This window comes from Myotis myotis, unplaced genomic scaffold (assembly GCF_014108235.1).
Source record: "Myotis myotis isolate mMyoMyo1 unplaced genomic scaffold, mMyoMyo1.p scaffold_m19_p_9, whole genome shotgun sequence".
In the NCBI taxonomy this organism is placed as follows: domain Eukaryota; kingdom Metazoa; phylum Chordata; class Mammalia; order Chiroptera; family Vespertilionidae; genus Myotis; species Myotis myotis.
This window is the reverse complement of record NW_023416401.1, coordinates 11,847,840-11,992,018: the sequence shown is the minus strand read 5'-3', so window position 1 is coordinate 11,992,018 and position 144,179 is coordinate 11,847,840. Positions and strand designations below refer to the sequence as shown.

The window sequence follows — 144,179 nt, the reverse complement described above, 5'->3', positions numbered from 1 at the left end:
CTGAGACCCTTCAGTCTGCAGGCCCACGCTTTATCCACGGAGCCTCTCTCGTTTAGAAAATAAGTCTATTTATCCATTTGTTGCACAAATATACACTGAGTGTTGATGGGCCAGACATCGATTTGGGGTCATGGAATCCATCAGAGAACAAGTCAGGTGGAGTCCCTGCCTCACGGGACGTCCATTCTAGGAGGAGAAACACACAGCAGACAAATTACTGCATGTTATAATCAGGAAGTAGCTTCTGTTCTGAAGAACAATAAAGCGGGTTAAGCCCTAGCCAGCTTGGCTCAGTGGATAGAGCATTGGCCGGCGGACTTGGAGGGTCCTGGGTTCGATGATGGTCAAGGGCCCTGGCCCATTTCAATGGGAAAATATCCTCAGGTGAAGATTAACAAAAATAAAAATAAAATAAATAAAGCCGGTTAAAAGAATAAACGGTGATGTGGTGGGAGTGGGACTGTTCCATACAGGATAGCGAGCGCAGACTTAAGCGTTTGTACGAGCCCGGCTCCGTGGATAAAGCGTGGGCCTGCAGACTGAAGGATCTCAGGTTCAATTAGGTTGCAGGCTGATCCCCAGTAGGGGGCGTGTAGGAGACAGCCAATCAACGATTCCCTCTAACCCTCTCCTTTCCTCTGTGAAATCAATTAAAAAAACACACACAAAACAAACAAACAAACAAACAAACAACAAACAAACAAACAAAAACATATATTAAAAAAATAGCCGAAACCGGTTTGGCTTAGTGGATAGAGCCTCGGCCTGCGGACCGAAAGGTCCCAGGTTCGATTCCGGTCAAGGGCATGTACCTTGGTTGCGGGCACATCCCCAGTGGGAGATGTGCAGGCGGCAGCTGATCGATGTTTCTCTCTCATCGATGTTTCTCTCTCATCGATGTTTCTAACTCTCTCTCTCCCTTCCCAATAAAATATATTTTAAAAAATAAATAAAAATAAAAGTTTGCACGATACCTGAAGGAGAACAGAGCATGAGCCTTGGGTCTAATTCACACCTGTAAGTTTGGAGATAAGCAACGTCTCCAGTAAGGCACGTACTTAGGATACAAAAGGAGCTCCCGTTAAAAATAAGGGGGATCCTCCCCACAGGGTTACACCAAAGGTCAAGTCTATCTTTCAACTTTCGGGAAGTAGCCTCGTAAGAACGAGGCCTCGAAAAATTGAGTGAAAACTCACAATTGTTCCTCTCCACGGAAATCTTTAGTAAAAGGCGAAAGATTTATACGATCTGAAGAGAAACCAGAGTATACCTGCGGACCTCCGCCCGGATGCCTTAGACCACGCTCACCCTCAGCACGCTTATGGTTACCGCGTGCCCGCGGGTCCGCGCTCCGCCGGGCGCTCGTGGAGGCCCTGCCTTAGTAGCAGGCAGTGTGCCCAGCGGCGGTGGGAGGTTCCCGCGGGTCTGGAGCTCCCGCGTGGGAACTGACTTCGTGGTGCACGATGGGTATGCAAATCGCAGACCGCTCGGGGCCGGGCCGCGACACCAGCTGCTTCCGCGGGGCGGGGCGGCGCTGTGGCACCCGGGGTGGCCGCTCTTCCTCTCTCTCACTGCGGGTCCACCCGCAAACCCGCGCCCGGTTTGCCCGGAGAGAAAGGGCGTTTGCCGCGGGTGCCGGGTACCAGTTCCTTCCGGGCTGGGATGAAGGAAGTCCCCATGGTTGAGGCTCAGGGCTGTCCTTCCACACACGCAGGGACCCCACAGTTCTAGGGACAAAAGCGGAGACTGTCCCGCACAGACATTCAGGGGCAGCGGGCCACGGAAGCAGCACAGCGCCGCCCCCTCCCTCCCCAGGAGATGGCATCCACTGTACCTGAGGACAGTTCAGGCGAGGGGAGGTGGGGCGGCGCTTTAGCAGCGGGAATGGCCTGCCAAGTCTTGCTCTTTAGGATCGGAATGTGCCTGTCTGGGTGAGCCTGCTTCCCAAACTCGATCAAGTGCCCATCCTTTGCGGCAGGAATAGAGATCACCGCACCACCTTCATCCCAGGAAAGTATAGGAACTGCTCCTTGTGGGTTCCTTCCCTCCACCCAAGCAGACTCTGGCAAGTTACTTTCCTGACTAGTAAACTGACCCTGCTTTTGCAGCTTTCTCAGTCTTTAACGTGCACACTAAACCCTGGGATGTTTTGAAAATTCAGATTCTGACCCAGTAGTTGGGGCGTGGGGGAGGGAGGGCGTCTGTCATAAGCGCCCTTGTCATACTGATGCTAGCGCTGAACTTTGGGTGCAAAGATCTGGGAATGGAAAATTTTCTCCTATTCCACTTTAAATTTAATGTTTAATTAAAATAAGACTATATTAAATCCGAACCACCTCTGCCACTTTATTTTTTTCCAACTTGCATGTAAGATCCTCAAGAACAGTAGTTCTCAGCCTTCCTAATGCCGCGATCCTTTAATACAGCTCCTCATGTGGTGACCGCCAACCATAAAATTATTTTCGTTGCTACTTCATAACTGTAATGTTGCTACTGTTATGAATCGTCATGTAAATATCTGATATGCAGGATGTATTTTCATTGTTACAAATCGAACATAATTAAAGCATAGTGATTAATCACAAAAACAATATGTAATCATATATGTGTTTTCCGATGATCTTAGGCGACCCCTGTGAAAGGGTCATTCGACCCGCAAAGGGGTCGCGACCCACAGGTTGAAAACCGCTGCTCTAGAACAGTGATGGCGAACCTTTTGAGCTCGGCGTGTCAGCATTTTGAAAAACCCTAACTTAACTCTGGTGCCGTGTCACATATAGAAATTTTTTGATATTTGCAACCATAGTAAAACAAAGACGTATATTTTTGATATTTATTTTGTATATTTAAATGCCATTTAACAAAGAAAAATAAACCAAAAAAATGAGTTCGCGTGTCACCTCTGACACGCGTGTCATAGGTTCACCATCACTGCTCTAGAATGTGCTAAGGGCAAAGAAGCTCTGAGGAACAATTGCTTCGGTAGTTTTAATTTGACACACAAAACAACAAACAAACAGTAATTGGTAGGAGTGTGTAAGGATGATTTTGGAAAAGCCATAACTGATCCATGCATTCATTGTGTACTCAAATAATCCTGAAACAAAGTTACTTTCATTTATTCTCATGTGTCGTTATGTGTATTTTTCAAAAGTTGTGATTGCTTATGTGAGACTTTTATATTTAAAAATATGTACTATAAGCATTAGCTAATTAATTAAGTGGTTGACTAGGTTTTTAAATGAGCGTTGTTAAATGTCTTAGCTTTTATTAATTACATGGTCCCCTAAAAAACAACACCAGAGTAATTGAAAACTTAATTACATCAATGTTTTTCTTCGAAGAACTAAGGTTTATTAAACTTCAAATGTTCAAACAGTTAAGCATCTATTGAAATACCAATAGCTATAAACAATGTGCAGTTCCAAATACTCATTAAACAAACTCTAAATCCCCATAAAGCTAAGCTGAATTTTAAGTAACTCATGTTTTAAGTGCTCTGCTCTTGCGTAAGGAAGATTAACCACTTCAGTACTGCCCATGTGCGGCCTTGTGGGCCCCTTTGACAACGCGGTGGCTGCTCTTGAACCACACTCTTCCTGTATCTGGGCCAAGAAAGGCAGACCGATCAGACAACCTGGAACACTGCTAATGTCACATGGCTACTCTTGCAGACTTCTTCTCTTTTCTTTTTTAACCACTAACTGAAAACATGAGAATATGTACCTATGAACTTGTATATTTGATGTTTTGGGTTAAACACATCTCTCTTTTGCCCAGCTGGTGTGGCTCAATGGGTTGAGCATCGACCTATGAACCGGGAAGTCATAGTTCAATTCCCCAGTCAGGGCACATGCCTGGGTTTTGGGCTCGATCCCCAGTAGTGGGCTGTGTGCAGGAGGCAGCTAATCAATGATTCTCTCTCATCATTGGTGTTTCTATCTCTCTCTCCCTCTCCTTTCCTCTCTGAAATCAGTAAAAATGTACATATATATTTAAAAGCAAACATTCTCTCCTCCTTTTGTAAAAATGACATCAGGCTCTATTTTTAAATACAAAGAAAAGGCATATATCTCACTACCCAGATAAGTCTTGAAAACATTTTTAAAAAACTAAGGTAGCCTTCTGCTTTCAAATGTGATAGAGTGGCTGGTACCAGACTAGTGTTCCTGCTGTATGCAGCTAGAAAACTAAACTAAATATATGAATAATCTGTTTTCAGACATTGGACAATCTGACCATGGGAAAAGGCCTTCTGCCGGAAGCAGTTACTGGCTTCCGGCACAAGAGGGAGATCTTAGCAGAGCACAGCAGATGACACAAAGAGTAGAGTTCGGGAAGACTCAGGTGGTTAGAACTGGAAGGGAAGGGGAACAGAGAGAAGGGAGCCATGCAAACAAATTGCTTCATAATTCGGAGTTTGGGGCTGAATAGTAAGCTGTGCACATATACAGTGAAGATGAATGAAGCTTGGGGAAAGCTCAATTACTATAGGCTCAACAACTGCTGGGGCTCGTACAACATGGGAAGGCATTTGAATTCTGAACAAGCTGAGTGGAAAAATCTTGTGGGACAGCATTTAGAGATTTGGGGAAGGCTATGCATTAAGTGTAAGCTAAACGAGCCCTAGAATAAAGGTTACTTTAGATATAGCTTTCCTAATAAAACTCAAAAATAAGCCTTTATAGGATCAGACTTAGCTGCAAATAACTAAACTACCTGCCAAAACAAAACTCAACACATTTAAAAAGAAAATAATAAAAACCAGACCTTCACAAAGACTAGTATTCAATAAATAAATTACTAGCAATCATAAGAAACAGAAAGATGTGACAAAATCAGCACCAAAATCAGTCAATATCTTCAAGTTCATTTCATAGGACTATTTATATTTTTAAATTTATTTTGGTGTCGGTTTGGTATATTGTGTTATCTTGGAATTTGTCCATCTCATATAAAATGTCAAATTTATTGGCATAATTGTTCATGATACCCTGTTCTTTTTTTAAATATATTTTTATTGATTTCAGAGAGGAAGGGAGAGGGAAAGAGAGATAGACACATCAATGATGAGAGAGAATCATTGATTGGCTGCCTCCTGCACGCCCCCCACTGGGGATGGAGCCCACAACCTGGTCATATGCCCTGACCAGGAATCGAACCGGTGACCTCTTGGTTCCTGGGTCGATGCTCCACTGCTGAGCCACACCCGGCTGGGCTACCCTGTTATTTTTGTACAAATATATACAGGATCTGTAACCATCTTCCATTTTTGTTCTTGACAATGGTTATTTGTGCCTTCTCTCTCTTTTTTTTCTCATCAGTCTTGCCAGTGGTTTATCAATTTTGTTCATCTTTTCAAAGACCCAACTTTTGCTTTGTTGGTCTTGTCTATTGGAAATTTAATTTCTATTTCACTTTTACATTCTTAAAATTAATTTTTCCTTCCTTCTACTTTCCTTGAGTTTATTTTATTACTTTTTCTAATTTCTTAAGATGGTCGCTTTCCTCATGAATGTTTTAACCTTTTTTCTCTTCTAGCAACTTCAGCAAAGGATTTAAACATCCCTCCAATCATTTTAGAGGGAAATAATGTGCCTGCTTCCCACATATTAATATGCAGCATTTAAATTTTAAAAAATTTTCCTTCAATTCCAAATATTTTCTGATTTCTGTTAGGATTTTTCTCTTACCCACGAGTATTTAGAAGTGTATTACTTAAGTAAAGGAAATCTATTGATATCTTTTTGACACTGTTTTCTACCTTAATATCGTAGCCCGGCCACTGTGGCTCAGTGTGTGAGCATCTATTAACCAGGAGGTCACAGTCTGATTCCAGTTGGACGCCCTGGTCAGGGTTCATGCCTGTATTTCAGGCCCATTCCCCAGTAGGGGGTGTGCAGGAGGCAGCCAATCAATGATTCTCATCAGTGATGTTTCTATCTCTCTCTCCCTCTATCCTTCCTTTCTGAAATCAATAAAAATATATTAAAAAAATAATTGTATTGTATTCATACAATAACATTCTAAGTGACTTCAAACCTTTGACATTTGTTGAAACTTGTTTTATGGCTCAAAGAATGGTTAAGTTTATAAATTGTGTTGTCCAAATCTTTTATATCTTGTTCTATCAATAGCTGAGGAAGTCATATAAAATTCTCTCCGTGTGATTATATTATTTTTGCCAATTTCTCCTTTTGCTTCTGTCAGTTTTTGCTTTATTTATTGTGATGCCATGTTAGTAGGTACATAGAAATTTAGGACTGCTATCATCAATTAATTTGTGTGTTTGATGTGAGATGGTGTTAAGCTTCATTTTGGGGGATGGTAATCTAGCTGCTTCAGTATCGTTTTATTTTTATTTTGTTAATCCTCACCGAGGATATTTTTTCATGAATTTTTAGAAAGACTGGAGGGGGAGAGACAGAGAGAGGGAAACATCCATGTGAGAGAAACACATTGACTGGTTGCCTCCCACATGCACCCCAACGAGGGCTGGAGATCCAGCCTGCAACTGAGGTAAATAACCCTTCACCGAATCGAACATGGGACCATTCAGTCTGCAGGGCCATTACTCTTTTCACTATGCGCAACGGGCTAGGGCTCTAGCATATTTTTAAAAATTTGAATTACATAGTCAACGTGGTGAAAGAAATCAAATTACCGTTTATTTGTGGGTCTGTTTCTGAGTTCTCCATTCCGTTCCATGGATATATTTGACTGTCTACATGCCAACATCAAACAGCCTTAATGAATGTGGCTTTAGGTTAAGCCTTGAAAATTGGTAGTGTAAGTCCTCTGATTTAGCTCTTTTTCAATGTTATCTTGGTTATTATAATTTTTCACATAAAATTTATAATCAGATTTTCAGTTTATTGAAAAAGACCTGTTGAGCTATTAACCAGATTCCATGGAATCTATAGGTCAATTTGTAGCAGAATTAACATCCTAACAATAGTGATTTTCCCAATCATAAACATTATGTCTTCTTTAATTTCTCTTAGCTATGTTCTGTCATTTCCAACAGAGCGGTTGTACTCGCTTGCCAGGGCTGCCGTAACAAAATACCGACGGAGTGGTTTCAACAACAGACATTTATTTTCTCTCAGTTCTGGCAGCTAGAGGTCCAAACTCAAGGGGTCAGCAGGTTTGGTTTCTTGTAAGGCTTCTCTCCTTGGCTTGGAAATAGCCATCTTCTGTTATGTTGTACATCGTAAGGCCGTTCCTATATAGAGAGCAACCCTGGTGTCTCTGTGTGTCCAAAAGCCCCCTTCTTATAAGGACACCAGTCATATTGGATGAGGGCCTAACCTCACCAGGTCATTTTCACTTAATTGTCTCCTGAAAGTGCTATCTCCAAACACAGTCCCATTCTAAAGCATTCAGGGTTAGGGCTTCAATGTATAAGTTGCAGAGGGGACACGATTCCGACCACCAAAAAGTCTTAAACGACTTTTGTTAAATATGTTCCAAATATATGCTATTATTAATGGTAATGGTTAAAATAGTTCTTCAGAAGTCTGTGTCTGACAGTTCCAATATTTTGATGATTCATGGTCAGTATTACTGGTGTTTCTCATTATGTTGTTCTTGTGTTTGACTGTGCAGAGCAGTGTAGTTGATCATTCGTTTTTAGAAATAATTTTGGATGAAGGGTGACGCTATCTTCCTGTAGAGGGGATTTAGGTTTGTTTCTGCCTTGTGCCTGCAGGGGGCTGCATCTCAATCCAATTTCAGAAACTGATTTTTTTTTTTTTTCTGGACTATATAGAGAATGGGAAACTGAGCCGGGGCAACTTACTGCTAACTTCTCTTCTGTCCTTATTCGTAGGACTGAGCCCTTCACAGATTACCTATGGTCCCCTACAGGCTTCCCACTCTTGCTGGCTCCTGGACTCCAACATTTGTGCCTGTACCTCCTTGAAGTTTTATTTTTCTTTCTTTTTTTGTTAATCCTCACCCCAGGATATTTTTTCCCAATTGATTTTTAGAAAGAGTGGAAGGGAGGGAGGGTGGGTAAGAGAAGAGAGAGAGAGGAGTGAGAGAGATTGATTGGTGATTGCCTCCCCCATTTGCCCCACCCCTACTGGGCCTGGGATTGAACCTGTAACCCAGGTACATGCCTTTGATGGGAATCAAACCTGTGACCCTTGGGAGTGCGGGCTTATTCTCCAAACACTGAGCACACTGGCCAGGGTGAGGTTTTCAAATGCACACTACTCAGCATCCCAGCCCCTGAGAAGCAGGCAATGTCCTTGCGGAAAAGTGGCTTCAAATGGCACAATCATGCCTGTGCATTAATGAATACACACACACACACACACACACACAAGCACACCCCCACACAGTTATATCTGGAGGATATAAAGCCTATTATTGCAATTGCTATATCAAAGAGCTTGTATATGTGTATATTTAACATATGTGCATTCACACTTGAACCATCATACCTATCAATTTACCCTTCCAGAGCCTTCTCTATGCCTGCATATATACACATATGCACACACACGCTCCAGGCAGGGAGGCAGGGGCTGTGGCCCAGGGATTCACAGGCACAACACTTACAAACGCCAGGAGTCAGTTGCTTTAACATCATTTATTGAGTTGAGCAGTCTGTATATCCCTCCTCACAGTGGGTTTTAAAGATACAGCCAATCTTTGACTTGATCAGATCTAAGAATACCTGACAGTAATGACTGTGGTCATTATTCTTAGTCGTATACATTGCAGTTCACATAATGCATGGCTAGTTACAGACTCAGAAATCAAATTTCAGGAAATGATAGTAAATCAAATAAGTGCACCACATGCCCACCACCCAGATACACGAAAGCTGTCCTCTGTCGGTCCAGATCCTTCTCTGTGTGTGGTATATGCATGCACGGGCTCACACGCGCTCCCGACCGCGCTGGCAGGAAGGTGCACAGGTGCAACACTGGAAATCTATGGGAGTCACGTCCAAAAATTCCCACAAAGCCCCAGATGCTGGTCTCCTGTGGCAGGACCGCTCCCTCACTGTGCTCGCAGGCCTCCTTCCAAATCCCATCTCCAGGACAAGCCCGGGCTTCATCGTTGGTAGCACCTGATCTTGTAATCTTTAATGGACTTGGCCATCAGCGGTGCAATCTTCTTCACAGGCTTCTTGTGGCTGCTGACCACCTGCTTCCCAGGGATGGGGCGACAGCTGTGGCCGCTGGCAGGGTGAGAGGGAGCACGGGTGCCTGCTGTGGGGGCTGGGGCCGGCAGGGCTTTTTCCTGGACAGCTGCTCCTCCTCCTCTTTCAGACGGGTCGGAAAAAGCCATGTTTGCTGGTGGGTCCTGGGGTCTGTTGGCGCTGATGTGCAGGCCCAGTTCTGGGGCCTCCTGCTCCTGGGGCTGCAGCTGCGACGTGTGTTCTTCCCGCCTTTCTTTCTCCAAGGCGCAGTGCTTCTTCCCTAAGGGATCTGTCTCTGCAGCTGGTGCTCCATGGTGTTCCCCCAGGCGAGGCAGCTGCTCAGGTGTGCAACTCTCCACAGCGGGTTGGAGGAGAGAACACGGGACTCCTCTCTCTTGAGAGAGCAAGGTGACTTTGTTCTGAAGGGTCTGGACACACTGCTGGAGCATGGTGATCATTTTGCGGCGCCTGGCCCTGTTGGACCCAGAGAATGCCTGTGTCCCGGAGTTCAGCCTGATTCCCATCAGCCCAGCTCCTTCCTCTTCGCCAGGGGAAGGCGGTGCCCTTGGCCTGGGTTGGAAGGAGGACATGGATGCAAAGGCAGGCGGTGGGGGGTCACTGGGCTGGCCCTGGCAGGGCCCGAGGTCGGGCCGGGCGGGTGTCGCGGCAGGGGGCACCTGTGTGAGCCTGGCCCCCGCTGCTGCAGGTGGAAAGGGCTTCTCAGACTGGCCTGCCTCTGCCTGGGCGCGTGTCGTGTCCTCTTTCCTCAGACTCTTTCCTCCCAGCGCAGTGGCTGGAGGCTTGACACTCTTCCTCTCTTTCCTGGCGGGAGGCTGGTGGGGGGTGAGGGAGGCCTCCGAAGACATGATGGGCGGGTCTAATTCCCCCTCCACTTCAGGGGGGGGACCGGCTGGCTTCCTTTCCAAGTGAGGAGTTTTGACTTTCCCTTCTGGAGTCTTGCAGGTGTCCCCAACCTTCTCCCTCACCTTGGGCAGCAGGCCCCCGGGCCCCTCTCCTGCATCTAAGCCTTGCAGACGCTGTTGGTCTTTGTGCGATTGGCTTTGGCTAGAGTGTTTGCGCTTTCGCTTTTTCATGGGATTTTCTGAAGCCACCTCGGATGGGGCCCCAGACATCCCAGGGGCCCCTGCCAGCCATGGGAGGGTCGGGTGGTCCGAGGCCCCCTGTGATGGACGCGGGTCGTAGGTGACTCCTGCCTGGAAAGACATGGTGGGTGGCTGGAATTCCTCCTCTTCCTCAAGGCGGGGAACCGCTGGCTTCCTTCCCAAGTGAGGAGTTTTGACCTTCCCTTCTGGAGTCTTGAGGGTGTCCCCAACCTTCTCCCTCACCTTGGGCGGCAGGACACCTGCCCCGCTTCCTGCATCTGAGCCGTGTCGACGCTGCTTGTCTTTGTCCGATGGGCTTTTCCGTGAGTGTTTGTGCGTTCGCCTTTTCAGCGGGTGTTCTGAAGCCTCCTGCGATGGAGGCTGGTGGTGGGTGAAGGAGGCCTCAAAGGACGCGGCGGGCGGGTCTAATTCCTCCTCCATCTCAGGCCGGGGACCCCCTGGCTTCCTTCCCAGGGGAGGAGTTCCGACCTTCCCTGCTGGAGTCTGGGTGGTGTCCCCAACCTTCTCCCGCACCTTGCGCGGCGGGCCCCCGGGCCCCTCTCCTGCATCGCAGCCGTGCGGACGCCGCTCACATTTGTGAGACTGTGTTTCCCCCGAGGGTCTGCGCTTTCGCTTCTTCTCGGGGTTGTGCGAAGCCACCTCCGATGGAGGCTTAGGCCTCTGGGAGCTGCGGCCCCCTCTTTCCTTCCCCTTCTGGGCCCCACGAGAGGCCAGCCTTCCCGCGGTTCCTTCTGGGCAGAGAGGCCGTGGGCTTTGCTCCCTGGCGGAGGCCGGGCGAGGCCTCTGGGTGCTCCCGGCTGAGGGCTGCTCCTGGCCCTGGGCCCCCAGCGGGGGGTGCTCCCCTCTGCCCTGGGGTGCCCCCAGGGGCCTGTCCGGAGAGGCTGCCAGGCGGCCTTCTGCAGGCCTCCGAGCGGCCTCGGGGGCCAGGGCCGGGGCCCGCTGCTGGACTGCAGGCATCCAGGGAGCACCTGCCCCCCGGGGAGGGGACGGGCCTCTGCCGCCAGGAGGCTCTGGGTGGCCGGGCCTTCTCTCCTCCGACAAGTCACCAAAGCGCGGCCCTGGGAGCGGCCTCGGGAGCGGCGAGGGCGCTCTGTGCTTGCTCCGTGGGCGCTCGGAGCTGTGGGACCGGCCGCGGGATGCGCGGGGGTCTCCCTCCATCTTGTCCCCCAGGGGAAGAGACACCTGAGGGAGGGGGGGTCTATGGGGGGCTTTGGAAGGGCTCTCCTCCGAGGCCTGCTCCTCACAGTGCTTCCTCCCCCGAACCAGCTCCTGGCACCCAGTCCCGAGTGGGCGGGCGGGCGGGCGGGCGGGCGAGGCTTCGGATATGCTCGCGCTTGGACGTGCGACCTTCTCGCTGGTTCACCTCCAGCCGAATGGTCCAGAGCAGGCCCGGCAGCTGCTTTATGGAAGGTGTAGCGTCGAGGGCGGGGCCAGGCGTGCGAAGATTAGGGGCGGGGTTTGGCCCCTCCCGGGGGCGACCCAGGTGCCAAGGGAGCAGGGTCACCTTGTAGTTACATTAATCCATTTCTGGAGGAGGAAACTGAGGCGGAGGGAGGTGAGATTAATTTGCATACGCGGGTCAGGTAACAGGGAGACCGGAAGCTGGAGGTGAAGAAGTTGAGGTCCAGGGTGAGGGTACCCTTCTGAACAGGGTGAAGAATGAACCTGGGACCCTTCAGTGCCCAGGCCAACACTCTACGCACTGAACAAAACCGGCTAGGGCTCCATTGATTTTTAGAGAGAGTGGGAAAGAGCGGAAAAGACAGAGAGAAATACCTATTGGCCTCCTGCAGGAGTCCCGACCAGGGTCGTGGAGGAGCCTGCAACCAAGATATAGTACGGAACCTGGACCCTTTAGTCCTCAGGCTGACCCTCTATCCACCGAGTCACACTGGTAGAGCATAAATACGGTTCTTTAACTAATTAGTTCTCCAATCAGCATCCAATCCAGGATCATGCATTGTATCTTGTTTTTCTAGCCCTTAAGTTTCTTTGAATTAGCACAGCTCTCAGCCCCTATGGTCTCTATCTTTGTTTTATTTTTAGTGGCACTGACTTTTGCTAGAAATCATGAAAATTGTTCCGCAGAGCCTCTCCCTTTCTGGATTTGTCTGATTATTTCCTTGAGATATCATTTGCTGTTCATCCCTGGTTAACTGAAGGTTGGTTCAAAAGGCAGATGGGTTTAAGTTAATCCTCTTAGTGCACCTCTCAGGTGAAACTGAGGACATCAGGAGGCTGCTGTTGACTTACTGAGATGGCAGTCTGGTCTCTACAACTCACAGCTCTGTTGCAATTAGAAAGTATCATGTGAGAGCATGAGCTTTATGAAAAGAACATACATATCATAATTCCATAATCTAGTTCAGTGTTTAATAGCAATGGCATAGAATGGGAAGTCCCCTGTGTTTCAGTGGATTTTGTACTTTTCTGAAATTTCAAATTCTATAACCAGTTCATATTCAGGATCCACAGCAAACGCCCTTTTCATGAAACACTGTCGCTGAGCAGTTGACCAGTCCTGACTTTTTTTTTAAAAAAATATATTTTATTTATTTTTTACAGAGAGGAAGGGAGAGAAATAGAGAGTTAGAAACATCGATCAGCTGCCTCCTGCACACCCCCTACCGGGGATGTGCCTGCAACCAAGGTACATGCCCTTGGCCGGAATCGAACCTAGGACCAGTCGGCAGGCTGATGCTCTATCCACTGAGCCAAACCGGTTAGGGCTCAGTCCTGACTTTTTATTAAAGACAATAAATGCCTTCCTGGATCTGGAGACATTCCTGTTGCTAGGTTTAGTGCTTTTTCAAGTTATGCAGCATTTGAAACTTAGGAAGTTTTCTGATAGAAACAGGAGGTAATCAGGGAATGAACAAACAAAAAAAAACCAAAGTAGAACCTATGGGTATATATATTCAAGCATTTAAGTGAATATTAGATGCAGGGACTGTAAAATAGAACTATAATAAAAACACTTGAAAGAAGAAATGTGTCCTTTTTAACTGTTTGTTTTTGAGATGGAAAGCTTAATGCAAAATTTGGATCTTATTACAGAAATTGAAAAGAGCTCATGTAAATTAATCTCCATTGCACGCGTAAAAAAGAAATTAAAAGCAGTAATGTTGAATGTGGTGTGTATACAGTAACATTTCCTAAGTATCTTCTGGGTCTAAAACTAGGAATGATATTCAATGCTTCTTTTTCCTCAGGCTACAGTATCATAGGATTCAATTTTGAATCTGATAATGGAGGCATTTTTGTAGCACAATAGCCCACAAAGGAAATATAGGAAGAAGAAAACAGACAAATTACCGAAGAAGAAAACAGACAAATTACCGAAGCAGAGATAAATGAGATACCTCAGTAAATGTTCATGCCTGGGCCTTCTTTCTTCAGTAGACAGGCATTAATTGAGCATCTAATTGTGTCCATTTCAAGGGCACACCGTCTTTATAGTTTAAATTGACCATTTCTTGGTGGCCCATTTCTTACTTTGAATTCCAAAGATAATTTTCTATGCTAATTGGAATGGCATGAATAGAAAGATGTTATAGATCTGGCAAACTTAACACTTAACTAACAAATTAATAAGACCACATTCTACAATTCAAGTAACAGCACATCTTACATATTCAAATTTTTATTGATTTCAGAGAGGAAGGGAGAGGAAGAGATAGAAACATAATAGAATCAGGGACATAGAAAGGGAATGGACTGACTATTCTTGGGGGGGAAAGGCGTGTGGGAGATGTGGCAAGAGACTGGACAAAAATCGTGCACCTATGGATGAGGACAGTGGGTGGGGAGTGAGGGCGGAGGGTGGGGCGGGAACTGGGAGGAGGGGAGTTACGGGGGGGGGGGAAGAGGAACAAATGTAATAATCTGAACAATAAAGATTTAATAAAAAAAAAAAAGACTCATTGATTGGCTGCCTCCTGCACACCTGGCCACGCCCACAACTGGTGCTTGTGCCCCTACTGGAAATGGAATCATGACCTTCTGGTTCATAGGTCGATGCTCAACCACTGAGCCACATCTGCCGGGCTCAAGTATTACTTTTAATTCAAACTTTCTTTTCCTGAGTGACAAATATTTGGAAGTCAGTGGAGGGAAAACATGATGTTTTCAAACACCATGATTTATTTAAGCACTAATGGACATTTATGCTATTTCTAATTTTTAAAAATATATGCTGTGTTAGACATCTTTTTTTAAGTATATTTTATTGATTTTTTTACAGAGAGGGAGGGAGAGGGATAGAGAGTTAGAAACATTGATGAGAGAGTAACATCGATCAGCTGCCTCCTGCACGCCCCCCACTGGGGATGTGCCCACAACCAAGGTACATGCCCTTGACTGGAATTGAACCCGGGACCCTTGAGTCCACAGGCCGACGCTCTATCCACTGAGCCAAACTGGTTAGGGCAGTTAGGTACATTTCAAATTATGATAAAACCAAAAAGAAAAAGCATAAAGGGAACTGTCTGCCTAGGTGATTTTGTGTTTTCTTTCCTGTCTGGTAAGTCTATCCCATAGTCACACTGATGCATGTTAGAGCCGGTTCTCAAAACGAGTAAAGAAAGAAGCACCATGGCCACATCTCAAGATGTGACCAGGCGCCACCACCAGGGTGCTGAGCAGGCCCTCAAGGGCTCTGGGTGACAAGCGGCTCTCCCCATCATTTCCACTTTGAATATCAAAACTATTGCATGAAAATATTTCTATTGTTAGTCAGATCATTTACTTTATATATCAGGGCAAAAGCATTACTCACATTATTTACATTCATTTTAGCCTTCTTTTCTCTACCTCCATTTGCATTTGAAAACCTCCTTATGGAGATATCCTCCACATATCAAGCAAAGTGTACAATTCAATGGCTTTTAGTATATGTACAGTTATACAACCATCACCACATTAATTTAAGAACATTTTCATTTCTTCAAAACGAAACTCTACACTCCCTATTGCCCTCTCCAGCCTTCCTCTCCCCACCCCTTTTAGGAACACCTTTCCCAAGATCTTTTTCTGCTCCTAATGAGTTTTCTGGCTCTACATCTTTACAAAATTCAGAGCTATGAGCCAAAGCCAGTGCAGTGCATGCAGAACCAAGGAACACAAGCAAAACACTCTCTGGCTATTTTTCCCAGCCTCCTGGTCATAAGAGAACATTTGCATCTGTGCATGTTTATTTTTTTAAACATATTTTTATTGATTTCAGAGAGAGAATCATTCATCAGCTACCTCCTGCACACCCCCTCCTGGGGATTAAGGCCACAACCTAGGCATGTGCTCTTGACCGAAATTGAACCTGGGATCCTTCAGTCCACAGACTCATGCTCTATTCACTGAGTCAAACCAGCTAGGGTGCGTCTGTGCATGTTTAAATAAGGAGAGACTAAAGTACATGAACAAAGCAACTACAGCTGTTGAGCATCCACCAATCACTGACCCTGATACTGGCACAGCACCCCACAGTTTGCTCGGTTAGGAAGGCACCAGTCAGTGTCCAGTGCAGTCTCTTTGAGAATGTAAATGGTTTTCATGGCTCTTCAGTTCCAATTCTTTTGTTCTCAAAGACCTTTACATACAAAAGAGATGGATTAACTTCATTCACAACAGGACTGTAACGATTCAGAAATTAAAAGACATGATCTCCTATAAGAAGGTTGGGGCACGTTTGAGAGGCAACCAGTAGATGTGTCTCTCATATCAATCTCTCTCTCTCTCTCTCTCTCTCTCCCTCTCCCTCACCCTTTCTCTTTCTCTCTCCTCCTTATTCTCTCTCTGAAAAGCAATGGGAAAAAACATCCTCAGGTAAGGATTAACAACAACAAAAAAATTATAGCCGAAACCGGTTTGGCTCAGTGGATAGAGCGTCGGCCTGCGGACTGAGAGGTCCCGGGTTCGATTCCGGTCAAGGGCATGTACCTGGGTTGCGGGCACATCCCCGGTGGGGGATGTGCAGGGGGCAGCTGATCGATGTTTCTCTCTCATCGATGTTTCTAACTCTCTCTATCTCTCTCCCTTCCTCTCTGTGAAAAATCAATAAAAAAATAAAAACAAAAACAAAAACAAAAAAACTATAAAAAAAAATTATAGCCAATAATTGCTTTGAAATGGTCACTAAAATTGTGGAATATTTGGTTTGAGGAATTATAAGAGATACCGTATTCATTTGTCACTATGTGAGGTCAGTAAGAAACACTGGTGAAGTTTTAATGAAAGACGCTTGCATTCATTAACAAATGAGCTCAAACAATTCCAGTTCTGTGAATGAGTGTCTGAGCTGATGGGATCAATGAATGTCACTATTATTTTTCCCTGGTCAAACTTACTTACATTCTGTGTGTATTTTATACAATTCTTGTTTGAAAAATAATTTTTTAAAAATATATTTTATTGATTTTTTACAGAGAGGAAGGGAGAGAGATAGTTAGAAACATCAATGAGAGAGAAACATCGATCAGCTGCCTCCTGCACATCTCCTACTGGGGATATGCCCGCAACCCAGGTACATGCCCCTGACCGGAATCGAACCTGGGACCCTTCAGTCCGCAGGCCGACGCTCTATCCACTGAGCCAAACCGGTTTCGGCTGAAAAATAATTTCTTTATGGACAGATAATTTAGGGTCCTTTTTTTTCTTTTAAATCTTTATTGTTGAGAGTATTGCAGCTGTCCCCCTTTTTCCCCATCATTGCCCCCCTCCAGCCGGTTCCCACCCGGCCCCAGGGCTTCGCCACCCTACTGTCCGTGTCCATAGGTAAGCTCTTTGGTTAATCTCTTCCTGCCTTTCCTTTGTCTGTGCCATGCTTCCATGCTTCTGGTTCTATTTTATTCACCAGTTAATTTTGTTCGTTAGATTTCTTTTTCATTTATTTTGATTTTTAGGTTTAATTGTTGATAGATAGATATATATATTTGTTACCATTTTATTGTTCATATTTTTATCTCTTCTTCTTAAAGAATACCCTCAAAAAAAAAAAAAAAAAAAAAAAGGACACTCTTCATTTCATGTAATACTGGTTTGGTGGTGATGAACTCTTTAACATTTTGTTTGTGAAGTTCTTTATCTGACCCTCAATTTTAAATAAGAGCTTTGCGAGGTAGAGTAATCTTGGTCATAGGTCCTTACTATTCATCACTTTGAATATTTCTTGCCACTCCCTTCTGGCCTGAAAAGTTTCTGTTGAGAAATCAGCTGACAACAAAACAAAAACATGAAATCAGCGGACAGTCATATGGGCACTCCCTTGTAGGTGACTAACTGCTTTTCTCTTACTGCTTTTAAGATTCTCTTGTTGTCTTTAACCCTTGGTATTTTAATTATGATGTGTCTTGGTGTGGGCCTCTTGGAGTCTTTGAAATAAGGCCACTTAAAGGCTCAGCTCCCCTTATTTCATGTGTTAACCATCAATCCTACATTGAGACTTTTTTGTTTGTTTGTTTTGTTAATCCTCACCTGAGGATATTTTTCCATGGATGTTTTAGAGAGAGTGGAAGGAAGGGGAAGAGAAAGAGAGAAGGAAACATCGATGTGAGAGAGACACATTGATTGCTTACCTCCCCTTCATGTCCTGACTGGGTTGGGGATCAAGCATGCAACCAAGGTACATGTCCTTGACGGGAATCGAACCTGGGACCCTTCAGTCCACATGCCAATGCTCTATCTACAGAGCCAAACTGGCTAGGGCTACATTGAGATTTCTGACTTCCTTAGTAAGTGACCCAACTTTAAAGAAACAATTTACCCATTGTAAACAGGGTTAGGAATAAAGGAAAACATTGCAAACAGTTTTGTTGATTCTTGTCTTACAACTTTAGAGTAGGATTATTCAGAGTAGAATTATTTAACAAACATAGTTTTTTTGTAGTTACTTTTGTACATATTATTACCGATTTTTGCTGCCTAACTAATCAGTGGTTCCTTCCATTCAATGCTGCCTAATTTTTTTTAAACAAAGAAAACTTTATTTCTCTTTACTTTAGACTGGTAACCACAGTTGTTTGATTTTGGCAAATGTGGCATGCAATTTTTTTATTTTTATTTTTGAAAATTTAAATAGCAGCTTCTCTCTGGTCTGGAGTGAATGTGCAGGGGTGGGAGTAGACTGGTGAGGAGGGGTGAGTAGACAGGTAAGGAAGTGGTGGAGGGAAGAGCATTGGCCCAGGAACTAGAAGACTTGGGTTCTGCTCCCAACTCTTTGCAGGCTTTTGAGCAAATCTCTTAACCTTTCTAGATTTCAGGTTCCTTCCAGACCCTTAAAATTCTGAACCAAAATCCCACACATAATTTCTGAATTTGTACTTTAAAAACATATCCCTTATTGTTCAATATGAGTTTGTATTTTCATTTTTCAAACTGAATTTGGACTGAATTTTGTGATGATTGTCATCTTTATTACTGAACTAATAATTTGGAATAACCTACATTTCATGAAGTGCTTCTCCTCCTAATACACTAGATGGCACTATAGGCGAGGCAAATCAAATTACAAAAAAAAAAAAAAAAAACAACTTTGACCACCAACGCTAATTTTGGTAAATTAGAAAGGCCTTCACCAAGAGTTCTTGTGTCAACATCTTCAGAAAGATGAATGAAAACTGCCAGTGTTGGACATCTTAATGTCATTTTTATAGTGATTTTCAAACTTTTTTATTGTGATCAACTAAGAAAGACATCTGAGATTGAAATCCAGAACACAGGCATGTGAGCAAACACAACAAAAGTTTCATGAAGCAATAGTAAGCTTCTTACCTGTTACTCATTCTGTGATAATTCTATTGCATTGTAAACTATGCTGTTTATAACCCATTAACTTGATATCATGACCTGTAGTTTGAAAACAAACAAACAATTATCTAGTAAGCCTATCATGAAATATCAGATTCTATTTAGCACTTGGCACCATGCCAGGTACTGTGGGCATTTGAAGATACTTCTGTTTTCTGGGAAAGGGAACAGTTGGTTACGTTGAGACATATTAGATAGCAACCCTGTATGGCATTGAAATTGTGCCCCCAGACTAAAAATCAGTGGAAGCAGATAATTTAAGTGAAGGTTTTATGGAATAGCTTGATCATATGTAAGCCTTTACTTTGATATTAACTTTTGTTAGGAAAATTACATACTGTGGAACGAAAGAAGTCACATGTAGTAGTCACATGAATGGAATGCATATTCTATTCATATAAAGTTCAAAAATGTGAAACCAAAAATGTTTTTTTAATAATATTCTTTTTTTAAAAATATATTTTATTGATTTTTTACAGAGAGGAAAGGAGAGAGATAGAGAGTTAAAAACATCAATGAGAGAGAAACATCGATCAGCTGCCTCCTGCACATCTCCCACTGGGGATGTGCCCGCAACCCAGGTACACGGCCTTGACCGGAATCAAACCTGGGACCTTTCAGTCCACAGGCCGACGCTCTATCCACTGAGCCAAACTGGTTTCGGCAATAATATTCTTATTTATTTTAGAGAGGAAGGGGAGAAGGATAGAGAGAAAGAAACATCAATGATGAGAGAGAATCATTGATTGGCTGCCTCCTGCATGCCCCACCTAGGATCGAACCCACAGCCCAGGCATGTGCCCTGATCAGGAATTGAAACATGACCTCCTGGTTCATAGGTCAACGCTCAACCACTGAGCCACACAGGTGGGGCAATATGTATTTTTTTTAAAGATACACACATATTTGGTAAAAACATAAAGGAAAAGAGAATAATTAACATAAAAGTCAGTATGGTTGTTACCTCTGGGCTGGGCAAGGGGAATATTATTGGAAGCATTTTATAAATACACTAGAGGCCCGATGCATGAAATTTATGCAAGAGTAGGCCTTCCTCCAGTCGGAGAAAGATAAATATCAGATGATCTCACTCATATGTGGGATATAATGATCAACATAATTTGATGAACAAAAATAGATCCGGAGGGCCGAAACCGGTTTGGCTCAGTGGATAGAGCGTCGACCTGTGGACTGAAAGGTCCCAGGTTCGATTCCGGTCAAGGGCATGTACCTGGGTTGCGGGCATATCCCCAGTGGGAGATGTGCAGGAGGCAGCTGATCGATGTTTCTCTCTCATCGATGTTTCTAACTCTCTATCTCTCTCCCTTCCTCTCTGTAAAAAATCAATAAAATATATTAAAAAAAAAAAAAAAAATAGATCCGGAGACAAATGGCAGGGTAGGTGGAGGGCAGTTAGAGAGCAACCAAAGGACTTGTATGCATGCATATTAGCATAACCAATGGACACAGACACTGGGGTGGTGGGGGCTCCCTGCGTGGAAATGGCTGTGGTGGGGGGCCGGTCGATCGAGGAAAAAGGAGACATATGTAAAACTTTAGACAATAAAAAAAAGAGTAGATTTTCCTTGCCCTGGCTGTCGGCACCGGCTTCCCTCTGGCACCCAGGACCCTGGTTTCCCTCTCAGCAGCCCTGGCTTCATCTGGAAGGTTGTCCGGAAGGACATCCAATCTCATTAGCATATTATGCTTTTATTATTACAGATTTCAGGGAAACTTGAGATACCAGATAACTAAATGCAGCACATTAACACTGTGGATAAGTGTAAAAGTCACATAGTCTGAATAAGGATATTATTATGCAGGAATTTCCCTTGTATGGCTTTGCTACTCTATTCTGTGCAGTGAGCCCTGAATGGTTATTGGAACTCATCTCCACATTGGTGCAGGGACTGGGTAGGACTCTGAGTAAATTTTAGTTGTAAGAGCAGGTAAGTACCTGGGATGTCAGAGCTGATTCCTGGCTCATGAGTTTATCTTTATTATCACTTTCCTTAACCTGATCCAAATAGGACTGTGTATATTTGTTTCTTCACAGTTATAAGCAATAAAATGCCAATTATCTTGGCAGTAAGAAGTTAAATAATAAAGTGAAATCCTAATTTAAATCATGGTACCTTTGGTTTACAATTAAGAAGTCAGCTCTAAGAAGAAAATAACAATGGCCCTACATGGTTTGGCTCAGTGGATAGAGTGTCGGCCTGCGGACAGAAGGGTCCCGGGTTCGATTCCCGTCAAGGGCACGTACCTCGGTTGCAGGCTCCTCCCTGGTCCTGGCCTTGGTCAGGGCTCATGCAGGAGGCAACCAATTGACATTTCTGTCTTTCCCTCTCTCTTCCACTCTCTCTAAAATTCAATGAAAAAAATATCCTTGGGTGAGGATTAAAAAAAAGAAAGTAGCAATGGAAAACAGTTTATATATCCCAAGAAATGCCAAACTGCCTTCCAGCCTTTAAGTCATGCTTCTTGGTTTTGACTGGTACCTTGAACTTCAAGGGTTTCTTGCTATAAAAGGAGTGTTATATCTCATTGTCATCTGATCTAAATTTTCCTTTTTGTTCACAGTGCAAGATGAGGACAGAAGCACGACGAAAAAATCTTCTTATTTTGATTTTGCATCATTTAACACAGGAAGGGTATGTTACATTGCAAATATTTACAGAGATGACTCCTCTCTTTTTCTGACCTCTGCCTTTTCAGATACACCCTTTAAATAACAAGTCATAGATTTTATTTTTAAAGATGTTTAATATTTACAGAAAAATTGAGCACAAAGTACAGAGAGGCCCTGGCTGGTGTGGCTCAGTTGGTTGCAGCATCATCCCTTGCACTGAAAGGTGTTGGGTTTGATTCCTGGTCAGGGTACATACCTAGGTTTCTGGTTTGATCCCAGGCTGGGGGAAGAAGCAACTGACTGAGGTCTTTCTCTCTCTCTTTCCCATCTCTCCTTTCCTCTCTCTGGAATCAATTAAAAATTACAGTTAATTTTTTTTTAAAGTACAGAGAGTTCCCATATGTGGGCAACCCCCCATGCTGCCCAGTCTCCCCTATTATTAACATCTTGCATTCATGTGGTACGTTTGATGAACCATACTGTATATGGTATATTATTAGTATCTAAAGTCCGTAGTTTACATCGGGGCTCACTCTGGTGTTGTACAGTTCCATGAGTTTTGAGAAATGCATAATGTCAGGTATCTACCACTGTCATATCATATGGAATAGCTTTGCTGCCCTAAAAATCCCTTGTGCTCTACCTGTCCCTGCCCCATCCTCAGCAACCTAGACACACACTTTTATTGCCGCATGTATCTAGGTATTTTTTGTATTATGTACTTGAAAACTTTATTAACAAAGCTATCCAGCTCATGTGATACACACCTTTTCCCATTCAGGTTTGAAGTTAGTGTAGGCCTTTTTTAATTTTTTATTTTCGTTATTGATTAAGGTATTACATATGTGTCCTTATCCCTCCTTTGCCCCCCGCACCCATGCTCATGCCCTCACCCCCCTGGTGTCTGTGTCCATGGGTTAGGCTTATATGCATGCACACAAGTACTTTGGTTGATCTCTCCCCCTTACCCCCACCTTCCTCTATCTTCCCTCTGAGGTTTGACAGTCTGATTGATGCTTCTCTGTCTCTGGATCTGTTTTTGTTCATCAGTTTATGTTGTTCATTACATTCCACAAATGAGTGAGATTATGTGATATTTATTTTTCTCCAACTGGCTTATTTCGCTTAACATAATGCTTTCCAGGTCCATCCATGCTGTTGCAAATGGTAGGAGTTCCTTCCTTTTTACAGCAGCATAGTATTCCATTGTGTAGATGTACCACAGTTTTTCTAATCCACTCATCTGCTGATGGGCACTTAGGCTGTTTCCAAATCTTAGCTATTGTAAATTGTGCTGCTATGAACATAGGGGTGCATATATCCTTTCTGATCGGTGTTTCTAGTTTCTTGGGATATATTCCTAGAAGTGGGATTACTGGGTCAAATGGGAGTTCCATTTTTAGTTTTTTGAGGCAACTTCATACTGTTCTCCACAGTGGCCGCACCAGTCTGCATTCTCACCAGCAGTGCACGAGTGTTCCTTTTTCTCCACATCCTCACCAGCACTTGTCATTTGTTGATTTGTTGATGATAGCCATTCGGACAGGTGTGAGATGGTACTGCATTGTCATTTTCATTTGCATCTGACTTTGAGCATGTTTTCATATGTCTCTTGGGTACTCTTTCACAAAGTATCTATTTAGGTCCGTTGCCCATGTTTTTATTGGATTGTTTATCTTCCTTTTGTTAAGTTATATGAGTTCCCTGTAAATATTAGAGATTAAACCCTTATTGGAGATAACAGTGGCAAATAAGTTCTCCCATGCAGTGGGCTTTCTTATTGTTTTGTTGATGGTTTCTTTTGCTGTGCAGAAGCTTTTTATTTTGATGTAGCCCCACTTGTTTATTTTCTCTATATATAGTTTCCATTGCCCTAGGAGCTGTATTGGTGAAGATACTGCTTCAGCATATGTCTGAGATTTTGCTGCCTGTGGATTCCTCTAAGATTTTTATGGTTTCCTGTCTTACGTTTAAGTCCTTTATCCAGTGAGTTTCCCAGCGTCCCACTGCTGGCCATGTACACAGAGATAATACTTTTAATCCTGTTTTTCTTCCTTCAAAATAAAGAAATTGCATTGACCAGAATGACCTATGCTCAGCTCTTTTCTGTGCAATGCCTATCTTATAACTGGCCAGGGGAGGGAATTTTGCCACCTACCTGTTAAGGCATAAAGAGTTTACTGTGTGTTAACAAAACATGCATTTCTCCTTTTTGCCATGAGATGGCTCCTTGCATCTTGAATCAATGAAAATTTTACTTATAGTAATATTCCCTGAGACCTGCTGGGAAAGGGACTTATGAATGGATTATCAAGATGAAAAGTGAACTATAATGTAGATACTTTAAAAAATTTTTTAAAATTGATTTCAGAGTGAGGAAGGGAGAAAGGGGGAGAGAGATAGAAACATCAATGATGAGAATCACTGATCAACTGCCTTCTACTGGGGACTGAGCCCACAACCCAGGCATGTGCCCTGACCAGAATTGAACCATAACTGCCTAGTTCATAGGTTGAAGCTCAACCACTGAGCTACACCCAATGGGCTAATATAGGTATTTTTAAGGGCATATCAATGTCAGAAAAATACTCTCGCCTTTAACAAAATACTAAGAATTCAGCAAAGAGAATAGATTATTGTGGATTGAAATAAACAATCAGAGAAAGCTTTGTAGAGAAGGGATATGAGCTGGCCTTTTTCTTTTCATTTTTATTTTTTAATTATAGCTGACATACAGTGAAAGATGTGTAGAATGCCAATAGACAGATGTGATGGACAAGGACATCCTAGGCAAGGGCAAAGAGGAAGAAGAGGCATGGCATAACTGAACAATTAGGGAAACAGAAAGACTAGAGTTCAAAAGTGTGAGGGAGAATTGGTGAGATCAGACAGTGGAGGTCATGGTACAGGTCCTTGTAGCACCACATGTGCATCCCCTCAGACTCAGAGCCTGTTACCAGCCTCTGTCTCTCCTGCTGTGTCTTGCTTATTAGTGCTCACTGCTTGTCCTGAAGTCCTGTCCTGTCACTGTTGGTTAAGAAGCTCTAGTGGCTCCTGCCAACCCTATCAAGTTCAGACCTCATTCAAACTCAAGTAGTGAAACAGGAACACACGGAAGCAGTTTTGTTTCTCTGATCAATTAGTTTAGGAAACACGGGACCTGCCATTATCTAGTATAATTTTTTTAAAGTAAAAACTCTATGATCCTGGAAAGAGTTTAGAATATAGTGTGATGTCAGTAAAGACTACAAGCCATTTATAGTTTCTGTTTCTATATTCCTTTTTTTTTCTTGCTTATAAGTGCAAATATATGTGTATTTAGTCATTTAAAAATGTTTGGAGCCCAAGCCGGTTTGGCTCAGTAGATAGAGTGTCGGCCTGCGGACTGAAGGGTCCCAGGTTCGATTCGGCCAAGGGCACATGCCCAGGCTGCAGGCTTGATCCCCAGTGTGGGGCGTGCAGGAGGCAGTCGATCAATGATTCTCTCTCATCATTGATGTTTCTATCTCTCTCTCCCTTTCCCTTCTTCTCTGACATCAATAAAAATATATTTAAAAAAATGAATAAAAATAAAAATGTTTGGAAAGATAGAGAAAATGTTAACAGTCATTATCTATGAGTGGTGGAATTTTCTTTTGACTTATCAGTATTTTCTAGTTTTTTCTTAAATTAGCATATATTACTTCATACTAAACAAAAGTCATTAATGAAAAATGGATTTAGCTCATCTCTCTGTAAAATGGGGATTAAGACAGAATGTAGAAGCCAGGTGAGTCATCAGTAAGTATAGAAGCTGACTGAGTACAGCCAGTTGACGTTTGCAAGTTCTTTAAAATTAGCAAGGTCATGGGAAATAATAATAACCTTTTTTAAAAAATATATTTTTATTGATTTCAGAGAGGAAGGGAAGGGGGAGAGAGAGATAGAAACACCAATGATGAGAAAGAATCATCGATCAGCTGCCTCCTGCACGCCCCACACTGGGGACCAAGCCCGCGACCCGGGCACGTGCCCTTGACTGGAATCGAACCCGGGACCCCTCAGTCCGCAGGCTGACACTCTATCCACTGAGCCAAATAGGCTAGGGCAATCATAACCGTCTTTAACAAAATTCAGTCTTCCAACTGGCCTGAATCTGGGCCAGGGAAGAGAGCATAACAATGATAAAAAAGTTTTCTCCTTCTACCTTCTGGATTCAAGTCAAACAGAAGGAATTACAGCCTGTAGTAGGAATTCTTAATCTTGGGTTTTTGATAAACCCCTAAAGTTGTATGCTAATCTGTGCACATTTGTCAGGAGAGAGTCCTTGCTTTTATAAACAAGTTAACTAAGACTATGGGCTGGAGAGTCTTTCCACTTTCAGAGGATTGTGGGACAAGGCACTTATTTTTATTGCTAAGACTACTTAAGTCAGATAGCTTTTCAACGAAACAGGTTAAAAATGACAGTGAAGAACCTATGGTGAAGATACTACTTACACCTAGAAGTAGGAATGTGTGACTGATGGAAAAATTACCAGAAATAATACATCCGGGGGGGGGGGGGGTAGAGGGTAATGTGGGGACAAGGACACATATGTAATATCTTAATCAATAATAAAAAATAAAGAAATAATACATCCAACTGGATGACATCTTCTTATACCAACTTTCCTCCGTGATGTTGCTCAATATATCGTGGGAATTTTCTTCAGAGCTCATGACATATTCTTTTAAATCGCCTCAATGATGGGCAAATCGTGCCTATTGGGGCTGAATTTGGGTTTTATCAATTGTCAAATGTTGCCTAAAATGAATAAAGAGGTAAATACCCACTTTTGGCTACAAATGAAAAGGTGAATCACAAGATATTTTCATAGTTGACTTATTTGACTGAACACTTCTAAAAACGTTTTAAACAACAATGGCTCTGGACTTTTAATGCCTGTTTGCTTTTGTTCTTTCTACTCAGGGTTAATTTTTGTTTGTTTGTTTTTTTCTTCTGTGCAATGGCCAGATATATCGATACAGCTAATGCTTTAGAGCAAGAAACTCAACTGGGGTTACGACGCTTTGAAGTTTGCGACAATGTTGACCTTGAAACTATTTTGATGGACTATGAGAGCTATTATTTTATAAAATTTCAGAAATACCCCAAAATTATCAAAAAGGCACCAGACACAGGTACATGGCTATTTTCTAGAAATAAAACTTTATCTCATCTCTAAGATTAGCATTTCCTCCTCCTTTTATTCCCAGATAGATGGTGCCCCTCATGCTGTGCTGAAGGACTAGACCAGACAGATCCCGTAGCTTCCCTTAAATTCAGTGCAATTTAAATATGATCTGTGGACATGGACATTCCTTTAGTTATGTTGGCATTTGTTTGAGGAACATGTTTGAGGACAATGAAGGCAAAACCTCAGAGTATCACAGGTCCTTTTTTTTTTTTTTTCCAATTCTAGTTTACATTCAATAATATTTGTATTGGTTTCAGGTATACAGCACTGTGGTTAGACAATCAAATACTTCACAGGTTCTTTTTAGAAGCCCAACATTACTTTCATTTCTGTAGAGAGGGAAAGAGCTGTTAGAAGAGGATAAATGACAGAAGATTCTTTTCTTGCTAGGAAGACCTATTATCTATCTTGAAAATAACATGAAAATGAGTATTGGTGAAGCTAATAGCTCATGTATAGATAATGAAATGCTTTAGAAAGCCATCAATCCAGATAATGATCAATATTTTGCAAAGACCCAGTATAGGTTAACAGTCAAGGAGGCTGGCTGGAGGAAAGATCTAAAGTGAGGGCCCTATGTTTTGTAGTAACATTGACTTAGAAGTCTGTAAGTGGGGGAAGTAATTATAAACCAAGGGAGATCATTGTCCTGTTTACAAGGCACTCGTTAAGCCACAGACTTTAACATTTCATGTGGGGACCAGGAAATCAAGAGGAATGTCAATTAAAAATAGCTAGGGCCGAATCTCAGAGCTGGAAGATATCTGAGAGAGAGGTGTTTTATCTAAACTCCCTTCCAGTGCAGGGTTCAGAGCCCTTGGCTGCTGGATCTGAGTCATGGCAGAGAAAGCAAGGACTCTTAACCACTGGGACAGTAGAACTATTATTGACATGATCTGATTTCTCAATTGCCAGCTCTGCTCTAGCTTGGAAATGCCTTCTCCTGGGATATGCACACTAACTCTTTATGTTCAGATAAACTGGCAGAGTACGACTGATAAACAGTACCTGCCAGACTCATGGAATTGTATTGGTGTCCCACAGACCAAGGCAAAATATTTTCAAGTTCATGAAAACCTAATGAAATGGTAACTAAGCCCATACTGGAGTTGTCACTAGGTCCATGGTCTCCAACAGGTTTAATATCCAAGGCCTTTGGGGTCTTTCTCTACCTGGAAATATTTGGGAAGCCTGGGCTTCTTTCTCTTCACTGGTAGTTTCACTTCTCTCTAGATAAGAGTAGCTTAGAGTCGTTAAATTCCAAAAGGCTGTTGCACAAATTTAAAAGCAATGTAAAAGGACAAACATACTTGAAAAATCACTTTCTCTTAAAAATGAAATTCTTTCCTTTTCCTCCCAATATCTGTTTTGCTGCAGCAGAAAGTAACTTACCACCAAGAAGTGGAGGGAAGGCCAGAAGGTAAAGTAAATGGTAATTCATCTTGATCAACTCAACTCCAGGAGTTTGTGGGACCCTTTCAGGAGATGCTCCAGTGTGGCTCCATGACTGTCTACCAGCAGCGCCAGGCTGTGGTCATGTGATTTAAGTGGCCCCAGCCATGTGTTCGCTCATGTTACAAATGTCCAGGACATGGGCCAATGTCTGTCAGTTCTACTGGTTTTACTGCGAATAGTTGCACCCACTTATGCTCTGTCTTTCTCGGCTCAGTGGTTTGAAAAGGATGGACCTCAGAGATGAAAAGACCTGGGTTCAGTTCTGGGCTCTGCTTCTGACAAGCTAGGAGCATGTTTCTGACACATAGTGAGTTCCCTGCACATACTGAGCACCCAAGAAATATTATTTTCCCTTTTAAAATCATACCTGAGTTTCTTTGTGCACGCCCATGTCCTGACCTGTCTGAAGATAATCAGGCCTTCCTTTTCTGGCACTCATCTTATATTCCTTTCTCTAGCTTCTCAAATCCAAATCTCATTTAGGACTTGTAGCATATGATGGAATTCCTCTGTCTCTTGACCATGCTGGGGAGACACAAGGTCCCACCACTTTTGCCTCAGTGTCCTCCGCATTCCCTTCTTCCCACTCCCAACTCACACCCACTGTCAGAGCCTGTTCAGAAATGGCCAGGAGTGCAAGGGCATAGGTGCCAAGGACGGCATAGCTTTGGGGCATAAAGGCCTGTAGATTTTTCTGCTATAATAAGGCCCAAACCTTAGGGGAAGGTTGAAATGGGGTTTTAGTAGGGGCCCCACAACCATTCAGTCAGTGAACAAAATTTCTTTAAATCTTAGAATGCAATGGAAGAAAACTTAGATTATAATCACAAGCAACCCATTAGGCCTTTAGGAGGTATGAGTTCCATGTGCCCCACTAAGTTCCTTGCCCTTGTGACTCCAGTCCCTGGTGTGCAGCCTAAGAAGGAAGGGTCAGACACCTCACAGGACTGTTTGGCATCATTTATAAAATGGCTGTGGAGCCCTGAAAGCTTTGTGATAATATGCTGCCTGAGGCTACCTTTGCTTTGCACTATTCTTTAGGAATGTTTTATTGTTTTGACCGAATGTTATTCTTTTTTTTTTTTTTAATATATTTTATTGATTTTTTACAGAGAGGAAGGGAGAGGGATAGAGAGTTAGAAACATCGATGAGAGAGAAACATCAATCAGCTGCCTCCTGCACACTCCCCACTGGGGATGTGCCCACAACCCAGGTACATGCCTTTGACCGGAATCGAACCCGGGACCCTTCAGTCTGCAGGCCGACGCTCCATCCACTGAGCCAAACCGGTTTCGGCCGAATGTTATTCTTTTATTTATAGTTGCCATAAAGCTAGTCAGACTTTGGTAATAAATAAGTACTTCTGAATAGACCCAGTGAGGAACATTTTAAGAGGATGGCTTTGGGGAACACATTTAGATTCTGATTATTTTTCAGCCATACGTTCATGCTTGACATTAGCTCAGCATTCCTTACCTGGCAGAACATTCTGTGAGCGAATGTCATTGGAGAGCTTTGCTTCCCTTCTGGTCTAGAGGTTGATGGCTTGGGGTTCTTTCAGCTCTCCTCTGAGTAGATGTTTGCACCCGCAAGCATGAAGGTTGGATAGCAAATGGCTGGGATCAGGATGGATAACTAGGAAAATAATGAATGGTATTTGTTTACAGTTTTATACTCAAAGATAGTTGTTGAAATGAGAGGTTGTATCATGAGACTGGCTACTAACAGATGAAAGTGCCTTTTCCTAATTCTTGCATCTCACACCAAAGAGCAAGCTCCCAGCTTAGAAAATTGCAGCTGACCCCAAGAAGGAAAACTACTTTAATGTGATGGATGACAGAATTAGGATGCCATAAGGTCTTGACAATTTAGGAGATGGGCCCAAAATAACAAGATGAAATTTAATGAAATATGATTTAAACTCTATCCAAAGATTCACAACAAATACCTCCCCTATTACAAAACCAGAGACTTAGGAATCTGAGTGAACTGCAGATGCAGTGTGAGTCAACAGTGTAGTGTGACTGCTAATGTGGTTTTGGGTTTCATCAATAGAAATAGTCTGGAAAGTAGGAGGTGGCTCTATTCTGGTCAGAAGACTGGATTAAAGGTGCCCAGGATGAGTAAGAATCTAGGAGCCAGATGACCTTAGGAATGCCTGGAGAAACTGGAGATGTTTAGTTTGAAGAACAGAAGACTTGGGGTGGGGGTGGTCCCTACAATAATGCAGTAGCTGTTGTCACTCTCTAGAGAGAGATTGGATCTTCTCTGTAAAATTCCACAGGTCATGCCTAGAACTAGTGACTGAAGTTAATTAACAGGGTGAATTTGGTTCCATATTAGAAAGAATTTTACAATCCTTAGAGCTGATTGGAAAGGAATTGTGTTGCTTTGCACATTAGTGCACTTGGTTTTGGTTATGTTAAAGCAAATCTGTGAATCATTTGCCTCCAGTGGGAAAATAGGCTTCCTATTTCCTTACAGCCCCACAGGGTGTTGAGGCAAATTTAACTCTCTCTATAGGTCTATATCTATCTATCTATCTATCTATCTATCTATCTATCTATCTATCTATCTATTATCTATCTATCATCTATCTATCATCTATCTATCTATCTATCTATCTATCTATCTATCTATCTATCTATCTATCTATCTATATCTCTCTATCTATCTTCATCATCATCTATCTATTCTTACTTCATTTAAATCAATGCTATTCACAAGGGTTTGCACTTATGAAATGTCTGGTATTCATTTCATAGATTTTCATTGCTGTGCCAGCAAAAGACCTGAGGGGCAGACATTCTTGTTCCTAATCTACAGATGAAAAACATATGCCCTGATAAACTGGCAGTTGTTCCTCTGATGACATTTACCCCATTGGGCCCAATACTGTCATTGCCACGTGTGGACACTGGTGGTATTGTTGGCATAGATGGTCTCACTGGCCAAATAGCTATATGGTTATAGTAGACATGACCAACTTTTTCTTTCTCACAAAGAAATGGAGTTGAAATGGCAGCTCTCTGAGACCACTTAGCACAGGGGGAGAAAAATTTTAGAAATGCATCTCACGTGAGAGGGCAAGAGAATGAGAGAACCAAACACCTGATGATGTGGGTATCTGTGTAGGGAACAAGTATATTTTACCTCTGTACTGATGTATAACATAGATAGAGTCAAGGCATATATACTCATAACTACCACTGCTGGCAGTCCAACCAGCAGGCTCCCTCCCCAGTCAATACCCCCATCGCCACCTCAGTTAGCCACTAATTCTGACTTCCAGCCCCATCAATTCGTTTTGCCTGAAGTATACAATTCTGGTGAAAATTTGTTTTATAAACATGAATGACCTGTGACAACAGATGTGGTAAGGTTGCTTTCCTTCCATTAGCCCCTTTGGCATCTATTGCGCACAGTACAATGGGAGGTATTTTAAGTAGACAAAGCACACCCAGCACACTGGTTTGAAACCATGGACAAATCCCTAGGCTTTCCAATGCTCATTTCTCTGGGTGGAGGATCCTTCCTCCTGTGCCTTTCCCTGCTCTTCCAGAGGGAAGGGGGAGTGGGAGCTGGGTGGAGGTGGAAAGAAACAAGGGAAGGATGTTTGTAAAGCATTTTAGGAAAAGAAAGCTATTTACAGAAGGGCTGAAGCCATGGGTCATGAAAGGGAAATGCAGAGAGTGAGTCAGGGGCCTCTAGGAGGAGGTGGCCCTCTAGCTCCGTCTTGCAAGAATCTAATGGGTAGATTGAGTGAGTCAGGCTTGGATGGACAGGATAGGGGTGCAGATGTTAGGGCCCTATGGTGGTATACCTGTCTATCTTTCAAGAACTCTGTGTGCTCCACATGTTGTTTAGTTACCTCAGACTAAGTGGTTAGAATAATTTCCTTCAAGTTCTTTGTTTCCTCCCCTAGGGTGATGAATGACAGTTGTCAAAATCTTCCCATGATCAGTCAGCTGAGGCCACGGTCCAAAACTACGGTGGGAAAGCCAGGGGAAGCCAAACACCTCTATAAGGAACATCCTAAACAGGTCAGGACAGCTTTGCTTGGTGTTGGTAAAAAAGCAGGTGACTGAGAAATAGCCCCAAGAAAACAGTCACTTTTTTCTTTTGAGGACCTACGTTCTTTTAAATTGCTGTATGATTTCACTAAATTGTAGATTTTCTTCCAAGTCGCTGGATTAAAACTACAAGCAAATTCCTAGTCTTCCTAATGTTTCTGACTTTGAGTGGGAGGGCTCCTCCCTCCCTATCCTTTCCCCTGGTCTGAGTGCTGGGTGACAGCCCTCGAGAAGTGAGCCCTGGGCATGGCAGGAGGGCCTGTTTGCTGCAGAGTCCCATCCTCCCATTTGAGGTAACTGTAGTTAGCAGGCCTTCCTGTCCTGAAGCACCTTCCTGGGTTCCTAGATATGGGCCAGAGGTTGTCTTGGGTGTGGCTGGCCTCAGAGTCTCCTGTTGGATTTCTCTGAAGTGACACGGTTGGTCCCCACCCCAGACCTCCACACTGGACTTTCTGGGGGAGATGGGGAGCAAGAGGAGAGAGTCCAGCAGGCAGGTGAGACCAGCAGCTCCTGATTTGGGAGATCCAGGCCTAGAGATTCCTGGTTTAGGACAAAACATACCAGATTTCTAAGGGAACAGAACCAATAGAGACTGTGAAACATAATTAATGCCAAAGATATCCCGGGGGGTAGAAAGAAATAATCACAAACGTCAGTTGGTCAAAAGGAATCTCTCACCCTCAAAGAGGTTGGGTGGTCTGGTCATTGTAGTCTGACTCAGGCAGAAGGGAAGTAGAAGGGCAGAAGATAAATCCCACAGGAGCTGGCTGGCTGCTGCCCTTCAAACTCAGCACCCCTGGCCACAAACACCTTTGGTCCCAGGAGAAAAGACAAGCCAGCAAGTGGGAATGGGTTGAGACATTGGAAAAGCTGCTTGCTTCCAAGGCCAGCTTCTTCTGGGTAGATTGTTAGTTCATTTTGGGGCTGCACAGAAGGGCCGAATTACACATGGGGTTCCCCATTTACAGAACTGACCTCCAGCATTTGCCATTTGATTTGGGGTAATGGAATAGGCCGTTATAACCAGCATCTCTATGTCCCTTTTGACTTCTACCTGTCTTCCTCTTTCTTCAGGAGGTTGTCAATAACACTGGCATGGAGAGAGCCAACTTTGGCTTAACTATATCAGGAATCAACAGAGGCCGTGGAGGAGAAAATGTCCGTCCACAAAGAGTAAGTGGAACTCATGAACCTGACACTGAAAGGGAAAATCCCCTTTTCTTTTAAAAAAATGATAATAAAAATGTTATTTCTGTCAAACAGAAAAGTTACTATGTAATGATCAAAGGTTGACTATGTAATGATCAAAGGTTGGCTGTGAGGTGAACTGGAAAGAGCACTAGGTAAGGATTAGAACCCTGGGGTTCTGGTCTGACTCTTCCTTCTAGATGAATGGACTTGAATGAACTGCCTCATCTCTAAGGAGCTCAGTTTCTTCATTTGCAAGTTGAGATATTTGGAAGAGATTGTTTCTAATGTTCCTTTCAGCTTAAAATTCTGTGATTAAAATAATAAACATTGGCATGACTGTTCTGCATTATTTAAGAAGTGACCTCACCCTAGCTGGTTTGGTTCAGTGGATAGCGCATTGGCCTGTGGAATGAAGGGTCCCAGGTTCGATTCTGGTCAAAGGTACATACCACCAATGCAGGCTGGATCCCTGGTCCTGGTTGGGACTCGTGTGGGTGTCAACCAATCAATGTGTCTCTCTGATATCCATGTTTCTTTCTCTCTGTATTTCCCCCTCCCTTCCATTCTCTCTAAAAATCAATGGAAAAAAATCCTCGGATGAGGATTAACAACCACAAAAAAAGGGCCTCACATTCATTCTTTTCTGCCTGTCAGTAGTTGTTGATTAGTGGTGTCACCTTTCTCCTTGGAGGTATGGCTTCACCTGGAATGTAATTTCCTGTGAACCATGGAACCTATGTTGACAGAGAATTGATCTTGTCCTTGATAAATATTCTACCTCTTTCACGACGAACCTCATGTCCTGATTTGTAAATAATAGTTTCTCAAAAGAAAAGACCCAAATTGGGTGAATGTAGGCAAAAGGCCGGTAAAACATGTCACTTGGAAATGAAAAGTAGCATCAACACCAACATATCTCTTGATTGTAACTTCTAGAGTTGTATTTCTTTAAGAGTCATCTTTCTTTTCTTTCTTTGATCAAGTTCTTACTTCTAGTCAACTCTTCTCAGCCATACTCAACTCTGGGTTGTGCATATTTAGAGAGGAAGCTGGGGGCATCTCCTTGGAAATCAAGGGAGCTGTCTCATTGGCCTGAACTGACTCTTTTCAGGGCCTCAAATATATGAGTGATTGCTGGAGAAACCATTTGAATCTGTGTCTCCCACGGAGAAACACGTCCCTGGTTACCTTCACTACTTTCATTGTATTTTCAGCCACTTTTGTGCCTAGCAGTTTTGTGGCATTAGTTTCTCTCCTGAATGCCTCAAGTTCACATGGATGGATGTTTCTGATCAGGTCATAAGGAAGGGACTATTTAACCCAGCACTTAACCTTTGGAAGAGTCTGGCTGTAAATTCTCTCACAGCAGAAATGTCCTCAGGGGTAAATGTACATGATTTTCTTCCTATCATTTCATATGTTTATAAGCTGAATGAGGGTGTATGGCCAGGAGGCTGATCTCCAAAGTGTGTCTCTCATTGCCATGGTAGGGCCCTCAGCTTCAGGATTCCCCAGCCCCCTTTGCAACTTTAATAGGCATGTTGCTCCTGAAGGTAATGTCTTTGGAATCAGCCTGTCTAGGTTCAAACCCCGGCTCAGACCTTCCCAGCTGTGTAACCTTGGACAAGTTGTTCAATCTCTCTAAACCTCATTTCTTTTTTTTCTTTTTTTTTTTAAATATATTTTATTGATCTTTTACAGAGAGGAAGGGAGAGAGATAGAGAGTTAGAAACATCGATGAGAGAGAAACATCGACCAGCCGCCTCCTGCACACCTCCCACTGGGGACGTGCCCGCAACCCAGGCACATGCCCCTGACCGGAATCAAACCCGGGACCTCTCAGTCCACAGGCCGACGCTCTATCCACTGAGCCAAACCGGTTTCGGCTAAACCTCATTTCTTTCAGCCGCAAAATGGAAATAATCATAGGGTCACTTTAAATGTCATAATAAATGGAGGGTCTTAGTACAGTGCCCAGCACACAATAAACACTCAATAAATGCCAACTATAATTATTGTTATTTGTTTTTGCACACATCCTTACTATTTCCTTCTTCCTAGAGGGGAGACAAGGTGGATTTGGAGGGAGTATGAGAGACAAGTATCTGGGTTTGAATCCTGGCCTGAAGCCACTTGTTAGCTGTGTGGCCCTGGGCAGATCATGGAATTTCCCTCTATGAAACTAGGCTATCACAACTGACTAACAGAAGTGTTGTAAGACTTAGAAAAAAATCAAAAGTACAGATTGGTAGTTACAAAATAGTCATGGGGATGTAAAGTACAGAATAGGAAAATAGTCAATAATCTAAATATATAAAAGGCTAATATGCAAAGTGTCCCCTTGGGAGTTCTATAGGGAGACCAGGAGTTTGACTTGGAGACCAGGAGTTCGATTGCTCGCTATGATGTGTGCTGACCACCAGGGGGCGGCGTGGAATGAAAGAAGGCCCTAGGCCTAGGGACCCTACCTGTGCATGAATTTTGTGCACTGGGCCTCTAGTATTGTAATAACTATGTATAATGCCATGTGGGTACTGGAAATATGGGGGAGAAGAGGGGAACACTTTGTAAAGTATATGATTGTCTAACCACTATATTATACACCTGAAATTAATACAAAATAATATTGAATATAAACTGTAATTGAAAAATATTTAAAAATTTTTAAAAATGAAATAATCTTTGTAAGGTAGCTTTGTGCCAGGTACTCTACTGAGAAAGTCCATAGTAAATAGGAACTATCATTACTTTTGGGCCAATGAGTCTTTCCTGTGTGTGTAATGTTCCAAAAGGAGGAGACAGTATAGGGAAATAGACATGTAAGGAAGCAGATGGTCTGTGTCAGGAACTGAAAAATGCTTGTGAATTTCCACTTAAACCAACTTCATTCTGAAGAATTTATTTACAACTTGGTTTTTTTTTTTCTAGAGTGCCCTCACTTCAGGAAATTACCTTGTTCATTATTAGTGCAGGTTATTTTAAAGCTTCACTTTCAGTTTGGCCTACACACCAAGGAACATTAATGTGTCTTGGTTTAATGATGCCGAGCTATTAAGGATAGTCTTTCCTCAAGTTTTAATGGTGTAAATAAACCATTACTCCCTTTCAGGGCCAAATCATTGACTTCCAAGGGCTGCTCACAGACGCTATCAAAGGAGCAACCAGCGAACTTGGCTCGAACAGCTTTGAGTGTGACCCAGACCCTGCAGTAAGTGGCTAAAATGTGTCATTCATCTTGTAAACTGCCAAAGTCCAGAAGAACTTTAGAGATATAATTTTGAGTCAAAGAAACCTTGAGATCGGGTAGAAGGTCATAGCCATCCACCACCATTTGTGTCACTGTGATCCATGCCCTCTTTTTCTTCCTAAATTATGAAGCAATGTTATAACATGAGGTGTTTTGCTCCCATCATCAGGAACGACTGCTGAAACCTCTGAGTGCATTTATTGGCATGAACAGTGAGATGCGAGAACTGGCAGCTGTGGTGAGCCGGGTAAGATCAGATATTCAATTCACAATTTACAGAGGTGGATTGGAGCTCCTGGAGCATTGTGGGCTGCTTCTTTTATTAATAACAATAAATATGATCATTTATTTATAAAGTGCCCCCACTTGCAAAGGCACTCATATTGTTTAGAGGCACAATAATGCATGATAAATAAATTATAGAATCATAAAATTACAATATAAAAAGCCCACCATCTCACTATAGAGGCCAAGAAAACCAAAAAGACTTAGAAAGTAAGGGACAGATGGGTGAAAGGTTTTAGGCTGAGCCAAGAGTTAAAGAAAGAAAGCCTCTTAGAGAAGGAAAGAGCATGTCTGCATCTTGTTTAAACAGTCAAAGCCTGGAAATAGAGATGTCAGGAGTCTGATGATTTCACAAGTGGAAATTTCCATGAAATACAAGATTAGTAGGAAAGAGCTTACTATCCAGATTACTGAGTTTTCAAGGCTGCCTGCCCCCGAGAATCTAAAGGCAGGGAAGTCTTTTGGTAAATGACAGAGGCTTTGGAATTGGATGAGCTGGATTTGATGTCTAAATCCTCCTTTTTCTAGCTGTGTGACTTTGGGCAAGTTCCTTGGGAACAGAAGAGATTCCTGAGTTATAGCAGACTTTCTCTAACTTCATGGAAGACTGAAATCTAGGCAGGCTCCGACAGATGTTTAAAATGGTGCAAAAAGCTGCACTGTGACTGAGTAATTCAGCGTCTGCAGCTCAGCTCTCTTTCAGTTCAGCAGTTGTTTGCTGCATGTCTACTATGTGTCAGGCATGTGCGGGGGCTGGAAATGCAAAGGTGACCCAATCACACAGTCTTTGCGTGCAAGCGTTTCTCATCCCAGCGGAAGGTGGACATCGAAAGCATAAAAAGGAGGAGTGTTTTGTGCCAAAGGGAGGGGAAGTGTTAGGGAAGAAGGTATCCAGGAAATAAGTATAAGACGGATGGTGGGGAACTTTCTGGGAAAAGGAACATACCTGTGAAATTGTATTGATTAAGCAGTGTTTCCAGTGAGCAATGTAAGATGCAAGGAGTGCTGGGAAATGGGGCTGGAGAGAGAGGCCAGGGTTCCTGAGTAAAGGGCCCAGTGAACAGGGCCCAGGGTGGAGGACCTGCCTGCAGCAGGTGGGGAGCCTTTCAAAGGTGTCCATTGAGACTGGGGTATTCAAATGTGCTTATAGATAGCTTGTTCTGTTGACAGTGTACTGAATGGATATCAAAGAAATGGAGATAGGGAGACCAACTCTGAAGTTATTACTAGTGAGAGAGGATGAGGGATTGAGCCAGGCTGTGGTAATTGGGATGCATAAGAGAGTAGAGAAAAATATTTTTTATGGTCACAAAAATCAATAGTCTCATTATTGTTTTTGCAAAAGGATAACATGACTAGTGATTATAGAGTTGTAGAGTGGAAGTGTCCTGAAAGGGTTCCATCTGGAATCCTTCCTACAGTACCACGGGAAGCAGTCATCAGCCTCTGAATGCTTTCATGATGCGGAGCTTACCACTTCATGAGGTAACCCTGTTGAGTTCTAACTAATAACACTTGATTGCTGTAAGGAAAAACTCTCTGTTGGGAAATTAAACACCTCCATGTGGAACTCAATGTCAACTTTAGAAGAGGGCGAGATCTGTGAGTGGCTGGTGGGCATGCAGGTCCAACCTGGTAGGTCCTCCCAAGATCTTGGGAGACAGTCCTTTCTCTGTGTCCCCATCCAGGAATGGATCATGCATACCATGCGTGACCAGAAACACTTGTATGAATAGTCTCTCTAATGAAAGTCCTTACCTGTGGGTGAAGGGAACTGGGAGGACAGAAGACAGGAGTGGGAGCATAACATCTCACCAGCATTTAAAAAATATGTTTTTATGTTTTTGAGCTTGTGCATGTATTACTTATTTAAAAATTAAATAACTATAAAAATAGTTTCCGGATTGCTGCATAATCCTCAGAATGACTTTGGAAAGGAGGCTTTTCTCTCTTTTCAATGTAACACTCTAGATACTCAGTTTTCCTGAAACAGCTCCTACTGAGAAAGGCCCTTGAGTGACAGTTCTGAGGCGTCTTGTGAAATTGGAATTTGGAAACGGTAAATGAGTTATCAGTAAAAGCTACCTTAATTGATTAACCTAGGTGGCTGCTACAGGGCTCTACTATAAAAGGGGAAAACTCACTTTTGCTTGGTTGTTGGCTTCCTTGAATTCTGTAGAAGCAATTGCTCTTGGTGGAAGTAGGGAGTGATCACTAGGGAAAAAGAGAAATTGGTTTCAGAGGAGCATTATCTCTTTCATGCAACAAATTAAGAAAGTGTTTGCGAGATCAAGGAGCAAGAGAGAGGCCAGGCACCAGCTAGGAACTATGTTTCACAGTAAAAGTGCATGTAATTTGAAGGCATGTTCTATAGCTTCTTTGATTACGGTCATAAATCAGCCTGGTTTGCTATTAACTGAAGACGGGTATAGTCCATTGTTAGGAGCTCGCCCCCCCCCCCCCCCCATATTATATAATCAATGTCTTCTTCAGGGAAAATCACTGAATATTCTTATGGCATCCCTTTGGTGAACCAAAATTACAGTGTGCATATATACATATATCTAACATAAACTTTTTTTATCACCAGCTCTTTATGTCCTATTGTAAGTCAAGTATTCTGTGGCTCCCATGTTTATTGCAGCTGTGGAGGAAAACATTAGTTTTAACAAAATGATCAAATGTGCATTGCAGGACATTTATCTCCATAATCCAAACATAAAGTGGGATGACATTATTGGACTCGATGCAGCCAAGCAGTTAGTCAAAGAAGCTGTGGTGTATCCTATAAAGGTAAGGATGAGAAGCCTCTTGGGGGGTATTTCTATTCACATCCATTGGACAAGCTGTATGTCATAACACCCATTAGGGAGAGAAGCCCAGGATGTTTTCTGTCCACAAGTTAGCCTTTTGCCTATACTTTGGCAATGCTGGACTACCAAGGCCCATGCCACTCTAGGCAGTTTGAAATGTTACACAAGGTTTCAAGGCAGGTATCTGCTCTAAGTGATAATATTAGATCTAAGACTGAAGCATATAATACTTGTCAGTTCCTGTAGATTGGTTCAAATTAGTCTGCCTCCCTAAAAATATACCATAGTAGAAATATCTCCTGTAGGAGAGGGCCACTTATTTTGTTTTCATAGATCTATATTCCCCAACACACACACACACACACACCCATCCTTTGAGGCGTTGCTTTTGACTGGTTGTAAAGACTAGGGAGCTCCCTCCAGGGCACTGGCCAGTGAGCCAGCCTGTTGTGCTCATTGCTTGCTGCTGACAAGTCATTGTATGGAGTGGCTCACTGAACAGGAAGAAAAAGAAAAAACAAGACTCTCTATGTTTGGTTATAAACATGGTGATGAGAAGGTCAGTGTATGACAGCTTTTGTATAATAGACACACTCTCCAAATGCAGTGCCTTTGAAACAATCATCATTTATCTGTTTGCAGTTTTGTGGGTATGCAGTTTGGAAGGGGCTCAGCTGGGCTGGCCCATCTCTTTTTCAGGTGATATTGGTTGGCCTCACTCACATGTCTGGGGCATCAGCCAGGATGGTTGGAGAAGATGGAGAGGCTGGGAAATCTGGGATAAACGGGACAGCTGAGGCCTTCCACGTGCCTCCAGCAGGCAAGCTGGTGTTCACATGGTGGCAGAGAGTCCCAGACAGAAGCAAGAAAGGGCAGGTCCCAATCCATGCGCATTTCCCATGTCTCTTCTTACATTCCTCATATCAGCTAGTCTTATATTTTCAAGTTTCTTCTTATATTTCCTAACGTCCCATTGGCCAAAATCACAAGGCAAAGTCCAGATTCAAGTGGTAGAGAAATATACTTTGCCTATTGGTGGAGGAGCTGCAAATAATTTTCTGTAATCTCCTGCAGTCATGTTTACAAATTTATTCAATAACTTATTTATTTTTACCACGGAGCCCATGCAGCCCCTGCTTTTTGGATGCTTCTATTCTAATGAGATAAAATCAATACATTTGGATTGTGTTCCCCGCCCCCCTTTTATTTCCCATGTTAAGACTGGTGGGTAAGCAATATGCTGGTGCTCAGAATTATGGAAAGTTTACTCACCATGTCCTCTGAGTGGCTCTAGAACAAGACTTTTGGACAGGCTAGAACATCTCATTGAAGCTCTCTGGATGTGCTATCTCCATGGTATCATAGGCTCTGTATGTGATGACATAGAGATTTTGACATTTCATCAACAAGAAACTAATAGCTAGTTACGATTTTACTATTATCTTTGCTTCTAGTTGTTTTCTACCAACCCTACTCACCCTCTAGATTGTTGAATATGAACTATGAGAGAGACTCGCTGAAGTCATGCATGTCCCATTTGAAGCCCGTGTCTCATAATGCCGTCTGCATTGGATGTTCCTAACTTCTACGTGACTTCTATGTCAGGCTTCACCAGTTGTTTTTTTTAAAAAGATATCCAGTTGTTGTTTTTTAAATATATTTTTATTGATTTCAGAGAGGAAGGGAGAGGGAGAGAGAGATTGAAACATCAATGATAAGAGAGAATCATCAATCGGCTGCCTCTTGCATGCCCCACACTGGGGATCAAGCCTGCAACCTGGGCATGTGCCCTGGCCAGGAATCCTGGTTCATAGGTTGGTACTCTACCACTGAGCTACACCAGCCGGGCTCACCACAGTTTTGTGCTTTATTCACATACACCTTTATTTGTTGGTTCTAGTGTTTCTCTTAAAGTTCATATCTGATAGGTCTTTATATAGAGCTCAGGGCCGGGGTGAGGTGGGGTGGGGAATGATGTTATGCATATAAGAAATAACTATTTTAATGGAGAAGCAGAGTACCTACATATGCCGTTCTTTTCCCTAAAAAAAGTTGCTCTTTAAAAAGCCTCATAACTTAAGCCATACGTTCATATCAAATGTGAAAGTCAAGTTGGGATATATAAGATAGATACAGAAGCAGCCAGCCTTACTAAACGAAAGACCTGACTCTCAGAGTTGGGCTGTGCTCACTCCAGCTTCACCAGCTTGCCTGTGCTAGGGTGTGACTGGCATACAGATACCAAACCTCACCACTGTTCCTTGTTCCCATAGTACCCACAGCTGTTTACAGGAATTCTCTCCCCCTGGAAAGGACTACTGCTCTATGGCCCTCCAGGTAACGAACATTTCTGGTTTGGTCTTGGTATTAAGTGTGCATGCAGAGGATGAACTGACTCATCTGTCCTTACATCAGGATGTCAAAATGGGGCAAACGAGAGCTGAGGAACCGCTCTCCTTTTTTATTTTGCTTGTGACACTGACTTCTGTCTGTAAGCAGAGAAAGGAAGCTCAAATGCCAATCAGACGTTCTCCACTGTGTCTCTAGGGACAGGAAAGACTTTACTGGCCAAAGCTGTGGCCACGGAATGTAAAACAACCTTCTTTAACATTTCTGCATCTACCATTGTCAGCAAATGGAGAGGAGATTCAGAAAAACTTGTTCGGGTAGGAATTCTTTTTTTGTTTTAATGTATAATTGACATACAATATCAGATTCAGGTGTACATTATAGTGATTCAATATGTATACATATTATGAAATGATTGCCACAATAAGTCTAGTTATCACTTATCACCATACAAGTTATTATGATATTATTGACTATATTTCCTATGCTGTCTAGCACATCCCCATGACTTATTTTACAACTAAAAGCCTGTACCTTTTAATCCCCTTCACCTATTTCACCTGCCCCAACCCCTTCCCTCTCTGGTAACCAGTAGTTTGTTTCATAGATACAGGAATTCTTGATTTTGTTAGAATAAGTTCCAGCAAAACACAGTGGTACAAAATGATGTTACAGTTTACTTGTTTTTAAGTGATTTATATGTTAGAATTTATCCGGGATCTTGATTACCCAAAACCCAGGAGATGGTCTATCATATGTACATATTAATTATGCCCCATCAGCAAAATATGATCTCCCTTCCTTTGGGAATTTGACCAACAGCCCTTTTGTGACTCATGCAACTTAGGAATGGAAACTGAAAAAATTGTCTCTGAAGTGGCCTATTTTTTTTCCTTCATTCAAGAAGCATTTATTATTAAGAATGTGCAGTTTATCCAGTTAACATTTATTGAGAGGCTACTACTATATTCTGGTTCCTAATACTAGGTACTCAAAGGAAGACTTAAGAAATGTAAAACTTAATTATTCATTCAGATGCTCTGAGCAACATTCCTCCATAGTGCTAATAGCTGTAGGTTTTATGTTTTTTCTTTCCTTAAGAGATTGCTTCTATCTTTACAATATCTCATTCATAGTCAATGGCATATTTTATATTATAAAATTTTACCTTTTGAGAATACCTGTTCATGATTTATGCCTCAATGTAAGGTGGGTCCCTCTCAGAAGTCCGGTTAAACTATTGCACTTTGTAGAATGACTGATAAGTAATTAATACTAAATGAATGTAAATATTATATATTTTCTGATAAGAAATTACTCTAAAATAGTATGCTTAAATTATGTTTTCTTGGATGGATTATTTTCATAATATTTTGGCTTAAGGAAGGCATAATAGAATATTTTTAAAGGATTGATTTACCAAAAGTAACCTATTATTTACTACTTTGATATTGTTTTCAAACTGGTCCAAATGCATATGTTTTCATAAATTATCTATCACCCATTCAAGATTATAATAGATGGAAATATATGTTGACATCTATTTCTTTGTTCTTCATCTTGAATCTAACTTACCATATCCAACGATGGGGTTGAAGTTGGTTTGTCCTTAATCTATGGTTCTGTGTGATTCTAGTTAGCTGGATTTTAATAAGTTGAAATCTGACTAATTAGAAGCCTCATCAACCAGAAGACTTTTTTTAAAAGTTCCATTTTTATGTGCTGAGGAACAACAAAACTTTTACAAAATGCCTATAGTATCAGTTTAGCTTTATCTCCTGTCCTGAAAAGTATTGTTTAGAACTATGAGCACCAGACATTGCAAGATGCTTGAAGGAAGAATACATTATATTCCCTGGACAGGACTTAGTTAGACAGAAGAGTAAATTCAGCTATTTTATGAATATTCTCAACAAAGATGAAAACTACATGGATTTTATTGTTTAGTGTTGAATAGGCAGAAAAGTCATTTAGCCAGAACTCTTCCTTCTGTGTGAGCATTCTTTTAAACTAAAATTTTCCTCTGCTTCAGTATTATTTTGTTAGTTTTCTAAGAGTGAGGAAATGACTTCTCACCTTACTTTACAATACATTTAAAAAGTAACTAATCTTTTTGGAAAAAATGTACAAAAGGGTATATAGACCCCTAAACCCAGAGGCAACTTACTGCTACAACATATACGTCTATACCCTTCTATACCTTGCAGGATTTTTTTCACTTGGATGTTGTTACACACTGTTATAAGCAGAGCATATTCTTTTATATATCTGAATGGTATTTCATTGCATGGATGTGTCCCAAAACATGTTAAATCAGTCTTTTCTTGATGGACATTTAGGTTGTTTCCAGTCACTTGCTATTATGAACAAAGCTACAGTGGACAGTCCTTTCATACACACGACTTTGCATATGTAGTCATGTAGAGCAATTTATTTGAAGTAGAATTGCTGGGCCAGAGGGAATGAAGATCACTGATTGCCCACCTCCCTGCCAACAGGGTTGCACCAGCTTACACTCCCACCAATGGTGAGTGTGTTTGCTCTTCCACACCCTGGCCAACACTGTGAAGTACCCAGTTTTGAAATCTTTGCCAATCTGATAGTGAAAGTAATATTTCAGTGCTCAAATTCGCATTTCTTCCATTCTAAATGAATTTGAGCATCTTTTTATAAGTTTCGAAGAATTTGTGTGTCTTTTTCTCTGTGAAATGCATTTTTATTTTGGATATTAAAAAAATATTTCAAGAGGAAAACAGATCACCTCTGCTAACCTTGAAGGATCTCACCTTCTATCCTTTCAGAAGCTACTTTATTTTCTGAGCTCTTGAGAAGATCTTCACCTGAAGAATCTTGGCCATGCTGTCAAATTCCTTACTATGAAGCTTTCAGATGAAGATGGCCCTTCAGGACCTTTCCCCTAAATCAAAGAAGCATTCCTACCATTCGCTTCTCTTTCTATTCCAATTAAGAGTTATTTATAGGGAACCCTTGGGTTGTGTTGCTCCCGCCCCTCCTAATGTTCATGCCTCTTAGGAGTTGATGCTATTGAGTAGTTGAGTGGTCTCTTTAGCAAATGCACACACCTGTTGGTGCTTACATCTTTTAACACCCCTCCTCCCCAATTTTATGATTTAACTTCCTCCCAGTACTTTTGAAAATTTTAGCATAATGCTTTCAGAGCACTTACCCAGGGTTCTGTATATTCTCTGGCAGTGGAAAGGGCAGTGGCGTGGTCTATATGGAAACAGAGGCTCCAGATGTGGTTCTCCTTCCACTTGGATGTTTGGTCTCATCTTGCCCCTTGGTCTCTCTGCACCCCAGGGAGCTCTTTGAAAACATGTATGGTTCTAATAAAGAGTTCTAATATTCAACTTTCCATTGGGAAGATTGCTGTCATTGTGACAAGGACAACAAGTTACTTGCTTCTAGTAAGGTTGTCTCTATATGTGTAAAGGCATGTGTGATGAGTGTCCTGGCATTGATGCTCTTCTCTCAGTTCATTAGGCTGAGCCTGTTGTCATGGTCAAATGAAATAGGATTCTGTAAAGGAGAATACTTGAGCATGAGCATGAACACACCACGCACGCGAGCAGTTTTCCATTCAGTGCTAGGGAGACCTGTAAGGGATGATCTGCTACTACTCATGAAAACCACAACCTGGCTTTTTCTGAGTCCTTCCCTCCTTATTCATTCTGTGATGCTTTGCTAATGCTAAGTGACATGGAGAATAAATCCCCTCTGCCAATTAAAGAACCTTAGTTTTTTTCTAAATCTCTATCGCTTTCTCTGATCAGCCAGTGAAGAATTATATGTGGTGCTCAAGAGATCAGTTTCGGGGTTGAAAAAAAAGGTTTCATTTTTTATACTCTTTTCATCACCATCACATCTCCCTTTAGAGCTCTTCATTTTGTTTTTATATGGCTGTTCTTTTGCTGCTTGCTTTCCTGTTCTTTCTCAGTCTATAACATTTTATTCTGGAATAGAACATTTTATTCAACTGGGAGTTGCCTTCAAGTACCCGAGCCTACCAAGCAGCAGTGTTGGGTGGTATGGGAACCCTGTGGAGTAACTTGGGGAGCAGAGAGGGGCAAAATTTCTGTCTTTTTTTACCCATGACTGGAACTCTAGCCTTTCCCAGCAATTCTTCCTCCTGAGAATAGCTCTCTCATTGTCCTTAAAGGATTAGGGACAATCATCAAATGATTTTACATATTCCATGGGTCTTGTGTCCCTATGAAACATGTCATTGACAGGGGTTCTCAGGGATTGGCTAATGGACTGAAAGATCAGGAATTGAGTTTTATCTTAAGCTCCTCTACTTATGGTTAGTAACCTTGAGATAACCACTTAATCTCTCTGGATCTAATTTTACCAAGTGACAAATGGAAATAATTGGACCATCCAACCCTATAGGATATTCTAGGGAGAAATGACTGTAATGATTATAAAGTTGTTAGTGAAATAACAGAGTGCAGCATAAATGGTTAATAGTATAGTCATTCTAAGCTTTTGCTCTTTGGGAGCACCTGAGAACTTTAAATATATGGGTTTGAACATGTGGTTGCTTTTCTCCCACCCAGGTGTTATTTGAACTTGCTCGCTACCATGCCCCCTCCACCATCTTCCTGGACGAGCTGGAGTCGGTGATGAGTCAGAGAGGCACGGCTCCCGGGTAACAGACAGGGTTTTTTTGGTCATCACTTCTCCCCTCTTGTAAGTGTGTTTGATGGTCGGAAGCCCATCGACATTTACCAGCAGAATGAGCCTATTAATAAGCCCACAAATTTTCTGCAGACACACGGAAAGGTCTTTAAATTAGGTCCTGTTAACTGAATAGCTGATTTAAGTAGTTTTTATAACCGGAGGAAATGTCATCCTCCCTTCCCCCCTTCCCCACAGAGTGGTTTTCAGGCCTGAAGATCACCCAGTCCCACAGTCCCAGGCTGCCGTAACATAATAGTCCTGCTGGCTTAAAATAGCCGCCCGTGACCGCCTCCTCTGGAGCCAGAGAGGCTGCCTGTGGGGAACAGGGCTGCAAAAAGCCAAGTCCCGAGAGGGGCAGGCCTTGACGAGATGTGCGAAGCCGGGGAAGCCACCATTTCTCTGTGACATCAGGATGTGGCTCCGCATGTCCTAACTTAAACATGTCACATATGTTATCTCTAAAGATTAAGTGTCTGCTAATGTCCCCGGCAGGAAAGACTGTTCATTTCTAGTTCACTTCTCAGACTATAATGAGCTGTGTATGTGTGTTTTAAGAACGCCTTTCTGTCTTGATCAGAAGTATTTTTCTCTGAAACTTTTTACTAAATTTGGCTCATTTGGCTTGAAAAAAAACAGGTCTCAGGGAAATCTCAACATGACTGCATTCATCAATGGCCTCTGCTAGTAACGGTCTATCATCAAGGCAGAACTAATATTAATAAAGAACAAATAATGAGCTTGTTGGAAATACAACTAGACTATAATTTATGAAATTTTACTCATGAAAACCATTTTCCCACTACGGTCCATGGGACTCTTACCATTGATTGAAAGGGGATGATTCCATGGTGTAGTGGGTGCTGTCAGCCCCAGGCCAGGGTACTTGGCCTCTCTATACAGGACCTGATGGGAACAGACTACCACACAGTGCGGGCTGGGAACCCAGCAGACCTCCTAGCAGTCATCCCCTCTGCAAAGCCCCCAGCCTGCCTGGTCTGCCTCACCCCAGTGACCTGTGCACTCACTCCATCCCTGGGTCCACACAGAGTTGATGAGCTAATCTTGAAACTCTTCATCTACTGTCCTGTCCTGCGTGTGCTCTAGGTTTGTACTGAATGTCTGTTTCCTTGTCTGGAACTTAATCTCTAAACTAGAATCTTCAAATAGTCAGGGAATCAGTGTAGGTGCTTGGAAACCTGCTTGGGTCCTATTATGTTAAAAGAATAATAATTAGCGGCAAATGCTGACTATATATGTAACCATATTGTGGATGGTCTTCTGTCCTAGGAAAAGGTAGGTAGATAGTAAGGGTCACAGTTCATTAAAAGCCACATACCTGGTTTGGGGTGCCCCAAGATTCATGCAGAGATGAGAAGTTGAATGTCATGTTGTTCAGGACGGCATTTTTTGTCCTTTATGTCCATCTATTCAAGTGCAGAGGAAGGAGAGCCTGCCAGATATGGTCAGTATTTACTAGTAGATACTAGTAATGTTCAGATCCTGTGGTGAGCTCTTTGTTGGTGGGAAGGTCATTGGCAGTGGTGATGGGAGCCTGGAGGATGAATTTTCACAGAAGACTGCCTCCCATGCCATTATCTTGCCTCTTATTAAAAGAGAGTGAAACAGACTCAGACAAATAGTTGATCTCTCTTTTTGGACAGTTTATATCCATAAATTATGCGAAAAAAATGAGAAAGTTCTTTTATGCCAGCTATATAAAGGGAAAAGATTATTCTCAATTATGCCATTTATAAAAGGGTAAATAGCACGGCAGGTGGACAGAGCTGGATTCAACCTACCAGAGGCACTGTCTGCCCTTCTGTCATTTTCTAGTTCGCTGCCAACTTTTGGTCTTCTTTTCACTATCATCATTATGTTCACTTGCGTCCTCTCTATTACTGTCTTTGGGAAAATACTACCAAATGGCTTGTTTCCTTCAACTCCAGTCTGAGTGGCTCCTGAGAACGAGGCAGGGAAGGGTTAGCAGTCGGAGGAGAACCCGTTCCACAGCCCCTGAGTCTTTGCTGCCTTGTCATGGAAGTGAAGGCTCTGCCCTGAGGAAACTCACCTCCTTTCTCTCTCTAGGGGAGAGCACGAAGGAAGCCTTCGGATGAAGACAGAGCTGCTGGTGCAGATGGATGGGCTGGCTCGCTCGGAAGATCTCGTGTTTGTCTTAGCCGCTTCCAACCTGCCCTGGTAAGAGATGTAACGAGTACATTTTGAACACATTTTCATGAGCCACTGAGTACTGACGAAGATATCATGTTGACCACTTCGGGCAAAGCCTTGTTGTTTGGTTCCAGCCCTGGGAGATTAATCTGAAGGCTTTCCTATTCAAGTCCTCAATCCTTGCAATCCGTACCATGAAAGAATCTGCCTTAATAGAAGGAACACAGGCCAGGCTACCACTGACAACATTTAAAATGGATATTTTTAAAAGATGTTAAAAATATGAGTTTAAAGACAATTTATTTAGTATGTTTAAACAAGACTTTGGCAAAAAGAACTCTAAAATGCTAAAATCTACAGGACTCAAAAATATTCCAGATATAATATGCTTTGATTTTTAACAGTATTAAAATTAAACTTTTTTTTAAGTTAGGAAGAAAATCTTTTCTTTAATGTTGCACAGTAAATAGGAAGCTAAACAATCTCTAATTAAAAATATAATCTACTCCCAGAATCTTTTATTCAAACTATATCCCAGAGATTTTAAGAACAATTCTAGAAGTGGAATTGGGAAATAAGAGATGTTGACGAGGGAAAACCAATATCTACGCAGAGAGTATATTTTAAAAAATAATTATAATCTCTGTATAGTTTCAAGAATATTTTCACATAGCACGGGAACAGACTGACGAATCTCAGAGGAAAGGGGGTCGGAATATCGGAGAGAGATGAACCAAAGAACTTATATTCATATACATGTAAACCATGGTCCTAGACAATAGTGCATGAGGCCTGGGGGGCAGCTGGTACAATGTGGAGGAGGTCAGTGGGGGAGGGGGAAGGGGAAGGGGACATCTTTAATATTTTCAACAATAAAGATAAATTGTTAAAAATTGCTAATATTAGTAAGCATAATAATATTGGCTATAGCAATGTCAGGAAGAAAAAAAAGAATATTTTCACGCACATGATTTCTTTAGAGATGTGGGTGAGACATAAGACAGATCAGGAAATGCTGCCTTCCCATGGGCAGAGAGGGACGAAGGTCAAGAGAGGTCAATCCACCCAAAGTCAACAGCACATTCTCAACAGAGCTCAAACTTGACACTCTTGTGTCACCCCTGTCCTCCCGCTTCTGTTTCCACCTTCAAAGATGCATCTGGGCTCCCAAAGCAGGGGTCACTGAAAAGTTTGTGTGTAACCTGTTATTTTAAATATATTCATGACTTAAACCTGTTTCCAGTTCCCTTCAGATTTATAAGATGTTCTCTAACATGTTAAGGTGATCAGCATTTTACATTTTGAAGATACTGGTTAGTTACAGATAATATTAAAGCAGGGCCCAAACAGAGATGTGTCATTTAAATGTGACTGTGGAAATCCGTCAGAGAAAGAATCTCTGTTTCTTCATCCATTTGAAACGTGGTTGATCATAACACTTTATGTTGTGTGGAAACAGTAACTTCACGTATGCTTCTTGGAAGGCCTATGCCCCCAGGGAGACCGACCCATTTTCTAGAGGAACAGAGAGCCCTCCACTCCCAGTGACACCTAGGACTCCGTAGAGGAAGTTATTGTGCTGCCACCATTTCCCTAAATTGATCAGTTTTTGGTAAGCCCCAAATAAGATGATTCAGAGGGCAGAAAGAGAAGGAGAAGTTGCAGGAGGAGGAGGAGGAGGAGGAGGAGGAGGAGGAGGAGGAGGAGGAGGAGGAGGAGGAGCCGCTAACAATCAAAAATCAAAGACATTTAGAAGGGATTTTCTGAAGAATTGCCCCTCAACATGTCGAATGGTTAAATACATACATGCTTTTAAGCCTGGATTCTTATATCGCAGATTGCTTTGTTACACTGTATCTTGGAACCAATATGTTCTAACCCATATATCCTTGAGCACTGCTGGGTTTTAAAAAAAACATTTTATTATGAAAAATTCCAAACACTAAAGAAGACAAAAAAGCACAATGAACCCACTGTTGCCTAGTTTTAGTAACTAACAATCTTGCCCAATGATTTCATCTATTCCTACCCCACTTTGTTTGCTGAATACCTTAAATTACACCCCAGATTGTTATTTCTCACATATATACTTCAGTGTACATCTTTTAAAAATAAGGACAGTTTCTTGCATTACCACAATGCCATTATCACCCTTAACAAAATTAATATTAATTCCTTAATATTACCTAATACTCAGTTTATATTCAGATTTCCCACATTGTTCTATAATTGATTTACTAAACTGATATCCAAAGACTTGCATTTTGTAATTGGTTGTTCTCTTAAGTCTCTTTTAATCTTGAACAGACACACCCTCCTTTCCCCTCCTCGAATTTGCCATTGACTTGACGCCAAAGAGATTGTCTTGTAAGAGGTCTAAACTTCCTGAATTTGGCTCATTGTATTCTCATGATAGTATTTAGCTTCTTTTCCTTACCCCTATAATTACTCTAGACTAAAAGTTAGATTGATTAGATTCAGGATCAATATAAAATTTTGGCAAACATACTTCATAGGTGATGCTGTGTACATCATATTGCATTGCATCTAGAGAAAGATAATGCCATGTTGTCCAGCAATGGGTGATGCCAAGATGGATCAGTGGATTCAGCTGTACAGTTTCCATCAATGGTTTTAGATCTTTGCCTGCATCACTTATTTTACTAGAGTTGTGATTCTATCATTCCTTCTGATAGATAACTGGGATTATTCTCTATAATAGAACTTTCTCTCATTTAATAGGGTTATTTAATTACCCTGAAATATAGTTCATACTAGAAAAGCAAGATTCTTTTGCTTTAATTTTTAAAGCTTTTAAAATTATATATATTTTTTATTGATTTCAGAGAGGATAGGAGAGAGAGATAGAAACATCAATGATAAGAGAGAATCATTGATTGGCTGCCTCTTGCAAGCCCCCTACTAGGGATCGAGCCAGCAACCTCGGCATGTGCCCTTGCCTGGAATCAAATCCGGGACCCTTCAGTCCTCAGGCCGACACTCTATCCACTGAGCCAAACCAGTTAGGACTCTCTTTGATTTTTAGAGTCATGAGTTGGTGTCCTAGCAACCTCCAGTGGTAACCAATGAGCAATGATAGGCATTGTATAGATATAAGCTGTCACATGCTCCACAATTAAACTCTCAAGGATTTTTAAAAGAACTCCATAGAATAACTGAACTTGGTTTACTTACACAAAAGGAAACACATTTTTCTGTATCTTGATTTTTTTCTCTCAATAAAATATTCTGGAGATCTTGCCAAATAAACACAGGAAATTCTTCCTTACTTTCTTTTTAGCTGCATATGTGCCATTTAGTGCATATGGTAATCTATCCCAATCACCTAAAGTTAGGCACTTAGGTTATTCCTACTTTTTCGCTCTTACAAATAGTGCTGCCACGAGTAATGGTGTGCATATATCACTTTGTGTATTTGGCAGTGTATCTTTGTGGTAGGTTCCTGGAAGTAGAATTGTTGGGTCAAAGGGTTAATGTGCATAAAATTATAGTAGAGATTGCCAAATTTCCCTCTATAGAGGTTGTACATTTTGTATTCCCACTAGTGTCCTGCTTTCATTACTTAACATTATAGTAAGAACATTTCCAATGTCATTAAATAATCCTTGAAAATTGGATTTTGTAATGGCTGCCCAAAATTCCCACTTGTGAATATACCACAATTTAGTTAATCATTTCTTCCCTGTTGAACATATATGATGTTCCCAACTTTTCTCTATTATAAATAACACTGAAACAAACTTTTTTGAAAAAAAACTTGACAAAAATCTGGTTATTATTTTAGAATAGATTTCTAGAAGTAGAATTACTATATCAAAAGGTATAGATGTTTTTTAAGTTCCATGCTATATATTGTCTAAGTCCTTCTTTAAGGAAGTAGAGTATTTTTATCAAGAATATTAAAACAAACTTTGTATTGGCTTCAGTCTTAGGTGAGGGAGTAAATTTACCTGATTCAAGCAGTCTGTCCCTTTGGGGGAAATAATTAAATCATATCAAACATTGAAAAAACCCAATCCTAAAATCCCCAAAGAAATTCTTTACATATCTCTATATCTCTATCTCTATCTATCTATCTATCTATCTATTTATCTATCTATCTATAATTTTTTTCCCCAGAGAAGAAGGAAGGATAGACAGAATCATCAATTGGCTGCCTCCTGCACGCCCCCCACTAAGGGTTGAGCCCGCCACCTGGGCATGTGCCCTGACCTGGAATCGAACTGTGACCTACTGGTTCCCAGGTCGATGCTCAACCATTGACCCACGACAGCTGGGCCCCAAAGAAATTTTCTACGATTGGGTAGTGGTAGTTCTCATCTGTAGCACCTTTCAGGGCACTGGCTATCCTTTACTGCTTGTTAACTTACCAATTTCCCTAGACAAACCCCTTTTGTCTCCAAGGGGCAGTCATTCTCCCCTTCTCAGCAATGAGAGGGCATGCAGCATCTTTGTTTATTCAGTGCTTCTCCTCTGAGGAGCACCTTCCTGATCTATAGCATCACAGGGAGGACAAGAAGGAAGTGAGAATAACAGCTCACCAGTGTCATTTGATGTGTAAGTAAGTGGCAAGAAGGATAACAAATGTTGCATTGTTAATATTACCACTTAAAATAACAGCCATGTAAGAAATGTTTAGTGAGCACAATTAGGACTAATTTGACTGGTCAAGATTTTTGAGTATTCAGAAACTTAGGCCTGGGAGTCTGGAGGGAAACAAAATACTGAACAGGGCCATTAAGGCAAATACCATCTTTATTATTATTATTTTTTTTAAATTAAATCTTTATTGTTCAGATTATTACATTTGTTCCTCTTTTTTTTCCCCCCCATAACTCCCCTCCTCCCAGTTCCCGCCCCACCCTCTGCCCTCACTCCCCACCCACTGTCCTCATCCATAGGTGCACGATTTTTGTCCAGTCTCTTCCCGCATCTCCCACACCCCTTTCCCCCCCAGGAATAGTCAGTCCATTCCCTTTCTATGTCCCTGATTCTATTATAATCAACAGTTCATTCTGTTCATCAGATTATTTATTCACTTGATTCTTAGATTCACTTGTTGATAGATGCATATTTGTTGTTCATAATTTGTATCTTTACCTTTTTCTCCCTCTTCCTCTTCTTAAAGGATACCTTTCAGCATTTCATATAATCCTGGTTTGGTGGTGATGAACTCCTTTAGCTTTTCCTTATCTGTGAAGCTCTTTATCTGACCTTCAATTCTGAATGATAGCTTTGCTGGATAAAGTAATCTTGGTTGTAGGTTGTTGGTATTCATCACTTTGAATATTTCTTGCCACTCCCTTCTGGCCTGCAAAGTTTCTGTTGAGAAATCAGCTGACAGTCGTATGGGTATTCCCTTGTAGGTAACTGAGTTTCTTTCTCTTGCTGCTTTTAAGATTCTCTCTTTGTCTTTTGCTCTTGGCATTTTAATTATGATGTGTCTTGGTGTGGTCCTCTTTGGATTCCTTTTGTTTGGGGTTCTCCGCGCTTCTTGGACCTGTAAGTCCATTTCTTTCACCAGGTGGGGGAAGTTTTCTGTCATTATTTCTTCAAATAGATTTTCAATATCTTGCTCTCTCTCATCTTCTGGCACCCCTATAATTCTGATGTTGGTACGCTTGAAGCTGTCCCAGAGGCTCCTTACACTATCCTCGCATTTTTGGATTCTTTTTTCAATTTGCTTTTCCGGTTGGGTGTTTTTTGCTTCCTCGCATTTTAAATCATTGACTTGATTCTTGCGCTCCTCTGGTCTGCTGTCGGGAGTCTGTATAATATTCGTTATTTCAGTCCGTGTATGCTTAATTTCTAGTTGGTTCCCCAATATAAGATCGAGGGTCTCATTAGTTTTCTTGTAGATCTCATTAAGTTTATCGGCGGCTTCTAAACAGTTCTTGAGAGACCTTAAAAGTGTGGTTCTGAACTCTATATCTTCCATTGACAATTTTGTCCTGTTTCTTTGTCTCCGCATTTTGTTATGCTTCCTTGGTGCACCCCCTAGTGGTCTTTGTTCGAAGTCTTATAGTTAAATCTTGATTGTTGTAGCTAATTCCAGGGAGGGTTTGACCTCCAGGCCAAGTGGCTATGAGAATCAGCTGTGTCAGCAGTGAGAGAACTTCTGTCCTCTAGGGAGGTGCTAACCTAGCCTTTGCCTGAGGCTATCCGGCAAATGCCTCTGTGCAGGGCTTGGGCGGGGCGGGTCGAACAGGATCAACAGGGTGGGCCGGAGAGAGCAGTTATGGAGGCTCTCAGTCCCGTCCCCAGGGGCTCTGCCTCTCTGAGTCCCAGCACCCGCTGCAAAGCTCAGAGAGAAAGCTGCACTAGCTCTGACCGAAGCCAGACAGTCCCGCCTCTCCCGCCTGAGTCTGGGATCTGGAGCTCAGAGTCTGCGACTCCCTCCCGATTGAAAACGCTAACCGCGCCCTCCGCCGCCAGCCCGCTCGCGCACTCTGCACCTCAGAATTTGACTTCAGCACTGTGCCTCCTCTGAGTGTCCGTATGCGTTTCTCTTTCCTCCTAGTTGTAGGACTTCCACTCAGCCAGCGTTCCTGTGGTTCTGGGTGATGTCCCTTCCGTTTTTTGGTTTCACTTTGGAAGTAGTTGTTCAAAGCAGCAAACTCCGGCGTTAACCTATGCCGCCATCTTGGTTCCAGACAGGGCAAATACCATCTTTAGCTATCTATTTAACTTGATGGTAGTTTGTACAAATAAGGTGTGAAAATTGTATGTGTGGAGTATGTTGCAATTCAACTTTTCCTTGCTATTTGCAAAAGGGCCAGAGATTTTACTGTCTCTTTTAAAAAGTAGACACCTGGTATGACCAAACTCTAGATTAAAAACACCCCTCCCCACCCCCCAATTCCTAATATTTAGAAGAGAGCATGAAATCAAAGAGATTATTGCTCTGGGAATGGGAAGAAAGGTACCTATATAAACCACTTCTCCCCATATGAGTTCACCCCTTTCTGGTATGATATTTCTGTAGAAGTGTATACATGTGATTGCAGAGCTCAGCAGACATAATCCAGTTCTTTCCACCATAACTCCATGCATCCCCTGCGCTCCAGGGAGGAGCTGGCCCCAGTAGGAAATGCAGGTAGGAGTTAACTTATGCAGGGCTCACTGTGGGAGACAAGGTAACCTTCAGTGCTTTATTCATCAGCTCCCCATCACCTACCAAAGAATACAATCCCTTAACCTGCTCCTCAAGGATTGCCACGACCACTCACTTCATGTTGGTTATGGATATACTGCGAAGACTTTGCTTACAAAACTTTGCCTTTCTCTGATCATGCTGAGATACTTTGAACTGAATATGTTTGAACTATTGAATGAACGAACTAGAATTATGTTTGGTTTCCAAATTCTGTAAAATTTGGAATGATCTCTGCCCCAGGAGCCACATGGTTTAACAGGGAGATAAACCAAAGGGCTGAGGAAGGCTCCAGAAGGTTTGGTGCAGGAGCCCAAGTGCTCAGGTACAAGGCCCTGGAGCTCATGTAAACTGTCCAGGTGCCAGTGGCTTTGCCACCTTGTGTATAGCAGCGGGCATAGGTTCAGTGACCAGGCTCTGAAGTCTGTGAACCTTCGCTGTATCTCACATGTCACTCTCACTGCTTGCTTTATTATTATTATTATTGTTATTATTATTGTTTAAAGTATTACTCACTGGCTGGTTTTGACCTTTGAAGTGATGGAGGCACCAGATAACCAAAATAAAGACATGAGGACAGAATAACTAGTCAAAATCAAAGTGTATGAGCGAAAAGGGATGTTTTCTGGTTGCCACAAGTTAAATTTTTTCTTATAAATATATTGGCATAAAGAATAATTCCTGGGTACATTCCATTTGTCCTTTGTTTCCTCCCTTGTAGGGTTATATTATTATTGATGTCATTAAAAGTGCATTCATCAGGCCTAGCTGTCAGAGAGTTGCACTTATTTGGTGCCCACAGGCAGTTTTGAGGTAAATCTCTTGCTTTAGGGCATTAGCTGATCAATACCGACATCTATAGTGAGGGATTGTTTTCCCACCTCCCTCTGCATGAAATCACTCTGGACGGAGTGGGGCGTCTAAGAGAAGGTGCCCCTACAGACCCTTCCTTCTGCATCCCCTGCCTTTTCAGGAGGGGCAGCCTCCTAGGTCCAAGGAAAGGCCTTGGAAGGAACATGGCAGCTTCTGATCACCCCTAGCCCTGCCATTTTTTCAGCTTATTCACTCTTCCTTCCTGGTTTTCAGACTGAGAATCTCAAGTCTTATTTTGTCTTTGAAGTTTATGGGGCCAACATTCCTTCACTTCAAGACCAAAACCTTCCTGTTATTGCCTTTTTTTACTTATGAGGAGGAGTTTGTCTTATTCATTTCTGTAATTGGAGTCCTAGCAGGGACAATATACTTGACAGGTGGTTAATATTGCTGAACTGAATTAATTCCTAAAATGTGAGTTTGGTTTTTTTGTTTAATAAAAGGCCTCCCCCTGCCCTCTCTCCTTTCCCCCCCCCACTCACCTCACCTTCCCCTCCCACTAATTCAGCCGCATTTCTCTGCTAAATCACACCGGTATTCCACCAGCTTCATGTTCTTGGAGGCATGTCTTCTAGAGCCTTCTTACCAACTCTAAGCTGAACTGGTTGTTCTCTTCACCCAGTATGGAGGGGAGACCCTGGGACCTCACCTCATCCTCCTGGAAAGCTCCTTCTCTCTGTGTCAGACCATCCGTTTCTTGGATCCCATGTGGCCTTTGGTTTGGTTTACTGTCTCCCTTTGGTCCTTCAGTACTTTCCTGATAAAGGGTATATGGGAGGTAAATTATTTTAGGCTTTGCTTGTTGAAAATACTTTTATTCTATCTAACAACTAAATTAATGGTTTGGTCAAGATTTCTCCTCAGAATTTTGAAGGCATTCTTTTCCTTTCTTTGATTAGCTCATGCTACTGATGAGAAGTCTTATTCTTAATCCTTTGTATGTAACCTGTATTTTTCTCTCTGGAAGCTCTTTGTTCTCAGGGTTCTGAGATTTCACCATCATGTGACTTGGGAGTCTCCTAGCAGTGACTGTGGTGACAGCAGTGACGGAGGCACAGGCTCCAGAGTCTCACTCTTTAGGTTCAAATCCAGTGCCACCACTCATAGCTTTCTGACCTCTGTGCCTCAGTTTCCTCATCTTGAAATGGAGATGATAATAGTACCTACCTCATAGGGTTTTCGTGAGAATTAAATAAATTAATATCTGTAAAAAGCTAAAAACAGTGTTATTTAAGCATTATCTTTTATTAACATTCAAATATGAAAAAATGTTCTCTTAGAGTTCTGTGAAGTTTCTTGACCCTGTGCCTTGAGTATGAATGTTGGTCTTGAGAGGGGGGATGGTTGTACAGGGGAAGATGTGGCTGAGTCTCTGATGTGAGACGAATTTCAATAGGGCAAGGCTGATAAAGAAATAGGTAACTGCTATTGCTGGTAAGACACCCCTGGACTATGGATTCTCAGCTCAGGATTGGAATAACAGGGAAAGGAAAGACAATCTTTGAAGAAATCTGGTCACTCCAATTTAGAATTCAGATATGCTCCCTGGAAAGGTACTTTTGTTTTTCAGTTTAAAAGGAAATATCATGACATAGATTGAGAATGACAGAAAAATGGGAGGATGCTTTGGAGATTCTTGGTGTCTTTATGAATGAGAAATATCTGGTGATGATGCTGTCATTGTTAGTCGTCATTAATGGTTAAGCTGGACCAACATAGGCATTTCCTAATTTCTATATTAGGAAGTCAAACAATTATTTACCCTTCTAGTAATTGAAATTTTAACATATAAAGTGTTCACGGACTTATACTCAAAATGCTCTATTGATAATAGGAATGACAATTCAGGGTAATTCAAGAGCCCCAATTAATGAGAGAAAGCTCTACATTAAATAATAATTCCAAATAATTCATTTAGAATAAAAATTTTTGAAATCACCATTTTGTACCACTCTCATGCAATAATTGATTTGAAGGCCATTAAGAGATGCTAAAACCACTAGTTGAAAGGGAGGGGGAAAGGAGTATTCACCTGGTGCCAAAGTATTGTACGTAGGATACTTACTATTTGCAAAGAGGCTTCCATTACAATGGACAGATATGCTATCAACAGATGATCCCACTATTCAAACACCACATCACTAATAGTGAGATAAGCCACATGTGGATCCCAATGTAATAAACATATTTGCCAAAATATCTTTATCCTGATTCTAGTAACTAAGCTTTTAGGTCTGACTTCCATCTTAGAGAATAGGAGATAGAGGAACCAGGAACATGATACCATGAGGAAAACATCAAGCCAATCCAGAATGTGGAACACTCTACAACTAACATTATCTTTTCAAAAAGGGGCCAGGACAAGGAGACTGGTCTACATTATGATATTTAGGAGATATAATCATATGTAATGCATGATCCTTGATTGGATTTTGGTTGAAAAAACTATGAAAGATATTTTTGGCATGATGGGCAAAATTTTAATAAGGAATGGCATTAGACATACTATGCCATCAATGTTAATTCTGTCAGGTGTCCTAATAGCATTGTAGCTATGTAAGAAAATGTCCTTTTCAGGGGGAGAGGGGAGACTGCCAGCAGAAGCATTTAGGGGTGTGATTTCATGTCATGATGTAATTTGCTCTGAAATAATTTAGATAAATTGATATGAAGCAGGTTATGGCCAAATGTTAACCGTTATTGAACCAAGATGGTAGGTACATGGATATTCATTGTTTTATTCTACTTTTCTATTTGTTTGAAAAATTTATATTAAGAAATTTAGGGAAATGGCCTGCAGATGCAAAGTTGTGTACATCTGGCCTGACAGTGTTTTGGAAGGAACACGAGTGAGTGTGTCAAGAGCCACATTTGCTTTGGGCACCCTGGAAGGAGCATTTGCTCTGTGTGTTCTCCACAGCAATGGCGTGAGATAGTCATTCGCCCCAGAATATAGGAGAGTTTTGGAAGAATTAATGTGCTTCCCAGAGTGCCCACGTCATTGTCAGGAATAATTTCCTCACTGGAGGGATCAGATTGAATGATTTACGTTAGGACTGCAATGGAGATGCTCCTTGTTTGGTTGCTAGTGAGATTCTCTCCCCCCAAATCAATTCACTTAAAATGACCTCCTTTACGTAAGTTTTTTTTTTTTTTAATTTTACTATTTTTTTTATTGCTTAAAGTATTACAAAGGGAATTACATATGTGTCCATTTTATCCCCCCGCCCTAGACAGTCCCCTAGCCTCCCCTATCCCCCAGTGTCTTATGTCCATTGGTTATGCTTATATGCATGCATACAAGTCCTTTAGTTGATCTCTTACTCCCCTACCTCCTGCCCCCCAACCCTCCCCGGCCTTCCCGCTGCAGTTTGACAATCTGTTTGAGGCAGCTCTGCCTCTGTAACGTAAGTTTTTTTTTAAAGGATGTATTTTCTTTTCTTTTTTTAAAGCAAACATCATAAAGTAGTTGTCCTATCCATTCAGGCATCGATGTAGAGGGAGAGTTAAAATGTGGAATTGCTTCCTGCAGTGCAAAATTGTTCTTAAATTGTACTTGTTGCTTAGGAAGTGACTTCACAGCCCCAACCAGTTCCTTCGTTTCTGACATGATTTCAGGGAACTGGACTGTGCCATGTTACGCCGCCTGGAGAAGAGGATTCTGGTTGACCTCCCCAGCCAGGAGGCCAGGAAAGCCATGATCCACCACTGGCTGCCCCCCGTGAGCAAGAGCAGGGCGCTGGAGCTGCACACGGAGCTGGAGTACGGCATGCTGAGCCAGGTGAGCGGCCCTGGAGAGGCATCGCCGGCCAAGCAGCCGCCACATGACCATCTTCTCGGCAGGATCTTCTCATGAGCTGCTCGGAGCCTCTTCCTTGAGTCACTTAGAAACGATCCAAGCTCCCCAACAATGCCACGGGCCTCTTCTTCATGAAAGAATGAGCTCTTTGTCACTCGGAAATATTCAAGCAGGGAGAAGCAATATGAAATAGCAAAAATAGCACAGGGTTTAGACCTGGAGAACCTATGTCAAATCCTTGCCCTGTCAGCTGCTTACTATCTGTGTGACCTCAGGGAGTCACTTATTCTCTGAGCTTCAGCCTTTTCATCTATAACAGCGGTTCTCAACCTGTGGGTCGCGACCCCTTTGGGGGTCGAACGACCCTTTCACAGGGGTCGCCTAAGACCATCAGAAAACACATATATAATTACATATTGTTTTTGTGATTAATCACTATGCTTTAATTATGTTCAATTTGTAACAATGAAATTGGGGGTCACCACATGAGGAACTGTATTAAAAGGTCATGGCATTAGGAAGGTTGAGAACCACTGATATATAAGATGGGTAACAGATATGCCACAAAGGATTACTGTGATGATTAAATGAGAAGTCTTTTACAAATCCAAAAGCTCTAGGTGCATATCTGTTGCCTTCATTGTCGCTGCTATCATTGCCTTCTCTGAGTGGACACTTGAACTTGATGTTCATTGAGGTTCCTCTAAGGCAGCTTATGGTCTTATTTGCAAGAACAAAAATGTCTACTTAAATTTGATCATCCTTGGATTTGGCACAAGGGCCCCATTAGACTAACATGGGTGGTCTAGTCTTCACCAACATCTTATAGCATATATTTGCGGGGAATTAGGAAGTTGTTGCCCAGCTTCTTAGGTTATCCAAACATGTTAGAGACCTCTCTTTCCCCAAGCATTGTCTGTCTGGGAATCTCTGTACAGTGTCCATGTGGGGCAGATCCAGAATCTAAACAGGGGCTCTGATATACTGGGTCCTGACCAGAAGGATGTGATCACCACCAACATTCTGCCTGCTGACCAATGGCTGGTTTGGGGCTCTTTCAGGAGACTGAGGGCTACTCAGGCTCAGACATTAAGCTGGTCTGCAGGGAAGCAGCTATGCGGCCTGTGAGGAAGATCTTCAATGCACTTGAAGATCACCAGTCAGGTACAGCTGGGACCACAGCAAAGGTGCTCTGGGAGGGAAATCTGTTTAAAAATCCAACTTTCACCAGCAGGTGGAGCCTTGCGCCCGTTCTTGGGGGCTCTTTGCTCTTGCACACAATCTTGGTCTCTCTTTCCTGCACTCACTCAACTCCTTCCTCCTCTGGTGTTCTGTTTTGGATCCACTTTGCCCCAGATGATAAACTCCTTAGGGCTCGGGCTTTTATTTCTCTGGCACACGATGATGTTGGGCTGGATCCACTGCGGCACTATATAAATATTAAATAAAACTTTGATGATACATTTAAATCACATATTTTTGTCTGGACTTCAGGGGCTGAGTTGTACATTAAAGAATTTTCATCTGAGCCCTCTTTAGTGTTGACTTTTCTGCATTAACCATTAAGAATGTTGCATTATGCATTGTCTTTAAAGAAGGTCTCTTAGCATTTCAAGATCATTGATCACCATAAGGTCGATTGTTATGCTGTTACTGTTGTTTTTATCTAGAGAGCAGCGATTTACCTGGGATCCAGCTGGGCACAGTGACCACTGCTGACTTTCTGGATGTGTTAGCTCACACCAAGCCTTCAGCAAAGAATCTGACTCAGAGATACTCAGCCTGGCAAAGTGAGTTTGAATCTGTTTGAAATCACATTGACCCTGACCTGGCCACAGAGACAACCACAGAGGCCTTCTGCTTTATTGTGTAAGTGGAAGAACATAATGATTGGAATAAGAGGAGAGAAACTCATTCTTGAAGACTGAATTAATTTGGACAACTGCATTGCTTTAGAAATGAGATATTTTCATTAATTTTTCATAATTGATGTCAGCAAAATATTAAAGATTTCAATTACAGTCAGATGTGCTATTAGGTCATACAATGGAGACTTTTCTTACAATTAAACTCTGTAGAATTTTGAAGAACAATCTGTTGCCGTGTTCCTCATTTGTGACTGGGATTTTCCTTTTGACGGAAAGAAAAATGTAGTTAGGAAAAGTGTGTTGGAATGCAGGGGGTGGTTCTGAGATGGGGAGCCAATTGGAAACTAAGCTTGATAGACCATTTGACCTACAGACAATTCAAGGGTGGATAAGGACGGGAACAGAAAAGGAAATGCAGGGTCTATTTCTTCTGACAATATTCTGAATTTCATCAGCTCTCAGTACTTCTGACCTCAACCAGTTTTATCAGCAGCAAACCCCTAGCAGAGTAGGCCTCACTTGGAAATGTCACTCCATCTTTAGAGACTGCTGCTTGGAGTCTAGAGCTAACAGCAGTGGTGACTAGCACACCACCACCACTAGCTACCAGTCTGAACATTTTGAGTTCTGATCCCTAATAACATCTTTTGACTTTACTGTGTGCGCTGCCTGTCTCTTCCCATCACACAGCACCTCGTTGGACCCAAAGCTTCGGCTGGAGTATCCGAGCTTCTAGAACAGCCATCCCCAGTCTCCCTGCTCTTAGGCTCCTTCATCTCTCCATATGGGTCATGAACAGCTGGAAGCATCTCCCTCAGAAACCCCCATTTGAGAAGCATCCACTTTCAACTCCTGATAAATTCTGAAGGCTTCCACTAATAACATCATCGCCACCCCCAACTAGAACTTATCTACAGTAAGTCACCATCTTTTACTTGCCTTGTTTCATCATCCCTGCAAGACAGGCTCCTCTTCCAAAGAAAAACTTCCAGTAAATGGGACATTTGGATAGGTAAATATTCCAAAGGACTTTGTTTACCCTTTTAAGCAAAAACAAAGCATGAGGGGGGACATTATTTTGAGTAGAATATTCTCAAATTTCTCTTAAAATGCACTCATGGGAAACTGTAAATTTAAAATACACCTTACATAACAAATTCAAAGTAAACAAAAAGATATTTTACCATAGGATATGCTAAAAAATACTTCATTAGCTATTACCCTATGCCACACTAGTGATACCTGATGCATAGGTCTCTGAACTAAATGGCCGCAGGCTGCTAACTGTTCAATTTCCAACATCTGCTTCCTGTGCTTTTGGGTTATTTCCTTGGTCAGGCTGCCAGCTGACATTTCTTTTAGTTGGTAGTCCATTTGCTTGTGGCTATTTGTCCTTTCTGATTTCATAAAATCCCAATTAGCTGGATCCACTATTTTTAATTTGTTGTGGTTAGAAAGTAGATAAGTACCCTGACTGATTTGGCTCAGTGGATAGAGCTTCGGCCTGCGGACTCAAGGGTCCCAGGTTCGATTCTGGTCAAGGGCATGTACCTTGGTTGCAGGCACATACCCAGTGGGGAGGGTGCAGGAGGCAGCTGATTGATGTTTCTAACTCTCTGTCCCTCTCCCTTCCTCTCTATATAAATCAATAAAATATATTTAAAAGACAAACAAAAAAAAGTAGATAAGTTTGCATTGTATGTGTATCTAACAGTGAACACATAAAGGGCAGGGCCCTGCCGAAACCGGTTTGGCTCAGTGGATAGAGCGTCGGCCTGTGGACTGAAAGGTCCCAGGTTCGATTCTGGTCAAGGGCATGTACCTTGGTTGTGGGCACATCCCCAGTGGGAGATGTGCAGGAGGCAGCTGGTCGATGTTTCTCTCTCATCGATATTTCTAACTCTCTATCTCTCTCCCTTCCTCTCTGTAAAAAATCAATAAAATATATTTTTTTTAAAAAAGGGCAGGACACTCTTGTGGACATCCTTTGTAACCATATTTGGGCCCTTTTAGCTTACGGCTGCCCGTTCCTGACTCCTCTCAGGGTTAAGTGTGGTTTTGCCATCCCTCACAGTAAAGACACCCAATCTTCTTCCACTTCCAGAACCCCACACACAGTCCACTGTGTACCGAACACATCTCCACATCCTTCCTCCATTCCTTTTAAGAATCTCCAAGTTCATCTTGTAATACTTCCAACTTCATTCATTCACATATTTAATCCTTCTCTCCTTTCTCCCTTGCAAAGATTGTCTCCAAATAATTATGCATGTGTTTTCAGGTCACACTTTTATTTTGGTGAGTTCTTTTTTAAGACAGTTTATATATTAAAATGACTTCTGCTTTGGATGAAATTAAATGTAGCTCTTTCATCCCTCTGCCCTGTCCCTACCACACAAGTATGTCTTTTCTTATCATTCCAAATAGTCATGTTATGACATTAGGTTAACTCAGTAATCGGTATTCACTTCAGAGCCAATTAGTGAATCAGGATTAATTTTCTTTTTTGGTGACTTTTGTCTTACCTGGAATGAATAACTGCCATTTCCCCCCATTTGCTTAGTTTTCTAAGGATCTTTTTTGCAACACATCCTTCAGATCAGTTACCCATCAGTATTATTTTCCAAATGGCCAAATATCAGACAAATTTTCAATTCTACCCCTGGGCCCTCTGGTCCTGGGATGCAAGGGGAAGGGAACTGAGGACCCCTGTAGTATAAGTAGACATGTGCCTAATTCCCAATGTCAGCCCCTCCTCATCTCACCCTGGCCCACTGCCACACCCACTGTCCCCAAGGCCTTAACTTTCATGGTTTCACTTTTTCAGAAAATAAACCTCCATTCTCCTGCCTAGGCTGGGGGTACTCATCTGGCTCTCAGGGTGGGCAGGGTCTAGGGCTCCATTGTGTTTACCAGCTTTCAAACAATTCCTTGCTCTCAACCCTGCCTCACACCTCACTTCCTCTCTACCTGGTACCTCCCAGCCTTGATTCTTTGAGGTGGTTCTTCAGGATGAATTTTGGCTCTTTTCTTTGCGCTGATTTTAATTACCAACACTGCATTCACTTACCGTCTTCCAAATTCTCACATCCTCTCATCCACTGATGTCTCTTCTACTGTTCTCTTGCAGGTTGTCTTCCTGGATTTATGCATCCTTTCTTCCTTTCCTCCTTAGTAAGGCTTTGAAAGAGACCACCTAACATATATGATTAATCCACTATGTTTATAGAATCTATGATTATTTTTAAAGTAGATTAAAAGCACACCTGAGTTTATAGGGCTATGGGAGATTGACCGATTAATTGAAGGAAGAAAATGTAACCTAAGCCAACATGTGGTGTTTTCTTCTAAAGCAGAGGTCAAACTCAAATTCCTTTAGAAGCCTAGGATGTAGTAACACATGAGTAAAGCGAGGGGGGTGTAAGACAAGGAAGAGTTGGGGAACATGGGGAAGTGGAGAGGGCCAAAACTCTCTGAATGGCAATAGTGACTCAGCTCCAACTGAATACAGAAATTCAGACCTAACCTTGCCAGATCTTCCAATCTTCCGAGGAAAGCCAGTAATTGATCTGCACTTGAAATACCTGACAGATGTTGGCCCTACTCATCTAAAATAACCCCGCCTGTTGGGAAAATTGGACAGATACATGCAAAAAATGAAACTAGACCACCAACTTACATCATACACAAAAACAAACTCAAAATGGATAAAGGACATATGACGGGAAACCATAAAAATCTTAGAAGAATCCATAGGCAGCAAAATGTCAGACATGTGTTGTAGCAATATCTTTACTGACACAGCTCCTACAGCAATGGAAACTAAGGAGAAAATAAACAAATGGGACTACATGACAATAAAAAGTGTCTGCACAGCAAAAAAAAATCCATCGACAAAACAAGCCCACTGCATGGGAGAACATATTTGCTAATGTTATCTCCAATAAGGGTTTAATCTCCAACCTTTACAGGGAACTTAAACAACTTAACAAAAGGAAGTTAAACAATCCAATCAAAAAGTGGACAAAGGACCTACAGAAAGCCTTTGAAAGAGGATATACAGAAGGTCAAGAGACATATGAAAACATGCTCAAAGTCACTAATCATTCAAGAGATGCAAATCAAAACAACAATGAGGTACCATCTCACACCTGTCAGAATGGTATCATCAACAAATGACAAGTGCTGGAGAGGATGTGGAGAAAAAGGAACCCTCTTGCACTGCTGGTGGGAATGCAGACTGGTGCAGCCACTGTGGAAAACAGTATGGAGTTTCCTCAAAAAATAAAAAATGGAACTTCCATTTGACCCACTAATCCCACTTCTAGGAATATATTTCAAGAAACCAGAAACACCAATCAGAAAGGATATATGCACCCCTATGTTCATAGCAGCACAATTTACAATAGCTAAGATTTGGAAACAGCCTAAGTGCCCATCAGCAGATGAGTGGATTAGAAAAACTGTGGTACATCTACACAATGGAATACTATGCTGCTATAAAAAAGAAGGAACTCTTACCATTTGCAACAGCATGGATGGACCTGGAGAGCTTTATGCTAAGTGAAATAAGCTAGTTGGAGAAAGATTAATATCACATGATCTCACTCATTTGTGGAATATAATGAACAACATAAACTGATGAAGAAAAATAGAGCCAGAGGAAAAAAATATTTTAAAATAGAAGTAATCCTGTTATTTGCAGGTTTTTAATATTTCCTACAACTTGTGATATTATGTTAGTACAGTTTTGGTAATATTAAATTTTTTTCTTGAAATATTAACGTTTATTGCATTAATATTATATTTAAAATAGTTTTTCTTGCAATATTAATGTTTATTGCATGTAAATGGCTATTTTGTATTTACAATGTGGTAATAGTTTTATTTTGTATATTGTAAAATAATAACATTAATTATAAAATAACCCCCTCACTCTTACTGGCTTTAGTCATCTTCATCACTTTATCAGTATCTGTTGTATGTTTCATCTGCATACCCTACTCAAATGTTAACACCATGGTTGTGATCCTTTTGACGCTGCTGTTGAATGAATGAAACATTTGGCACTGGCCAAAGCACTTAGCTCACTGCACATGACCTCCTCTCTGATAGGACTTATACAACCCCTTGAACTTGCCAGTGTCCTTTGCACTATTAGTTCTATTTTTATATGCAATGATTTCCCAACTAGAAGATACGCCTTTAAGGAGTGGGAGCTACATTCTGCTCTCTCTTCCTTAGTGCTTTACACACTAGTGGGCACTTAATAGTTGGATCTTCTCAGGCACAACAGCTAGTGAAACAAATAGGTGTTGAGATGTGTATGACACGAGAGTAAGCACTGAAAAAAGTAAGGTATTCAAATTGTTTGATTTTAACAAATACATAGTTTAAATTATGATATTTTCTGGTGCTTAGGTGCCTTGCTCTGGATGTCTATTATAGGTACCCGAAGACTTCAGTTTCATATTACAGAAACAATGATTGATCCAAAACCAATCGAGCACAACCTGTGTTTTTTACTTACCTGTCCAACATGCTACTGTAATATTTAAACGTGAAGTTAAGGTGAGGAAACTTCTGGCATCCACAGCTACAGGTGTTTGATGGAACTGTCGCTTAGGGTGAGCTCCCTTTCCTTTCCTAGACATTACAATCGGCTCTGACAGATGTAGAATGGTAGTAGAGCTATGCAAAACTAGCAGATTCTGGAGGTGTGAGGGAAGGTGCAACATGCAAGCGTCTCCTCCACTGGCCTGGGGCCTCGTCCTCCTCCACCCTAGCAAGAACCTGGCTCACAGCAGATACTCAATAACCATCTCCCGACAACGGGTGTTCTCCAGTACCCTTTCTAGTCCTAAGATGTCACTTAGTCCCTATTCTGGGCCCAGGACAGAATTACAGTAAACCGGATACAAATACTGTCCTTGAGGTTAGGGACCACAAGATAGCCCTTTACATGGGAGGGCTGAAAAATGAAGTCCTTTAGATAGTTTGGTTTTAAAATCTGCTTCATGAGGCCCAAGACAGACCAACCAGCTGAGCTGGGAAAATTTATACTAACCTGGATCTAAACCAAGATTTTTATTTATCCTCATGAACCTGTGGACAGGTGGCTAGTGAGCCCAATATAATGTTTGTTAAATCAGTAAAATATCAAACTGAGATGGTAAGGGCCCATGGGGCCAAACCAGAATGAAGCAAAGTAGAGAAGCCATTTCTCTTCGCTGGATGTTATGCTTAAGTGATCTCACCCATTCCTGTCACTCTATTTAATTCCTGGCCATCAGTGATGCCTACCTCTTGGCTTTGGCTCTAACCCAGGGGTGGGCAAACTTTTTGACTCGAGGGCCACAATGGGTTCTTAAACTGGACCGGAGGGCCGGAACAAAAGCATGGATGGAGTGTTTGTGTGAACTAATATAAATTCAAAGTAAACATCATTACATAAAAGGGTACGGTCTTTTTTTTTTTTTTTAGTTCTATTCATTTCAAACGGGCCGGATCCCGCCCGCAGGCCGTAGTTTGCCCACGGCTGCTCTAACCTGTCTCCAGAGCATTGGATCCATTATTTCCAAGTGTCTAAGGGGGCTTCCCCTATGGCAACAAGTCTAAAATGAATCTTATTTTGTTCTCCTCCCCCCCCCCCCGCACCCCCCACCCACCTTCTAAAATTAAATTCCTTCTAAACAGCTAGTTTTGTATTGGTTCAGTAACCATCTGAGTGCCTGTGCTGTAGCAGATATTTTTTTAAAAAATGAGCCACAGCTCTGTCTGGTGGGGACAAGAGACGTGTGAAGACCTAAGTGCAATCTAATAAGTGCTATGCTGCTCGAAGGTGGGAATACTCCTCTCCATCCTGCAGTCAGGATGACATCACAGAGGACGGATGGAGTATTTATGTCTGTGTGTTCCCCTCAGCTCCCCCATGAGTAAGGGTCCTCCAGGCTAACTCCTTTTCTTACATGCTTATTTCCTAGTCTGGCACGTAACACAGAGCAACTAGCAAACAATCACTGATCTAGGCGCCCTGCACCAGGCACCAACCAGCACTCTACCTGCACGCTGAGCTTCTCTGAGTGTGGCTGTGCTCCGAGGGAGCTGAAATGTAACAGAACATCTTTCTTTTTTTTAAACTCGCAGGAAGACTTTCCCCATTGTAGGAACTATAGAGAGGAATTCCACCAACCCTTTCCACATGGTTAAACATTGTGGATACTGCTACACCACCACCACCACCACCACCACCAATATCTAGCATTTGCTTGATTCTGTTCTAAGTACTTAATGTATGAACATGAATTTAACCCTCACAACAAGCCTATGTGGTGGACATGATCGTTATCTCCATTTTTACAGAGAAGGGAAAGGAGGCATGCCAGGCTAGATCACTTGCCCAGGATTACAGAACTAGTTACGTGCTGGATGGCTCCCAAATCTATGCTCTCTGCCACTCACTCATCTTTCAATCTAGGGTTGTGGTCCTGTCACATCTATCTCTAGGATGTTTAGGTACCAAGTTGGGGCATCTGCAAAAACAAGAAGAGTGATCACCAAACTACCAAAAGGAGATGAGAGGAGCTCCCATTTATTTAGCTTTGCTCCCTCCCATCTAAGACCAAGCTGATATCTAAACAAGAATCAAAACCCAAAGCTCATTAACATCAGTGTGTGCTTCAATAAGGTGAACACTACAATGATGTACAATTACATGCTAATAATTCAATGCCCAAGAGTCCTGTAACACAATTGCAAAGGCCCAGGATTATCACAGTATGCAAATGCACTAGGAAAATCATTACCTACTTAGTCCCCTTCATTTTGGTGGGTTTAACATGAGAAGAATAATCCATGCTACCAGACGAGATTTCATTTTACAGCTGTAGTAACCAAGTACATAAAAGCCTGAATCTGTCCCAATAGCTTCTAAAAGATTTTTCCCATAGTGTCAGAGGCAAAAATAATGAAATCTTGCAAATGTACAGTAAATAGGACCCTCGTGGACACTAACTTCAAAAATGCATGGTCTATAAGACATTAAAGGCTTGATTTTAGTTTCTGCACTGTTCCTGTTAATAACAATGTCTAATTAAAACATCTGTAAAATACTGATAGTTTTAATTTTACATAAAATTTCCAAAACAACTGTTACACACTATAATAGGTATCTGCAATGAATAGGTTATTAATGGAAATATTATTTTAAATTAAAATCAGGTTCTAAATTTAAATTAGTCATCTCTGGCTAATGAAGAGAAAAAGAAGTCATCCGTGCTGGGAATAATACTCCAGATAATCTAGTTTTCAACATCCGTTAAAGCAAATTCATTCAATCACTTGGGCTAAAGGACAATTTATTTTGCTTCTTCTGACTTGTACTCTACTTGGCACTTTTGATGAGTTTCACAGCTGAACTGAATATTAAAACTATAGCGTAATGCATCTTTCAACTTCATTCACAATCTGAACCCACCCTCCCAATTTAGCAGTGAGGAGACAGCCGAGAACTCAACTCCCTGCAGTAGCTTCTCCCTCCCAGCCCTGCCTAATCTGATGAATATTTTAAAAGGCATGGCATAAAATCTCAGCTTTCCTTTTCTTCAGGTCTCATCTTCTTTTACAAAATACAACAAAAGAGATAAGCAAGGCTTAGTGGCTAGCTATAATTCAATACCTTTCTTTCTAATTAGTGCACAATACAAGCGGGTTACACATCTCAGCGCTGGGGACTGTGTCTGCCTGTGCTGGCGCTGAGTCGGTAAGGAATTCATTCCAGACGATGCAAAGCTGCATTTCAAGTTGCTTCTGATTCACACAATGGTTCACAGTAGATGCTGCAGAATGTGGTCCACAGCATGAGGGAAACTCTCACACGTTAAGTAAGGAGGTGGACTAACTTTTTCTTCATCTGCTGCTCGGTATTTTCCTGAAATGGAAGTAAAGATAGTGAACGAAGGCTACTGCTAGAATGCCAGTGATCACAGCCTGTGGACACCTAGGCCACTGCAGAACCACCCTTCCAATTACTCGAGAATCAGGGTCCATATCTCCCAAAGCACCTTTTACTGAGGCTTCAGGATGCAATGAGGCAATTCAAAGAAATACCACATTCAGCATTTTCCAGGCCTACCTCTAGCCATTCACAATCAGAGGTACTGGGTCACCTGACAGCTAAGGGTCCCTTAGAACTCCACAGCTGATGAAATTATTTTCTACCCCCACAAGCCCTGAGGACAGAAATGGTGAGTAAATCAATGCTTTTAAATGGAAGCCCAGACCCCACAGGGCAGAGGCCCTGTCAGCTCCCAAGGGTGACTGCTGCCAAGCAGGAGCCCTACGCGCCTGGCACATAAGAGCGCCTGGGGGTGGGGAAGGGAAGAGTGACGGATGCTCATAGGTACGGGCCAGACCGTGTACATGGAGGGGCTCAAGGGGCAGGGCACTGCCCAGCTCTCCCCAGACTCTGGGCCTCAACACAGCAGAGGCCCCATTTCACACAGTGGTCACAGAGAGCTTTTACTAATGAAAATCAGATGACTTGTGGTCTCTATTTAAACACTCTTACTGGGTCCCCCAGCCCTTTGGAAAGAGCCCCAAATCTCTATTGTTGCCTAGCAGGCCTCTGACATGGGCCCCAGCAGCCCTGTCACCCCGGCATGTGCACTGGTCACAAGGCTGCAGTCCTAGACTGGACCTGGCTCTTTTGAGGACTGTCACACCTGCTATTCTTTGCCTGGAACATTCTTCTCACCCGATTATCACCCTCATACTTCAAGTCAGATTCCATATTCCATCCAAATTAGATCCCCTCCTGGTTATTCTCTCTTAGTGCCCTGTTTATTTTTTGCCTCCACGATATTTATAACAATTTATAATCTACATATATAAAAGCCTAAGCAACCGTTATGACTGGACGACCACACAACTGGATGACCAGCTGGTAGCTATGATGCGCACTGAACACCAGGGGGCAGACGCTCAACACAGGAGCTGCCCCCTGGTGGTCAGTGCACTCCCACAACCAACCTCCCATGGTTCCCCCCATCCCGCCCGCCAGTCAGCCCTGATCACCGGCCAGGCCAAGGGACCACACCCATGCACGAATTCATGCACCGGGCCTCCAGTCTATAATAATAAAAGCATAATATACTCATTAGACTGGATGTCCTTCTGGCCAACCTTACGGACAAAGCCAGGGCTGCGAGGGAAGCCCGAGTCCCGGGTGCTAGAGGGAAGCTGGTACCAGCAAGCATGAATTTCGTGCATTGGGCCTCTAGTTACTTATATATTTGTTTAATGTCTGACTCACACCTGAGATTATTAAACTCTCTAAGAGTAGGCACTAGGCCTATTACATTCCCCAATGTACCCTCAGCACCTGACATAATGACTAGCACATTGTGAGCTTTCCACAATTAATTTTTAAGAATGGAAGGAGAGCCCAGCAGGTGTGGCTCAGTGGTTGAGCTTCAACCTATGAACCAGGAGGTCACGGTTCAATTCCTGGTCAGGGCACATGCCTGGGTTGCAGGCTACATCTCCAGTGCAGGAGGCAGCTGATCAATGATTCTGTCTCATCATTGATGTTTTTATCTCTCCCTCTTCCTTCCTCTCTGAAATCAATTCTGTAATACTTTCAACAATAAAGATTAAAAAAATAATAAAATAAAATATAAGGGAGAGAAGAATTGCAAAACACTGCTTCAGCTGAGGTCTTGAGGAAGAGGCCAACTGCCCTGTAGCCACCCTGGCTGCCTCTGGACTTCTCCTTGCTCTCCATTCCTTTTTCTGTGGTTTCTGCAATTCATCATTCTGCATTTTCCAGTATTCTCTGCCTAAATGCAGCTTCCCCAACACCAAGCCCACCATTTTCTACAATTTCTTGTTTTCTACAATTATCTCTTTAAGAGGCTTTGCCCAGCAAACACAAAGCCTAAAAACCCCGTTCCACACCTTTGCACTGCAGTGGTGAAGATGCTTCTTATCCTACTGACTGTGAATTCCTACAGAAGGGGAGCCAGCAGCAAATGTACAAAGGTAATGAACATATACCTCACTCACCTTAGCATCTTCAAGGTACCTGTCCACAGTACGCAGCAAACTACTGCTAGTTTTTTCTCAAGCTTAAATGCCTTTAAGGATTAACTCCTTTGCAAGGTTTCTACTTGGTCTCATAGGTAAGTTAATGACTAACTATTCCTCTATCACCTAATCCCTGCACCCCATGGTCTAAGGCAGGGGTGGGCAAACTTTTTGACTCGAGGGCCACAATGGGTTCTTAAACTGGACCGGAGGGCCGGAACAAAAGCATGGATGGAGTGTTTGTGTGAACTAATATAAATTCAAAGTAAACATCATTACATAAAAGGGTACGGTCTTTTTTTTTTTTAGTTTTATTCATTTCAAACGGGCCAGATCCGGCCCGCGGGCCGTAGTTTGCCCACGGCTGGTCTAAGGGCAAATATGAGAAAGGCAAGTTTCTTGGCCATGTTGATAAGGGCTCACAGAATGCTTCTGCATACACTGGCCAGCAAGTGGGCTTTCTAAAAAGTACAAATTGACACAGTGGCTTACATATGTGTGCTAACTCTAGCACCTCCCATTGTGTCAGGCATACAGTTGGTGTTCAATAATGTTGGCTGAGTGAATGAAGCAGGCCATCATCACTCCTGCCTGACCCACTCACTGTGGCAGTCTGTGCTTTCCTGGATGGATAAGTGAATAGGCTTCCTGATCTAGTATTGCACAGCATGGGCCCTCCCATGTTTTTTCCCTGTAATCCTAAGGCCATTTTATTTTTGCTTTGTGGCAGAAAGAGAATTATAGTGTCCAGTGATTTGGCTTTGCCATTTCTGTAAGAACTTTCCTTTAAGCAACTCTGTATTCCACTATCCTGTTTTAGAGAAGGCTTATACAGAAGATACATACCAGTTTTTACTAAGATGCCCAGCATGCCAACATCCTGAGCCCCACCAACATCATCCCTGCAATCCTAGAAAGCACAAAGAAAGCATTTAGTACAGGGTCTTCAATTTACTTGCCAATAAAACCCTACCAACCAACTGATTTGACTTATTAGGCTGGGATGGCCAACTGTAACCCCATGTTTGTTTTTTAAATGAAAGACAGAAAGATGTAAAAATGGGTAAATTCACATGTAACAGTCTGAGGCAGCACACCATTTGGAAAGGGAAGTGTCACAGAGGTGGACGGTGTACAACAGAGCAATCATTCTAGTACCAAACACAGAGAGCACAGTCACAGTTCTTCAATGTTGCCATGTGTATGCATCGATCTCCTCTTAAAACAGATCATGGAAAAAGCATCCTATCCATTTGGCAGCTTTTAAGGTGGATGATCCAACTGCAAACAGTGAATGAACTAGACTCAGAAGAAAGCTTTTCTGCCGCCCATCTAATATATTATCCTTACTTTCCATCTGATTGTCCCTAACAGCCGCAATCAAGTCAATTCAGTATGCTTTGTGGGACTGTCTGATATTCACTTCACACTTGGGAACAACAGATCAGTTAGAAAAGGAGGTCCTCTTTCCAATTCTTACTCAAGATGGGGATGAATATGCTTGGTTGATTGTGATGATAAACACAAGGTAATAAAATCCAAGGGCTTGGAGAAACATCAAGAAAATCAATCCTGCTATCACATATCTATAAGCAGGATTCATTCAGATCGTGCCTGAAGAAAATACTTTTCCATTAAAGTCATTAATATTATTCAACAACAGCCCTTGGAAATGAGTCCTAGAATGTCAAAATCTTCATTCAAAGTCTGACTTAAAACCTTTTCTGTTGCATCTAAACTTTCCCTGTTGAAGCAGTGAAAATGGGGGAGAGGAAGAGAAAGAAGAAGGAAGGTGGGGAAAGGTGGACAAAGAAAGGGAGGGAAGAAACCGCGCCTCTCTGGGCTAACAAAGGACCCTGCATGAAGCTGCTACTGCATGCCTTTCCTGCCTGACACTGTCCCAAAACCAGTATCTCCCAGGATAAAAAACTCTGATAACCACCTTTCAAACACATACCTGCCTAGGAAAGTCAGATAAAGACTTGACTATAGATGTGACTGAAAAGATGGCTTCTGAAAAATACCACATGATCTCACTCATTCATGGATAATAGAGACCATTATAAACTTTTGAACAATAATAGATACAGAGGCAGAGCTGCCTCAAACAGATTGTCAAACTGCAGCAGGAAGGCCGGGGAGGGTTGGGGGGCAGGAGGTAGGGGGGTAAGAGATCAACTAAAGGACTTGTATGCATGCATATAAGCATAACCAGTGGACATAAGACATTGGGGGATAGGGGAGGCTAGGGGACTGTCTAGGGCGGGGGGATAAAATGGACACATATGTAATACCCTTTGTAATACTTTAAGCAATAAAAAAAAAAAAAAGATGGCTTCTGAAAACAATACCAAGTTGAATGACTATCCTATTCAGTGTGAGGTGAACACACCCCGAAGTGGAAGAGGGTGCCAGGAGAACCGTGAAACACTTGCACCATCACAAGTTAGGAAAGCAAGGGATCTACAGTTTGTCTTGGCAGGGTCCAGAGCCTCAAGTTTTACTTCCAGCTGTGCCACTAATTAGCTGCAGGAATGGAGGCGTGCAGACTTCCGGCTCCAGGCTTCAGTTTCCCAGTCAAAAATGGAGAGATTTGGACCAGACAATCTTGATGGCCCCTTCCAGCCGAACACGTTATTCTTTATAACTAAACTACTAGTAATCACTGCCACCTATTTAACACAGGCAGTGTGCTTTCTAGCTCTTTCTCCCTCTCGGCACACGTGGATGTCTCCCCAGGACACTAGAGTGAACTGACAAGGTGCTCACGGCCAGAGCCTCCAAATGCCCAGACCTGCCACTCAAAGGGCTGAGGCAACCAATGCCTGTAGCTATTTGTGACACATTGGGAAGTTCTTCCATGCAGCATTTACTAAGAAAAAAATCAATAATGGTAGGATTCTTTAGGTATAGGTTGTTCCCTGCATAAGTAACATTAGAAAAATCTAAATTTCTGTAAAGGTTTCTTTAAAAAGACATATCAAGCATTTGAATGATTTGCATTTAATGGTCTTTTGAATTATATATATCTCATCATACTATAGAGACTGTCAGAACTAATCAAAATTTCAGTTCTTTAGAGGAATACCACTAACATCTACGTGAAGCCTGACTTAGAGGCAGCCATTTCTCTCCACCTGATGCATCAGCAGCAGAGTCTGCTTGGGTGTGAAGCAGCGCTTCCAAGCTGGCTCAGCCCAGCACGGCAGGTGAGCTCAGTGCATTTCCGGGGCTCTTCTACTTACGTCTCCTATCATGACGGCCTCCTCAGGTTCACAGCCAGTGCCCCGCAGTGCTTCCAAAAAGAATGTTTTCTCTGGTTTTCCTACTACTGTGGCTTTGGTATCTGTGGCATACTCCAAAGCAGTCACAAATGGTCCGGGCCCCAGGGCTAAGCCATCTTTCCTCTTGTAATACCTGGCTTTGTGGATTGCTATCAGAGGTGCCCCATCCAGGAGTAACCTAAAGAGACAGAGAAAATGGAGATTGGCTAAAAGCAAAGCCTTTATGACTGGAAAAGAATGTCAGACTTACAAAGTGGTTTTACAGTATTCACATTCACAGAAACAAAGAGTTTCTTATTAACTTTTAATGACTTGCTATCTTCTAATGAATTCTCTAAGAACTGCTGGGAATTAAATTCAAATACACTGAAGAAAGGTGATAGATTATTAAATTTGGGATTGCTTCAACCTTTTACCTTTAGAGGTTTCAGACACTTTGCCGGAATCACCAGGGAAAGAGAATTAAGAGAAGTAAAGCTAAATAAGACACTCAAGGGAAGAAGCTTAACTTAATGAGACAAGTTGTTTCAACCTTCCCTAATGTAAGCAGGAGGCTCTTGAGCCCTTTCCAGTATCACAACTAACTCCAAATACCTGACTTCCTGTTTCCTCTACTCCAACATTTAAGTTTCTTTCTAATTCAGGAATTTAACACAGCATTTTACAAACGCTTTCTGCTTGTACCTTTACGTCTTCATTCTACCTTTTGACTGCTTCTGACATTACTTTGCAAATCAGGCCATCTTCCCTGAAGAACACACCAACAAGGTTTAAGGGAGAGCCTTTACTGCCAATCTCTTTTGTTCTGATATTAGGATAATTATTCTCATACCAAATAAAGGGCACAAAGCATTTTACCATTAATTTGACAACCAAACTCTACATATAGTTAAGAATCCACATTAGTGACTTAGGCAAAACGTAAAACAAATCCAAGAACCCCCCCCAACAACTTCTTAATACCACCAACCCCCAACCCCATCCAAAAATACCTGCCATCCATCCCAACAGTGCAGCCTGTAGTCTCACAGCAAGAGAGTCACATGAATATTATCATCTAATGGAATGCAGGACATGATACACTTAAACTGCTTTTAACCAATGTAATGAATGATCTCACAAAGCTTAATTTACTCTAAGCCATCTACTTGGTTAAAATATTTAGTATGTCCATCGAGGAAGAATTCATCACATCTTACCCCTCACAATTATGAGTAATTAAGCGCTCAGCTATGAAAGTGCTAAATTATTTTTGTCGGTGGGCATGGAAATGCCTTCCTGTGGGAGATGCAGAATTCAGACATTTATGATTAAATATTTTATTAAGTAAAAACCAATACTGGACTATTACAGGGCCTTTCTGTTAGTTACTACAAATTACTCACAGCACAGGACAGATCCCTCAAATTTATTCACTAATATTAATACAAGTTTATTTCTTAAAGCTGACCTTAAAATCCAGCTGTTAGGAAACCTGAAAAAGCCACTATGCTGGCCTTAAAGAACCACAGCTGATAGCAATGAGATAATAATGGGTGATTTATCTATCTCCCTTCTGTCACCCGCCCCCAATCCCATTTATTTGCTACTCTACCACGGAACTGGAATTCTTTATGCAACAGACCTCAAAATTGCTTTCCACTTACATAGCTAAACTAAAAACTCATTTGATTTGGCTTTGTTAATATTTTATTATGTATTAACTGGGGATAAGACTTATCAGCCTGATTGATGTGTGTACTCAATTCCCAGGCAGTGCTTTAGTGCCTTCCCTGAAAGGGCTGAGACTGTGGGCTCCTCTACATGTCTCTAAGTGGAAACTGGACTACACGAGGCTGGAAAAGATAGGCATCTCTCAGGGAAGTGGTTCCTGCTTCTGTCATCCTCTGCACAGCATAAGCTTTACCGAGTCTTTCAAGAGCCAACCATATTCAGGACAGACTGAAAGGTAAACATTTTCTAGGACACAGATTAGAAGATCTCTTATAGTTAAACCTTTTTTGAAATATCAAAAATAGACACCCCAATACTTGGGAGTGTTTGTATACTTACCAGATAGGGCAGCGAAGGGTTGGCTGTTTTTGACACCAGAAATAATGTATCAGAAGGAAATATTCTGATAATTTTCTGTCTATACCTAACTATAAACCCACCGAAGCACAAGAAGCAAGGAAAAAGGGGCACAAAGGACTGATGCAAAAAACTCTGGCTGTGATTTCCGTGTGGGCAACGGAACAAACTGAAAAATCCTAGTGAGGGCAGGGCCACAATATAAACACCTCAGGCAAACATCTAGTCCAGTGGTTCTCAACCTGGGGCAGTTTTGCTCCCAGGGACATGTGGCAGTGCCTGCAGACTTTTCTGGTTGTCACGCTGGGGAAAGAGGGGTGCTACTCGAATCTGGTGAGAGGAAGCCCAGGAGGCTGCTAACCAGCCTACAATGCACAGTACTGCCTCCACCCAGCCCCACAGTACTTTCTGGTCCAGAATGTAGTGTCCACACTCTTTAAAATAGGTCACAGCAAATCACTTCATGTGGGCCTAGGCTTCTTATTAATGAAGGGACTGAACTATCAGGGTTTTTCAACCTTAGCACTACTGCCATTTTGACACACTGGGCTCTATCAAAATTAAGAACATCATGTTCTCATACTATTAAGAGCACAAAAAGGCAGGAATGAGATATCTGCAACATATATATGTGTGTGTGTGTGTATATATATATATAAAATCTCCAACCAAAAATATGTATATATAATGAGTTCCATCATATACACAAATCAGTAAGAAAAATACAACCCAATCAGAAATGGTAAAAGATTTGAATGGGCACACTGCAAAGAAGTTATCCACTGGTCAATAAGTACATGAAAATGTTTCAAGAACATTACTCATCAGGGAAACACAAACTAAAACCCAGTAAGATACCACTATACACACCAAACAGAATAACTGCAATTTCATAGACTGGTTAGAGACTGGTGGGAATTTGGAGCAACTGAAACTCACACTCATAGCCAGTGGGAATATATCACTTGCTATAATGACTTTAGGAAATTGTTTAGCAATATTTACTAAAGCTAAACAAGTACTTATTACCCAGTAATTTCACTACTCTACAGACCTAAGAGAAATGAGCACATATAACCCCCCAAAAACATGTTGAAGAACATTCATATCAGCTTTATTCATAACAGCCCAAACTGGAAACCATCCAAATGAACAATAAATAAATTGTGGGACAGTCTACTACACAATACAATAGGCTACTACACAACAAAAATAAAGAAGAAACAAAACAACAAGAAAGTACTGCTATCCGCAACAACTTGGATAAATCTCAACAACAGACAAAAAATTATACAATTGTATGATTTAATTCATATGAAGACCAAGTCCTGACAGGAGTCAGTAGTGTTACCTTAAGGAAAGAGTGTACTACAAGGCAGGAAGCCTTCTAGGGTGCTGGAAATGTTCTAGATCAGGGGTCCTCAAACTTTTTAAACAGGGGCCAGTTCACTGTCCCTCAGACCATTGGAGGGCCGGACTATAGTTTAAAAAAAACCTATGAACAAATTCCTATGCACACTGTACATATCTTATTTTGAAGTAAAAAAACAAAACTGGAACAAATACAATATTTGTATTTGCATGTGGTCCGCAGGCCGTAGTTTGAGGACCCCTGTTCTAGATCTTGATCAGAGGGTTACACAGGCATACTTATGTGTAAAATGCTATTGAATGTATACTGACAATTTGTGTACTTTATGTGTATGTTACACATTAATAAAAAAGTAACAATATATTTATGTGGCTTTTTTAACGGCAAGTTTTATTTAGAGTAGCAAAAGTTGCCTTGATTGTACAACAATATCCCCATATGAAAAAATAAGAGCAGTTAGTGACAGATATTAAACTCAATTCTGTATTCTGTGGATTTCAAATAGGCATAAAGTGGGTCTCTTGCATATACTAATGAATACTTTAAACAACTCAAGTTCTTAATTCTTAAACAATTTCTTATGGTCTGGACTTGAATTAAAAAACTGCAAAGCAGCAGTCAGCACTTTCAAAATGGATAAAGCCCACAGAAATATTTCTAATGTGAGTCCTGCTGTCACACTGTTCTGGAATTCCTCATGCTCAGGGCTCTAAATACTTAGAAAAGATTCAGGAGTTACTATACAAATGCAGTAATAATTGAAGTCGTAGTTGTTGACCTTTTTTCTCCCTTTCTCTTCTTTCCTTTCTAAGGAATTGAATATATTGGAGCAATTAACTTTTAATTTTTTTCTTGAGGAGATGGGAAAAGAAAAGCAATTTAATATTCCACAGGAACCATTTATGGTGATAAGAATCTCTTCCTGAAAAACAAAAAAATTAATTTCTGTACATCTCTAAGACTTTGCAAGGATTCTCACACCTTGTAATAGTTATAGGAAGAAATCATTAACTTCAAAATTAAGTCATTTGAATCTTCAAAACATTGCTCTTAAGCAGCCTTTCACCTCTTGCATTTAAATGTGAAAGTTGTGATGTTACTTATTTTCAGATAGAATAACTTTTTTTATTTTTTTGCTAATCCTCACCCGAGGATATTTTTCCATTGCTTTTTAGAGAGAGTGGAAGGGAGGGGGAAAGGCAGAGAGAAACATGGATGTGAAACAGACATATTGATTAGTCGCCTCCTGCATGGGTGGGCCTGCGTGCCCTTGACCAGAATGCAACCCAGGACCTTTCAGTCCTCGGACCATTGCCCTATCCACTGAGACAAACTGGCTGGGGCTAGAATAACATTTTAAATAAGCTTAGAAGCTGGAGAGCAGTTGCTCTTTATTTTAAAAACTTGAACTTTTCCTAGGTTAAGCTACTCCATGCAGTTTTTCCTCAAAATTCCTTTGATTCAATAACTACACAAGGCCCCACTGTACTTCTGAAAAAAATTTAAGGAACAAACATAAATATTGCTTAACGTTCTCAAAAGGTTTTTTTTGTTTTGTTTTGTTTTTACGTTAACTTCAAAAACCTGGAAATAACCAACAATAAGAAACATATGGCTATTCAACTAATTGCACTTCTGAGAGTGGAATATTCTGTGGGAATCAAACATGTTTTAAAAGAATATTTAAGAATGTGGAAAAACATGCACAACATATTGTTGGGTTTTTAAAAAGCAAATTACCACATAGTATACATACACAGTATATATAGATTCTCATTTTTGCCTAAATAGATATGTGCATGGAAACAAACTAGCTAGGTGGAAGGATTACAGATAATTATGTTTATTCTCTTTTGAGCATATACCATTTTCCATAATGAAGACATATTACTTTTGTGCTGCGATATATTTTTTTAATATTGTTAATGCTAAGTTCAAATTAAATTATTAAGTGATCTGCTTGCCCAGGTAGCCTTCCTCCTAATAGAGATCATTAAATTTAGTTATAAATGGTCCATTACAAAAATGCTCAAGCTTTGGGCTTCTAACTCAGGTTAGAAGATGAAAAAGACCTTGCTACAAGCTAGTACCAAAACTGTGAAAATGAATACACCAGAGCTATAGATATTCATATTGATGAATCATACAGTATTACTAGGGAAGAAAGCAAATTGAAGTATAAAACATGCAAAATAATACCATATACTGTCTAGAAATACCTACATATGTGTTACAGTATTTAAAAAATGCATGTAAAAGATAAACACAATTAAGGATCCTGATTACGTTTGGGTCTTGGGTGATAAAATTGAGGAGGGATATCAAATATGTCAATAGTTTATATTTCTGGAACTGCTTGATAGGCCTAAGGATGTTTGTTATATTCTCCCTTGTATATTTTAGTAGTAGGTAAAAGGAAAAAGACACCAATGGCTCTTAGGATTTAAATGTTTTCTAGAATCCCACACCCCAAATCATGTCTATTTCTTCTCTAAAATCAGTCTCTAGTATGCAGTGTTCTCAATTCATTCCAACATTTAGGACATATTTGTAGCCAGACTGTACTATGCATTTTGGGGCCTACCCATTTGAAATAGTAAATAAGAGGCAGTGTAATGTGGAAGGCTAATGCATCCACCTGAGGGCAATATGCCCCTGAAGCTGGTGTTCAAGGCAGCTATGCCATGGGGTTTAAAATCCAATGTTTATTCTCATTATCAACCTGAACAGTAATTTAACTAATCGGTGGTTCATTTGAGATGTCTATATTTGCCACTTACAATCCAAACAGCTGTAGTCACTGGTTGGAAGGCACAGTCTCTGTGGAGACATCAATATGCAAAGAAGGGCAAGACCTAAAATCCTTCTGTTAACTCTCCACCCAGCTGTTAAGTGCATTTGTGAAATTAGAGTTGACCCATAAGTGCACTGTAATGCTTCAAAGTGTAGTGTTTAAAAAAATCAATATGGTTAGGGAAGTGTACTAATTAGACAGCATCCGAGCAATTATAAAGTCAGTATTATGTCAACATACATTTTTATTACCCTGAGTCCAGCATTCATCTAAGGCAGAGACCTATTAAATATGTCCTTCCCAAATTACCAGCTAAAATCAATCAATACCTTCTCCTTGAATTCTGTGGTTAAAGAAATGAATAAAAGATAGTAGGAGTAAATTAGGAAGTAGGTTCTCTATTTCAAATGAAAAACAATTTTAGTATAGTTATAAACCTTACTTAATGAGCAGGTGATATTATATTGCCCCCACCCCAACCCCAAGAAGCCACAGCAGAATAACTGAAGTAGGTGAAGCAAAAGAAATTTTAACACCACATACCCCCACATATATCTTCACGCATGTGGCACAGCAGTGGACCTCCAGATAATAACTACAGTAAGCGGATACTGAGCAACTATAAAAAGCGAGTATGTTACTTTTAAACAAAGGCTACACTATCACAATGACTAAGTGCATTAAGTAGCTGTAGTTTCCATTAACTGAGGCTCTAAAATGCACACAGGGAAAAAGGTGCTATTTCTGGCCACACAGATTGTACACGAGGACAGCCATTTTCAAGATTAACAGTAAATAAGGTGCCCAGATGTGTGAGCCTTGTAGTGATTCTAGGACATATACATCAAGAAATGAATTCTACATCAAATATAAGTTAGAATGATTCTTGTAGATCTTTTTACTGTAAAAAAATGATGTTTTTATAGCAGTCTTGAAGTTAAATACCAAAAATTTATCAAACCACTAAAAAAATTTTTTTAAAAAAATATATTTTATTGATTTTTACAGAGAGGAAGGGAGAGAGGGAGAGAGCTAGAAACATCGATGAGAGAGGAACACCGATCAGCTGCCTCCTGCACACCTTCTACGGGTGATGTGCCCGCAACCCAGGTACATGCCCCCGACCGGAATCAAACCCAGGACCCTTCAGTCCGCAGGCCGACGCTCTATCCACTGAGCCAAACCGGTTTCGGCAAAAAAATTTTTTAAGCTATTACAATGTATCCCTATGTAATATTTTGAGCTACTTGTCATAAATTCAAAGACAAATTATACTGTTTAATGGTCTGACAAGCAATAAAAGACAACATAAGATGAAAGATGAGAAAAATCCAAGGGAAAAAGTCACAATCTCACTCTAGAGCAGATTTGTAGGTAAATTCTGATCCAGTTTATCTTAAGAAGTATAAGAACCAGTATGCAGTCTTCCCTTTGTAAGCAGCAGCAAAAGTTCATAAAAGTGAAATGCACACATAACTGAAGATTTGTAACATTATATGTGTTAGTTGTGTTTCCCCCAGTTTCAACCAACAGCCATTGGAACATCTCCATGTAGATGTCCCACATGCCAAACAGCCCCAACCTGAACTGATTGCCTCCCGGACCCCACACAGGGAGTTCTCCATCACAGGTGCCCAGGTGAGAATATGATGTCCTCCCTGCCTCACTGTCCTTCACTTCCTAACCTCAATCACTTATCAAGTCATGTTGATACGACCTGAATCCCTACTATTCCAGGTCAGACTACCATGATCACTCATAGAATAATTTCTTTGAAAGTATGGTCAACTGTGTAGATTTTTTTCCCATAGCATGGATTCGCACTGGAGGAAGAGTCCCGTTTACTGTTTTTGGGGGCATTAGCCTTGATGCTGTCTTCTGTCAGAAATTAGCATAGTCAGTGGAGAATCATAGGAGTGATGATAAAAGATAAAACTGCTAGCTTTAACAGATGCAATTTTATTATGGATTTCTGCTCCAGAATACTGAGTCTATAAAAAACAAACCAAGATCACCACATTTTAACATATTGATAATTTTTTTAAACTAAGCAGGATAGTAATAAATGATATTTGATGTTGATCTTGAAGTGATTTTGAAGATGTGCGTCCTCATGTATAATCTAGGTGGCTAGAAAGTAAAACATGTATAACCTTACATGACAAAGACTCAAGAAGGGAAAGAAGGAAGTACTTGATGAGATGAAAAATAAATAGCTAAATAGTTAGAGACTCACCGGAATGCTTGATTCAGAGTTTGATAATGAAAATGTTCTGGTGCCAATCCTATGACCACAGCATTAGGATCACTTGTTTGTATTCCTGGGAATGAAAAAAATACATGATTGTTGAAAAATGCAATTAAAAGTAATGTTACATTTTATAATAAAGAGTTTTAGTAAATAGAGTATAAATTGATATTGTAGCAATAATCTGAAGTTTACGAGATTATCCTGCCCTGTGCACTTTGGCAATAGTGAAAGAGATATTTAAAGAAAGAAAAAGTTCTCCTAGTATTTTTGCATATTTCTTTTGTATGGTTTTACAGCTACTCAGTAACTAGAATCTGAGTTGAAACTTGTAACCTGATGTTCTCAAACAAGTAATTTCTAACTTCAAAAAGCTTTACTGATTACAATCAACAAGAACAGCCATGAATTCCCTATGAGCTATCAGATCAATAGCAACTGATGAGGAAATGAAAATCTAAGAGGCAAGGGAAATTAGACACTCTAATTGACAGTTGAGGTTAACATATTCATGATAAACATGGAATGCACTGTAGATTCTGCTATTTTCTACATAATGTCTCATCTACTTTTAGTGTCACAAATATTACTCCATAATTTAAGCATATTTTAAGGCCTTGGTACCTGACCAAACAAGTTTATTCACCAACACAGTTACTAAAAGTCAGCCGGTTCTGTAGATTATCCATATGCCAATTCCTATTTGCCTCTCTTACTGCTTGCCTTAAAGCATTTTTCATATCAATTCCACCAAAATGTAAGGGAAAGAAATAGAAAGAATAGATATCCAGCTTTCCCATTTCCTCCTTACCAGCATCCATGAGTACTGAGTAATTGGTTAAAGTTTGCTGAAGGAAAAAAACCAAATTGTTGGCTATAGTTAGAGTTAAAGTTTTTTGTGTTCCTTCTATTATCTCCATCTACCACTAGCAAAGATATTCAGTAACAGCAGAAAAATTTCTTGCCTTTCAAAAACCCATCTACTTTGGGTATTTTCATGTATATAAGCACGTTCTAAGTATTATCCTGGACTGACTGACAAAGATTTCTTCCTTATCAGGGACTCTGCTTATGTATCCCAACTGCAGCTCACTGCCAATACAACTACAATCTTAACCTTCTTCAAATAAAGTCAAAACAGAAAAACCTGATTAAAATATTGTGTTATAGTGCTTCAGCTAACCCAGAGATACAAATACACTGTAGATGCATTTAGATCATTGTTTGTACAGCCATCACATGGTTTTATACCCATTTTTCTATACTGTATCATTTCACGCTGAGTATCACTTACAAAACAAAGCAATGTGGCAAAGTCTCATAAAAGTAGGATATTTTTCCAGAGTTTATTAATTTTCCCAAAGAGAAAAGTTTGATTGAAATATTTCATAATCACTGCTAAAATTTCATACTATACAGAATGACACCTATTTTTAAATAAGGCAATTATGGATTATCTCATTTAATCAAATTAACATAGTAGCTCTTGGATTAAGGATTATAATACTCAAAGTAATTTTGACCTGTGCTTTTTCAAGCTGTGGGTCATGATTCATTAGATTACAAAACTAATTTGGAGAGCTCTAAGCAGCATCAAAATCAAATAAACAATTAAGTAAACCAAACAGAAAATAGAGTACTTCTCATACAGTAAAAGTACTGTTTAGCATATATATATAAACACACACATATATGTACTAGGTTACTATGTAATGTGTTTCACTTACTGTGGAGTGCAGTCAGAACAGGTTTGAGAAACACCAATTTAGATTCAAGAGATCTGTTGACCCTTTCAATAATAATTGGAGGAATCTGAATACATCTAAATATTCAGTTTAAGAATGACTTATAAGAAGATATGAAGAACCAATTTTTAAATCTTTGCAATTTCCCCTACCTTTGAAATCAGGTAGTGCCCGATCGTCAACTAGCAGCAGGGGCCGGACTTGTTTCTGCTCTACTAAATTTCTGGCTGCAGTCAGAGAAGTAAATATCTCATCTTCAGAGATATCAAACTCCAACTTTTTCAACCTTTCCAGTAAGTCTCTCTTGCTCTCTTTGGTTGTATTGGTCACAAACCTAACCATTACAGAAGTACCACGTAACCTGGAAAAGTAAAATTCAGAAGTCAACAGGCAGTTTTTACATTCTAGCCCTGTAAGATCTCCTAAATTGGTAGCACTTGCCAACAGTCATAAAATGAAGGCTAAGTCACCAAGTAAATATTTTTATTACCAATAATCTTTTTGTTATCTACCCAGAATTGCTTACATATTATCCACACCATCTGGACCACTTTATTGCCAAAGGCTACAAAGTAAATTATAAAAGCTGTGACTACCTTTTTGAGGACTTCTGTACTTCAACTGAATTCTACTGCAGGGATTTAGCAAATAAGTGAAAAAAACAAACACAAAGCTTAGTAACCACTATACTCACAGAATATGAGAGGTAAAAGTTACCTTAGAGATTATCTACTTATGCAACCCTCTCTTCTTTTTTAAAAATATATTTTATTGATTTTTTTTACAGAGAGGAAGGGAGAGGGACAGAGAGTTAGAAACATCGATGAGAAACATCAATCAGTTGCCTCCTTCACACCCGCTACTGGGGATGTGCCCGCAACCAAGGTACATGCCCTTGGCCAGAAACGAACCTGGGAGCCTTCAGTCCACAGGCTGACGCTCTAGCCACTGAGCCAAACTGGTTAGGGCGCAACCCTCTCTTCTTATAGAGGAGAAAACTGAGGCCTAGGGGAGCTAAGTGACTCGCTCGGCTTCATGCTGCTGGGTAGCAGCAGAGCTGAGACAAAGACTCCAACCTCTGTCCTGGTGCAGGACTTGATGTCCTTCCTATACTAGAGAACAGAGGACACCTCAAGATGTTGTTCTTCCTTCTTAGACAATCAGAAGATGTGCTACCAAATCTATAAACAGAATCTATCTGGACAATCTATCAAAGAAAATCTTTTTTTCTTTTTAAATAGAATGTGTTTTTCCCTTGAACTACTTACATATAGAATTGTTTTGATTCTGTGATCTGTTTTCGGAACCTAAACTGGTAATCAGGTATCAGAGAAAGAATTCATGACCGTCTAGCTTTCTTTGAAATTGAAAATTATTTTCTTGGTCCTAAAGTGTTTTAATCCAAAATCTAAAAATAATTTTAATTTAGCTACAATTAAAATTTTATATTAATACCCTATTGCTTTTTATTTTGTGCCTGCCCCAGATGAATACAAGGTGGAAAAGCACTAAACGCAATTGGAAACAAGCAAGCAAATAAAACAGAAATAGAGATTTTTAAGTATTCACCCAAAGAACATTAACTAAATTTGTAAGATTAAATAGTTCACTGTAATCATGATTGCCTCTATAATATCTGTGTGGTAGCTTTTCTTAAAAACACATTAAACTTAGTGGTTTATCTCTCAAAAGAAACTGATTATTTCAATGTAACTATTATCCTAAAAATGAACAAGTAGAAGTACTGAAATAACCATATCATTTTTAATGAGGATTAAAAAAAAACTTTTCTTTTTACTGGTCCCTCAACTTCCCTTAGCCTGTTTGTTTCTATAGAAACCAAAACCAGCCGTAACAGTACAGTGATGTCTCTGGATGTGTGAGTCATAGGCTCCTGGCCCTCCAGAATGGCAGGCTCAGAGTTACAGAGCTACTTAGTGGTGTCATTCATTGTTCACCAAAAATAAAAAGATTTTTCTTCAATACAAAGTAAAAAGCTTATCTTTAAAGCAGTAAAAGCTCCTTTCCCAGAGAAAGCCTAATTAAGAGACAGTGTCAAGGAGTCAAGAGAAAGTCCAACTGTGCATCTGATTTTCTTTTGGCTTTAACCAGTTAACGGCCATGATATTTTGAATTTAATTAAAAAAGATCCTCCACTTGCGTCTATAGATGCTTATGGCGTACAAATGGTTAAACAACATGTTGTCCACCTATAACATGAACATCATGACTCCTAACTAAACTGATAGCTTCCAAATGGTGTCTACCAGATACAGAAGTCTCTTTATATTTGTTGATTCCCCAAATGGAAGGTAAGCTCCTTGAGAGAATGCAAGCAAGATGTGTGTCAATTTTTGGCCCCTATACCTGGTGTTGTGATACTAGTCACTAGATTTTCTGAATAACAGCACACTGCGACTATTTTAAGGTGGGAAAATAATAAGCACCACATGCTAAGTGTTGCTGACTTTGAAAACTTCTCTAAATAATTTTAATATGAAGGTATTTAATACCAATTAGTAGTACTATTGTACTGATGATTTTTTTTTTCAGGACACTCAGAAGCAAACATTCACATTCAGTTTACTTTAAAAAAAATATATGTTTTTATTGATTTTGAGAGAGAGGAAGGGAAAAGAATAGAGACAGAAACATCAATGAGAAACCTCATCCATTGGCTGCCTCCTGCACGCCCTCTACTGGGGATCGAGTACGCAATCCAGGCATGTGCCCCAACCGGGTTCAGTGACCTCTTGGTTCCTGGGTCTACACTCAACCACTGAACACACTGGCCGGGACATGTTCAGTTTGCTTTTTAACAAGCTTTTACTACATATCCCTGTTTGTATCTAGACATGTTAAGTACTGTGGTTGGTACATCAGAAATATAGAACAGTTGCTAACCTTCAAAGGCATTAAATTTCATTAATAGAAATAATTCTAAAATTTCAAGTCCCTCAATTAAACTTTATTTGAGCTGCTGCACACTTAATGCGAGATCTTAGGTGAAAGGGCAGTGGGCAGCACTATATCTTTGTGTATGTGTGTGTTTCACTTTGTGATTCCTTCATTGGTGATTTTTCCAATGCTATTTAATTTACATTTTAGATTCTTGAGTTTTCATTCACGAATGTACATTACTTAGAAAAAAACATGCACACAAAGAACAAAAGAATAGATCAAAGGCCAAGCCTAATAAAGGCTTAGAGAACAATGTTTGGAAGATATTACAATGCATACATCTTCTAGCTAAACCCAAGGCAGTTTCTGTATACATGGTAAGCTGGTGAAATGCCATCTTAAGGTCATCCATTCAGCTAATGACCTGCCTTGGTAAACGGCACTTACAAACATATTTGTCAGCTGAACCTGGAGGAGAGCTTGCCTTTTAAGAGCTTCCTGTGCGCCTGGCACAGCTGCGTCTTCAATGTGAAGCGTGCCATTGAGATCTACCAAAACAGCTCTTAACGCACGGCGTGCTGCCATCCTCCACTCCCTAGGAGAGAGCAAATGAAATTAAAAATACAGTTTAGGAAACAATGGACAATTAAAAACTGGGGAAGTCTTCAAAAATATCATTCATATCCAGAAAGATACAGCTTAGTGTTAAGCTGTTTCTTTTGGGGGAAAAAATGTGTTTTTTAAAATCAAAATCCAAAATTTGACTCATAAAACTTTCATAAGGCTTATTTAAAAAAATCTTTAATTAAAACTAGAAAGGGAAAAGGGGGAGTTAATAAAAAGAAGTCACTATTTACTTTCAGATTTCTTAAAATAACTCTTTGGCTTAACAATTTATTCATTTATTTTAGTTCTAAATATGAGAATAATACACTCTGAAGAATGGGTGTATGGGAGCCCTAATTCATTGGCAACATCTTTTTCATCTTTGGTTCTATGTGATGACAATGTTCTAATCACTCACCTCCACTATTATAACCTGAAATGACATATATGGCCAAGGAGCTAACAGTATGTACAAGCTACTGTATGAGTTGACCCGTAACAGTATGTCAGGAAATACTGTCCTTACTTAGTAATATAAAAGTTCCTTTTGCATATTTTCTCTTCAAAATTTATTGTGAGCTATATCCTAAACACAGTGGAGTATAAGGTATTGGTTAAAAATAAAAATAATGAAATATTTCAGACATACAAAAATGTATCAAGGATAATACAACCACCTCTATTACCCATCATCCAACTTCAGAAATAAAACATCACAGATGGAGTTGGAGACCTCTGTGTACCTTTCTTTGACCTAATTTTCCTTATTCCTCTCACCAAGTAAATCTACTCTCTTGATTTTGATCTGTTGAAAGCTTTGTATTAATGTTATTCTTTCTACTCTTAGTGATTTGCCTTACCAGTCCACATCATGTTTGGAAAATGTCTCCATGTTAACACATGTGGCAACTGTTCATTCACTTTCACTACTGTGTATAGAATTCCATTGTATGGATATATACTTTATTTGTCCTCCTGATCATGAATATCTTGCACATCTATATATATAAAAGAGTAATATACAGATTGACCAAACGGCAGAACGACCCCTTGACCAGTCACTGAGGCACACTGACCACCTCTTGTTCCCACACTCGCCAGCCTCCCCCCAACCGCCCCCCCCCGTTCCCCAGCCAGCAGGCTCCGATCACCCAATGGCAAACAGGGAACCAGGGGTGGGAGCGGGGCGTGGCTGGCTGCTGGCAGCGGGGAGATGGCCCTAATCACAGGCCAGGCCTAGGGGCTGTACCGCACACGAATTTCATGCGCTGGGCCTCTAGTTTTATTATAATGAAGAGTACCTCTTTGAACCTCCTTGTACACATCTCCTGGTGAACATAGATGTGAACATTTCTCTGGGGTCTTGCTGAGTCTGAGGGTGTGTGCTCATCTGTATCCTTACAGGAATGTTGCCATGTTGCCAAGTTGCTGTATTCACTTGTATCTTTACAGGGCAAATGTTTACTGAGCACGTCCTATGTGTCAAGCCCTATGTGACAATGGACATGGAGGAGCCATCTCCTTTAAACTGAGAAGCAGACGGAAAGGGGGGAAAGAACCTGGGAGATATAAATAGGTAATTACCACAAATTTGTGGAGAATCTATGGAATCTATGGGAAAAACTTAATAGAATCTTACCTTGGGACAGATGGTGGGTGGAGGGAAGACATCTCTGTCCTAGCTAGGTCCCTATGAAATGTGATCGTGGAGCTTGGGACTGACAGTCAGTAGGCTCAGGTGGTGGTCCTCATTCTGCCTCAAATTCATTGTGTGACTTTGGCCAAGTGTCTTCCCTGCTCTGGTCCCAGGTTTCTCTTCAATATATGGGTTTTTGGAGGCAAGATAAAGTCTCAATCTTTCTCCTCTGCCTACAGTCTCGAGATCTAGGCTGGAAGACTAAATGTATCACATTACCCCCCGAAGCCTTGATTTTCTCCTTTTCAACATGGGCTTGCTAATCCCTGCTGCTGGTCCATCTCCCAAAGCTGCCAGGAATACGCTAGATTGCCCAGTGTTGTCCTCTAAGTGTTGTTCTTTCTTAGGTGCATTCCTTTCAGGGGGCAAAGATGCTCCCTGAATTCCCTCCCAGCTTATAGCTTATAGCTCCTTTGCTCCTCCCATTTCCCAAACTCTTTTCCCACTCCAAGTCAGTCATCTCTGCATATAAGGTATAAATATAAAAACTAAATAAACCCATGGTAAGCCCCAGAACTCAAAATATACTTCTTCAGTTGGCCTCGCTGTAGGCCTTGACTACTTCTACCCCATAATGTATGGCCTGGGGTCACAGGAAAAGCAAGAGAAATGGCTGGAAGGAGAAAAGCCAGAACAGCTCACATTTATTGGATGCTGTATATGTTCTTTGCCATGCTAAGTTCTCTGCAGTCTTTATCACTTTATTGAAACTTCTAAGCAATCTTACCCAGACTAGCAAATTCAGGCACTGAGAAGTCATGAACTTGCCCATGTGCTTTTAGTTTTGGCTTTGAACCATGTTAATGGCTTATATATTGAAATTGAAATTAAGTCAGAAATTTAAATATTGAAATTTAAATTTAAATACAAACAGAAATAAACTAATCTTGCTAAGACACAGAGTACTCTGACTCTAGTTCTTCAGCAGGATATATTCAAAGGACAAAAAGAATTGCAGTGCCCAGCTGGTGTGGCTCAGTGGTTGAGCGGCGACCTATGAACCAGGAGGTCAGGGTTCGATTCCCCGTTAGGGCACATGCCGGGGTTATGGGCTCCATCCCCAGTGTGGGGCGTGCAGGAGGCAGCCGATCAGTGATTCTCTCCCATCACTGATGTTTCTCTCTCTCTCCCTCCCTCTCCCTTCCTCTCTGAAATCAACAAAAATATATTTAAAAAAAAAAGAATTGCAGTGCTAAAGAATGTACATATTTTTATTTAAAAAATTTTTAATTGATTTTTAGAAAGAGAGGGAGATGGAAAGAGAGAAACATTGATTGGCTATCTCCTGCACACCTCCTACTGGAGACTGAGCCCACAATCTGGGCATGTGCCCTGACTGGGAATCGAACCAGCAACCTCTAGGTGCATGGGACAACGCTCCAACTGAGGCACACTGGCCAGGGCATATATTTTTAAAAATTAAATTTTTAAAAACTGATATTAGAGAGAGGAAAAGGGAGGGAGGGAAAAAAGGAGAAGGAGAGAGAGAGCGAGAGAGAGAAACACTGACGTGAGAGAAATACATCGATTGGTTGCCTCCCTTATGCGCCCTGACCAGAAATCGAACTTGCAACACAGGTACAGGTAATTGGACCTGTGACCTTCTGGTCCACAGGACAATGCTCTAACCCAGCGGTCACCAACCGCTGGTCCATGGACCACTGGTGGTCTGTGAGGTCCGAAAGGTTGGTGACTCCTGGTTTAAGGAAACCTTTGGAGCAGCGGTCACCAATGGAGCCACACCAGCCAGGGCAAAAATATATACATTTTTTAAATCATGAATTCATGATGATCTTCAATTCCAAATCAATGCCACAGTGTTCTTCCTCTCATCCCATTCCATATTCATAGTTTTTTTCTCGCATTTGAGAACCCTGATTTTCTAAACATCAACATTACATTTACTCATTTACTCAATACTACAATAATCACAGAACAGTTTTGGAACTCATACGATTACCATTACCCACAACAAACTGTGAACCTGTTGATGTCTGTCATTTCCCATCAAAATAAAATCCCACCTTTTGGGATTCTGACTAGAATTGCATTGACTCAAATAGAGCATTATTAGGAGAACTGAGATTACTATATTGCATCTAAACTCATAGATACAGAGAACAGATTGGTGACTGCCAGAGTAGGAGGATGGGAGGGAGAAATGGGTGAAGGGGGTCAAAAGCATAGTAACTAGAGTTAATAATACTGTATCGCATATTTGAAAGTTGTTAAGAATAGTTCTTCAAAGTTCTCATTAAAGAAAAAAAAATTAGCCATGTATATTGCCAGACATTAACTAGACCTATCATGATGATCATTTCTCAACATATACTAATATCAAATCATTGCTGTACACCTGAAACTAGTATAATGTTCTATGTCAATTATGTCTCAATAAAAGGAAGTTATTCGATAGCACACAAAAAATTGTTTTTCAAAATAAAAAAGTAATTGTAAAATATTTGCGCCACCCCCAGAAGAACTGTAAAGGCTTCAAAGATGGTCCATATTCCTGGTTTATCTTGAGTCCATGGCCCACCATATCCCAGTTTGAACAAGTTATATAGGATATACCTTAGAAGAGACACAAACAATTGATACTGGTACAAAGTCGAGGCAAATTCTCAGCCTAAGAACTCTTCAAGATACTTCAGAGGACATCTCCCCTTGAATATCCAAGGGGCATCTCAATCCAACAAGTCCCTCAAACTTGCTAATAACCCTCAAAGTTGCTCTTTTTCCTAAGATCCATAGGAGTGAATGGCAGCACCATCAATCCAGATGTACCCAGCAGGCTCTCCCACTCCTTCCTCCCATCGGTTCGGCTGCCAAATGCCAGTCCTACCTCCTTTACAGTCTTGAATCCACTCACTTCTCTTCATCATTACTCAAACTTAGTTTTAGAATCATCACTTTTCATCTAGTCCTGTTCAACAACTTTCTAAATGTCCCCTCTGCTTTGAACCTTCTATTTCCAGCTGCAAATCCACTCCCGGAAATGCAGTGGTGAAGGGCAAGAACCAAGGGGTTGTATGTGCCTCAATTCACTAGCTATGCGAACTTGAGCAATTTTCTTAAGCTCTCAACCTCAGTTTCTTCTCTGCTGAAATATGAAGGATGACACCTGCCTCTAATGGTTGATAGAAAGATGAAAGAAAATAAGGCATGTCCTGTCAACAGTGTTTCACACACAGAAAGTCAGGGTTTTGTATGTGTGGGGGAGAAGGGACAGAGGGTAGGGCACATGATGGATGTGTCCAGGACTGCAAAAATCAGATACGATGCAACGTCCTAAAGCATTAGGGTAACTTGAGAGTTTGAGAAAACATTGTATAACCAAATAAGGATATATTGTGGAGGCATGTAATTCAAACCTTGCATAAATATTTAACATAAAACGAGATTTCAATAAAACTTTTCTCCGGGGAGGTTAAGGCTGTTCAGAATATGCCTCCTAGAACCTCCGGGGAGTAAACATTCTCTTCTCTCCCCTACATGCGTCCAGTAGAAAAGTCTGGAACCACTGGATGCACTCAATAAATGTTATTATCCAGTTAAAAACCTCCCAGTGGCTCCCTGATTCCTTCAGGATGAAGTCTGAACAATGAACACCGCTGCTCAGAGCGCGGGGTTACCTCTCCACCTCATCTGTCTAGACTCCCGCATCAAGTCCCACTGCAGGGGCAGGAGTCCTATACCCCACCCTCACCGCCTGGGACCATTTCCGCTCCCTGGATCCTACCACCCCCAGCCCTACATCCGCCCTCCCCCTGGCCCACTCCTCTGTCCTTGGGCCCCGTTTCCTCCGGCATTTCTGAGTTCAGTCCTCCTCTCCCGGGCTGGGCCAGGACCCCCGCGTGCTCTATCACACCGACACTGCCCCAGCTGTTAAGTTCTGGGAGTTATGGGGCTCTGTTGCCTTTTCCACGGTACTACTTGGCGCTCAATACAGGCTTTTGAATTAAGTAAACTTAAGAATCCGGGTCTCTACGATTTCTAGAACTAGAATCTTTCAGCACTCAACAGCGATTCCCGCCATCTCCCCGTGGGGAGGGGCGTCGGGACTGGTCTCTGCGCTCCGTCCCAGCCCGCGTTCCAGGGCCTAGCAAACGCCGGACTGACCGGGAAGGACTCCAGCTTCGACAGACAGTCCAAGGGCACGTGCCGAAGAACCACGGACGCCTGCGAGCCGCGCTCCAGCCCTGGGCAACCACAGCCGGCGCACCCGGGGCCCGGCGGAAGCGGCGCGCGCCCTCTCCGCGCATGCGCCGCAGCGCCGCGACCCAGGGGGCGGTGCCCATCGGAGGGGCGTGACAGTCCTCACTGAGCAAGCGCGCGGGTTGGTCCCCGCCCCAGGCGGGCTTGGCGGCCTAGAGACGCAAACAGGTGAGGCTCGAGCCCTTCCACAAAGGAACGCAGCCTCCAGACCAGCGGGCGGGCGGCTCCTCACCCCTGTTCCGTTCCGTCCTCAGCAAAGGCCCCACTAACAGGAAAGTCGCACAGTCCCGCGGACACAGCGTCCTTGCCGCGGGTCCAAAGCGCCCGGGGCAGCTCCGCACTGACGCCGGAAGCTGGGCCCAGGACCGCAACGGAAGTCCCGCCTCCCCCCCGTCCTTCTCCGCCCCATCCGTCCTGGCTTGCTCTCCAGTCTCGGACACCCAGTACCGGGCCTAGTTCTGCTCTTTCACCACCATCGAAAGGAACGATAGACTGTTCGGGAGACCCATTTTTTTTTTTCAAGGGCGCTGCGACGATGCAAGAGGAAGTACAGAGCCCCCTGCCTTTGCTCGGTAAATGTTTCCCATTCCGCAGCACCATGGTGGAACCAAGTTTTATTGGGTAACTTCTTTGCTGCAACCCTCTCCACATTCCCTAGGGGTAACTCAGAAGTCATCTCCTAGATAGTTTCCTTGAAACACCCAATCTCTGAGGTCATTTTCTGCTTTGCTACTTGAATACTGACACTGCTATTAACCACCACCTCAGGTAGCGTCCCTCTTTTCCTGAATTAGCTACCCCAAAAGCTGACATGGTCGTTGCCCACCCTGCCTCTGCTCAGAGAGCGCTACCACAGGCCTTGCCTGTCACCTCCAGGGAAGCAATACTATATATATAGTATTTTGGGACACTTAGGACCACCTTCCTCACTGGGGGTCTCTACAGTACCTGTCTTCCTTAGATCCAAATGAACTATATACTTGACTGCAGAGGTGGTCATCTTATGCATTCTCTATGGAAATGACTAAATGAAAAAAATCCCGACATAATAGGACACCCTGGTTTACACATACGGAACCTTTCGACAAAACTGCACTGTCCTTGACTGGAGGCTCAGATGCTGCTAGAACACCCTGCGACACCCCTGCGCGGTGCTGCAGTCAGCCATTTGCAGCTATAACCCTTTCTGGTCCCTCGACTAGGGGCCCTATGCTTTTCCTCCCCACTGGCCTGGAGGTTGTTTTTGTCTTATTCACATTTGTTAAGTCTGTTTCTGTGTAAGGCCCCCTTGGTTGAAGGAAAAGAAACCTGCTCCTAGTTTCCCTTTCAGAGTTAGGAGCCTGTTTTTGACCAGATTAAAACACCACTGAAGGATTTTTAAGCAGAATCAGTAAAGGGATAGGACCTGCCCTAGCTGGTTTGGCTCAGTGGATAGAGGGTCCCGAGTTCAATTCTGGTCAAGGGCACCTAGCACGGTTGCAGGTTCGATCCCTGGTCCCTGGTCGAGGTGCATGCTTAAGGCAACCAAACGATGTGTCTCACATCCATGTTTCTCTCTTTGTCTCTCCCTTCCCTTCCACTCTCTCTCTAAAAAATCAATGGGAAAATATCCTTGGGTGAGGACTAACAACAACAACAAAAGGGATGGGACCTCAAAAGGAAGGGGCTGATTTGGAAAAGAAAAAGATGGAGTAGAGATGTAAAGAAAGCAGTATTAGAACTGAGACAAAAAGGGTAGGATTCCAAAACTTATCTTGATCATAAATACCCTTAGATGTTTGCCCATTCTGTGTCTACAGAATCGTTTCACAATATCTGACATATCATGACCAATCAGGAGCTAAGGAAATTTTAGCAAAAATGAATTCCATTTGGCATGACATCAAAATTTTATTATTGGTAATAACCTTTAAATCAATGAAAAAGTGACTTAGCCCTAGCTGGTTTGCTCAGTGGGTAGAGTGTTGGCCTGAGGACTGAAACGTCCCAGGTTCAATTCCAGCCAAGGGCACATGCTTGGGTTGCAGGCTTGGTCCCCAGTAGGGGGCGTGCAGGAGGCAGCCAGTCAATGATTTTTATCATTGATGTGTCTATCTCCCTCTCTCCCCTCCTCTCCAAAATCAATAAAAAAAAATATTTTTAAAAAGTGATTTATTTCACCACAAATATTTTACTTCAGAACATCTCTTTGGTTGAGGGACATCTAGAATCAAGTGTTAGTGACCTGAAAAAGATGTATATACATCACTTGGAGCAGACTTCTGAAACGGTGATTGACCAGTTTTACAGATGAAGCAAGCCAAAACTGAGGTCTTAGGAAGTTTAAGTCATCTGATAAGGTTCTGCTTGGCAAACTCAAAATATCCCTCCTCCTCCTTTTACTCAAATCTATTGCTTTTTCTCGACATTTTATGAGTATGTACAACGCACAAGTGATTACATATAACTAAAGAGCACAGATCACCTTGCCCACTCTATATAAAGCAGGGATTTAAAAAAAATACTTTTAAGCCATGTTTTTTGAAAACTTAGGGTTTTATGGACGTGCCTTAGGAAGCTTGACAAGAGTAAGGAGGAGGCTGAACAACGGGCCTTTGGATCCCATCCCTGCTTCAATTAAAAATAAAAAGATCTGCTTTCATCTGTTTTAGATAATGGAGCATTACAGTTTTATATTATTACTCCTTTGAAAACTTAGTTCTGCTATTAGCAATCCAAGTTTGAAACCATTTAAGAATTAGGGTATAACCCTAGCTGGTTTGGCTCAGTGGATAGAGCTTAAGTCTGCAGACTGAAGGGTCCTGGGTTTGGTTCTGGTCAAGGGCACATGCCAGGGTTGCGAGCTTGATTCCCAGTATGGGGCATGCAGGAGGCAGCCGATCAATGATTTTCTCATCATTGATGTTTCTATCTCTCCCTTTCTCTCTGAAATCAATAAAAATATACATATTTTTAAAGTATTAGGTTATAAATTTGGTAAGTATTTATAGAGACCTAGTTGGGTGGCTGGGGTGGAGCATCGTCCTGTAAACCAAAAGGTTGTGGGTTCGATCCTCAGCCAAGGCATGTGGAGAGGCAACGAACTGATGTCTCTCTCACACTTCCACTAAAACTAATGAACGTTTCCTAGAGCAAGGGTTAAAACAATTAAAACATTTATAGACTGGAGCCAAGCTCCTTCATGACGGGTCAGAGGCAAACAGATGCAGGGTCAGAATACATAGCACCATAAATTGAACATAAAAGTTGCTCATGAGTCTTCTTGATGTATGTCATCAATTCACTGAAGAAACTGAACTGGATACTTGGAGGCCAGAATGATCAAGAATTGAATTGGGATATTTGGAGGCCAGAATGATCAGATTGTTAATTCTGAGAATGAGTGAGGAGGATGTGGGCAGGCAAGCAGGGCACTTAAATTACTGCCTACTAAAAAGATACTATGGCTACTAAATCACAACTGTCCTGGGAAAACCAGGGTTAACCTGTGAAAGCTTGCAGATCTCCCCTCAGGCACATTACAGTTAGAAATGTATATGTGGCTTCCAGAGATGAAATACCTTGATACTCAGGGCTTCACTTTCCCAGAACTGCTTTGCTATAGAATACGCTGATCCTGCCCTGCTGTGCCTGCTCCCTAATGGGAGTTTGCACTTTTGCAGTATCTGACACTAAATGAGCATGGTGTGGTGCAATGTCTAACATGAAAATGGCATCAGGACACTCTCTTTTCTTTTTAAAATTCTGTATGGCTCATAGCTGTTGGAGAAATGGGAGTACCCTCAATTAACTGCTTCTTTTGAATCTGGTCAGTGGCTTACACTCAGTCAGACTCATGCATGAGCTCTTTGTAAGGTCAAGAGAACATTGCCTTTTAGTGCCGAATATGTTACCACATGAACTAAGTAATCAACTGTGAATCCCTGGTACTTTTCTTTGGTTCTTCTACAAGCCTGGGGCCCAGAGATAATCCATCTGTAACTCAGGGACGGCCAATAGGCATCCAATACTTGCTCCAGTTTTAGAAGTAAATTAAGTCATAGGAAAGTCGCTCGAGTCTTCTTGATGTCAATTCAATTCACTGAAGAAAAAAATGGCATGGCTAGTGTGGCTCAGTGGTTGAGCATTGACCTATGAACCGGGAGGACAAAGTTTTGATTCCTGGTCAGGGCACATGCCCCGGTTGCAAGCTTAATCCCCAATAGGGGGCATGCAGGAGGCAGCCGATCAATGATTCTCTCTCATTGATGTTTCTATCTCTCCTCTCCCTCTCCCTTCCTCTCTGAAATCAGTAAAAATATATATTTTTAAAAAGTGGATTGTAAATGTTTACTTTCATTAAAACTGTGCTTAGTGATTTTACAGAAAACATACATAAGAAGTGTTACACACAAAATGAGATTAATTTCATTAGCACCTGACAGGTATACACTAAGGTAAAAAAACACATGCTTGACTTAGAAATTTTACTTTATTTACAAATGTTGTGCTATAAACAAAGATGCAATTCTACCCCTTTTAAATATTATAACCCATAATTTCTAGAAAAAACATTTACATAGTTTTATTCCTTCTGCATAAAACTGTATTATGGGATGAGTAAAATACAGAATGGTCTAAAACAAAACTTATCCAGCATGAATGCCCTAGTGACAGATGGAAATAAGAATTAAGACTCACACTCCTTAATGCAGAGGTCCTCAAACTTTTTAAACAGGGGGCCAGTTCACTGTCCCTCAGACATTCCACACATGGGCACTGCGGGCCGGGGACAGTCGGCTGCTAAGCAGGACAGGCAGCGGTGGCAAAAACACCCAGCGGGCCGGATAAGTGTTTTCGGCGGGCCGCATGTGGCCCGCGGGCCATAGTTTGAGGACTCCTGCCTTAATGTATTCCTCCAAGAAATGGAAACACGGTACTTTTGGAACAGGTAAATGCTTCTTACGTAGATAAGTCTTACATAGTATAGTTTATAATTGTGATTGTTTAGGCTTGCCCTTAGAGGCTAATATTTATGCTGATTTCAAAAAATAAGTCACCATTGTAAAAAGGGTCTATACTTTTCCACCAATAAAATATGTAGATACTAATCTGTTCTCATCATTCAGACCAATTACTAAAATAAGAAATGCATGAAAATAATTTAAAACAAAAACACAATCGCTATGTGACTTACAAAATTATAATTCTCCCTAAAGTCAGACCGTATTGCTCCTCGATAGTTACTATGAATTTGAATTTTTCATAGCCAAGACAATATAGACAAAATATTTAACCAGAGTTCAAAATAAAATCATCCCAATTATCTATCACTTTATATGTAGTAATTAGTTTTTAAATCCTTTAAGTTTTATCTAGGAGGATAATCACTCTCTGAGCATAACTAAGTCACAATGAACTTCAAAAGTTAAAAAAAAATCATCCCTGAGAAGTGAGAGAAGAAGCTCTAAAAACACAGAAGTGACAGTCTTGCACCCTTTGAACAATCTTAACCATAGCACAAACTTTTATTAACAGTCATCAATCAAATGTATTCCAATCCTGGATAGTTACTACCTCTGATGATCTGATCTTTTTATAATGAAACTATAAGTGCAGCATTTAAAAAAATCAGATAAATAGGGACTCTGGTTTTATTATCATGTTTACATTTTTTGTCAAGGCCAGGGACAGCCAGCTAAGGTATGTAGATTCCAATAAAGACGAAGTAATAACTTCCGCTGACATCTCTTCTTCTGAATCTCCATTTCCCCCATTGATCTTCACCCAAATAGTAAAAGCAATACAATTGCAATTGAGTTTACTATTATCAATGGCACTGCAAAAGAAAAAAAAGTTTGTTATTATAAAGAAAATATCAGGAAAAAAACGAAGTTATAGTTACTAGCATCCAAGAAGGTCAGTAATACCTAACAATATGTCATCATAATCATATTACAAATACTTATAACAGGAACATTCAAACATGCACTGGATCATAAACTCCAAAACTTAACTTAAAGAGGGCTTGTGTGATGGGGGTAAGAGTCACACTGATACAAGTAGATTAATATGAAAACATCTGTGGATGATGCTAGTGTAGCTCTGGGAACACAGAAGCACACTGAACTTAGGCAGAAATAGACCCATATGGCTACCAGTGATATTTGACATTAGAAATATGTACAAAGATGATGCCGTAGTTTCATCACCAAAGTAAGAACTTATCATTATATTCAAAGTTGTGATTAAAGCAGCTAAAAAAAGGAGGAAGACAGACAGAGAGACCCTAGTTTTAATGGTTTTCAATAAAAGGTTTTGAACTCTTCTTTATTGAGGTATTCCAAAATATTTACTAAAAGAATAGCAAATGTGGAATCCTTATTTTTCTCCTGAAAGCCTGATGGGACTCTAGATGACTTTACCACTTGGAAGCAACAGAATTTCCAAAAATATCATTGCCTTTCAACTCTCAGGTAACATACAAACAGGTTACACCACTGAGCATTCAATTTGCACCAACTGGCTTAGAAATAAGAGGCAAAGAAACCAGTAACTTTTAAGCAATAAAGCCAGGTTAATGAGAAAAAAATTTCCTGCTACAAAGGTGGTATGTGATAGTATTCACACCCAGAAGTTTGCTACTTAAATCAAACCACAAAATTAAAACTTAAGAGTGTTCTACTAGTTTTTCTTCTTACCTCTCATTACGGTTCTTACAGATCGAATAAGGTTCATTAGCTGAGATTTAATTCCTGGCTCCTCTCCGAATCCACCAATTCCCTGGTCTGTTCCCCAGCCAACTGTATAATATAAAAACGATTAGCAGTGTTAAAAAATGTATTATGCCCTTGCCTTGCTCCTTCATTAGTCATTTTCTAAAAGATTATTTGAGCCTTTCTTAAAGGCATAAAATATAAAGTCATATGACTTAAAAACACTACTAAGGGAAATGCTTTACAGTATTTTTTTCTTTTGATAAGCAACAAAAACTCATTTCATTTCCACTGTGGTGTTATACATTATACTATAGTCTAATAAATTATTCCATTGGTAAAGATGAACACTGTAACACCCTGATTGATTTTTTTTTTTACTCCTTTTTAAAACTAACAAGATATTTTTCAAGTCAGAACTGAAAAAGCAGTGTCAAATTGAAAAATTAATTAGATCAATTCAGAATTTATGAAGCCCAACATTATTATTGGTATAACAACACTGTACCAGTAACGGAGATTCACCATCTACATTACATAGGGGAAATTTTAACCTAAACCTCGTTACAGCCTGGTCAGGCCTTCAGAGCATGCCCTATCATGCCAGCAGGGGCACATCTCTTTTTTTTTTCTTTCCCCTTGATCATTCTTCATTTCTCAGATTTGAGGTGAGGAATTTAGCTCACTATCCCACTTACTTTCTGTAAATGAATCTTTCACCTTTTTCTACATCATTTCCCTGATATTATAAATCATTTTTTCTTTACCTGCTAGTTCCTTTTTTATTGCCTGACACATTCTCCTGAAGACTTACGTGTCCTCATTTCTACAATGTGTCGTTCTCTTGTCCTCATTTCAGGTTCACCCATCATATCTCATAACTCCAGTTTTTAAAAATCTCAAATGACTTAATTCCTGACATGTTAACCCTTAAACTTGACAGAGAACAAGTCTTTATTTTATACATGATATCAATATCATGAAACAAGATTTCACTTTGCTTAATGATTCTTTGTTTTCGCAGCCCCAGCTGACTAATATAGTTTCATGTTTCTTTTGTATTACTCATAATTAGTACTGGATATAATAAATACTTGTCTGATATTTTTTTAAAATGTGTGGTTTAAAAAAAAAGTTTTACTGAGATACAATCACCTAACATCCAGTTCACACATTTCAAATGCACGATTCAGTGGTTTAAATATGTTCAGAGTTGTTCAACACTCAACTTTAGAACATTTTTATCACCCCCAAAAGAAGCCCTGTACCCATTAGCAACCACTTCCCATCCCCTCAGACCCCTCTAGCATTAAGCAACCACTAATCTGCTTTCTGTTTCTATATAGTTGCCTATCCCCGACATTTCATATAAATGAAATCATGATATGCAGTCTTTTATGACTAACTTCTTTCACTTAGCATAATGATCTCAAGGTTCAGCCATGTCGCATATGTCAATATTTCATTCCTTTTTATTAACAAATAATATTACATAGTGTGGATACACCACATATGATAGTCATCTATTTATCAGTTGGTAGACATTTGGACTGTTTCCACTTTTTAGCTATTATAAATAACTAGAGGCCCTGTGCACAAATTCGTCCACGGGTGGGGTCCTGAGGAAGGGTGAGTGAGGGGGGCCAGGACGTGTTGACGGTGGGATGCCCTTGCCGGTCTGGGATCCGGATCCAGCCGGCCGGTGGCGCTGGTCCATCAGTACCTGACCTGTTCTCTGGAGATTAGACCTGCAGGACTACTTAGGGAGTGAGTGGTTGTTGCCAGGGTGGTGGGCCACCGGGATGGGTCAGTCAGCTGAGCAGCGCTCCTGCTGTGGAAGCACACTGACCACCAGGGGGCAGCTCCTGCATTGAGTGTCTGCCCGCTGGTGGTCAGTGCGCATCAGAGCGACTGATTCAACAGTCATTCCGGTCGTTAAGGATCACTTAGGCATATATAAATATATATATATATATATATGCTGCTATGAACATTCATGTTCTTCTATGTAGATCAGCGGTTCTCAACCTGTGGGTCGCGACCCCTTTGGGGGTCGACCAACCCTTTCACAGGGGTCGCCTAAGACCATCAGAAAAAACATATATAATTACATATTGTTTTTGTGATTAATCATTATGCTTTAATTATGTTCAATTTGTAACCATGAAAATACATCCTGCATATCAGATATTTACATTACGATTCATAACAGTAGCAACATTACAGTTATGAAGTAGCAACGAAAATAATTTTATGGTTGGAGGTCACCACAACATGAGGAACTGTATTAAAGGGTCGCGGCGTTAGGAAGGTTGAGAACCACTGATGTAGATGTTTGTTTTCAATACTGGCTACACCTAAAAGTGGAATCACTGGATCACACAGTAACTACTAATGTTTAACATTTTGAGGAACTGCCAGACTGTTTTATAAAGCTGCTGCTCCACATTATATTCCCACCAACAATGTATAAATGGTTACAATTTCTCACCGCCTCACCAACACATTACTGTCTTTTTTATTATAGTCATCCTAATTGGTGTAAAGCATATTTCATTATGGTTTTGATTTGTATTTCTCTAGTGATTAATAACGTTGGCCATCAGATAACCTGTCCAATTTTTTAAATTGTTTACCCTTTATTATTGAGTTGTAATAGTTCTCTACACACTCTGAATAGCAGTCATATATCATATATATGATTTGTAAATATTTTCTCTCATTCTGTGGTTGTCTTTTTATACTCTTGATGGTGTCCTTAAAAGGCACAAAAGTTCTTAATTTTGATGAAGCCCAATTTATGTATTTTTCCTTTGGTTCTTCTACTTTTAGTGTTGTATATCTAGGAAAGCTTGGTCTAATTTAGGGGTGGGGACCTTTTTTCTGCCAAGGGCCATTTGGATATTTATAACATTGTTCATGGCCATTCAAATTTATCAACTTAATTTTGCTGTATTTGGTCAAACATTTAATTAACTCACCCCTAATGCCTTGGCAGGGCCAGACCAAATGATTCCCCACGTTCCCCACCCCTGGTCTAATCCAAAGTCACAAAGCTTAAGCCTATATTTTCTTCCAAGAGTTGTATAGCTTTAGGTTTCACTGCTTAGAAGTCTATGGTTTTGAATTAATTTTTGTGTTTGGTATGAAGCACAGTTCAACTTCATTCTTTTTCCTATGGGTATGCAGTTGTTCCAGCACCAGTTGTTGGAAGACTATTCTTTACCCATTGAATTGTTTTGGCTTCCCTATCAAAAACCAATTGACCATAACATAAGGATTTATTTTTGGACTCTCAAGACTGCTCCATTGGTCTACATGTCGATCCGATGCCAATACCACAATGTTTTGAGTGCTATGGCTCTGTAGTAAATTTTAAAATCTCAAAGTGTGAGTCATCTAACTTTGCTCTTCTTTTTCAAGATTTTTTTGGGGGCTATTCTTGGTCCCTTTCCTTTTCTTTAGAATTCACTTGTCAGTTTCTGCAAAAAAAAAAAAGCCAACTAGGATTTTGATAAACATTGCATTATATCTGTAAATCAATATTATTGTTTGGTATCATCTTAGCAACATTAACTCTTCTGATCCATGAGCAGAGGATGTTTTTATTTTAATTATCTTTAAAAATATTTATTTTTTAATTCTATTCAATACCTTGTAGTTTTCATAGCATATGACTCACACTTTTGTTAAATTTATTCCTAAGTACTTTATTCTTTTTGAAATTATAAACAAAACTGTGTAATTTTTTTATTATTCATTGTTCATGTATAGGAAAAGAATTGATTTTTGTTACAGATCTGTGTCTTATAACCTTACTGAACTCATTTATTAGTTTTAATAGTTTTAGTTACTCCTTAGAATTTTCTATATAAGATTGTCATTTACAAACAAGAGATAGTTTTACTTTTTTCAATCTCACAATCTGGATATCTTTCTTTTTTACTCATCTAATTGCCCTGGCTAGAATCTCCAGTACAATGTTAGAAGTGACAAGAAAGGGCATCTTTTCTTATTCCTAATTGGGGAAAGCACTCAGTTTTTCATCATTATATATAACTAGAGGCCTGATGTACAAAATTCTTGCAAGGGGCTCAGCCCTCGCAGCCCCGGCTTCCTCCGGAAGGTCGTCTGGATGGTCATTCTGCTGTTTGGTCTAATTAGCATGTAGGCTCTTTATTATAGAGGATGATGTTACCTGGGGTGTGGGAGGTGTGAGGGGGGTGTTTCTAGATGTTCTTTATCAAATTGAGGAAGTTCCCTTCCATTCCTAGTTTACTGGAAGAGATTCAAGGACTGTACTGGTCACCAATTCCCTTTGTACTCTTCTTTGCCTGAGCAATTTCATCTTTCCATATGGCTTCATTTATCATCTGTGGCTGAGAAACTCAATGTTCACTGTGGCTCTTGCTTTGTTTTTTGGATTTAAGTCCAACCCACTACTACTTCACATCCCTACTGTATATCTCACAGACAGAATCTCAAACTCAGCATGTCCTAGACTTACTTCATTCTCTTCCCCTTATCCACCACTACCACCCCAACTTTCCTCCAGGACTCTGTAACTCCGTAAAGGTACAACCATTCACTGGGTTGCTTAAGCCTGAAAACCGAGAGAGATCTTTGACCTTTTCCTTTCTTCCTTATTTCCAACGTCCAAACAATACATTTTGCCTTTTCTACCTTCAAAGTATCTCCTGATTTGTAACAGTTTCCTAGGGCGACCATAGCAGAGCAGTACACACTGGGTGGCTCAACACAAAGGAAATTTATTTTCTCACATTCTGGAGTCTAGACGTCCGAGATCAAGGTGTTTGTAGAATTGGTTCCTTCTGGAGATTCTGAGACACAATCTCCTCCCCGACTGTCTCCCAGCTTCCCACCGTTACGGTAAACCTCGGCACTGCTTGGCCTGGAGCTGACTCACTCGCCTCTGCCTCTGTTGTCGCATGGCCTTCTCCCTCAGTGTGTCTGAGTGCCTCTGTATCGCTTTCTCCTTACATGGACACCTCACTGGGTCCAGAGCCCATCCTAATCCAGTGTGACTTCATCTTAACTTAATAACACCTCCAGAGACTCTATTTTCAAATCAGGTCACATCCACAGGTACCAAGGGTTAGGACTTTATCTTTTGAGGAGGGGGAGGGCGCGCACAATTATACCCACAACATGATCCCTTCTACTTTTCTGTATGTATAGTGGTGAAAAGATAGCCTTTTGAGTCAGATTGCCTATGTTTGAATCCTAGGTCTGCCACTTTCTAGCTGCGTGATCTTAGAAAGGTTACCTACTCTCTCATCTGAAAAGTGGGGATGAAAACTATCGCATAAGGTTGCTGTCGGGGTTGCACAAATTAATATATGTAAAGCGCCTGATACAGACCTGGGTGCACGGTGTTAAGTGTTAGTTGTTATTATTCTTGTTAGTATATCCACCATTTCTACTTGTCCACTCTCGACCCTTCCAACCTGTTCTCCGAACTATAGCACATTACACACATGTGGTCAAGTCACTGCCCTGCTTAAGACCTTGCTTCCACCTGCCCCCGAGTTTTCACACCCCCTCAAGTTCTCCCAGCCCCTCACCTGCACCTCGTTAATGTTTACTCACTTATCAGATTTGGGGTTAGAGTTAGACACTTCCTCCCAGAAGCTTTCACAGATCCACAGGGTAACATGTCACTGCCCTTCTCTTCCATAATATTCTGCATCTGTGTTATTGTGACTTGTTCAGTTTCATTTAGATTAACTTCCACTAGAAGGTCAGGATAACTGCTGTACCCTCATCAGCTCTTGCTACGTGGGCCTGGCACATAATTTGTGCTCAGTAACTTTATTCTGACGGAATAAACCTAACGATCTTGTTCATGGGTTTGAGTGTCAATGATTCACACAGATGCAGCCGGCACGCTGTGGCACATGGTGCACGGAGCGCAGTACCCTGCCTCCATGTGCCTCCTAAGGCAGGCAGCAACCTGCTTGCCTAGGATGAGGGGGATGGAGGGGGGGGGATGGGGGTGCTGGACTGTGAGGTCCCGGTGGGCATAACCTGTGTCTTCATTTCTGTATGATTCCAGTACAGATACCCAAAGCTATGCGCTGGATAAACTTTCTTGGAACGTGGGTGGCTGGATGCCGTGCTAATACCATCACGTCCCCTTTCCTCGTAGCCCCAAAGCCCGCGAACCCCCACGGCCTCCAGCAGTTCGTTCACCCAGTCACCTGTGCTCCGAAGGGGCCACGCCCTTCCGTCTTTCACGGGGACTCAGACACCGGGTTTTCCACCGTCGGCGGTCACAGAGCAGTGCATTAAGTGACTAACCGAGAGGAATCGCGGGCGGGGCGTCCCTGGCTCATCGCAGGGTCCCCCGCATTCCCACCCCCAGGACCCGCACGCAGCGGGCGTCCGTGGAACAACCTTCACCCCGCTGGAGAGATGCAAATGGCTCGGCTTCCCCCACCCCCGCAGGAAGGGCCCCAACAGCGGGCCCCTGGCCGCCTCCTGTCCCGCCCCAGGCTGTCCCCTCGCGCGGCGGTCTCGGGTCCGCGCCCCCCGGGCAGTGCCGCCGCCACCACAGCCCGACCCCACGGCCCACTCACTGTTCTTGAGGAATCGCTCCTCGTGCAGCACCGCGATGGCGTTGACGCAGAGCAGGGCCGCCTGCAGCAGCGAGTACAGGGTGAAGGCCATGATCGATGGGAACCACCCCGAAGCCCAGCAGATTCGTCCGCGGCCGCCGCAGGGAACGTGGCGCTGCCGCAGCCGGCGCTCTCCTACGGCGGCTGACGAGGCCCAAAACGCCCTCTCTGAGAAGCTCCGCCCCTAACTGGCTAAGTCCCACCCCCAACTGGATAAGCCCCGCCCCCACGCTTACGTCAGCAAGGCCTGCTGCTTAGCTGTCCAGACCTTTACTGTCCAATGCAAAAGCCACGTGTGGCTGTGGAACGCTTGAAATGGGTTGGTCCGAATTGTGGGGCTGTAAGTGTAAAATACACATGGGATTTCAAAGATTAGGGACGAAGACAAGAACGTAAAAGTCTTTGAATAATTTAAAAATGTTGATTACATGTGAAATATTTTGAATATATTAGGTAAATAAATTAACATTAACTTTATTTCTACTTTTTAAAAAATGTGGCTGTGTGGACATTGAGAATGACATGTGAGCTTGAATTATATTTCTATTGGATAGTGCTGCACTAGATACTGCCAAGAGCTATATGCGATGCTAAAATACCTATTTTACAGATGAAGAAATGGAGGCTTTGGCAAATAACTTCTTTAATTAAAATAAAATAACACGTCTTAAAGTTACTCAGTGAGAAACATTCTCTGTTTGATCAAATTCTAGTCAGGCTGCTCTGAGCCCTCTACTAGGCCTCAACCTTGGCATATAAAAACTAAAGATTCTCAACACATGATTTCATCCAATCGCTTACCCCCACATTAAAAGACTTAAAAAACAAAAACATTAACACAGTTTCTAACAGCTCAAGACCTTATTCCTAGGATGACCCCTTAAAGTGCTTGCCTGGGGGAGTTTAAGTCTGCCAAAAAATTCCCTTAGTTCTAGCCAACAGCTGCAAATAGGCCCCTGGCCCACCCAGTATTACAGCACTTACCTAAAGGGCTTACAATTGTGAGTCCTTCCTTTGTCCCTTTGAGATGTAGATGAATCTCCCACAATTCAAGAGTGTCTTTCTTAAGGACCTGAAGGCCATACTTTACCATGTGAACTTCAGGAAGGATGGGGCCTCTGTCTCCCAGTCTCTGTGGAAGGGCAAGATCCTAACCGATAATTGCCAGCTAATAGACACAACTGGCTAACCAACCTTTACGCGGACCACACTTTGTATTTTTCACATTCTTGATTCTAAGGAGCCCCTGCTCTCCTCCCTGTCTACTCCCTCAGTCTCCATTTAAAATGCCCAGTCACCCCTGTACAGATTGAAGTTGAGTTTAGTTCACACTTGACCCTCTTCCCTATTGAAATAATATACTACTGATATACTGCCTTTGCCATTCTACTTGGTGTCAGCTTTGTTTAACTTTGACAGCAGCAGTAAGAAGTTGAGTCTGATCATGTTAAATTTTAGATATTGAGAACGAGGGTAGTATGCAAAGTAATCATCTCCTGAACTTCTCAGGGTCCCCTGAAATGGAAAAGGAGAAAGCAGCACATTAGTCCTAGAAAGGACTTTGGAAGCCCATATGTTGTTGCTGCTGCGAGAGACACTAGCCACAAAAAGAAGGAGAATAATTAAACTCCCAAGAAGAAATGAAGCTTAAATAGGCCAAATAGTTAGTGCCTGTAGGGAAGAAGAAATACATCGTTTCCCACAGATGTATGTAAACACTATTCCCCAAATCAGTCCTGAGTGCAAATCAGGTAGGAAAATAACAGGATACCAACAAATCCTCCAGTTTTAAAAGGCTTACGAAACTCTAGATCCTGATGACAGTGATGGAGAAGGAAGGTGGGTGTGAAGCCTAGTAACCTCCATCTTGGGTAAAAAACTGCTGTTTAAAAATTTTAACCCTACTTTTTTGGCTTCTGTAAACACTTGCTTGCTCAAATAATAAAAAAATAAGACCACTCCCATTCCAGAGCGGCCATAAACTATGCCCCAGACAGAGTTGTCAGTGCTGGCGCCAGGCCAGGCCTTGAAATATGGTCTCACGGCCCCTTCCCAGCACACAGGGCTTCTTTCTCAGAAGGTCCGGAAGTCTCATTCCAAATTTGGAAGACAAAGAACTGAAAAAAGTATTAATAGGAAAGACTTCCACCATGTTGGGTCCCAGAATTTGAGAAGCAATATTTCCTCTGGGCCCGCTAGCGCTAGCGAAATAAAAAAGACTCCAAATTAATTTGGCTTATTGATTAAGGCGTCTTCTGATTTAAATATAATAGGTGGACAGTGAGCACTACAGATTTCTTCACTGTGATGAGTGGGGGGAAGAGGCAACTATGGGGCCTTGTTTGGCAGCTTTGGTTGAATAGTGAATCGGTTTTTACTAGATTGTAAATTTACTGAGGAGAAGGGATAAAGGGGGAAGACTAGGGATCATGGGGATGGATGGAGAAGAGGTGGGACTAAAGCCTCCCACAGTTACCTCTTGTGTCACCTGCCACTGGGTTATAACTCACATGATCCAGTCCTTTTATTCTCAAAAAAATCAAGTTAACCTCCTTGGGCCTCTGTTACTTCATCTAAAAAATTAGGTGATTATGATCTCTAAGGCTCCTTCAGCCCCCCCCCCCCCCCCGCCCAAATCTCTAGATCTAGCAAATGCAGCTTAAAATATAAGATAGTACTAGTACTGTGCTGTCTAATTCATTATTTTTCAAAAATCCAGAATTACTTGCAGAGATATTTTAAAAGCCCAGAATTTTAAAAATATATTTATAAGTAATTTTCTCAGTTTTAAAAAAATCTTCCCCAAATGCAGAGAAGGGGTAAAATGCATATTCTACATTTTTAGCAGCTTGGCGGGGGGCGGGGGGTGGGGTGGAGAAGAAAGACTGGCAATGGCCTGTTTAAAGTTAGAACTCCATGCCCTAACTGGTTTGGATCAGTGGATAGAGCATCGGCCTGCAGACTCAAGGGTCCCAGGTTCGATTCCAGTCAAGGGCATGTACCTGGGTTGCGGGCACATCCCCAGTAGGGAGTGTGCAGGAGGCAGCTGATCGATGTTTCTCTCTCATCGATGTTCCTAACTCTCTATCCCTCTCCCTTCCTCTCTGTAAAAAATCAATAAAATATGTTTTAAAAAAAATAAAGTTAGAACTCCCTGCTTGGTGTACGGCTTCTGATACGTGTTCATGCATTCATGTTAGATGTTCTGTTAGACACTGCCACGGAGGATGAAACTTTCTTCAATTTCAAATACAGATGTCTCCATATCATTTGCTTCTCCAAGTTTTGTTTTGCTTTTTTTTCTCATCAGACTTTAGATGGTATGCTTGGGTATCTTGGAGCATCTTGCCAAAGACCTTCTTTGTAATATGGAGTCCATGTTTTCATTGCTTTGACAAGAATCAAATAATGGGTGCCTTCAATAGCGTTCCTCTAGGCAAGGGGAGCAATGGTTAAGATTATGTCTAGAGTAATCTGTATGCCTGGCCCCTAGTTAGATATGGGAACCATTTAAAGTTAAAATGCCCCAGGATGGACTTACAAGAGATTGTGTATTGAACTCAAATCTTTACCCTTCTCTGTATCAATGTCTTTGCTTTATTATTTGACTGATCCTTGACTTTTGGTTCAGTTATGTGACTTGATTCAGCCAATAGAATAAGGAAGAAGTGAGGATGTGCCAGCTCTGGGCCTAGATCTAACTGTGGTATGTGCTTCTGCTTTCTTTGTTGTGCCTCTGAAATTGCCAGGAAACACACACACACACACACACACACACACACACACACACACACACACGCGTGCGCGCGCCTGGGCCAGTCCTCAGGTTCTAGGATAAGGATTAGAGACACTTGGAGCAGAACCAAATGATCCCAGCCTAGATTAGCAAATCCTCACCCAACCAAAAATCCATGAGAATAAATGATTGTTGTTTTAAGTCATTAAATTTGGGGGTTGTTCATTCTATAGTATTTTTTTTTTTGAAGGGAGGGAGAAATTGGGGGAGAGAGAGAGAGAGCATTGATATGAGAGAGACTCATCAATTGTTGCCGTCAGTTTGCACCCAGACCGGGGCTGGGGATCAAGCCTGCAACAGAGGAATGTGCCCTTCACGGGGAATCCAACCCATGACCCTTCGGTCCATTAGAGCAGGCTAATGCTCTAACCACTGAGCAAACAGGCCAAGGTTATAGTATTTTGAAGCAACAGATCTCTATCACTCCCTTGCTGACCTAATTTATTCTAATCCTTACCTTTATATACTCTGAAGACTCCCAAATTTATATCTCCTACCCAGAACGCACCCAGAACTCTTGGCTCATGTTTCCAAGTGACTGGACCACTTGGGTGTCTAGTAGATGTCTCAAATTGACCCCAAACGGAATTTCCGATTTCCCTCTGAAACCTACTTATTTTGCAGTCATTGTGTTGAAGTTAATGGCAACTCCATCCTTCCAGGGGTTCAAGGCAAAATCCTTGGATTGTCTTGTCTCTATCTCTTTCTCTCACATCCTGTATACAATCCATCAGCAAATTCCTTTAGCTTCCACACATATTCAAATCTGACCAGTTCTCACCTTTTCCACCACTAAAGCCCTGGACCATAGATGAATACAGTTCTTCCTAGCAGGTCTCTATAGTTCCACCTTGGTCCCTCCACAGTTTATTCTCCCCAGAGCAGCCCAAGTACTTCTTTTAAATCCAAGTAATGACTATTTGTTTGTTGAGAGAACTGGGTCATGTATCTTATAGAACGTCCCACATTCTCAGATTTTGCTAATTGCATCCTCATGGTCTTTCTCAACTGACTTAAATGCTTATGCACAATCTCAGAATCATCTGTAAAGAGTGAAAACACTGGCTGATTGAAGAAAATAGTCACTATTTAAACTGGCTAAAATCTTTCACTAACTAAATGGAAAATATCAGGTCTGTGGTAAACAAAAACTTTTTCACAAGTTAGATCTTAGAATAATTTTTCCATAAATGTGCTGTCTTCTCTTTCCACTCATATTTTTTAATTTCAGCATTTTTATTCCCACATTCATTAAAAGTAGTTTATTAAGGTAAGGATTATGCATGTTACTTATTAAAAATTTAGACTCACCTTGAAGAATGATAAAAATGGATGATTGGTTTTAACAATTTTTATCCTAATATATTTTAATAGATATATTTATCTTATTGTCTGTGTCTGAGATATGAATCAATGATGACTGAGGTATGTTTCCTTTTAATCCTGCTATTTACAATGGCAACTTTGAGCTTAAGTGGGTTTATGGCAGCAGAATTCACCCAAATGGGTTCAATTTGAGGTAAGCATTGGACTAAAATAGGAAAATCCCACAAAAAGAGCCTCATTCATGTTTATGGATTCATACAAGCTATTCTTGGTATGAAACTCAAATGAAACCATTTGCAAGCTGAAAGCTTGTACATTATGAAGTGATTCTTGAAATAGGGCTATTGGAAATGGAAAGTTTCTTTAAAAAATAAAAATGAGTCACTGTATCTATTTTTAAATGGATTAATCATGAATGGCTACAGATAGCTGGCTGGATTTTTTTTCCCTTAAATACCACCTGAATGAATAAAAGCAGAATAAAAAACTAGAAAAACCACTTACTCAAATTCATATCTCTTCTTCGCTCATACATTCATTTATTCATTCTTTTACTCAAGGATAATCTATTGAACTTCTAAGATGTGCCTTACATTGTGCAAGGGGATAGGTAGGGTGCAATAGGTTAAACACAAATAATAATTAGACATGCTCCTGCCATGATGAAATTTATCAAGTAGTAAGAAGGATGCATGGAGTTACAAAGGAGTAAATGTCCAGTGATTAAAAGAAAGGGAAAGTATGAACAGAAGATAGTTTAGAACAGAGTTTCCCAAACTTGGCTGATCATCACAATCTCCTGGTGATAGGGGCAGAAATAGAATGTTGCAGACCAGCTATAATTGCAAGAAATATTAATCATGCTCTGTTAACTATGATTGTTTTGTTCTGATTAAAGAAGGCACATTCTAACGTGGCTGGGAGTTGCACATGGGACCTGGGAGCTCACCTGGAAATTCAGCCCATCCTCCCCATCAGGGAGCTGCCTATCACCCCTCAGTAGCAGGGGGAGGTGGAGAAGCCCTCAGGGGGGATCTGGGCCAGCATCCACAGCTCACACCTGCTGACAGCACAGAGTGATTGGGTGCGAGCGCTGGGCAGGATTGCAGCACGGGAGCAAAGAATTTTCATTAACCACCAGAGGCTCGCCCCGATGACAGTGACCAGTGCCCCGCCTTGGTCTGGCACCCCTGCTCACCTGCTCCACCATCCCACTGCGGCCGCTGCCCACCATGTTCTATGCATCCCATGATGGTCAGCACACATCATAGCAACCAGTTGTTCGGTTGTTCTGCCATTCGGTCTATTTGCATACTAGCCTTTTATTGTATAGGATACTTTTCTTCTAGTTCAAGATGGTGTATCAAGCACATGTATTTCTCTTTACCACTTCCTGAAACTCCATTAAATTGTAAAGAAATAAAAAAAGGAAATACTTTTCTAATAGTAAAGATAGAGGAACATAGAAATTTCAATAATCTCTGGAAGACAAAAAAGTAAAAATGAAAAATGGAAGGAAGCATATGGATGGATGGCACTCAGGGGTAAAGCTGTAGCCAAGAATAACCATGAAGAGGTCACAGTGAAGGTGAAACTTTTCATTGTCCCGAGAATTTCACAAAAGCTCCTGATTCAGAGTGAGAGGTATAACAGAGATCCAGAAGGAGAAGCTGCTGGGGTCCAACCCCAGCAGGTCCAGGGGTCCCCAAAGGTGTGGACGGATTCGGCGAAGAAGGAATGAAACGGAGACAGCGTTCAGTTGATCAGCAGCCTAGCCAGGATCTCTAGCCAAGTTCTGGTCAGGATCTCCAGAGAAGTTCTGGTTAGGATCTCCAGCCAGGTTCTGTGTCCATGTTCTCTTGCTAGGTTCTCCAGCCAGGTTCTCCAGGTTCTCCAGCCAGGTTCTGTAGCCATGTTCCCTCGCTAGGTTCTCCAGCCAGGTTCAGTCACCAGGTTCTAGTCAGGTTTTCTTGCCATGTTCTATCCAGGTTCTGTAGCCAGGTTCTGTCTCTAGTCCTTCAGCCAGGTACTCTTGCTAGGTTCTGTCTCTAGGTTCTGTGTCCTGTTGTCTTGTTACATTTGTATTTATACCAGTTGATTCCAATCCTATCAATCTCTATTCCAAAGGTTAGGGTGTTTCTTATCTCCATTCCAGGGAGTAAAGATTATGTAGCTTAAGCGTGATTGTTCATAGTTAAAGTCATTAACTACCCGCCTGGCACTTAGTTAAGGGGTTTTATTCCCTCCCTAACTTTAGGGGAAAATCCCTACCTGGGGAAACAACCTTTCTCAGAGAGGTGACCTTGGTTAAAACACAGAGCGCTAAGGGGAGCAAACATATTAAGAACAGTATGCCATATATGCCAGGTCCCTTGAAACATATGCTGTGCAGATGTTTCTTTCCTGCAGCGACTGTGTCAAGCAGCAAGGATGGACCGGCTTCCGGCAAAAAGGGAGGCTGAAAAGAGGTGGATGGATTGGTGATTTGTATATGAAACAGTCAGCCTTCTCAGCCCTGGCACCCGAAGTGTTTGGACAATACAGCAGACAGTCCGCATCTGCCCCTGGGCAAGACTGAAAAGACCTTGCTCTTAGGAAACTGCGCTATCTATTTGAGGAGCGCTGAGGCTCCCCCGGTGCGTAGTGCTGCCCTACGGCAGGGCTGCTCTTATCTGGCATCTGGCGGGCTGTTAGCTTGACTACAGTCTCTGCTCGTTGCATCTACAGCTAAGCTGCTGAGTTCATACTTTCCCAAGTACGTAGAGCTTCCAGTTAGATATTTCTCCTCCCGCCCCCCCATTATATAAATATCCACTCAAGATATCGTTATTAAATATCAACAGGGAACAGGACACATAATGAAAACCAGCAACACGAAAAGGAAGAACTAAGATGAAAAACCAGTAAAACTGAACTCAGAAGAAGACAAATAATTCAGGGGGAAAAGGCTACTTAATGATAATAAAAGTGATTTAAGCACAGAGGGGTTTCCCCCACCGCAAAACATTTCTATATAAGAGGAACAATTAGTGAAAAAGAATTAATTCTTAACATTAAAACATAACAGCCCTCTAAAAACATTCATTAGAAGATAAAATTAAGAGAATATTCAAGAATATAGAAAAAGCATAGAGACAGAAAATATGAGACAGAAAGGAGACATAGGAAAAACAGGAATTTCATAAGGACAGAAAAAAATAAAAAAATTTTCAGAGATGGAAAAGTATATGAATATGCAAACTGGAAAGACTAGGTTCTGAGTAGATTAATTGGTTTAAAAAAAAAATCAATTACCTGGACCCATCATCATGAAATTCCAAAACGTATTAAATTTTAAATCATATTAAAGAGAACATTCTAAAAGCTTCAAGTGAGGAAAAATGCTATCTATAAAAAATATGAAACTGATTGGCACTAAATGTAAAAGACAACGGTGTACTGCTTTCAAGTTTTTTTTTTTTAAATATATTTTATTGATGTTTTACAGAGAGGAAGGGAGAGAGATACAGAGTTAGAAACATCGATGAGAGAGAAACATTGATCAGCTGCTTCCTGCACATCTCCTATTGGGGATGTGCCCGCAACCCAGGTACATGCCCTTGACCGGAATCGAACCTGGGAACCCTCAGTCCGTAGGCTGACGCTCCATCCACTGAGCCAAACCGGTTTCGGCTGCTTTCAAGTTTTAAAAGAAAATAACTTTTGGACCTAAAAGTCTACAGCAAATCAAGCTATTAATGGTGAGGGTAAAATAAATGTTTTTTAAATGTGCAAACATTGTTTTGCCTCGTCAACCAACAAATATTTATTGAATACCTGTTTTGGCATTATTTTAGGCAATAGAAATAGAACAATAAACATGACAAAAGAAGGAAGAAAAAAAAAAGGAGAGAGGGAGGGAGGAAGGAAGGAAGGGAAGGAAAAGGTATCTTTTTCCTTCAATAAGAAACAAGAAATATTATCAGGACACAACAAAATAAAATGAAGAACAACAAACTCATGATCCAATAAAAAGTCAAGATAAGTATGACCATCTATGAAGACAGAAGCTTGGTTCCAAGGAACAAATAAATCCATGCAGAATTAAGAAAAGCGAATTGGCAGAGACAGGAAAGAGAAAGGGGGCCGCAGCTTGAGGAGAAGGCAACGTTCAAGAATGACTGTGGCAGGTTCATTTATTCATAAATCCAGTGACACTGTACAAACCACCACCAGAGTCATTTGCTGGTGTTAGCGGAGTTAACCTACTTTGCATCTGAAGCAAAGCTACCTAACGTACGGAAGCTGTAAAGTCAAGAAGCATCTGTGTGTATAAGCAGAGGACAGACAGATGCTCGGAACCGGAAGAGCAGGGGTAAGGAGGAATGGTGATCGGGAGTGAAGTGTGGCTCAGGAAGAAGGTTAGCTGGGTTGGCCACATTTCTGTATGCTGAGCCTTCCCCAAGTTCTGATAGTTCTCTGCAAAGCTGGACACAGGGCAGAGCATTTAAGAAACCCAAGTCATCTGCATTAGAAAACACGTACGGAGCAGCTGCATTTACCCAGCCCAAAGCAGTTCTGGTGTAGGACTGGGACTATTTGTTCCTGCCCTGAAGGAGTGTACAGTCTCACAGGGGACACATAAGATAGAGAGAGCAGTAAGAAACCCAAGGCGGCACGTAAGAGGGGCCAAGTGGCTGGGGCAGAAAATCAAGGGCCCTCATAGTGTTCAGAGCTGGGAGAAGATCTGAGGGTTTGGAAAACCGGGGCCTGGAATGAACTTGAACTGCTGAATCGTGAGGGTTGGACAGATGGTGTCATCAAAGGCAAGAGATAGGCCAAGAAAGGGAAAGGGTCCTGCTGCCAGATGGCAAATGGACATTGGTCCAAATTATACAGGGCCTTGGACAACAGGTAAGGATTTGGGATTTATTTTGTAGACCAGAGGTAGCACCAAACGTTTTCAAGATGAAAATGGTGGTACAAAACCTTATACCACATTTATTTCTCTAGTATTAGTTTTTAAGCCTTCGCGTAGGTGAGAATACTCTCTCAGTTCAGTTTGGTTCTGGAGTAGCTACAAGGGTCAATTAGCCTTGGCTTATTGAGAGTTAAGGATAAAAAGTTCTGTTCTGGAAGATGGAACACCCATCTGTTGTTGCCAAGATTTTTTTCTTTCCTTATTGCTTAAGGTTAACGGAAGGAAACCTCTTAGGAGTTCTGAGAATTAACTAGTAGCTCCCAAGGGACTTTCTTATGTCTGTTGTTATTTATGTAGCTTATTAAAGAAAAGATCTCTCTTTACAAACATTACCTTATTAATCTTCGTCGAATCAACCTCATACACTCAGGAAAGACGAGGGGTGGGTGGGTAGGGAAACCAGAGTGTGTTAGGAAGTGGGCCTACAGACGTTAGAATGGATTTGGGGGCTATGAGGGCTCTGAAAACCTGTTATATTATGGAATAGCTTTTCTTCTGGACATTGCATGTTTTTCTTCCACCACACTTTTCCTTGAGCAGGAAGCAAAAAGATGTCTTTTATATCTTTAGATATAGACATAAATAAGTGTAGAACTCCAATAAAGCAACACAGATAGGAGGTTAAGCATTTGTTTGGAGATTTTGTTTGTAGAGGCCTATGCAAGTTACTTCAGGCAATGGGGTTGGACTGAAGAATGTATGTGGCAATAATGAAAACAGGACTCTTGTCTGTGCAGTAAGCAGTGGAGCTCAGTCGGTAAAAGCAGAGGTGTTTGAAGTTACAATAACCGAAGGTTCAAATTCCCAATTTTCCACTTAGGAGCTGAGTGAATTAACTCCTTCAAGTTTCAATTAAATAGTTAAACAGTTCCTGCCTCATAGGGTCGTTACAAGAAATAATGCATTAAGACACTTAGCACAATCGTTGGCTTATTGTAATCACTCAATGAAAGTTGGCTGCTGTTATTATTATTGGCTGCCAAGTAATTGGCTGATGGTGCCATATAAATAGAGGTTGAGAAAGCAACTGCATATAAAATCACAGTTTCACCAATGATGGCTTAGTACTGAGCTCAAACAGTATTTAACCATGTTTTAAAAGCACACAATTTGGGGGAAATGTTGATTCTTTAAAAAGTCAATCTCTAGAGGGTCATAAAAGTTATTTTAATCACTACAACTAATTACAAGGAAGTATAAATCAATAAACTTTGCTAAATGGTCTAAAATATAATAAAGAAAACCATCCTTAACAATTATCCAGGAAGCTACTGTCTTTAATAGGGAGATGATGTAAAAGTTGGATGAGGAGAATGAGTTTTCTTATTTGAAAACTCCAGACGTTAACAATGCTTTCAGGGAAATTCTGAATTTAGTTCAGAGTTGTGGCTTTTCACGGTAATTATTTACTTTATGAACTTGAGTTTATTACTTCTCAATTATGTGTGTACTAGACATGCTATGGAAATAAGTGGCCATTTGCAGAAAGGTATTCTCTTCTCTTAGTGTTTTCCCCAAACTTTCTGATTTCAAAACCAGCCCTCTCTCCATTCCTACTCCCAAAGCTGCTTCACTGTTTCAGAGCCTCCATCAAAGATCAAGACGGGAGTCAAGCTGCATTTGGAAAGCCTTAGGTCTCTTCTCCCAGTCCTGTGTGGTGGTTACTGGCCCAAGTCTGGGGGTCCAAGAGCTATCACCTGATCTCTCAAGCTTACCTTGCTGTCCCCTGTGACTATGACAGCCAATGCCCACATGGGTTTCTAAGCCGTGCTGCTCTCACCTTGGCCCATTGAAGCAAACTGAAATGTCAACATTCTTTGAGAGAACGTTTAAAGTGATAACAGTGAAATGATCTTGAGATTGGCTCAAATAAAATAAACGAAATCCATTTACTCATTCAGCAAAATGTTTGTATACCTATTACTTGCCAGGGACTGTGCTCAGCACTTGGGGGGTGTACAGTGAGATGAAACAACATCCCATACCCCCATAAGGCTTTTTGTGTGCACCTTTCCACAAATGGAGGAGTGTATAATTACAAATTGTGAGGGTTATCTATGGGCACCTTGTAAGATGGTCAGACTTGAACTTTGTGTGCTCACCTCTGTAGAGAGAAAGGATCCCCTCCCCCCTCTCTGTTTGTTAATCCTCACCCGAGGATATTTTTCCATTGATTTTTTTTTTTAGAGAGTGGAAGAGAGAGGGAGAGACAGAGAGGAACATCAATGTGAGAGAGACACATCGATTGGTGACCTCCTACAACCAAGGTATGTGCCTTTGACCGGGATCAAACCCAGGGCTCTTCGGTCCACGGCTAGGGCAAGGAGCTCTTCACTGGACCTGGAGTCAGCTGAAAGTGCCCCATTCAATGACAGCTGTGTCTCCTTAGCACAGATGGTGTTCCTCTTCTCCGGCCTTCCTCCCTGCTGACCAAGGCTGTCTTAACTCTTGGCCTTACATGAAAGAGGTCCTATCTGCTTGACCATAGCCGCTGTAGCTAGGAGAGTTCTCCCTCCGTTTTCCACAAACCTGAGGCTACGTTCCTTGCTCAAGTCAAGGAAACTGGGATGTGATGCCCCATTCTCCTTGCCTATGGCAAAGAGATAAGCAATTACTCAAGGCATTCCAAGGATCAAAAGCATTAGTCTGAAATGTCTGGTCTATCCCTATAGGAAATGCTTTATTGGTTAGGGTAGGATTTCTGCTTTGATTGCTAGGGCCTTTCTGATCTTATAATTTCATTTGGAATGAAAATAGAGAATTTTGTTTGCATTGCCTGTATTCTTCATTAGCTAATAGCTGGGTTGACCTTGAAATTTTGACATGACAAAATAGTCAAAGTAAAGAGCACAGCGTTTTTCTGCTGTCATTTTGTGCAACCAAGAATTATTTGTCCTTCTGAAGAGTGGCTTTATTTTTAGCCCCATGCAGTGCTTTAGATGGATGTCCTGTCTGTTTCCACAACGCAGCTCAGATAACCCAATCACATCCAGTTTTAGGGACAAATTCTTTTTGTTCCAACTTAGAAGCATCAAGCTTTGCAAGAATAGAGAAGATATAGTCACTCTCGTTAATGAGAAAATACATGGGTAAGCGATGTTTCCATACCACATGTTGGATCTCTGACGCTTTTGGGTTTTGGTGTATAATTTCATGGTTGCACGGAGGACTGTTAAGCTCTGGTGCTTCTAAGGAATAGACTCAGTCTGATAAGACATCTCAAATGATGGGGAAACTCTAAGGCTGTAAGAATAGGACGATAGGAGTCTCCTAGCACTCAGGGAAAGATGCACAGCGGTTCTCCTATGGAGCCTGGAATGTAGATGGAGAATTGGAAGGAACCAGTGTGGTTTCAGCATTCTCAGTAGCAGAGGCCAATGGCCCTACACACTTGACCATTAACTCAGTTCAGAGCTATGCCATGGTTAGTAACTCCAGGCTCTCAGACATACTTGCCAAGTTATCTGGTTGTCATTTCCCTTTTGCTACAAGATCGTTCGCTGATCTTGGCACTATAGACTCTGAGCCATTTAAAGTTGCAATTGGAAAGGAAAAAAAAAAAAAGACATTTCAGGCTTGTTTACACTGCCAGTTGAGGAAGCTGCAGGGCAAAGACCTTAAATGCATCTGCAGATCTCTTAGTCCTCCCCAGAAATCTCTAGCCAAGCTGCTGCTCTTGCTCTGAGAGGCTATCTGGTCCCTGAGTTTGCACTGGGTTCTGCAAAAAAAAATGATCTCCGCTGTTCCCTGGTGGCTGGTCATGAAGCCAGGTTTGTGTCCTCCCAGATAATTTTCTGCCACCTTTGGTATTATTGGCTTCAATTACAAAGCTAAAGACATTGGGCTTCCAACCCTATATGAAATTTAAAGTATACACAGGAGAAAATGCTCCGTCAACATGGCTGTCTAATTACTCTCCCTCCTTCATGCCCCACCCACCCACCCACCACCAAGCACAGTTGCCAGTCTTAGAAATGTGTGACATATCTGAAGGGCTGTGTGAGCCCCCTACCTAGATCCAGGCTGCCCCTCCAAAGAGAACATCCTGCCTCAGTAACAGTTTCTTCAGATTATTTCCCGCTAGTCGTTGCCGGGAACCCACCCTCAGACTCCAGGACGTGGTGTACATCCCTTCTCTGACCGGCTTCCCGTTCTTCATAGGCTAGGCCGAAAATCACCGTGAGTATCCCTCCTTTGATTTTCTAATGTGGCAGCTAAGGATAAAAAAAAAAATTATCTCAAGGATAAATACTGAAGCTTTTTAGGATAATTCATGATAATGAAGACGGTGGAGGGAAGTATCAAATATCACAGTGATGCATTTTAAGCCTCTTTGGAAATCTGTCCAGGGATGCCATTGGTGAGATGCCTCTTTGGTTAGGACGGTCCTTGGCAACCTCAGCGTAGAAGGTCATCCACAGTAGACTCTGTGCAGCCCAGCACCACCTGGACAATCCTGGCCTCAAAGGAGTCATCATTTGGGCCCTTCTATTTCTCTGAAAGGCAGGATTGTTGGCATAAATTGATCTCATGGACTTTGACTCAACATCACAGTGAGGAGGAAGGCACAATATGAACTCCATCGCCAACATGTCGGGAGACCTAGCAGGAGTTTAGAACATTCCTTTACCCATATCAGGGTCCTAATGTGATGGGAGGACTCCAGCTGCAAGCAATGGCCAAAGGCTAATCTAGACTTTAATAATCATTTTGGAAGGAATACTGTTTTCAAAAATAATTTATTCAAATATTTTATGCCAAAATAATTCTAAAAAGTATTAGTTTCTATTAGTTGACCCCAAGCAAACGTGCATTTGACTACATGAACACAACTATTATTTCATAGTGTTTTTTTTTATTATAGACTTTTTTTTTTATCCACATGAATGTTAAAGAAACTACAACAGAGTTAAATACCATTTTTGATAACATGATTATATTCTTAATTACACTCAATATTAAACTGTAAAATATTTCCAGAGGAATACAATCTTCATTCATACAGCAGGCAAAGTACCAGAGAGGAAGGGGCCACGTGAAAGTCCGTCCAGTTTGCTATGAAAAGCAGTTTACACGGCTGATGCCATCCTAGCTGTCGAAACGTGACCCCCGCTCCAAGGACAGGTTTTGTGTTTTCTTTCCACAAAGAATCACTTCTTCAAAAGTTACAGACAGTCTTTAGAGCTGCCCTCTCCACGTGTGCAACACTGAGCTCACTTGGGACGGTCCATGAGTTTCCCACCCTGGTTGGCTAACAGCACTCCCAACGCTCTGGGTTCAGTTGGCCTTTAAAAACACAAAGACTCAAACTTTGGTTCCACCAAAAGATGCGACAAGCATTGACGGCTCTGGTTGGCTTCCCCTCCCCCCACTAACGAACGGCCGCCACAGTCTATTTTACATGGTTGTCCATGCGGCTTTGAGGTCACTTGTCCTTGGGTTCTCCTGAACCTGATTTTCTATTTGATTCCCAAGCCCTTTCAATCGCAGTCTTTATGTGTGTCGGAAGTGCTCAGTGGCAGGCTGTATCTTACAGAAGAACAAGAGTAAGTGTTTCTGTGCACCTGGGATAAGACAAAAAGCACGGAATGACAACCTCAGCGTGATGCAATCGGATAATTTAAAAACATTTAAAGTATTATTTAGTATATCCTTAAGAGAAGACATTTTTAGTACAGTTTGGACAAAAACTTTTAAACAGTGACCACAAAATCATCTTTTTTATGTATACTTGCATCTCCATGAACATTGAGCCAAACTAGAATTACCAACTCAGGTGTGATGGTTCGCTATGCGTTCTTTACGTAAAGCCATTGTGTGGGATTCTAGAAGCTCCCATTTGTTGTTAGGCAAACATTGAGACAGCCTGTGGTGAAAGTGACAGACAATTTCATGCTGGGGGTGGGGGTGGGGGGGCTCTGTGGGCCTTGGCTGGAGGGCTCAAGTTACATTTACATCTATTTCTCCTGTCCTGGGATGTTAGGGCAACTGTAGAAGTACCCCTGAAAGTTTGTGATTCAGCATCAGCGAAACCACTGGATTGGTTATGAACTGGATTTTAGTAACTAATACTAGAAAATGTGAATTAGGCCACAATTTTAGGCCAGAAATAAGAGGAGAGCAGGTGAAGTGTGGGCTTCAGAGCAGGGTAGCCTGGCTCAAATCCTGCCACTTGCTAGCAGTGGGACCACAGATAGCTCACTCTTCTCTCTGCATCTCAGTTTTCTCAGCTGTAGAAGGGAGGAAGTAGTAGCACTTCTCTCAGTGGGTTGTTTTGAAGATTAAGTAGGATAGTTGACAATGTGCTTTGAACAGTAGGAGCACATTGTCCTTATCAGTGAAGACTCTTGAAAAAGCTTGGTCCTCTTATGTCTGACTACAGATGAGAGAAATGAATATGCCATTCCACTCCCCCTCCTCATCTTCGATCTCTACTAAAAGAAGACACAGAAAGTTCAATTGTAATCCCACAACATCCTTTTAAGACCTTTCTTTTGTTGTGATTTTTGTAATAATTATTTGAGAAGCAAAATAAAATAATGAGAGTTGACCAAAGAGGTAGATATTGTTAGCATAGGGAAAAGAATCCTACTTTCAAACTCTCCAGAAGGATGCAAAGTAGTAATTAGTGATGAAGACAATGCAGACATATGGCAAATGTAGGTGGGTCATGCCCTTGAGTGTTGTACATGATCTTGAGCAGGAAAGGAGAGAGAATGTGACAGGAGATTTGCATGCAAGAGTCACAATTTAGAGCTGGCGAAGACTTTGATCGGGTTTGGCTACCACATTTTAGATGAACGTGAGATACAAAGAGATCAAATGATATTACTCAAGATAACATTGGGAGGTAGTATCAGATTTAGAAGCTAGAATTTCTCAAAATCGGCCCAATGTTTTAGAACAGCGGTTCTCAACCTGTGGGTCGCGACCCCTTTGGCGGTCGAATGACCCTTTCACAGGGGTCGCCTAAGACCATCCTGCATATCAGATATTTACATGACGATTCATAACGGTAGCAACATTACAGTTATGAAGTAGCAACGAAAATAATTTTATGGTTGGGTCACAACATGAGGAACTGTATTTAAAGGGCCAGAAGGTTGAGACCCACTGATTTAGAAAGACAGAGAAGTGGCTGTAGAGTCACTTCTGACCCGGAATGAATTCTAGCTTTATTACTTATAGCTAAGTGACCTCACTGAGTGAGCCTCAGTGTTCTCATGCATGAATTAGGGATAATAATAGGATCTAGTTTATGGAGTTCCAAAGACCAAAAAAGATAGTGTGGCAAAGAATTTGTCTGCTATCTGGCATGGTTAGTGCTCAATAAATGGCAGTTATTATTTCCAGCTTGGCCAATGAGTTTCTGTGTGACTATGAATGAGCCATTTCCTGTGATGCACTTTCCACTTATATCAAATGACTGAGTTCTCTGTGAAATACATGGCTATTTCAACCAGGTACATGGATGACATTTGCATAATGTTGAATGATGCTTGGAAGAAAAAGAATGTAAAGTAATAATTAAATTAGTGTTGACATGGCATTTTTTATTTGGGGTGCAGGTTTTACACAGATTACACTGGGGTGTCTGTGCAGGACACAGAAACAACCAAAATAAGGAAGACTGTCAGGAATAATTCTGGTTGTTAAAAGCAATCCCAGATGAAAGAATAATACGCACAAAATTTTGAAATATTTTTCAAATCCTTTCCATTGTACTCACGAGCTCACAATGAAACAGATACGCAGAGCAGTAGAATGTCTAATCTACTAGGGCTTGTTTTAGGAGGTAGTTTGAAGATAAATAAAATAAACTACACATTACACAGCTGGTAGCTAAACAAATAGAATTCATTGCTCCGAAGGGGACTACACCTCCGTTGAAGAAAGGCTTATATAAATCCATGGGTAATGGATCTTTAAGGACTTACCAAGGGAAAGGTAAGAGTATTCAGTGTATATGCCTAAATTTTGAGATTGGTATTGTTAAGAACAACAATTTGGCTTTTTAAATGGGATTATGTAGTAAATAATCAGGGTGGACCTTTATTTTGACTCAACATGGAATTTCTTATGTCCTAATGTAGTGCGAAAAAAGATTTGTAGAGCAGTGATGTGTGGCAGTACTTGCGCAGCTTATGAAGTGAATTGCCTGTGGTTTTGAAAAGCTTCCTCTGCTTAATAGTCATATTGGAATCCACTAGGTGGCAAGAACACAGCACACTACCTTAAGGGTCACTCTTGCATAAGACATTAATGCATCAGCCCCTAATTTGGAAACCTGCGGTCACTCAGCAAGACAGAATTTGTCTCTCTCCCTCAGTGTAATGATTTTTATTTTGTAATCTCTCTTGGGGTAATTCCTTGCAGGCTTGGCATGTTGCGAATCAAATACTGCCTCTAACAATATGGTCGTGATTCTCTGCTTGGCTGATTTAGCTCAGCATTTAAGTAACCACTAATCTTCTGAAAGCACCAGGGTCTACTTAGAGAAATCCCTGTTGTCTGCAAGGATGGAAACAAAATCAGCATGGAGGAAGCATTAGTTACTAAACACAAATCAATCTTTTTTGCCACCTAGCTGGATGCTTTGTCACCCTCAGAGGCGTGGTTTCTGGGCAGTGAATCTTCATTTGTAGGTGTAAGAGCAGCTCAGGTCTGACAAGCAAGGAAGATGAGTTGGGGAAGTGGAAGGAGTAAAAAGAGAGTTTATTGAAGTTCCTAAGTATAAATCAAACTACATTCTAATGGATGAATCTCACAAATATGGAGTAAAAGAAGGCAGACACATGTATTGTATGACTTGCATGACTTTATCATTTGTAGACTTTGCTGAATTTGTTCTACTTCCATTAAAGGTTACTAACAAAAACATCCTAATATATTTTCTTTGATTTGAAAGACAATTACTTTGACACTTTGGGTTTATCAGCATTAATTTGGATGCTTCATGCCTTGTATTCCTTGATATTCTGGGTTAAGATTTACTGGAGTTTGAATGTTCTAAAATTATTCATTTCACACTGCTGGTGCAAACCTGTGTACTGTAATGCAAAATTGCCCAAAGTCAACTTCAGATTTAAGAAAAATACTTGTGTATGACTTCATGGAGATGAAAACAAAATAACTAATTATTTGACCATCTCTGCTGCAGAAATATCTGCTCACAGAAGACAGGAAATGCATACATTAGAAGAAAGCAGGCACTGGATCTGAAGTCAGGAGTCCTGGCTTTGCAACACAGACATAAAAGATCACATCTCTTCACTGTACCTCAGTTCCCTGTGCGTAAAATGAAGAGAAAGCATATGAATGAGAGTATGTCTTGGAAAGAGTTTTGATCTCCAGATGAAATGTGACATAATTAAGACAAAGATTACCACTAATATAGATGATGGCAAGAAGTGGGACTGTCATTTGCCCAGAGAAGAGGATGCTTTTGATATGCATGAAAGAAAGAGAAGAAACTACGAGCCTGTATTGTACGACCGGAATTATTTTTGCCAATAAATTCCATTGAGTTGAAAATATGTTCCAGAGGGAAGAAGTGGGAAGAACCATTCCGATGGGAATGGCCAAACTGACAAATGATCACAATTCTAGTTGGCCATGAACATTTACAAAAGCTACCTCTGCCATCTGAGGTACTCAATCATCTTGTTACTTTTCTGATTTAGCCATTCCAATTGTTAAGTCATCCTAATATATTGTTACAGGAAAAACAAAATCCTAGTTTTTTCATCCCTAACATTCTAATAACTATATGTCTTCTTCCATAAAAATAAAAAAGTTGCTTTTGAAATGTTTAGTTATATTCCGAATATAGTCATTGAATTTTCACTGTGTTCTTTCCCTTAGGAGTCCAGAGTATTTGTCTTTCAAATTGTTGCTGGGGATGCAACCTTGAACCTGGCTTCAGCTATAGAGAAACTATTATTGGTTTAGAGAAAGAATGAAGCAGAAGCTCTCACAGGTCTATAGTGGTCATCTCACCACCTATCAGTAATTCACTCAAAATCAGATTCAAGGAAGACTCTTTGGAAGCAAGAGTGAGCCTGAGAAGATGAGACATTAAGCATGACTGCTGACACTCCAGGCGCAGTAATTACTCTCGAGGGGCAGTAATCAGGGTGTCAGGTAGAACCAGAAACAGCAGAAAACCTCAAAACAGAATGAAGGTCATTCCTACAGACTGAATAGAGAACTTCTTTCATTTTATAAAATTTCCATAGAATTTATAAGACCCATTTAGCCGTTCATTTAGGAAGTCTCATGCCCAGATATAATGAAGTTCATTAGTGTACTGGCTTAAACACAGGATACAGCTTTACCAACCTATTGGGCTATTTCAAAGACATCAATAAAGAACCTGGCCAACCAATACAGTCAGGGAGTTCGGGAAAATCTCTTCCCTCCGGCGAACTCACCGTTTAACTTTTGCTGAGATGGGCACCAAGCTTTTCTTTCCTGATCAAGCTTGCTGCATAGGGGATCTGTAAGATAAAAACAAGCAAAACTCTGCAGGTAAGCCAATGTTGGAGACATATGTGCAAGGGAGACCTTTCGTCATGCCTAACAATTCGAATGCCAGTGGGTCTTCCCTGAGGAGGAAAGGTCTCTATCAGCTCAGCAGTATGGAGCTTTCAAGGCATCACACTCCTAAGACCTGTTAAAAAGCACGACCAGGACAGGACAGGTGAGCACACTGGGCTGTTGCTATAGCTTGTCTCTGAGGCTACTCTGTGATATTTCACTCACAGAAGTTTTCAAGATTTTGCATTTAATAATATGGCATTCTTATTTTTTATTGAGGTACAAAAACAAAGTTATGTTATCATGTATGTCCAAGGTCACAAAACAAGAACGTGTTTACAAACTGGTTCAATGTAACCTTTCATTTAAGTGGAGTGATGAAATAATACTATCATTATACATCGCAAGTAAGATTAACTAACTAAACACAAACTACTACTCTGGGTCATTTCCCAGTAACTACTAAAGGAGCATCAGAAATAATTGCACTGAATGGAAAATATGACCCGTGAGAAATCTACCTGGATAAACTTGAAAGTACTTGTCACCTCTGCGGCATTGAATGAAAGCCTATCACATTTGATATGCTACTTTTCATTAGAAAATTCAAATGGTTGAAACTGGACGACATATATTATTTAGATTCGCCTCTGCACTAACCCCAGTTAAGGTATTCTATCATTATGTTACTTACCATCATCATTACAAAGCTTAATGCAGAACTCTAAGGATTCGAATCTATTTTATACACAAAGTAATAACTACTCAACCTTCTAGGATGTTACACAAAATATGGCTGTTATGTAAAAGCAACAAGGGAAATAAAATTATTGTCATTCAATTAGGCAATGTTTTTTAATACTTATATATATATTCCCATCATTCCCAGCATATTTATGTTTTGCTCTCCTTTTATACCAGTCCATAAATAAGAACCTTTATTAATGGAAGGAGCTATAAATGTACAATCACATTAGTGACTAAGATTAGCTGGACCATTTTGCTGTAATAACTGGTTAGTTGAATCAAACAGTCTTTTCAATGGAAAACAAGATTAAAATAACCATATCACTATTTTTATACACAACCACAACATGGATGTATCTGATAGGTGCATATCTGATGAAGGGCATGGATAGCAGCATTGAAATTAATGATTCATATAGTACCATAAAAAGTTCAGTGTCCTAATCTCGTATTTTAGGACGTGAACTGAGATCAGCTAGATACCTATGACAAGAACAGTTACATGGGGACCTACTCTAGTTACCTTTTCTTTTCACTCTAGGTCATGCTACACCTGCTATTAACACAGACACACTGAATCTTAGTTTTCCATTGTGGTGCATGCTGCTATATGCCAAAGCACATGGATCACCTCTAGATGCATGAAAGAACAGAGACGTAAAGGAATTCTGTTATTTAGGATAACAAGCAGAAATTATGCAAACCTTGGGTTACAAGGAATTACCTGAAAGAATATATTTGTGCCCCTCTCAATTAGCAAGAGTCCTCAACATCAAGATTAGATACTGTTAATGATTTAGTGAGCATCTGCTCTGTGCCAGGCACTTCTTGTATAGTTAAGTCAACATCACCCTGGGCTATCTCATCCTACCCCAAAGAAAACTGTCTGAAGGGCACTACTTTTAGATCTAAATCAGAATTATTTTTTCTTTCCTTTCCTTCCCTCCCTCCCTCCCACCCTCCCTCCTTCCCTCCCTCCCTTCCTTTTTTTTCAGAAAGAACAATGTAGCATTTCGTTAAGATGGAAACCTGAGAAGGAACAAAGGACTCAGGACAAAGAGAGGACATTCCCAAGTGAGAACATTTGATCCCAAATCTCCAGGTTGGAATTTAAACCTGGGTCAGGAATTATCTCCACTCAAACATTTACTGTTGCATTCCCGCCCCCGCCCCCCCCCCCCCCACTAAAACAAGATGAAATAAAAGCTAAACAAAAACAAGACAAAAAGCAAAAGGTTGTGCCGGAAGCCGGTCCATCCTTGCTGCTTGACACAGTCGCTGCAGGAAAGAAACATCTGCACAGCATATGTTTCAAGGGACCTGGCGTATATAGCATACTGTTCTTAATATGTTTGCTCCCCTTAGCGCTGTGTGTTTTAACCAAGGTCACCTCTCCGAGAAAGGTTTGTTTCCCCAGGTAGGAATTTTTCCCTGAAGTCAGGGAGGGGATGAAACTCCTTAACTAAGTGCCAGGCGGGTAGTTAATCACTACAAACAATCATGCTTAAGCTACATAATCTTTACTCCCTGGAATGGAGATAAGAAACGCCCTAACCTTTGTAATAGAAATTGACAGGATTAAAATCAACTGGGATAAATACAGATGTAACAAGACAATAAACAGCAGAACTTCGCTGGAGATCCAGACCAGAATTTGGCTGGAGATCCTGGCTAGAGATCCTGGCTAGGCTGCTGATCAACTGAACACTGTCTCCGTGTCCTTCCTTCTTCGCCGACTCCGTCCACACCTTTGGGGACCCCTGGACCTGCTGGGGTTGGACCCCGGCAAGGTTGCAAGCTAAAAATCATGTCTTTTTTACTCTAAGTCCTAAATCATGAATGGTAAATAAACAATATATTAGAACATGGTCCAGTTGTTAATGAGAGCTACCCTATTTCATTGATTCTATTAATACACTTTCCCCCCTCACATTTTAACATCTCTAAAATTGGGTTTTTATAATTGATGGTGTCCTAGAACAAGAGTCGAAAGCTTCTTTTCTTGTGATCCATCAAGTCATGTTGCCTCTCACAACTGACAATACTTAAGATTCCACGAAATGCAATATTGGGTTTACAGAGACCTCAGCAAATACTCCAAGTATGGGAGCTCAGGATCCTAGGGGCTCCACTTAAGTTAATTATTCCACATAAAGTTCCTATAATAGAACTTACAAAAGCCTTCTTTTCATTTTGACCAACTTACACGGCACCAAGACTGGCATGGACAAAAACACCCCTTAAAGTTATTATGTAACTTCTAAATTACCTAGTTGACTCTAGTCTGTCAAAAGTATGGAGAGCTTTCCAAAAAAGATAAACTTCTTAGTTTGTGCCAAGAGAGAGTTCACCTAAGCTCAGACATTCAGGTGGGTCAACATCTTGAAAGGAGAAAGATGAGAAGAAGCCATATAACTAAGGAACAAAGTAATGTTATTGCCAAGATGCATAGCAATAGATCAATAATTGGAAAAGGTCCCGGTATAGCCCAAGTCTGTCGACTGCTGGAGAACCTTAAGGCAGACTGTACAGAAGCCCAGACTTGCTCAAGTCCTCTGACGCGCAGGGACTTCCTTTAGCTTCATATTTAGCCACAAAACCAAAATCCTCTAGTGGCCCAGAGTTATTTTTTGAAAAATATAGTGTAAAAAAAGTAACTGTTTGACCTACTTTTAAAAAAATGTAAAATACATACAAAATTCTCTGGGTTGAGAAGATAGGAATCTGGGCAAATTCACATCCCAATGAACATGGGAGAATCTCCAAGGAAAGAGGTATCACTGAAGGGCTGTGCCCTTCCTACAGAAGGAGCGTTTTTTCCAGCAACGAGGAAGACCTACTGCTCCCTTCCTGCAAGGAAGCACCATTCCCATCATCACAAAGTTGTAAACTGCTTTTTTCAAGTTTACATGAATGAAACATTAGTACGAATCTACTGATCAACACGATTTTACTTGAGGCTTTAAAAATTTTTTTTATTTCTATTGAACTTATTGGGGTGACATTGGTTAATAAAAATATTTGTTCTAGGTGTACAATTCTATTAACAGCGATTCTGAACCTTTTTCATCTCATGGCACATATAAACTAATTACTAAAATTCTGTGGCACACCAAAACTATATATTTTTTGCCAATCTGACAAAAAATAATTTTGACTCATTCACTCTGGACAGCTATTGCCATTGCTGTTATCATTTTTTATTTGACAATCTAAGGCAGCGGTTCTCAACCTGTGGGTTGCGACCCCTATGGGGGTCGAACGACCCTTTCACAGGGGTCGCCTAGATACATCCTGCATATCAGATATTTACAGTACGATTCATAACAGTAGCAGAATTACAGTTATGAAGTAGCCACAAAAATAATTTTATGGTTGGGGGTCACCACAACATGAGGAACTGTATTAAAGGGTCGCGGCATTAGGAAGGTTGAGAACCACTGATCTAAGGGAAGAAAGGTCAGTGCCCCTGACTAAATGGCATTGCATATTTTAAATATTCTCTTGCGCACATGGTTGAAAATCACTGCTATAATACATCATTGGATCCTGTACTGTGTGTTCACCACCTCACGTCAAGTCTCCTTCCATCACCATTTATCCCCACTCATTTCCCTCTGGTAACTGCCATACCGCCTATGAGCTTTTTTGTTTTGTTTTTTGCTTAATCCCTTCACCTTTTTTACCTAGCCCCCGAACCTCCCTCCCCTCTGACAGCTGTCAGTCTGTTCTCTGTATCTATGATTCTGTCTTTATTTTGTTGTTAGTTTATTTTGTACATTAGATTCCACATGTAAGTAAAATCATAAGTTATTTGTCTTTCACTTAGCATAATACTCCAGGCCACCTCACACCTGTCAGAATGGCCATCATCAACAAATCAACAAACAAGTGTTGGCGAGAATGTGGAGAAAAGGGAACCCTCGTGCACTGTTGGTGGGAATGCAGACTGGTGCAGCCACTGTGCAAAGCAGCATAGAGTTACCTCAAAAAATGAAAAACGGAACTGCCTTCTCACTCAGCAATTCTACTTCTGGGAATATATCCTAAGAAATCTGTAACACTAATTCGAAAGAAGACATGCACCCCTATGTTCATAGCAGCATTATTTACCGCAGCCAAGACCTGGAAGCAGCCCAAGTGCCCATCAGTAGATGAGTGAATAAAAAAGCTGGTACATTTACTCGAGGCTTTTAATGGAGAACTTTGAGACCTTTCACCCTTGGCTGCGTGCAACTGTGACTGCAGCATTCTGGACAAACAGCAGAGGGCACTTTAAGCCTAGTGCATTTGCTCCATCTGTGTTCCTCTTTAGCAATCCAGCAAGTTCCAAGGATGTGAATCTGGGTCGTCATTTATCATGTGCTCTTTGCTGCAGCACGTCCTTCAAGAACTATGACTAAAACAGACCACGTCTTCAACAAATAGACAGTAGTGGCTTATATATAAATGCACTTGCTTAAAAAAATTGTTGCCAAATTAGCAATGAAAAATAAAAAGATTATGAAGGCATCATAATAGTCTCAGCTTGTATTGTAAATTATATTATACTAGAGGCTCAATGCATGAAATTTGTGCATGGGTAAAGTCCCTAGGCCTGGCTGGCGATCAGGGCCGATCGGTTGTTCTGCTGTTCGGTCGATTTGCATATTAGGTTTTTATTATATAGGAGTCCAGTTCTTAGAAAAACCTTAATCAAAAGGTTATAGAGAGCAAAATATCTTCACCTTTAAAAAAATTTGAGATATACTTGACATAAAACAATGTATGTGTTTATGAAGTTTCTTCACTTTTTTCTTAACCCTAAGGGGTAATTCATTTTGTTTTTTAAGTGAAACACATTTTTCCTAAAATCACAGTTTACTTGTGAATGAGAAATCTGTGGCTCTACATTATACTAAACAGTAACATCTTCATGAACTTGCTAAATTCTGTAACTTTTGTATTTGGTTTATAGTGAGAGGACTATATTTCTTAGGTTGTCTAAATAAATCTGGTTTAGCAATGAAACATTTTAAGCACTTGTAAACCTAGGGCAGGAGTGGGGGAAGGGAAGCTTTAACACAAACGGCGTTAAGTGCTATAAAACTCTAATTTTAAGCTATTGTAAAAGTTAGCTTGTGGTCATGTATAAATGTTAAAGATACACATGCTTTAAATCTGACACTGAGAAAAATGCACAAGGAGAGTCAAGCATTTGACTCTGCAGTCATCATAACTTGCATTTAACAAACTGGAAAAGGAAGCAATGGTGCAGAAATTACAGTCAGTGGAGAATCTAAACATGCAGGAGCCAAAGAAATTCATAAGTTTTCTTTCTACAGCAATGGCACCCAAGATGCTTTCGATATCATCTTTTGAATAAGAACACTGTAACGACATAGTATAAATACATCGTGGGTCTATGGGAATCGTTACAAGATATGATGATTTTAATATATTTGAATTCTCCATTATTGCAGGATAGAGTGGGTTTTTATCTCATCCAAAGGGAAAAATGCCTATTCTGTAGGCAGAGGACTATTCTGTAATATATATTCCGTAAACTTTAAATATTAAAATAATTTTGAGTAAACTGTCGGGTTCTTGGGGAGCAAAGTATGTAACCATATTTACAGATGAGTTAGGTCATTCAACTAAAATATTGGGAAAGTCAATAGTTATGATACCTAGCAATTTCTTGATAATCTTCAGATATAATTTTCTAAAGGCATTTCCCACAGGTACTTTAGCAAATAAAACAAGCTGAATAAGGGATTAGATGAATTCCTGTTCAAGTAAACTTGAGTCTGCTGCCTCAGTTCCAAAGAAGATGGCATAACGTGAACACAGGTCCTTCCTTCACAAAAATATCTCCAGTCACCAAGGCTGAAACAGTTCCACTATGAAAGTACCCCTTTGAGAAGGGATGTTACTCATATTGGCATAGCGTTTTATGACTTGTGTGGGCATTTCATGCTCATTACATACTTCCTCCTTCCCTATCTGGGCACTAGGCTAGACCTTCCAACAGGTCCCTTTGGTTGAAGAACTAACACTTAATGGACTATATGGGATGAGTCTTGAACTCAAGTTTGTAGGCCTTGAAGCTTGTGTCTGTTAGTTATAAGGACAGAACAGTAATACATAAGCTTCCTATAATTCAATACTACACCTTCCTTTTGTAGTTTGGGTAGTAGTTACTTAGCACAAAAGAACATTTGAGAACGTCATGACCAAACCAGGGAAATCTGGAAAAGAATTAAGAGGACTGCTATATGAGAATATCAGAATTGGGGCAGGGGGCATTCGTGAGTAGTGATTCATTCAAGAAATGTTTCTTGGGTGCCGGAGGCAGCAAGAAGCTCTCGGTATCTTATGGGAGGAGACACTGAAGAAGAGGAAGAAACAGGAGGGACAAGTCATGTCTGTTTCATCAATTTTATGTTGTTAGCCTGGATATGCCTTTGAGGATTTCAGGGCTTAAACCTACAGGCCCAAGGGTAAAAATTCTAGCTTCTCCCAAAGAATTTAATTTACAACAAGAAGTAATTTACTATCTAATAACACTTGTCTAGATAAATACATACCCATGATAAAATATTTTTCAATACAGAATAATAAAAATGTTTAGTAATACCAATTTGTATCTTCTATGTACCAACTATCTCAAAAGACATGAGACATTTTTTTCTTCTATCAATACTGCCTGTTTATTACATGAATGCAATATCATTTCCTCTTTTACTAAAGAAACGAAATGTCAAAGAAAATTAAGATGTTTAAGTTACATAACTAGCCTTAAACAGGGGCACTGAAGTAAATAGTTTCCTTTCTTTTTTTTTTAAAAAAAAATATATTTTATTGATTTTTTTACAGAGAGGAAGGGAGAGAGATAGAGAGTTAGAAACATCGATGAGAGAGAAACATCGATCAGCTGCCTCCTCCTCCTACTGGGGATGTGCCCTCAACCAAGGTACATGCCCTTGGCCGGAATCGAACCTGGGACCTTTCAGTCTGCAGGCCGATGCTCTATCCACTGAGCCAAACCGGTTAGGGCAATAGTTTCCTTTCTTAATGCCCATTTTGCTAGACCCACCAGCCTGAAATCACAAGTTTTTGGTTTGATGTGTGACAATTTTTGTTTTAAGAATCTGAAAACAATACCCTGAATAAAGCCAGTAAGGTCTTAAAATTTTATATCACTCTCCAGTTCTATTTTTTTAAATTCTTCCTTTGAACAAAGAAAACAGTAAGTATATTCATAGTAAGTAATTACTAGTTCTTATTGTGAAAAGCTATATGTATATTTTACTCCTTGTAGGAGATTAAGAAAATCCTTTTGCTCCCAGTGAATTTAAGTGCAACAAACAAACAAACAAACAAACCGAACAAAAAACCCGAACACACACAGAAGCAGAACAAGAAGAAAGATCCTGTTTGAGAGGCACTTTCCGCTGAGGTGGTTTTCAGAACTGAGAGTTGTGAACCGGCACTTTGAGATGGAGGGAAACCTCAGCGGGGCGTTAAGACTGACAAGCAGCACCGTTAACAGAGCCCGGAATGGAGAGAAACATGAAGCACGGGCTGCTTTAAAAATGCCTCCCAGCACGAGCGTGGCTCCTTCCATGCAGAAAGCAAAGGTTAATAACCATCCTTCTTAGATAGTCCTGACAGAGAGCTAGATACCTGTCTCTTGAGACACGACAGGTGGGTATGCAAAGACACATGCTTAATGGGATAAGGATAACATGGGCCAGCTCAGAAATGCCTAGCCACCCAAATTATAATAATCATGCTATGAACAGTACTGAGAAGCAGTGTATGTTTTACCCAGGTGATTACAAATATCTTACAAATACTGAGCAGAAATCATTTCCCTATCCCATACATGAGAAGGAGGAAGCTGGGGAGACTGCCTTTTTAAAGGTGTATATTTTTCATTAATTTCAGAGAGGAAGAGAGGAAGAGAGAAAGAAACATCAATGATGAGCCTCATTGATTGGCTGCCTTTTGCACGCTTCACACTGGGGATCGAGCCTGCAACTGGGGCATGTGCCCTGATCAGGAACTGAACCGGGACCTCTTAGCTCAGCAGTTCTCAACCTGTGGGTCGCGACCCCTTTGGCGGTCAAACGACCCTTTCACAGGGGTCGCCTAAGACCATCCTGCATATCAGATATTTACATTACGATTCATAACAGTAGCAACATTACAGTTATGAAGTAGCAACAAAGATAATGTTACGGTTGAGTTACAATATGAGGAACTGTATTTAAAGGGCCAGAAGGTTGAGAACCACTGTCTTAGCGCATAGGCTGGTGCTCAACCACTGAGCCACACTGGCCAGGCAGGGGAGACTGCTTTAAAGGTGCTAGTGAATAATACCAGATGTATCTGCAGGGGGACAAAAGGCGAGGAATTCAGAAGGAAAAAAACAAAACAAAAAGAAAACCCACTGCATTTATTTATCAGACATCTTCCTGTTTCCCTAGAAATAGATCTTAGTGTCCACTTTTAGAGATGATTAGGCTAGAGTAACACACTTTGTTTGGAAAGAATTCTTTTCTTTTCATTGTCCTTCAAGTGAATTTAATTGATTAATAGTGTTCACACATCATTCTATTGACTGTGGAGAGCCTGGCCCTGATCTGGGGAGTGAAGGGGAGAGGGAGGAAGATGGGAGACAGTGGCCTCCACGGAGTGTCTGGTGCATCCCAGCACTGTGTTGGGAAGTTTGTGCAGCAGAAGACGATGCAGGTACCTCTGGTTCCCCCACAGAGACAATGTACACATCTGTCTATTAACACGTGGTAGGTAGTTACATCCGGAGGAAGCGTACTGACACATCTGCTTATCCTGTGTCTGGGTAAATCTCTTGGTAATTAGCATGTAAACCAGCTGAGAAGTGGGTGGACCAAAGGCTTTCACAGCAAAAACATGAACAGTTTCTAAACAAGCCCATCCAGCTGCCTTTATTTTAAAGTAGAAATACAACTTACAATTTGTAGCTGTTGCACCATTTCTTCTCGGTAGGCTAGTTCCCTTTTCATCTGGTCCTGGAAATTATCTAGCAGGAGAGAGAAATAGAGACAGAAATGAATTAAAGTGCAAAATCTACTTTTAGCATGTTTTGTGAAAATATTACTGACAGCCCCATAGAAAACCCCTCCCCTATCTAAATATATAAAAGCCTAATATAAAGTGTCCCCTCGGGCGTTCGACCAACCGGGAGTTTGATCGCTCGCTATGACGTGCGTTGACTACCAGGGGGCAGCTTGGAACAAAGGAAGGCCCTGGCCACAGCCGGCAACTGCTAGGGACCCTACATGTGCACAATTTTTGTGCACTGGGCCTCTAGCTTGATATATATATTTTAAAAGTAAATAACATGGTTGTTTGAAGGAATGTTTTTCAAGATTCTATAATTTAATCAGAATAGACAGTAAACTCTGAGGGGGTAAGATCTATATCTTACATTTCATAGTATCTCACAACCCATGTAGTACAATCCCTTGCGCATCATCACTCTCAGGAATGTCTGGGCAATCCTGTTTTCTAGTCTTTGCACACGTGAGAAAGTCGCAAGTACCTCAAGCTTCCACTGCCTTCAGAAGTTCAGAGGGAGGGAGAGGGTGCACCTCAGATCACAGGGAATGCGGACCCTTGTACACAAAATGCCGCCTGGGTGATAAAATGTGGGTCCATTAGATATGGCTGCCCGGCTTCACTGCAGCCTGTCCCACTCCTGAAGAGTGCCTGCCTGCCAACCTGCACACGTCCTCTCCCTGTATCAGCCTTATTTTACGGTCCTTCCTAGGCCTGGTTCAGTTCTACAGGCCCCGCTTCTATGTGAGAAGTATCGTTATGCAAACTATCTTTGCCATTCTACATATTGATCATTTTTAAATTGCATTTATGGAAAAAAAAATGACTTCCAATGTATATATCATGTTGTTGCATTTTCTAGATGTGGTCTTTAAAAAAAAATGTAGACTTAGCCATCTGCCTTTTTCTGCTTTAAATGGTAACACAGTATCATATTGCATCTGTGGCGGACAGTCAGGTCAGCAGTTTAAAGGAACCAGAAACACAGTCATCACCTTTCCCCCTTCTCTTCAGCAATGGGTGTGTGAGTCCTGTACATTCCACCTCCATCCTCCCCTCTCTTTGCCACTGTTACCCCCCAGAGCAATAGTTTCCCAGTGACCATCTGGCCTACAGTCCCTTCTTCTCCAAATCCCTCTCATTCTGCTGCTTAAAAACCTGTGATGGCTTTCCACGGCTTTCAAGATAATAGATCCTTTACTACTCACCAGGTGCTGGGTACTAGACATTAATAGCAGTGTTCTTTTATTTTACTGACTTCTACCTTTCTAGACTATGTGAATTCCTTCTCCAACCTCAAACACATATCTGTCTATCTTTCCTTCCCCAACCTCAAACACATATCAATCTAGCTATCTATCATTTATTTTTTATTTTTTAATATATATTTTATTGATTTTTTAGAGAGGAAGGGAGAGGGAGAGAGAGTTAGAAACATCGATGAGAGAGAAGCATCGACCAGCTGCCTCCTGCACACCCCCTGCTGGGGGTGTGCCCGCAACCAAGCTACATGCCCTTGACCGGAATCGAACCTGGGACCCTTCAGTCCCCAGGCCAACGCTCTATTCAGTGAGCCAAACCGGCTAGGGCACCTATCATTTATTTTTGAAGACTTTTTAAAAAAACAGTTTTAGGTTCACAACAAAGAGCAAGGTACAGACATTTCCCATGTACCCTTCCTCCCACACATCCGTAGTCTCCCCAGTTATCAACGTCACTCTCCAGAGTGGTACATTTGTGATCAGGGATGAACGAACATTGACATGTCATAATTCTCCTAAGTCCACAGTCTACATCAGGGTTCACTCTTGGTGTTGTACATTCTGTGGATGTGGACAAATGTATAATGACATGTATCCATCATTATAGTATCAGAGTACAGTAGGGCCTTGACTTACGGGTTTAATTCGTTCCATGATGGAGCTCGTAACTCAAATTACTCGTATGTCAAATCAAAAAGTGAACGAGTGAGACACGTGATGCTGGGCTGATGTTGTGGCGTTCACTGTGACGTTCGCTGCGCCAACTAGTGGTGGGGTATCTGAAGCTGGCTCGTAACCCGAATTTTAGCTCGCAACTCAAAGCAAAAAATCGGCCGAGAGACTGATTTTCGTATCTCGAAAAACTCGTTAGTTGGGACACTCGTAAGTCAAGGCCCCACTGTAGTTTTACTGTCCTGAAATCCTCTGTGCTCTGCCTACTCATCCCTTTTCTCCACCCGACTCCTGGCAACCACTGATCTTTTAATTGCTTCCATAGTCTTGCCTTTTATAATTTATTTTTTTTAAAAGACCCAATCCCTAATTTCACCCCTGAATTTAATGTGAAAGGTGCTGTTCTATAGGTAAGTATGTGGTGCCATGCAATGGTTACGGGAGAAGCTTCACTCCCTTGGGGAGTGAAGGGGCACAGTTTAACTGAGGATAAAAAAATCATTAGGCCAATGTCTCTAATGAGAATCACTTAGAACACAACTATTTTTGGAAACATAGTATAAAAGGAGGGAGCAGAGAAAGCACGGAAGCACAGCCTGCCAGCCAGCACAGGGGCGAGGGCTGTGCTCTGTTAACACGTCCACTTGAAAGGCCAAAGGGTTTTCCAAACAATAATACAAAGTATCCAGCCTACATTTCTGGGACCAGAAATAGAAAGACCCACACAGTACATATGGTTTACCAGGTAGATCCTACTCGTCAAGCTACGGGCTCACAACAAAATTGTGCACAAATGTATGACGACATGTAGCTATCATTATAGTATCAGAGTAGTTTTAGTACATTTTAAAAATTATTTAATTTTTAAAAATTGTTTTTAACACACTTGTTTACATTGTCTTCATTTTGTTATCATTGCTTTCAAACGATTGAGACTTTTGGTCTATACTGGTAAAGGAGAAGGAAGAAAGAATAGACAAGTTTGCTAGGGAAGGTGGACACAGTGTGGTGGCAAAAATGACTTCGGGATTTAGAGCTGCAAACATGATCTGACCAGTAGGGGGGGGGGAGGCGGGGTGCGGGGGGCGGGGGAGGGAGAGGGAATGGTGGCATGTTGGGGACAGGGTCTCTAATCATTTACTCCCGTCCAACTAAATGCAACTGTCTTTGCAGGATGTTTGACCAACTGTCCTATTGTCATCACAAAGTGACCTTGAAAGGGCGAACTCTTCCTCATCCATTTCCTCCAAACACGGATTTCCACCCAATTCTAGATTACATTTCTCCCACCTCTCCTGACAATGCCTGCCCTCCCTCTCTGCTCATGTCTTACTCAGTTTGTCAGCGAAACGCATGGTCTATCAAACCAAGTTTCACTGCCTGTTCCACTCTCGATAACTACAGCCCAATAAATCTCGAGAAGTTCTGGCTTCTCGTATCAGCTGGTTTGCTGTCAAGTCCCTGCAGCATCTAAATACCAAACTTTACAGTGGACTCTGGTGGCAAC

At 41.4% G+C, this 144,179-nt stretch overlaps 5 protein-coding genes, 1 long non-coding RNA gene and 1 other non-coding gene across 17 annotated transcripts in view; 1 reads left to right on the top strand and 6 right to left on the bottom strand.

Moving 5' to 3' along the window:
- Positions 1-1,152: 1,152 nt before the first annotated feature.
- LOC118663937 lies at positions 1,153-1,268 on the bottom strand. The gene has a single exon (XR_004970219.1). It is a non-coding gene; the product is annotated as a U5 spliceosomal RNA (small nuclear RNA).
- Positions 1,269-9,069: 7,801 nt separating this feature from the next.
- On the bottom strand, positions 9,070-11,439 carry LOC118663215 (elongin-A-like). Its single transcript, XM_036322663.1, has 2 exons — positions 10,144-11,439; positions 9,070-9,651 (listed from the first exon to the last, which is right to left on the bottom strand). The coding sequence occupies exons 1-2, from the start codon at positions 11,437-11,439 to the stop codon at positions 9,070-9,072; spliced, it is 1,878 nt and encodes a 625-aa protein (XP_036178556.1).
- Positions 11,440-26,786: 15,347 nt separating this feature from the next.
- KATNAL2 (katanin catalytic subunit A1 like 2) lies at positions 26,787-62,900 on the top strand. Of its 2 annotated transcripts, none has more exons than XM_036322049.1 (14): positions 26,787-26,874; positions 28,311-28,350; positions 32,312-32,429; positions 33,534-33,632; positions 36,760-36,858; positions 37,067-37,144; positions 39,877-39,975; positions 42,269-42,332; positions 42,543-42,661; positions 46,925-47,016; positions 49,134-49,244; positions 60,883-61,045; positions 62,125-62,227; positions 62,734-62,900. In XM_036322049.1, the coding sequence occupies exons 1-14, from the start codon at positions 26,802-26,804 to the stop codon at positions 62,871-62,873; spliced, it is 1,398 nt and encodes a 465-aa protein (XP_036177942.1). In that variant the 5' UTR covers positions 26,787-26,801; the 3' UTR covers positions 62,874-62,900. The 2 variants fall into 2 exon arrangements, with proteins under 2 accessions (XP_036177942.1, XP_036177941.1); XM_036322048.1 differs by having other exon boundaries at positions 28,308-28,350.
- Positions 29,871-41,364, bottom strand: LOC118662946. The gene is made up of 3 exons (XR_004969948.1): positions 41,268-41,364; positions 39,327-39,396; positions 29,871-30,021 (listed from the first exon to the last, which is right to left on the bottom strand). It is a non-coding gene; the product is annotated as an uncharacterized LOC118662946 (long non-coding RNA).
- A 966-nt stretch (positions 62,901-63,866) lies between the features above and the next one.
- Positions 63,867-97,310, bottom strand: HDHD2 (haloacid dehalogenase like hydrolase domain containing 2). Of its 10 annotated transcripts, XR_004969945.1 has the most exons (9): positions 96,855-97,007; positions 90,915-91,025; positions 87,682-87,890; positions 85,773-85,857; positions 77,262-77,478; positions 74,863-74,926; positions 71,609-71,860; positions 66,002-66,127; positions 63,867-63,971 (listed from the first exon to the last, which is right to left on the bottom strand). XR_004969945.1 is itself a non-coding variant. In XM_036322053.1 (8 exons), exons 2-8 carry the CDS (start codon positions 92,705-92,707, stop codon positions 71,757-71,759), a joined length of 822 nt encoding a protein of 273 aa, XP_036177946.1. In that variant the 5' UTR covers positions 92,708-92,851; positions 96,855-97,003; the 3' UTR covers positions 70,474-71,756. The 10 variants fall into 10 exon arrangements, 7 of the variants coding, with proteins under 7 accessions (XP_036177946.1, XP_036177948.1, XP_036177944.1 ...); XR_004969946.1 differs by lacking the exon at positions 66,002-66,127 and having other exon boundaries at positions 63,870-63,971; XR_004969947.1 differs by lacking the exons at positions 63,867-63,971; positions 66,002-66,127 and adding an exon at positions 69,622-70,463.
- A 4,092-nt stretch (positions 97,311-101,402) lies between these two features.
- Positions 101,403-110,437, bottom strand: IER3IP1 (immediate early response 3 interacting protein 1). The gene is made up of 3 exons (XM_036322058.1): positions 110,245-110,437; positions 103,631-103,732; positions 101,403-102,768 (listed from the first exon to the last, which is right to left on the bottom strand). The coding sequence occupies exons 1-3, from the start codon at positions 110,333-110,335 to the stop codon at positions 102,713-102,715; spliced, it is 249 nt and encodes an 82-aa protein (XP_036177951.1). The 5' UTR covers positions 110,336-110,437; the 3' UTR covers positions 101,403-102,712.
- A 20,364-nt stretch (positions 110,438-130,801) lies between these two features.
- SKOR2 (SKI family transcriptional corepressor 2) overlaps positions 130,802-144,179 on the bottom strand; it is a 34,190-nt gene continuing 20,812 nt past the window's right edge. Inside the window, exons 6-7 of the mRNA XM_036321426.1 lie at positions 140,633-140,700; positions 130,802-130,864 (exon numbers count right to left, since the gene is read on the bottom strand). Of these exons, the coding sequence (XP_036177319.1) occupies positions 130,802-130,864; positions 140,633-140,700 (131 nt within the window). The remainder of the gene's footprint in view (positions 130,865-140,632; positions 140,701-144,179) is intronic.

Excerpts from the sequence above, each read along its gene's own strand:
- HDHD2 (XM_036322050.1), bottom strand. The coding sequence starts at position 96,997 with ATGCGCGGAGAGGGCGCGCGCCGCTTCCGCCGGGCCCCGGGTGCGCCG. Across the intron at positions 77,479-85,772 it reads ACTCTGAATCAAGCATTCCG|GTTACTCCTGGATGGGGCAC; the intron begins GTGAGTCTCTAA and ends CTGTCTCTTTAG. Across the intron at positions 74,927-77,261 it reads AGGCCGTCATGATAGGAGAC|GATTGCAGGGATGATGTTGG; the intron begins GTAAGTAGAAGA and ends TGTGCTTTCTAG.
- LOC118663215 (XM_036322663.1), bottom strand. The coding sequence starts at position 11,439 with ATGGAGGGAGACCCCCGCGCATCCCGCGGCCGGTCCCACAGCTCCGAG. Across the intron at positions 9,652-10,143 it reads CCGGGGGCCTGCTGCCCAAG|GCATTCTCTGGGTCCAACAG; the intron begins GTGAGGGAGAAG and ends TCCGGGACACAG.
- IER3IP1 (XM_036322058.1), bottom strand. The coding sequence starts at position 110,335 with ATGGCCTTCACCCTGTACTCGCTGCTGCAGGCGGCCCTGCTCTGCGTC. Across the intron at positions 103,733-110,244 it reads GGAGCGATTCCTCAAGAACA|TTGGCTGGGGAACAGACCAG; the intron begins GTGAGTGGGCCG and ends TATATTATACAG. Across the intron at positions 102,769-103,630 it reads TGTAAGAACCGTAATGAGAG|TGCCATTGATAATAGTAAAC; the intron begins GTAAGAAGAAAA and ends TTTCTTTTGCAG.
- KATNAL2 (XM_036322048.1), top strand. The coding sequence starts at position 26,802 with ATGGACTATGAGAGCTATTATTTTATAAAATTTCAGAAATACCCCAAA. Across the intron at positions 26,875-28,307 it reads CAAAAAGGCACCAGACACAG|CAGAAAGTAACTTACCACCA; the intron begins GTACATGGCTAT and ends GTTTTGCTGCAG. Across the intron at positions 47,017-49,133 it reads CAGAGAGGCACGGCTCCCGG|GGGAGAGCACGAAGGAAGCC; the intron begins GTAACAGACAGG and ends TTCTCTCTCTAG.